The sequence below is a fragment of the Ovis aries genome, chromosome 4 (genome assembly GCF_016772045.2).
Source record: "Ovis aries strain OAR_USU_Benz2616 breed Rambouillet chromosome 4, ARS-UI_Ramb_v3.0, whole genome shotgun sequence".
Taxonomy (NCBI): domain Eukaryota; kingdom Metazoa; phylum Chordata; class Mammalia; order Artiodactyla; family Bovidae; genus Ovis; species Ovis aries.
Window position 1 is genome coordinate 113,984,177 of NC_056057.1, and position 144,179 is coordinate 114,128,355.

The following is a 144,179-nucleotide window of genomic DNA, read 5'->3' on the forward strand; positions in this document are numbered from 1 at the left end:
GGGTCCAGGGCAGGAGGCCACGGGGTGGGAGGTTGGGGGGGGAGGTGTGCCCACTGAGTGCATTTTACTGGGCTGTGGGCTGGTCTCCCAGACAATAATGGGAGGTCATGGGAGGCCTCTGGTTCTCCCCTCCTTGGGGCAGTGGGACAGGAGAGACCCCGTCCCCCCACCCCCGCCTGCCCCCGCCACCCCTCCCCCTCCCTGTCTGGCTCCTCAGGAGTGTGGCATTGGACGTTCAGGCTGGATGTCTCCCTAGGTGACCGACGCCTGCCGGAGCTGACTAACAGGAATTGATGTTTTCGCGACACCAGCTCGTGTGAGGAGTGGTCATTTGAGCTCAGCTGGGAGCAGGGAAGCCTCTACCTCAGCCTCCTTCATTTTCGGGGTTACGTTCAAAGTCACAGAGCTCCAAAGTCACAGCAGTGAGTCAGCTTGGGCTCCCCCAGCTGGCTAATGACTGCTACTGGATTTGGGTAATAGATAGATATCAGGGCGCCTTGGAGTAAGCCCCCGCAGCTTACCCAGCTTGAGGCCAGGCAGAACTGCAGAGAACCTTCGAGGTGGTTCTCTCTGCCGGTCCCTGAGCGCTGGGACACCTGGGCGCCAGCCCATCCCCACCAGGAGGCCCTGGCCGGTCCTGTCCCTCTCCTGACTCTGCTCCTCCTGCGTCACGGGTTCTGAGACTCGAACAAGTACCGCATGCACTGCAGAGACCACACAGAAGGAGGGCCGTATCCTGCTGCATCTCCCACCAAAGGCAGGTCTGGCCGCTGACACGATGCTTCAGCTTCACAGCCCGGGGTCTCCTGGTGCAGGAGGTGCTGGAGCCTGGCGTTGTGCTAGGTCCGCCGCCGGGTTGCCAAGACTTCGATGAGTAATTTCTTCTCCAGTCCCTGGTGAGGGCTGGGCCTGTTCATGGCCCATGGTTATGGGCTCATTCCTGAACCTTCCTTCCGTGCCTCGCTCTTCGACTCACACCTGGGGCTGCGTCAATCGTGTCTATCAGCCGATGGGGGTCTTGAGTCGGGGTAACTCGCAGACAAGGGCCTGGGAGACCAGACTCAGGTCGGGGTGAGTCAAAGCAGGAACCTCATTCAACTCAGATCCACTGACACCTTAAAGGGGAACCATGGGATCTGTAACTGAGAAGGGTGGGGACTTGACCGTGGTGCCGGGACCCAGCCCATCTCCCTCTCTGCTGCCTCCCTGTCTCGCAGGGCAGGAAGGAGCAGGCAGCAGCTCTGCCTTCTGCTTGCCCAGGCTCAGTTCCTTCCCTGAGAGTCAGAACCAGCTGCAGGGCTGACCATCCTCGGCCGGAATCTGTTGATGCTTGTTGCCAGAGCGGTGGCTTCACCAGATCTGGGGAGGGCCACATGTTGGATGGCCTGGCCTGGGCACATGCCGCCCCAAGAGGCTTAGCTCCACCTGGAGGCCGTGGTGTGTGTGTTGGGTGGTGGTGGTGGGGGGCGGGGTGGGAAGAGACGAATCACCAGGGAAAACCAGAGTTGAGAGGGCAGGCGAGTGGACTCCGAGTGGCAGTCCAGCACCCCTGCTATACCCAGCAACCTCGTGGTTTGTTATAACTGCAAAATTGCAGCCCCCTCCCACCTCTAATCAGAAACGGCCCTTTAACAAGAGGTCCAGGCTGTCGTGTGTGCAGGTGGTCTGCCCTACCTCACTTTACCACCTCTCTCGGGTGGGCCTTTTGACTCCGACATGCCATCAACCCTACTGTGCAAAGAGGCGGGAGACTAAAGCATGTCATTTGTCTTAAAAGCAGCTTGGGTGTAGAGACAAGACGCTGTCTCCACCTTCTGGAACCTCCAGGGTCCAGTATCCCAGACATAATGCCCCTCCATCCCACGTCCCCAGGGGACAGAGCATTCATCAGCGGTGCCCAGCCTGGCCTGGCCAGCCTGGCTTTATGAGAATTTTCCATCAGCACAGAGCACAGCACTGGAGAGAAAGGTCCAGGAAAGGGCCGACCCTGAGAAAGCAGAGCAGCTCTTCCACCCAGTCTGTGCACCCTCCCTGACTCCCCGCTCCACCCTCCTTCGAAGCATCACTAAGCCTCCCTCTCCTCACCCTAGTAATGCCCAGGTGAGAGGATGTCTACAGTGGAGAATGCCAGGACCCTGTAGATTCCCTTTGCAAGCTGCTTCCAGCGCTGACTGCTCAGCTTCACAGCTGCTTAGCCTGGGGGCTGTTCCCAGACCATCCCCGCCACTTCGAGTGAGCGCTGACCCAGCAGTCACTGTGTCTGGGTGTGGGGCCAGATCTGAGGGCAGCCTGCTCTGGGGATCAGGCTACACTGGGCTCCTGCTGAGACCACATCCTTGGCTCCTTCCCCAACCTGAGCCTGTGTCCCACTCCCCTGCTCTTGAGAGCCCCTCCCAACACTTCTTCTTCCCCTTGAACAGAATCTTTGGCTCAGCCTCCACTTCTTAGGACCTCAATCGAAGACAGTGTTGCTGAGACATACACGCTCAATTACATGATCAAAGCATCTCGCACAGATGAGATCGTGACTAGTATAGAGTTCTGCCTGCTGCTGTGGGCTTTCATCAAAGAGCGCTGGTGGACAGATTGGAGGTGGTTATGTTCTTTGTGAGGTGGTGAAACCCACGTAGAACAGATAACCATTGCTTTTCTCGTGCCAGCCTTAGACTTAGGTAGCATTTCAAACACAGATGCCTCAGACCAGCATATTAGCTTGTTGTGTTTGGGCATGCGTGCTAAGCTGCTTCAGTCGTGTCCGACTCTTTGTGACCCCATGGACTGTAGCCTGCCAGGCTCCTCTGTCCATGGGATTCTCCAGGCAAGAATACTGGAGTCGGTTGCCATGCCCAACTCCAGGGGATCTTCCCCACCCAGGGATGGAACCCCCATCTCTCACCTCTCCTGCATTGGCAGGTGGGTTCTTACCACTAGTGCCTCCTGGGAAGCCCTTTGTGTTTAATAAAAATCATTTTTAAAAGGCTGTTGTTAGGCAGAGCACCAGAGGACCAAGGTGGCTTGGAGATGTGGAAAGACCCCAGGGGCTGAGCTGGTCCTTCTCCGCCCCTGGAAGCCTGCTAGCAGACAAGCAGCACCCTGGATCAGGGTTCAGGCGTGTGGGTTCTGGAGGCCTGAGTTGATAGGGGCAACGTGAACTGTGTCCAGGTGTGGGGCCTGAGCAATTCGGGAGTGGGGTGGTGTGATGGTGCCTGTGGGTCCCGAGAGGTGGCAGAGACAGTGGCTGGAGGATAGAGGGGACAGGCAGCCTCTGGCGCACGTGAGCACCCCCAGAAATGACTAGGGGTGTGCACTGTGGGCTCCTGGGGAGGAATGACCCTGCAGAGTCCTGGGGGCGGGGGAGCGCTTGGTCTGTATGTAACAGCCTGTTTCAGGCTGCTGGAGCAGGACACTGGTCACCGCTTTCTCACCTTGCCTCTGTGCTGGCTCAGGGGGCCTGTTACCATGTTTTCTCTGCCAACGCCCTCGACAGCCCGGCCGCCTGCCCTGTGTGCCCCTCTTTATTCCAGCTGCAGAATCCCAGGGACAGGATTGATGTGACTAGTCACCGTCCCTTGGACAGAGCTCATTCTCCCCGCGCTTCCCATGTGACCTGTGAGCCTAGAGCTGGCATCCCAGGGGCAGGCCCAGTGGCCCTGCTGAAAGTTTCAGTCCTGGGAACTCGGAGATGCCTGAGCACGTGTTCCTGGAAGGGAGGGTCAGCTGACAGGCTCCTGGGGTCTGACTTGTCCAGCCTTGGATTCTGGTTTCTCCCTCACTTTTACGTGCAAATCTCTCTGCCCCCGCCCCCGCCCCTCCCCGGGATAGGTGGAGGGCATGTTAGTTTTGATTGGATTCTAGCTCTGGGTAGGGTGCTGGAGTTGGCACAACAACAAAAAAATCCCCATTGGACCTTCTTTCTGTTCCCATGACCTCTGCCTGGCTGGTATATGATAATATTTGCAGTCCCTTCTCCCTAATGCCTGGAGAGGGTTATATAAAGGGGGACTGTTAGCTTGGCCAGCACTCTGAGTATAGTCAGGAAATCTTGCAATATGAGAAAATCAAGGGACAGAGCCAGTGAATACAACAGTACCACTTATGAAGTGAAGTGAAGTTGCTCAGTCGTGTCTGACTCTTTGTGACCCCATGGATTGTAGCCTACCAGGCTCCTCTGTCCATGGGATTTTCCAGGCAATAGTACTGGAGTGGATTGTCATTTCCTTCTCCAGTCCCACTTATGGGACGATGTTAAAAAAAAAAAAAAGGTATCATTGAGAGGTTGTATTCTGTGAATACAATGAAATTAGAAATACAGGCACACCTGCGAGATATTGTGGGCTTGCTTTCAGACCGCTGCAATAAAGTGAATATTGTAATGAAGCGTCACGTGAATTCTTTGTCTCCTAGTGCATATAAAAATTCTGTTTACACTATAGTCTGTTTAGTGTGCAGTAGGATTATACCTCAAACAAAACAATGTATGCCGACTTAATTTAAAAATACTACATTACAAAAAAATTCTAACCCTTATCTGAGTCTTTAGTAAGTCCCAGAGTAACATCAAAGATCACTGATCACCGATCACTGTAATGTAATATGTTAACATTATTTCATATCGTGATAATGAAAATGTATGCAATATTGTGAGAATTAGAAAAATGTGACACAGACATGATGTGAGCAGATGCTGTAGGAAAAAGGACACAGGTAGACTTGTCCAACACAATATTGCCATAAACCTTCAGTTTGTAAAAAAATGCATCATCTGTGAAGTGCAATAAAAAGATGTACACCTATGATTAACAAAAAGATGACAAAATGAATGAATGACTGTGAAAACACCACCTTACAAACTTTGAGTCATGCAACCATAATTTAACCCTTAAATATATTCATCAGAAGAGAGGACTTCTTGGTTTTGAAAATCAAGAAGTCAAGAGTTTAACTTAAAAAGTTAGGAAAAGAACAACAGAATATACCCAAAGAAAGAGAAAAAATAATAAGAAAGGTAAAATTTAATTAAAATAGGAGCTCAGATTGCTTTATTTGGGAAGGCTTTCAACCTCTAATGATAATTCTTCATATATAAACAGAGAATAGTGGGGAAAATATCCCCAAATGTTTTAATGAGGCTAGTATAACCTTGAAAATGAAACCAGACAAGGACAGGACAATGAAGGAAAATTTTCAGCCCGTCTCACATGTGAGGATCTCCACAAAAATCCAAAATAAAATCTCGGCAAGTCAAATCCAAAAATATATTTAAAAATGTATCATGACCAAAAAGGGTTTATTAAAAAAATATAAAGAGGTTTCAACATAAGGAAAATCTATTAAAAAATATACCACTGCAACAGATTAATGGAGACAGGGCATGGTCATCTCAGTATATTCAAAAAAAGCAGCCTTCCTCCTCCTCACCTCAGTATGCCTTCCTCCTCTGCTATTTTTTTAAAATGAAAGTATAGTTGGTATTAGCATTATGTTACTTTCAGATATATAACATAGAGATTCAAATTGTTTATAGATTATACTCTAAAGTTATTATAATAAAATACTGGCTATATTCCCTGTGCTGTACAATGCCTGTTTGTAGCTTATTTATTTTATACCTCTAGTTTGTACCTGCGAGTGGCTCAGACGATAAACAATCTGCCTGCAGTACAGGAGACCTGGGTTTGATTTCTGGGTCAGAAAGATCCCCTGGAGAAGGGAATGGCAGCCCACTCCAATATTCTGGCCAGGAGAATTCCATGGACAGAGGAGCCTGGCGGGCTACTACCCCTATCTTGCCCCTCACTCCTTCCTGCTCCCCACTGGTAACGGTTAGTTTTGTTCTCAATATCTGTGAGCTTGTTCGCTTTGTTACATTTCTTCATTTGTTTTATAGTTTAGATTCCATGTATAAGTGATAACATACAGTGTTTGTCTTTCTCTCTCTGATTTATCTCACTAAGCATAATGCCCTTCAGGTCCATCCATCTTGCTGCAAATGGCAAAACTTCATTTTTAATGGTTGTGTAGTATTCCATTGTATATATATATATACCACATCTTCTTAATCCATTCATCTGTCAGTGGACACTTAGATTGCTTCCATATCTTGGCTATTGTAAGTAAAGCTCCTATAAACATTGTGTGTGGGCGCTCAGCCGCTCAGTTGTGTCCAATTCTTTGTGACCCCATGGGCTGTAGCCCACCAGGCTCCTCCGTCCATGGAATTCTCCGGGCAAGAATACTGAAACAGGTTGCCGTTTCCTTCTCCAGGGGATCCTCCCGACCCAGGGATGGAACCCGTGAGTCTTGCGTCATCTGCACAGGCAGGGGATTCTTGGCCACCGCACCACTGCATTGGGTGCCTGTAGCCTTTCAAATTAGGGTTCTCATTTTCTTCAGATACCTATCCAGGACTGGGACTACTAGATCATACGGTAACTATATTTTTAGTGTTTTGAGGAATCTCCATACTGTTTTCCATGTGATGGCACCAATTTGCATTCTCATCAACAGTGTAGGAGGGTTCCCTTTTCTCCACATCCGATTACTTGTTATTCGTGCTCTTCCTACTCTTCTTTATCTTTTAAAAACTCACCCTCTCATGGGTAAGACTTTGCCCCTGTTCCCTCTTCCTGGAATATTCTGGAAAATTATGCTCCCAGACATTCCCAGCGCTCTCTTGTCAATGAGATATCTGTACAGCTGTCATCTCATGGAGACATTTTCTAAACGCTTGGCTCAGCAGCTCCCTAAGTGTGCTTTTCCCTATCAACCAGCTTTATTTCCTCTGCCACAGTGATCACAGACATGACCTTGTTTATTTATTTGTTGGTTTGTTCATTATCTCTCTCTTCAAATGTAAGTACCAAGGGCAGTGGGACTCTGTCCATCCACAGCCCAGAACAATGCCTGGTACAGGTTAGGTGCTGTATAAATACTGGTTGTGTCAGCTGACTTGGGTTTCTTGGCCGTTACTGGGGCATACTCAGGAAATTTTACTGTCTAGAGAATTAAACTTGTTAATTGTTTTAAGTATAAGGAAGTCTTTTTGAGTCTGCAGTTAACAGCAAAGTTTATATGTCACTCTCATCGACATTCAGTTGAAAGTTTATTGATTTCAATTTTTCAGTTTTCTTTAGGTACTCTGGAATGAAAATAGTCCTTAACATTTTTATAATTTTGCAAAACCTGTAAGCCCCAAGCATTCTACCTGTGGTGTCTACTGGAAAGTTGGACCTTTTGGGGGGAATTATGTAATTTATATATTTCTCTTTTTGTCCGTGAATCCAGCAAATGGAATTTACTTCGTTTTTAAGGTGCAAGTTGTGTGAGATGATCGGTTGACTGTGTCCTGAGGTGTAGGCTGCACATAGTTAGCCACGCCGCTTGTCAGATGCCAACGGGAAAGACGCGCCCTCTAGCGCACATTTCGAGAACTGATGTGGCGTGAATTGGACTTTGTTCTCTGAGGCCTGCCTGGCCGCGTTTTTATTACAGTGTACAAATCAGGGACTATGCAGGCCGTTAGTAAATATTTGCTGGATGAATAAATAGAACCATGAGGCTTTCGAGTGCCCTATGGAAGTGAGTGAAAAAAAAATCAGAGCTGTAAACTGTCCCCTTAGAGATGAAGTGAAGGTTGATGATAACCCAAAGGCTGATGAGAAGAGAAACATGGAGGTAATGAATTTCAACATACATTTCTCGTCTGAGTTTCAAGAGGGGAGAAGAAGAAAACGTGGAGTAACTTTCCAAAGGGAATGAGCCAAAAATCTGGCGATGAAAACTTGCTCATCAAAATTTATTTAAAGGGACTTTTAAAACGGGAATAGGCCCCAAATGGGGTGAGGCACAAACTCTACAGTCTGCCGAGTCGACCACAGGATGAGAGAAAAAGAAGAATGTAGTAAGAGTGGGAAAAACAAAGGCCAGCTGAAAACGGTGGGTTGTTTTCATCTGTAAGCAAATCTTTAAAATATAGACGTTACACTTACATGTGGCATCCAAAATGTGGCACAAATAAGCCTGTGTATGGTGGGCTTCCCTGATAGCTCAGTTGGTAAAGAATCTGCCTACAGGGCAGGAGACCTGGGCTCGATTCCTGGGTCGGGATGATCCGCTGGAGAAAGGATAGGCTACCCACTCCAGGTGTTGGCTTCTCTTGTAGCTTAGCTGATAAAAAATCTGCCTGTAACGCGGGAGACCTGGGTTCGATCCCTGGGTTGGGAAGATCCTCTGGAGAAGGGAAAGGCTATCCACTCCAGTATTCTGGCCTGGAAAATTCCATGGAGTGTATAGTGCATGGGGTCACAAAGAGTCAGACATGACTGAGCGACTTGCACTTACACTTTCACGCTCATAGGTGGTGCTAGTGATAAAGAACCCACCTACCAAGGCAGGTTAGACCTAAGAGACGCCAACTGGATCCCTGGGTCAGGATGATCCCCCTGGAGGAGGGCATGGCAATCCACTCCAGTACTCTTGCCTGGAGAATCCCATGGACAGAGAAGCCTGGCGGGCTACAGTCCATGGGGTCGCACAGAGTTGGACACGACTGAAGCAGCTTAGCATGGCAAACCCATCTATGAAACAGAGACAGAATGGCGGATATAGAGAGCAGATTGGCGATAGGAGCAGACTCCTCCAAAGAGGAGGGGGTTGAGGACTGGGTGGAGTGGGAGGTTGGGGCTAGCAGATGTAAGCTTTTATATATAGCATGGATAAACAACAAGGTCCTCCTATATAGTACAGAGAACTATATTCAGTATCCTGTGATAAACCATAATGGAAAAGAATACATTAAAAAGAATACATCAACATGTAAAAAAAAAAATAAAATAAAAAGAATACATATAACTGAAACACTGCTGTACAGCAGAAATTAACACAAAATTGTAAATCATCTATATGTCAATAAAAATATTGATAATATATGGCTGTTATTAGGAAAATTTGAATACTTATTGGATATTTGATAATATGGAATTAATAACTAGGTTATTGTGCTTGTACAATGAAAGGACTTTTAGTGTTCCTACGCAGGGAATGCAATGCTCTCTGAAATTTGCTTCAAGACCTTTTGGGGCATGGGTGTGAGAAGGTGCAGCTAGAGACGAGGAACTACTGACTGTGTGTTGATGATTTGAAGCTGGGTAAGAGGGGACTGGGGGTCATTACAGCCTTTTGTCTACCACTATCATGTATTAGAAGATTTCTGTAATAACGAGGTGAAGTATCTTCGAGCCCAATCCTTCAAGCCCTTAGAATGTTCCCTTCTTAATACTTCTGAAAAAGCGGAAGTATTGGGGCAGGGAGGAAATGATTGAGGCTGATTTAAAGTCTTGGTTTTGAGCCCTTTCCTTTTGTCCAAAACATGAGGATGGGGAGGAGTCCAGAGGATGCTCTCTTAAGGGGTGATGCCATATACGGGTCTCTTCAAGATGAGGAAAGATGATCTAATTATTAAATAGGTAATTGGGCCAAATTGCTTTGTGGTCGAATCGACTTAAGGATACATTGACTGGAAAATTTGAAAACTTTCCCAAATGCTACTGAGGAAATAAAATTGCCTTAAAGACAATCAGCTAGTTGAGTATGAATCAATTTTTGACCTCGAGAATGGCAGTTCTAAGCTGGAATGTCTTGAAGGTTTTTGTTGTTGTTGTTGAACTAAATGTGTTTAAAAGGAAAACTGACATAAAGCACTTCTGAGAGAATCCTAGGTCTTTGGCGTGGTTACGATCACAGAGGAGTCTGATCCCTTGGGGTGGAGGTGGGCTGCAATGCCTCTGAAATATCAAGAGAGCCGGTGGGGGATGCTGAGCCCTTGCCTGGATTTCAGAGGTTGAGGCTCAGCTGTAACAGAGTTCTCTGAGTGAATGGCTGCTCTTTTGAATTTTTGGAAATCATTTCGGTGTTTGCCTGACCTTAGAAAAATTCTAAGGAACGCTAGGAATGCCTAGGGAGTGTATTGAGAAAGGCAGCGTTAATTCAGCTTCCAGTAGAGACAGGTTCTGGGCTCCACACTCTGGGTCTTCTTTCTGGATGAGGTGGGATGGGCGGTGGGATGCCACGGGACTGCTGTTTGTATTGCTGGTGCTTCCACTGACTTTTCAGTGACCACCGCACGGAAATGGCTGAGGTTGGAAGAGCGTGAGTCTTGGTATGAAAACTGGGTTAGAATCCCAGCTCTGTCACTTCCAGCTGTGATCTTGGGTGAACTGGCTCCTAACGGGAATTTTCTGTTTCTCTGCCCGAAGAAAGGCATGAATGCCTGTTGGGGAGTGTCTTCCTGTTTTTTTTTGGTTATTTCCTAACTTAAAAAAAACAATTGAGGTATAACTGATTTTTAGTGTTCATGTCAAGGGTGTAGCACAACAATTCAGTTATATATATATATGTGTGTGTGTGTGTGTGTGTGTGTGCATGTGTGTGCTAAGTCGATGCAGTCATGTCCAACTCTTTGTGACCTCATAGTCTGTAGCCTACCAGGCTCCTCTGTCCATGGGATTCCCCAGGTGAGAATACTGGAGTGGGTTGCCAAGCCCTCCCCCAGGGCATCTTCCCGACCCAGGGATTGAACCCAAGTCTCTTATGTCTCCTGCACTGGCAGGCGGATTCTTTATCACTAGTGCCACCTGGGAAGCTATATATATATTCCTTTTCAAATTCGTTTCCCTTATGGGTTATTGCACAATATTGGGTTGAGTTCCCTGTGCTCTACAGTAGGTCCTTGTTGGTTATCTGTTTTTTACATAGTAGTGTGTATATGTTAATCCCCAACTCCTAATTTATCCCTCCCCCCGTTACCCTTTGGTAACCATAAGCTTGTTTTCTATGCTGTGGGTCTGTGTCATTTCGCCAGGCTTCACCCGTAAACGATATTGGGTGGTATTTGCCTTTTCCTGTCTGGCTTACTTCACTTAGTGTGAGGTGCACTTCCAAAGCACTTCCTTCAGTGTCCATTTCAGGGCTGCACCCCTGAATCCTCGTCCCAGCGCGGGACAGGTGCCACCCCGCCCTGGCTGCCTGCAGCCCACCTGGCAGGCAGAAGAGATGCATGGAGGGGAGAGTTGGGGGGACCCTTGAGCAGGGAGGGCCATGGCTGGCTCTGGGGATCTGCACCTGAGTAGGGGTGTGGAAATGCAGTGATCAGCGGGTTGGAATTTCCAGGACTTCCAAAAGGCCCTTGGTAAACCCTCCAGAACTTCCACTCGGGCTGGAAGAATAAAACGAGCAGTTTCTGTTTCTCTAATTTGAGGGGTTTGAGAAATGGAAGCCAGACTTTCTTCATTTCCACCGTGAACAGGATGGAGGCGAGTTTTCCTTGCTTGAAACCTCTCTGCTAGTGCCCCCTTTGCATGGGGTGTGAGTGCTGAGTCTGAAGTGTCCTCGCCTCATCTTTCCCTTCGAGATGCTGCAGATCCGGTGAGGCCTGAACCCTCCTTTTCTGTGTGGAATTGCCCTGAGACCAGATGAAATCTGAGGAGGCCTGGAAGCTGTGGTGGGCACAGTGCCATCCAGAAACTGGGGAGCCAAGGGGGACTAATTGGGCTGGAGAGACCCCACTTGGTGGGGGTCTCAGGCCTCACCTGGAACAGGCGCATCTCAGGAGAAGGCAACATACTAAACGTTTGGGGGAGGTGATGGAAGTTCACGGCCCAAAAGTCAGACCATGTGCAGAGCTGCAGGAAGAGGTCAGACACCTGCGCCTATGTTGCCACCTGGGACCCTGCAGGTTTTTCCTTTACCTCCCCAGGCAGGCTTCCACTTTCTAGAAGCAAGATAATAGAACCTGCTTCCTATTTGTACTGATGCAGAATGTGATTTCTAGGTGGGTTATTTCTAGAAGAGTCACCAACATCTTCTGATGAAAGACTAATTCCAGGTGCTCTGTGGGGCCCTGGAGAAGCCTCTGGAACACTGCATGCCTGGGCTCTCTTATAATTCATTAGGCTTCCAGGACGCATCTCATCAAGGACAGAAGACACTGTAACCAGGAGTCAGGGGGCCTGAGTGTCATATCTTTTCGGTGAGCTTTATGTTTTTAAATAGAAGGGTGACTTTTTAGTTTTTAAGTTTTTCCTAGCTTTATCGAACTATTATTGACATATAATATATGTAAGTTTAAGGTGTATGATTGGGCTTTCCAGGTGACTCAGTGGTTAATCTGCCTGCCAGTGGAGGAGACGCAGTTCCGCTCCCTGGATCGGAAAGATTACCCTGGAGAAGCGAACAGAAACGCACTCCAGTATTCTTGCCTGGAAAATGCCAGGGACAGAGGAGCCTGTAAGCTACAGTCCACAGGATCACAAAGAGTTGGGCACGACTGAGCGACTGAACACACAGCAAAGGTGTACGTTGCGATGATTTGATCTTTGTATATACTGCAGCATGTCTGCCGCAGTGAGGCTAGTTAACACCTCTTCCCCTCACCTTTGTGTGTGTGTGGCAGTAACATTTGTGATCAAATCTCTTAACGACTCCCAAGTATATAATGCGATTAACCTCCTTCTCTGCTTCTCAGAAAGTGCTGACTCAGGCCCGGGCACAAAAGAAGGTCTTGTGGGAATCTCAAGGCCACCATCGGCAAACTAGGCTTCTGGGGACATTTTTGTTTAGCTCAGAAGTTCTTAGGAGTGTTGAATTGTTCTTCATTATCTATCCATATTTATCTAAAATGCTGTGGAAGGTGGGCCATGGCTGGGCTGTGGTTTGTCTGAGCCTGGGAGCTAGCCCTTAATGCCCCAAAGCCAGAACACCCGAGGCTGAGATGTTAGAAGCAAGTGGCCTCCGAGGTCCCTCCTGGTTTCTTACTCGTGTTCTGGCCTCACAATTGCTCTCGGTGCCCCCGTGCGGCCTTCGTGCTTGTGGTTAGTCGCTCAGTCATGTCTGATTCTCTGACCCCGTGGACTGAAGCCCACCAGGCTCCTCTGTCCATGGGGATTCTCCAGGCAAGAACACGGGAGTGGGTTGCCATTTCCTTCTTCAGGGGATCTTCCCAACCCAGGGATAGAACCCAGGTTTCCCTCATGGCAGGCAGATTCTTTACCGACTCAGCCACCAGGGGAGTCCAAGAAGACTGGAGTGGGTAGCCTATCCCTTCTCCAGGGAATCTTCCTGACCCAGGAATTGAACCAAGGTCTCCTGCACTGCAGGCGGATTCTTTATCAGCTGAGCGACCAGGGAAGCATGTGGCCTTAGAGCAGGATTTTTTAATAATTAATAATGTGGCCTTTATCTGCTTATTAAAAATCCTGCTCTTGCCTCCCTGCCAGCCAGCACCCCGGGCAGCAGGGACAGATGTCCTTCTGATTAAATCCTTCGGGTGTGATGATAAAACCTGTGGATGGAGCAGCTGCCTTCGGCATTCGTCATCCCATCTCCTTTCCAGCGAGGGGATTATAGCACCTTGAGACACCCAAGTCTAGACAACTACATCAGTAACACATGCCACAAGAAAGAAAGTGAAGTGAAGTCACTCAGTCATATCTGACCCTTTGCGACCCCATGGAATGTAGCCCACCAGGCTCCTCTGTCCATGGGATTTTCCAGGCAAGAGTACTGGAGTGGGTTGCCATTTCCTTCTCCAAATACATGCCGCAAGGGGGAGAGAAATTAGATGGTCTCTGGAGGAGAAAGTGGGTTGAGAAAATATTCTTTTTTAAAGATGGGAGAGGAGAAGGTAGGAGGGGGTTGATGGGGGTGGGGGGAATGAATGGACTATGACACAGAGAGATGATGCCCTCTTAGAGTCCGCTGAGAATGGTGATCTGACTGTAAAGACAGGGCAGGTTCTTGTGTCTTTGCTGGGGCCATTTGCGTTGCTTGATGGAGAGTTGGGAGACTCGGGCCACCTTTGGCCCAGTTTGATCATGTTCTCCTCCCCCTGACAGCTTCAGACTTGTCTCTTCCTGACTCTTGACCTCCTTTTCCTTGGATCATTTATTTGAGAAAACTTGTAATTCCAAATTCTTTCTCTGCCTCTTTGAGATGTAACTCTTTTTAAAAGCCTCCTGCCAGTTTTACAACCCAGAACTGTCTTTCTTAAGGATGTGGGAGCTGTCTACTCCTTTGAAATGTAGCCACCTATCTCTCTTCTGCCCAGGAGGGTCAAGCCTGGCTTTGATGGGCTCCAGTGAGCAAACACACACAGCCTCATCACAGTGACAGGCTTCCCCACCGTCCACCAGTGCTTTTCTAGCGGCTCACCCCAGCCCTGAACATCCATCCTGGTGTTTGAGTGGTTGAGTTCAGTCTTAGTCCCTGTTTTCAGAGCCTTGAATAGTCTTCCTGGCCTGGTTGCCTTTGTCTGCTGCAGTGGTTGCTATTGTTTTTATTTTTAATTGGAGGATGATTACTTTACAATATTGGGTTGGTTTCTGCCATACATCAACATGAGTCAGCCATAGGTATACAAATGTTCCCTCCCTCTTGAATCTCCTGCCCACCACCCATCCCATCCCACATCTCTAGGTGGTCGCAGAGCAGCGGATTTGAGCTCCCTGCAACACACAGGAGATTCCCACTGGCTATCTATTTTGCATATGGTAATCATGGTTGTTGTCTTAATTTATCTTATTCACTTAGAGTTGATTTACAGTGTGTTAATTTCTGCATGTGCCAAGTCACGTCAGTCATGTCCAACTCTTTGCGACCCCATGGACTTCAGCTTACCAGGCCCCTCTGTCCTTGGGGATTCTCCAGACAAGAATACTGGAGTGGGTTGCCATGCCTTCCTCCATATATCTATATCTATATATTCTTTTCCAGATGATGGTTTATCACAGGATATTAAATATAGTTCCCTGTGTTATACAGTAGGACCTTGTTGTTTATCTATTTCTATATACAAGAGATTGCATCTGCCAATCCCAAACTCCCAACCCTTCCCTCTCTACTTGGCAAACATAAGCCTGTTCTCTGTGAGTCTGTTTTATAGATAAACTCATTTGTGTCATATTTTAGGTACCACATATAAGTGATAGCATATTGTATTTGTCGTTCTCATTCTGACCTACTTCATTTAGTATGATAATCTTGAAGTCCATCCATATCGCTGCAGATATCATTATTTCATTCTTTTTTTTTTATGGCTGAGTACTATTCCATTGTATATGCCTATACACCACATCTTAATTCAGTCATCTGATGCTGGACATTGAGATTGCTTCCACATCTTGGCCATTGTAAATAGGGCTGCTGTGAACACAGGGGTATGGATCTTTTTGAATTACAGTTTTGTCTGGATATATGCCCAGGCATGGGATTGCTGGATCCTATGGCAACTCTAGTTCTAGTTTTTTGAAGATCCTCTATACTCTTTCCACAGTGGCTGCTGCAGTTGGTCTTGATGCCTCCCCCAGGGTTTGGCTTCTGTTGCCCTCTGCTGTGGAGGCTACAAAGACTAGATCCTCATCTTCCGGGCTGGTCTCATGCCCAAAGGGAAAAGCATGCCTTGGAGGTCTAGGTTTTTGCTTTGACCTGGTAGTTCCTTATTGCCTTCTTGCTTCTTGGACGTTTTTGAGAAGATTTAAGCATCTTTATCCTGTTTAGTTTTAGTTATTTTCAGTGGGAGGTTGGTGTGAATAATGTGGTAAATAGGGACCAGTAATGACCTTTTGGATTTCTCTGCCTGCAATGACTCTAGAACCTTAAACTCAGTGTCCACAAGCTCATCTCCCTGGAAAACCCCAGCCTCTCATAGCCTGAGCTCCACAAAGGCCACTAGAAAGTGTGTGATCCCAGACATCCCACAGCTGGTCAGCCCGGGGCAACCGCTAGCCTTTATATAAAATGAGAATATACCTCGTCTTCAAGTTAAGTGTTTATAAATAGGCATGTTATTTCCTAATAATAACTATTGTAGGAAACAAGGACTCTGTTTGAGTAAGACATTTAATTTCATCCCCAAACTGTCAAAATATACAAATTTAGTTATAAGACACTTTTACTGCCATCTGCCAAAATTGTAGTAAACACACATGTCCTGTTTTTGAAAGAAAACAACATATACTTTTTTTTTTCTGAAATAAGAAATGTCTATGTTGTGAGTAGCACTCCCTTTGATCTGGCAACTTGAACGCTTGTAACAACCATCCTGAATGAGTCTTTTTTATTCTTGTGCCATTTCTAGCTCCTAAACTGATTCCTTTTTCCATCGTCCATTTCCCTGTCACTGTTTTAGTTCAGGTCTTTATTCCTAGCTTGGACTATTGCAGTAGCCTCTCACTGGTCTTGCAGCCTGACCCTGTTGCCTCCATGGGCTCAAGCTGCTCTCCTTACTCTGCCTGCCCGCGGCATTGACCCCTCTCCTGCCTGAAAGTCCTTCTGGGGGAAATTTCCAGATGCCTGTCAAGACTGCGGCTAGGCTGGAGCGCCCCTATGTAGTCTCTTCCTCCTCAGTGCGCGCTCTCCTCACTCTAGCACCTGCTGCAGGAAATGGCTGGCTTATGGGTCGGCTGATGAGTTTTTTCCCACTTGTTTTTTTTTCCTCCATCTTGCAGGGTTGGCAGGCTTCCTCTTTGCTTCCATGGCCCCCTGAACACACCTCTGTAGCAGCATCTACACGCACTTTGTATCCACCACACATTTAGTCTCTTTTCCCTCATTTGATTGAGCTCCTTGAATCAGAGACGCATCTGGAGAGTCTTTGAACCTCTGTGTCTGACACTGTGCTTGGTCCTGGTAGCTTCTTCCTTTCTCGAGAAACATGTGCCTTGCTGGCTTATCCTGTTTCTGGAAGTCCAGCCCCTCTTCCTCCCGCTGCTGCCTTCGGGAGTCTGGGGAGGGAGGGGAGGAAGGGTGTCTTACCGGTAGAGCCCCTGCAGAACCCCCCTCACTTCAGTTCAGTCACTCAGTCGTGTCCAACTCTTTGCGACCCTATGGACTGCAGTGCGCCAGGCTTCCCTGTCCATCACCAACTTCCGGAGCTTGCTCAAACTCACGTCCATCCAGTCGGTGATGCCACCCAACCATCTCATCCTCTGTCGTCCCCGTCTTCTCCCGCCTTCTGGGGAGTGGTTTTGCTTCCCTTGTCATTACCCTCAAGGCCACTAGGGGGCAGAAAAGTCCCATCCTTCCCTGGATCAGGGCCCAGTCAGGAACAGCCGCCTTCCCTGAAGAGAGGTCCATTCTCCAGGAGCCAATGTGTTGAAGATCATTTTGCAAACTGGTCGACTCAGCAAATAACCAAGTTGCTAAATCATGAATGAGTTATTTGAAGCTTTGATATTCCTCAGAGTGCTTACCACAGCTTCTATTTCATCTAAGAAGGAGGGAGTTTTTCTTGATCTCAGTTCATGGTCTTCTCAATTTTGGGGACATGAGATCCTATCCGGCCTGTGACCCAGCCATAACCTGACCTCCACTTCTGGCAGTGACACAGCTGGGATGTTGACTGACCCAGTGGCAGGCTTCTACCTGATGGTTTTTAATGAGTCTATTTTATGTGAAATGACCCAGTGCCCCAGGCAGGATGGAGAGAGTCTTCTTGGAGGAGGGTCCTCCTTACTAAGGAGTGGTGTTGGAGAAGATTCTTGAGAGTCCCTTGGCCAGCAAGATCAAACCAGTCAATTCTAAAGGAAATCAACCTTGAATATTCACTGGAAGGACTTATGCTGAAGTTGAAGCTCCAATACTTTGGCCACCTGATGTGAAGAACTGACTCATTGGAAAAGATTCTGATGCTGGGAAAGATTGAGGGCAGGAGGAGAAGGAGGCGACAGAGGAGGAGACAGTTAAATGGCATCCTCGATTCAATTAAGGATGTGAGTTTGAACAAAATCAGGGAGATGGTGAAGGACAGGGAGGCCTGGTGTGCTGCAGTCCATGGGGTCACAAAGAGTTGGACATGACAGAGTGACTGAACAGCAACAAGTAGGATAGGGGATGGGCGAGCCTTTGTCAGTTTCCCCTCCAAGGTGTGTCCCTCTTGGTGGCAGAATGAACTTGAAGACCAGCCCAGAGGGGAGGGGGACCCCATGGGGACAGAGCAGCCCCTCAAACCCAGTGCAGTTCACACTGCTCCTCCTTCCACAGGTTGGTCCCTGGAGGCTCGACCGACGTCAGACATTTCAAGGCCTGCAGCCTGGTGTAGCAATGTGAGCTCAAGGGCCTCTGCACGGTGACTGAAAGTCCTCTCACTGCAAGGACGTTAAGCTAAGTGGAAAAAGTCAGTCACAGAGGACAAACACCATCAGATTCCAGTCTCAGGAAGTATACAGAGTTGTCCAAAATCATAGACGTAGAAAGTAGAAGGTGGTTATCAGGGGCTGGAAGAGGGGCATTTGCATCGAATGGGCCTGGGGCTTCAGGTTTTTGGATGGAGAAGTTCTGGAACTCTACACAACGTGGAGAAGACACGTGATGCTGCTGAGCTGTACACTTCAAAATGGCCAAGATAGTGGATCCAGTGTTACACAGTGTGAGGGTTTTTTTTTTAACCACAATAAAATAAAATAAGGTCTTCCTCTGCGTTCGACCTCCTCCTCTAGAAAACGGCTCAGGGAAAAGGGTTTCGTTTTATGAACTCTAGGAAAGCATCGGAAGTCTAGCATTTCAAACGTTTGACTAGCTCCGGGCAAAGAAATTGACTTCCTCCGGGAAGCAGCGCGGGTCCGAGGCCCTAGTTTCTCCGGGGATGGGATTCAAGGAGGGCCCCCACCTCGGAAGGCAGGAGAGCCGCTGTTACAGCAAGCCGGGAGCGCTGCTGCAGGGCCGACGGAGGGCAGGGACGCGGTGGGAGAAGAAGGTAAGCTGTGTTTGCGGATTTCCACCCGGATCCAGAGGAAGGCTGGGGGCGGGGATCTGCGGGCCCTCCCCACCGCTGGCGCTGCCCCCAGAGGCACCCCGTCCTGGGCCCTGGGCACAGCCAGCCTTCTCCTCCGAAAGCCCCTTCGGAAGCTCGGCTGGGGCTCCGCCCCTCGGTCCCGCGGGGGCCCCCGCCCGTGGGCGCGCCGAGCTGGGTGGGCGCTGTCCCTCTTGGACTCCGACCGCCCTGACGCTGACGTCCTCACCCTGCTGATCTGGCGTCGCTTTACTGAACTTCCCCTCCCACCGCCCTCGAAACCTATTTCTAGGAACCTCTTCCTCCTCCGAATTGCTCCTGACTCTGCCCTGCTCTACCCGCGCGGCTCCACCATCCCCTGAGCAGACCGAGCGGCCGCCTCACCCAGCGCAGCGGCCGGCGGGACCCGGCGGCGCTGAGGCTGTGAGAGACCAGGGCACTGGACCGAGGTGCGTGTGCGGCGGGGATACCTGGGCACGGGGCGCCGGGCGGGGACGGGGCAGGGGAAGGCGGCCGACCCCCAGGGCCGCCTGGAGGGCTTGCTTTCAGAGGCTCTGGGATGTCCCTCCCGCTCCAGCCTGCGGGGCCGGGTTTTTGGGGAGGGGGCACCCAGAGGTTTCCGCCGTTCCGGGAGTCATGCCCGAGGGCAGCCTTCCCAGGAAGGGGCAGTTCTGGGAGGGGCTGCTCTCCCCACCTATGAAGGCCTGGAAGAAAAACAAGGGGCACGACCGGCTCCTCGAATCCCCTAATTTCACGGCTGTGACACAGAGTACTACCCTCCCACCCCCGCCCTCGGGAATTCAGCGATAGCTGCCTGCCTCCTTGAGAAGCAGAGGGCAGGGAACCTGGCCATTTGGACACTGATTTTCCACATTCACTTTCCTGTTATTTCCCATTTCAGTTCAGTAGCTCAGTCGTGTCCGACTCTTTGCGACCCCATGGACTGCAGCACGCCAAGCCACCCTGTCCATCACCAACTCCCAGAGGCTACTCAGACTCACGTCCCTTGAGTCGGTGATGCCATCCAACCATCTCATATTCTGTTGTCTCCTTTTCCTCTCGACCTCAATCTTTCTCAGCATCAGGGTCTTTTCCAATGAGTCAGTTCTACGAATCAGGTGGCCAAAGCTCATTTGGAGCTTCAGCTTCAGCATCAGTCCTTCCAGTGAGCATTCAGGACTGATTTCCTTCAGGATGGGCTGGTCGAAGGGATTCTCAAGAGTCTTTTCCAACACCACAGTTCAAAAGCTCAAAAAAAAAAAAAAAAATCAAAAGATATTTCCCAGCCCTTGCACAATTAAGATTCCATTAACTGTGCATTGAAAGTGGTCAGTGTTTGGTCAGAAAGCCAAAATACTTTCAGAAGGCAATGGCAACCCACTCCAGTACTCTTGCCTGGAAAATCCCATTGACTGAGGGGCCTGGTGGGCTGCAGTCCATGGGGTCGCTAGGAGTCGGACGCGACTGAGCGACTTCACTTTCACTTTTCACTTTCATGCGTTGGAGAAGGAAATGGCAACCCACTCCAGTGTTCTTGCTTGGAGAATCCCAGGGATGGAGGAGCCTGGTGGGCTGCCATCTATGGGGTTGCGCAGAGTTGGACACGACTGAAGTGACTTAGCAGGCTGTCACTTGTGAACTCTTTCCCTTCCTCCTGCTGGGCTGGGAATGAGAGCTCTCCAAGAAGGGCTCCAGAAGCTTCTCTGACCACCTTTTTCAGTGCAAATAGACCGCCCTTGATATGGGAGGAAGCTTTGGTTGGATGGATGCCTGAAGCCATGTTCCCCTTTGGGCTATATCCTGAGAAGAAGGTGGAGGCTGCCTCAGAATGTCAGCAGGAGTTCTGGAGAAAGTCTGTCTGTCTGTCCTTTTCTCTCTGTTGCTCTGTTGGGGTCTCCAGAGTGGTCTGGGAGATGATGAGAAAATGTGAGTTATCAAGGAGAGAGTGGGGGTGGGTTGGTTCCCTTTTGTCCTTAAAAGGATTTTCTGTACCTTTGGAAGAAAATGTACAGATTGGGCAATTGTATATATATATATATATATATATATATATATATACACACACACACACACACACACACACACAAAGGGAAAGAGAATTAGTTCTGATTGAATATGGCATCATTGGCTGGAAGGGGTCTAATAAACATTTCATCATAATGAGGAACCATATGAAACAATGATGTGTACTTGGGAAATAAATAGGTCTTTGCTTCCTCAAGCTTATTTACTCACTAATCTTTTAAAAAATTTAATGTTCAAAAATATACCACTTCTTCACTTGATCAGGAAACAATGTAAAGTCACTTTTCTTTTATTATTCAAAGTTATTCAAATTATTACTCTTTTATTATTTATTATTCAAAGGGACATCACTTCAGTCTCCCTCTCCACTTCTAGAAACAATTTTTCTTCCTTTCCTCACGTCTGTCACTCTTACCATTTATTTCACACCATTCATTGAGCATATACTATATGCCAGACATAATATTAGAACTCAGGGACATAGAACAAGACAGGCATGGTCTCTGCGCTTATAGAGTTTCATGCTAAGGGCACCAAAGAGAAAATGAAAAAAGTAAACACAATAAATAATGCTAGATAGAAACAGTGTTACAATGGCAATAAGGAGAGTCAGGATATAGGGAATTAGGGTGAAGGTGTCTTTATACAGGGGTGTGTCTGGGTCAGAAGAGGCTCTTAGAAGAGTCCCAACAGTGACTGGGCTTCTCTCCTTGCCGTAACGTTGGAGGTGCGTGTTTTGAGCTGAGATGGGCTTTGCCTCTTGCATCATGTGGAGATCCAGCAGATGCCTGTAGGGAGGAGCCCAGGCCTCCATCCATGGCCCTGATGAGCTTCTCCTCAGCTCAGCCCTATATTTCCTCTAAGGTGAAGCTTCTTGAGGGCAGGTGTATGTCCTTCCTTTGCTACCTTCTCTGATTCCTTCCTCACAGTCCACCAATACTCTTCTCATAAGAAGTGGGAACTTTCAAAATAGCTGCACAGAATAAGGGCTTTTCTCCTTCACTTTCTTCAGCTGTGGTTCCTTGTCCTTCAAGTCAGTAACCATCTGCTCAGTCATAGCGAGTATTTATTGAATGTCTTCTTGACTTTGTAGATATGCTAGTGAATGAAACAGAACAAGTTCCTTCTAGTAATGGGGAGACAAAACAAGAAAGTGATAAGCAAGTGAATGCACCTTTCATTGAAAGTGGGTGCTGTGGAGAAAAATAAATCAGGGCAGGGAGATGGGATATGTTTGCGGGGTGTGGGGGGAGAGTAGCTTTTAAATATAGGATGACTGAAGAAGGCCTCTTGAACCACAGAGACAGGTCTGGTGGAGACCTAAAGGAAGTGAACCTGCCTGGCATAAGTGTGGGGGGAGAATGTTCTAGCTCAGGTGAGCCACCAGCATGAAGCCCCAAGGTCACATGTTTGAGGACTATCAGGGAGGCAGACAAGCAAGGTGGAAACAGGTGGTGGATGAGGCCAGATCGGGCAGGGTCTTGTTCAGTTCAGTCACTCAGTCGTGTCCGACTCTTTGTGACCCCATGGACTACAGCACGCCAGGCCTCCCTGTCCATCACCAGCTCCCAGAGCTTGCTCAAACTCATGTCCATTGAGTTGGTGATGCCACCGTGAAGGCTTTACCTGTTCTTTGAATGGGTAGGAGGCCACTGGGGGACTTGGGGCTGATGAGTGATACCATCTGTCTCTGAGTGTAGAAGGATGACAGATTCTAGGAGAAGGGTAGAAGCAGGAAGTTAAGTTATTGCGGAAGTCCAGTTCAATCTGGAAAAATCAGGAGGGGCTTGACACGGAGGGGACATGCTGCTGCTGCTGCTGCTGCTGCTGCTGCTGCTGCTGCTGTGTCACTTCAGTCGTGTCCGACTCTGTGCGACCACATAGACGGCAGCCCACCAGGCTCACCCACCCCTGGGATTCTCCAGGCAAGAACACTGGAGTGGGTTGCCATCTCGTGGTGTAAAATGGAGGGTTTCCAGGCAGACAGGAGGTGGGGGTGCATACTAGGGGACTGGAACTAAGGGAGCAGATGTGAGGTGGGGTCCCTGATTGTGAAAGGCACCTATGATTACAGGCCGCACATTCCTTCCAAGCCCACAGGAGACATTTACAAAAATTTTATTTGGCCAAAATGTAAAACCTCTACCAGTGACAGCTATTTCATACAGATGTTGTTCTCTGACCATAAAGCAATAACATTCAAAAATAAATGAAAAGATAGTCTCCCAAGATATTTTTTAATAATCACTTTTTAAAATTTATGGGTTGGAAAGAAATCACAGTTGAAATTAGAACATATTTAAAACTGATCAACAAAAAGCAGCAGCATTGAGATGTCAGTTCTTTTCAACCAAAGCTGTGAATTCAATGCAATAATATTCAGCATTTCATCAGGAAAGTGACAACTGATTGAAAAGTTCTAGAGAAGATAAAAAAGCTGAGAGTAGCAAGAAAATTTTGAACATGTGCAAGGGGTTGGGACTTGCTCGATCAGAAAAGTAGCTTATTTAATTTTATTTTAAAATTATACTAATGAAGTCATATTGATTTTGGTGATTAAGGTTTTCTCGTTCACAAATAGACCAAATCCAGGGGACACAACAGAGAACCTTGGGGCACACTTGGACAATAGGGGTCCCTGGTACCTGACAGAATCATCTGGGAAGGATGGACTCCTGGAGAAATGGATGAGGAAGCTTGGCTCTTTCTGTGGATTCTGAGTCAGTTAGGAACTAAAGGTGACTCCCACCCTGGCTTCTCAAACGTGAAGGTTCACGGGAATCACCTGGAATTTGTGAAACTACAGGTGCTGATGCAGGGGGCTGCGGTGGGCCCAGGACTCTGCGTTTCTAACAGGGACCCAGATGTTGGCAATATTGCTAGTCTGTGAATCCCATTTTGAGTAGCAGCAGCTTAACTTGTGAGACTATTAATTGTTTATTTAACCAAGGGGTCTCGAGGGTGTTCTGGCAGCTCCATGACATCATTGGGGACCCTCTTTATCTTTCTGCTCTACCACCTTTAGCTTGGTGATGAATGTTGACGTCTCGTCCCTCTTATTTGTTGCCTCATTGCCCACAATATCTGCTGTGATTCCTGCAATCACATTAAAATTTCATGCAAGAAGAAGGGGCAAGGGGTGACAACAGGAGCTCTCGACTTGAGTCTGCCCCTACCATCAGGAAAACAATAGCATTTCCAGAAGGCCCAAGCAAGTATTCCCTGAGCTCTCACCAGGGAGAAGGGGGTCCCATGGACACCCTTAGCTGGAAGGGAAGTTGGGAGACAGTGTATTAGTTTCCTACTGATGCTGTTACAAATTGACACAAACTTAATTGCTCAAAACCCAAAGATTTATTATTTGACAGCTCTGGAAGTTGCAAGTCCTAAAATCAAGGTGCTGGGTAGGGCTGTGATCCTGAGAATCTGTTTTCTTGCTTTTTCCAGCTTGGCTCATGACCTCTTCCTCCATCTTTAAAGTCAACAGAGTAGCATTTTCGAGCCTCTCTGTCTCTGATCTCTGCTTCTGTTCTCCCATCTCTTCTCACTCTAGAACCTCTCATAACGTGATTATATTGGGCCCACCTCAGTGACCCTCTTAGCTAAGTCGGTAAATAGTATGCCTGCAATGCAGGAGACCCAGGTTTGATTCCTGGGTTGGGAAGATCCCCTGGAAAAGGAAATGGCAACCCACTCCAGTATTCTTGGCTGGAGAAACCCATGACAGAGGAGCCTGGCAGGCTACAGTCCATGGGTTTGCCAAGAGTTGGACGCAACCTAGCGACTAAACTACCACCACCACAGTGACCCAAGGATATCTCCCCATCACAAGGTCCTTAGTTACACTGGCTAAGCCCTGTACCAGGTAAAGTAATGCATTTGGTCACAACAGGGATTAATTAGCACATGGCCATCTGTGTCCCCCCTCTCCTTTTTTAAAAAGGGGACCTTTGTCCTGTGTATCTCAGTGAGTGTGTAGATTTCCTCCAGCATGTAGAGTTGGTGATGTGTATAGAGAAAGGGTTGGTGTTTGTTTAGGCAATCAACAATATTTTGACGTTTTTACCAATATGGATTTATTTTTAAATTTATTTTGTTTTTGCTTTTTTTTTGGTGTTGGGAGTACAGATGAATTTTATTTTCTCCTTCACTATTTTTGAGGTTTTCCCAAATTTTACAACAAACACTTCTAACTTCATAAACCCCACTCCTCCCAGTCTGCTTTTCAAAAAGGACACTGGAGGGTGGTGAAATACCCAGCTCTGAGTTGAGGTCTAGCGAGAGCCTGGGTTTGTTTTAGAGACAAGAGCACAGAGAAGAATCTGGAAACAAGATTCCTTGTCTCCATCTAGTCTGAATCTAGGACTTCCGTTGTCCAAATTCTCAGAGAAAAGAGTCAGAAAGAGAAGGTACTTTCATGCTGTTCCTCTATTCATTCTGTGAGTTGATTACTGAAAGTGAAAGTGGCTCAGTCGTGTCCGACTCTTTGCGACCCCAAGGACTGTAGTCCATGGAATTGTCCAGGCCAGAATACTGGAGTGGGTAGCCTTTTCCTTTTCCAGGGGATCTTCCCAACCCAGGGATCGAACCCAGGTCTCCCGCATTGCAGGCAGATTCTTTACCAGCTGAGCTTTGATTACTGATGTGTTGCTTTTTTGTCCCAGCAGAAGCACTCGAAGCCCAAGTCAGGAGAGCGAGTCAAAGCGGGGCTCCTCCAGGATGGATGTGAGGCTTCTTCTCTTAGGGAAGCGAGGCGCAGGGAAAAGTGCCACAGGAAACAGCATTCTGGGCAAAGCCGAGTTCGAGTCCAGGTTCAGTGAGCAGCCGGTGACTAGAAGCTGCCAGAGAGGGAGTGGGGTCACGCAGGGGAGGGAGGTTGTGGTCATCGACACCCCCGACATTTTCTCTTCGGATAACATTAAGCGCTGCTTGGAGCTCTCCGCTCCCAGCCTCCACGCCCTGCTTCTGGTAATTCCCCTTGGCAACTATACGGTGGAGGACAGACAAACAGCCGAGCGCATTCAGAATGTGTTTGATGAGAAAGCCAGGAAGCACACCATTATCATCTTCACTCGGAAGGACGAGGAGGGCTCGCTGGAGGACTACGTTAAAAACACCACATCTATTTGGGACTTGGTTCAGCACTCTAGTGGTCAATACTGCGCTTTCAACAACAAGGCAAGTAAGGATGAGCAGGATGCCCAGGTGAAGGAGCTCCTCTGCAAGGTCGAGGATTTGGTGAAAAACAAAGGACCATACACAGTGAACTTAAGGGATGAAGACAGTAGATTCCAGGTGAGAATTCTTGTTAAGGTCTCCAAGGATCTCTGTTGTTAGAGCTGGTGAGATAAAGGCACAAATAAGTGAAATGTTGCATAGAATTTTGTTTTTTAAGGACACGGCAACCCACTCCAGTACTCTTACCTGGGAAATCCCATGGACAGAGGAGTCTGGCAGGCTACAGTCCATGAGGTCACGGAAATGGCGGGCATGACTTATCGACTAAACAACGACAGCAACAAGGGGACATTTATCCATAAACTGGGAAGATGAGGCTACTTTACTGGCAAATTAATAGATACATTTAAGTCCTTTTCTGACTTTAACCTTCATAGTACTGGACACACAAATGACTCATTAGACCCTCTCTTCCCTTGGCTTCAGTAAAACCACACTCTCCTTGTTTTCTTCTCCTCTCTTGCTACCGAAGAGGTTGCTGAATCCACCTCTATGACCTCTGCTGCTGCTGCTAAGCCACTTCAGTCGTGTCTGACTCTGTGTGACCCCATAGACGGCAGCCCACTCGGCTCCTCTGTCCCTGGGATTCTCCAGGCGAGAACACTGGAGTGGGTTGCCATTTCCTTCTCCAATGTGTGAAAGTGAAAAGTGAAAGTGAAGTTGCTCAGGCGACCTCTAACAGCTGACATTTTCAGGGCTTGGTTCAAGCCCTTCCTCCATTCTTCACACTTTTTTCTCCCTCAGGTAATTCCACATTTTTACAGCTTTGAGCTTTAGCTATAGCTAATAGTTTCCAAGTTAATCCCTTCAGTCTAGGTCCTTCTTCTGAGTTCTGATTCCTTTATCCATCCGATTGCTATTTGACGTTGCCCTCTTGACGGATCTCAAAATTAATATGTCCAGACTTTTGTTTTTCCCTCTGAAATCTGTTCTACTTCAGTTCTCTTCTCAATCCCGCCAATGACTATCCTGCTCACCATTCTCTTCAAACCTAAGCTCAGATGTCAGCTTTGATACCACTGCCAGCTGGCATTTGGCTTCCAGGGCGTCATCATCTTGTGTGACTGAGGCACCTGGAAACCACCTGCTTCTCTCTGTCACCATGACTACCATCTAATCCAGGTCAGCCTCTTCTCTTGCCTGTTCAGTTCAGTCGCTCAGTCATGTCTGACTCTTTGTGACCCCATGGACTGCAGCATGCCAGGCCTCCCTGTCCAACACCAACTCTCAAAGTTTACTCAAACTCATGTCCATCGAGTCGGTGAGGCCATCCAACCATCTCATCCTCTGTTGTCCCCTTCTGCTCCCACCTTCAATCTTTCCCAGCATCAGGGTCTTTTCAAATGAGTCAGTTCTTCACATCAAGTGGCCAAAGTATTGGAGTTTCAGCTTCAGCATCAGTCCTTCCAATGACTATTCAGGACTGATTTCCTTTAGGATGGACTGGTTGGATCTCCTTGCTCTCCAAGGGACTCTTAAGGAGTCTTGCCTGTACTATTTTACGATTACTCTACTAACAATTTCCCCCCTCATTCATTCTTGGGCCTTTCCCTTCCTGCGCCCACCCATTTCACACAAATAGGTGGAGTGCTATTTTAGTTGATTTTAAGACTTCTGATTTCATGCCAATTTAAGAAACATTTTATTTATTTATTTTTCATTTTTGGCTGTGCTGGGTTTTCATTGTCACCCGTGGGCTTTTTCTAGTTGTGACAAGTGGGGGCTACTCTAGTTGCAGTGCACGGGCATCTCATTTCAGTGGCTTCTCTTTTTGTGGATCACGGACTCTAGAGTATCACGGCCTTCAGTAGCTTTGGGACTTGAACTCTAGAGCACAGGCTTAGTAACTGTGGCACCTGGGCTTAGTTGCCCTGCAGCATATGGAATCTTCCTGAACCAGGGATTAAGCCCATGTCCTTTGCATTTTCAGGCAGATTCTTAACCACTGGACCACTAGGGAAGTTCCATGATTTCATACCAGTTTAACTGTGGGGAGTGAGGCTTCTCTAGGAAGGTGAAGGGGATGTTAATTGTGTGTTTGACTGTCCATCTTTCATTGTCTCCGGTTGCCTGTCTGGATGGGGAAGGATCCAAACTGCTGGATTTCACGTTAGAAGTGTCATCTCTCTCTTGGGGGTGCAGTGAAGGAAGAAGACCTTGGGGATAACATGGGAAACTTCATTTCCAATCTCCTCCCTTCCATGTCCTTCAAAGGCACTGCACAGGCCTCACTTGACTAGTTTCTTCTTCTAGGGAGTCCAGAAGCTCTCCTAAGCTTCTGGATTTTCTCCAGGAATAGCAAGAACCCTGGGAGACTTTGGAAAGAATTACCTTACTAGTGGAGTAATAGTATGGGCTTCCCTGATGGCTCACAGTGGGGACTGCAGGGAAGTAAAGTTAGAAAGTGCTTTAGGAAAAATTCCTGGGTGAGATGGGATTTGTGGGGCTCGTCTGAGCCCCACAAACCCACCTAGACATGGAAGCAATCTAGATGTCAGTCAAAAGATGAATGGATAAAGAAGCTGTGGTACATATATACAATGGAATATTATTCAGCCATAGAAAGGAACACCTTTGAGTCAGTTTTATTGAGGTGGATGAACTTAGAATACAGGTAACTGAACCTAGATACAGACTGAAGTAAGTCAGAAAGAGATAAACAAAGAGAAACACAACCTTCTTACTTCTGGGAAGCCTATTGCAGCAGTAGCAACAGTGGGGTCCTAAGATTAGTTTCATCATGAACAAAACTACACAGGCTAGCAGGGACCATGACCGTGACCATGACCATGATTTGATCACATCCTAATTATCAAATTACTCTGAATTACATACTTGTGTCTCCATTCCTTTACTTTGTGAAAAACTGAGATTTTAGATCTGTGTGCCTCATTTCCCCTTTTTGTTCTCTTTCTAGGATTCTGTGAATGAAGACACATTTCAGAGGAAGGACTATCCACATGGTAAGATAATCCTTAAAAACTGTTAAGCTCATATCTGTATTCTTTTGAATGCATCATGCATCAAAATAAAGTGGAAAATTATCTAGATAAGTTAGAACAAAAACTCATCCTGTAACAATGAGCAATGTTGAGCATCTTTTCATGTGTCTATTAGCTATCTGTATGTCTTCTTTGGAGAAATGCCAGCTTAGGTCTTCTGTCCACTTTTTGATTGGGTCGTTTGTTTTTCTGGTATTGAGTTGCAGCACTATTTACAATAGCTAGGACATGGAAGCAATCTAGATGTCCATCAACAGATGAATGGATAAAGAAGTTGTGATACATATATACAATGGAATATTACTCAGCCATGGAAAGGAATACATTTGAGTCCGTTTTAATGAGGTGGATGAACCTAGAATACAAAGTGAAGTAAGTCAAAAAGAGAAAAACAATTATCATTTATTAATGCATATATACAGAATCTAGAAAGATGGTGCTGATGAACCTATTTGCAGGGCAGCAATGGAGATGCAGACACAGAGAATAGACCTGTGAACATGGCAGGGGTGGGGAGGAAAGGGTGGGATGAATGGAGAGATTGTAGCATGGAAACATATACATTACCCTAGGTAAGATAGCTAGCTAGTGGGAATTTGCTGTATGACTCAGGGAATTCAAACCAGGGCTCAGCAGCAATCTAGAGGGGTGAGATGGGGTGGGAGGTTCAAGAGGGAAGGGCCATATGTATATACCTATGGCTGATTCATGTTGATGTATGCCGGAAATCAACACAATATTGTAAAGCAACTATCCTCCAATTAAAAATAAATATTTTTTTGGAAAAAGCTGGAAAAAAATAATGCATCCTGGAGCCCTAGCTGATGCTGGGGCCCACAATTTGTCCCCAAGGGAGTCTCAAACATTTGTGAGTAGGTGCAGCACCAGCACCTACCTACTGGAGGAGGAAATGGCAACCCACTCCAGTGTTCTTGCCTGGAGAATCCCAGGGACGGGGGAGCCTGGTAGACTGCCGTCTCTGGGGTTGCACAGAGTCGGACATAACTGAAACGACTTAGCAGCAGCACCAGCAGAGGCTCTGGACACGGCATGGGTGCCCCCATCCTTCTTGCAAATGTTTCAGAGCTGGGCTTGCCTCTTGCAGCTTCTTTCCTGACTCAGCCTCTTCTTCCAGCCTGGGATCCCAATGTTGCACTCCTGCTGGGAAGCAGAAATAACTCCACATGTATGCCTGCTCAGTGGTGCCTGACTCTTTGTGACCCCATGGACTATAGCCCTCCAGGCCCCTGTGTCCATGGGATTCTCCAGGCAAGAAAACTAGAGTGGGTTGCCATGCCCTCCTGCAGGGGATCTTCCCAAACTTGGGTCTCCCACATTGCGGGCAGACTCTTTACTGTCTTGAGTCACCAGGGACTAAACTATTTATTTATGGCTGTTCTGGGTCTTTGTTGCCGCCAAGGCTTTTCTCTAGTTTCAGAGAATGATCGGGGGCTACTTTCTAATTGTGGTGGGCTCAGTAGTTTCGGCTCCTGGGCTCTAGAGCACAAGCACAGTAATCGTGGCATATGGGATCTTCCCAGATCAGGGATCGAACCCGTGTCTCCTGTATTGGCAGGCAGATTCTTTACCACTGAGCCTCTAGGGAAGCCTGCATTTTACTAAACTTATGTGCCTTTCCATGCACTGTACTGTAAGTAAGTAAGTGTTAGTCACTCAGTCATGTCTGACTCTGTGGCCCCATGGACTGTAGCCCACAGGTTCCTCTGTCCATGGGATTCTCCAGGCAAGAATACTGGAGTGGGTTTCTATTCCCTTCTCCAGGGGATCTTCCTGACCCAGGGATCAAACCTGGGTCTCCTGCATTGCAGGCAGATTCTTTACCATCTGAGCCACCTGGAAGTCCTGACGTGGTCTCTAATTCTCTCCTGACTCTTCTCCCATCCCTTCAACTAGATGGTGAACATCTTGAGGGAAAAAGTTGACCTTTTCCAGTCTCTTGTCTTCCCTGCAGTGTATCTGTTGCCCAGAGCTTAGCACTTAGTGCTGGTGATGAGATAGTAAAGAACCAAGAGAGTGGATACAGAGGTCAAGGCAGGGGAAAGGTAGAGGCAGAGGGAGGGGAGGAGAGGAGAGGGGAGGAAGAAGAGAAGAGTAGAACAAAGGATCCAGGACTGCCTCCTGGCTCTTTACTCTTCCCTCTGTTGGAGAAGGGGGGCCATTTTACTGGACAAGCACAGGGAGCCTGGGTGCTCCCGAGGGTCATGCCCCACATGGCCCTATGTGGGTTTGATTAATCCAACCACACTACCCTACCCACAGCTTAAGCAAAAGTCCGCATCTACTCAGTGCTACAAGTTCTATTGACCTGAGCTGGGATTCTTCCAGCCTAGTTCTATTCATCCCATTCTCTTCTGCTTCAAAGATCCTCACTTGAAAAGAACATCAGACCAAAAGGAGCGTATCTGTTCGGTGTGCCCTTTCACATTCTTAATGGAGATCCTGAAAGCATAGGCATGTGGGAAAGTCAGAGGAGCTGCGTGGAGGAAGCCTGACTTGAAACAGGCTTTGGGAAGTGGATAGAGTTTAGATGACTGAGCAGAAAGCTCCAGAGGGTACACTAGCAACTTGAAGGAAGGATGTAGAACTGAGCATCTACTTGTGAGGGGACCAAGGGGCGTGGTCTTGATGGAGATGAAGGGCTCACACATCTAGATGTGGAATGGGGAAGTGAGACCAGATTGTAGAGGTAGGTGGTGTCCACACTCTCTCAGGGTATGAGAGAGGGACTTAAGATATACATTTTTTTAAAATCCTGTAAGTATAACTATGAGATTGTGGGTTCAGGATAAATAATTCAATAATTTCTCCTGGAGAGAAGAGCATCAGATAGGTTTCTATCTTTGTTTTGAGGTGGATATTAGTAACTTGGTAAAATTCACAATTGAGAACTATGAGGCCTGAATGGAAGACTGAGATCATGGTACAAGTGCGAAGTCATAAGGAAAACCCCAATAATATGTATTGTAAGAGCTCTGTGCATCTCTGATCTCATTTATAAGGTAATGTCTCCTGCTTTCTTTTCAACAGAGCCCCTGTGCATTATCCTCGTGGGGAAGAGCGGGACTGGGAAGAGTGCCACTGGGAACACCATCCTCGGGAGCCCGGAGTTCCACTCTCAGCTGAAAGCACAGCCGGTCACTACGAGCTGCCACGTCGGCAGGAGAACATGGAATGGGCAGGATGTTGTGGTTGTGGACACTCCATCACTCTGTCAGGAGTCCAGAGCTGATGGGGACCTATCCAAGCTCAAGAAGGCAGACGAGGACTGTAGGTCCTACTATAAAGAAGGGAGTACAGTTCTGGTTGTGGTGTTACAGCTGGGACGGATCACTACAGGGGACAAAAAGGCAGTGGTGGACCTAGAGCGCATCTTTGGAGCAGAAGTTATGAAATACACGATTGTGCTGTTCACCTGGAAGGAAGAGCTAGAGACTGGGAACCTTGATGATTATGTTAATAACACAGATAACAAGCATCTTAAGAGCATAATTAAAAAATGTGAGGGGAGATATTGTGCTTTTAATAACAAAGAAACTGGCCAAGCCAGGGAAGACCAGGCAGCAGAGCTTTTGACAATGGCCAGTAAAGTGATAAATTGCGGGGGACAGAATAAAAATTGCCATAAATTGGATGTAAGCAAAAATAAGAAAAATATTCAGAGAAAGTTCTCCCAATTACTGTCATTTAAAGGAAAGTTTCCAGGAAAATGAAATGGGGTCTCTTTAAGTTGAAGATACCCTCAGGCTACAAGCATGGGGGAGGCATGGCAGGGGGATGGGAAGAGGGACCATGACTTTGAGAGCTTGAGAGATGAATGCATCTCAGCTTGTGATGCTTCAGCTCTTTGTAGGTAAATAAGTAGTCAGACAGGGCATATAGTAGGGGATAATAAAGGAGAAAGAAGAAATAAGGTAGGGAAATCTGCTAAAGGGCTTCAGATATTAGGCTGATATTAAGGATCAGAGTCAAGTCACAAGAATCACTTCACCTGTGTAGGTAGACTGGAGTCAGGACAGACACTGGGACTAAGGCCAAGGAGAGCTTGGGGTCAGAATTCAGATAGTCACATGAGAACCAGGGGATTCAGTACACGAGAGTAAGACAATGTCCTGCTAACTCCTGGGCATGGCAGAACGGAGAAGTTGGACTTCTGTGAGCCTCTCTGTTTCTGGGCACTGCTTGCCAGGTTCTCCCAGCTCCCCAGCTCCCCCAGGGGCGCTCTCAGGACCTTCTTTTCCTCATGTGGTTACTTCTTACTTCTTTCCTTGTTCCAAGCTGGAGTGGAAAGTGGTACCCAGTCTACCCTCCTTTGCTCCCCCTGAGGAAATGGACATGAATCTGTGAAGTATCAAAAGACTTTATTGCTAATCATTCATGGTGACACAGACTAGAACAAAAATTAGAAGCATGGTAAAGTTGCTAATTAGATAATCTTGTAAAATTTAAAATTCTAAGTAAAATTCTAGATTTCCTCTAGAATTTTCAGAAAAAGTTACTGAAAACTCCTTTGCATTCCTTTCTCTCTTCGTCTCCCTTTCTCTTTCTCTCCACCCCCATCCCATTCCCTGAGGCTTGTGCATCCATGCTCAGTCATGTCCAACTCTTTATGATCCCACGGACTATAGCCTTCTGTGGACAGGCTCCTTTGTTCATGGGATTTTCCAGGCAAGAATACTGGGGTGGGTTGCCATTTCTTCCTGCAAGGGATCTTCCCAACCCAGAGAATGAACCGAAGTCTCCTGTGTCTCCTGCATTGGCAGATGGATTCTTTACCACTGAGCCAACTGAGAATCCCCTCCCCAAGGCTTAGGAACTCAAATAATAATGGCTTAAACAAGTTAAGGGTTTATTGCATGTCTTATGTCAAGAAATCCAGGAGTAAGCAGTTTGGGGCCAGTGTAGCACTGACATTCCAGTGTCTTTCTGCCTTTCTGCCCCTCATTGGCATGGGTGTCTCCATACTTAAGGTTGCTTCTTGGTTCCTATTTACGGCTAGGCAGATTATGTTGAGAGCTACCTAGTGTGGGTGATAAATGAGAACTATGACATCTGCCAGTTAGGTGTAAGGTCAGATGTTTTCAATACTAACCTCTTTATATATGTTTTGAGGACATGATCTATGTCATCTGCTTTTTTAAAATTTCAAAATTTCAGATTATCTCAAGATTAACCCATTTATAAGAGCATAGACTGTCATCATTAATACTTTTGTACTCTGTATAGCCCTTAATAAATTCTGGAAGGTGTGTGTAAATATATTCAGTTGAGTAAAATAATAAAGATGAAATTTATTATGAATTCATGTCCTCCTCATGATTCTTATTTTTCTGATGTGGGGGAAGATCATGCTTCCATAGAGAGGAAATGATGTTTAGATACTTTGACTCTGATGAAGTTTTTGCATCTTTGATGCATGAAGACCTTTAAACTGGGTGACAGTCACTTTACTAGCCTCTGCCAACTCAAGAATCTTCTACTCTGAGCATTTCACAACAGCAAGGACAAACAAAAATAACTGGTATTAGAGGCAGGTACATAGGAGGAATAAAGTCTAGAAGCCATTATGTGCCTCTTGCCATAGCTTCCCTTTGGCTTAAATGTGGGAACAAATCCCAAGGTGCTACCCATGATTGAGCAGGTGACATTGGGGACCTGCATGAGGTGGGTAATGTGTGGGCTGAGCAAAACGATGTACATTGCCAGGGGAGAGGAGAAAGAGGCAGGAAGAATATTTGAAGAAATAATGGCTGCAAGCTTCCAAAATTTGATGAAAAACATTAATCTACACTTTTAAGAAACTCAGTGAACTTCACGTAGGATAAATTCAAAGAAACTCATATCCACTATAATTAAATTACAAAAGACAAAGACAAAGAAAGAATCTTGAAGGCAGCAAGAAAGAATAGACATTGCATTCAAGGAATCCTCAACAAGATTAACAGCTAATTTCTCATCAGAAACCATAGAAGTCAGTGGTCCATAGGATGGCACATTCAAAGTGCTGAAAGAAAAGACTGCGAACCCCACAGTATTTATCCAGCAAAACTGTTCTTTGAAAATTAAGATTTAAAATATCCCCAGATAGAAGTGGAAAGAATTTATTGACTTCAGAACTACCCTACAAGATAAGATCCTGAGAAAAAAGAACAAAGCTGGAAGTATCATGTTCCCTGACTTCAGATTATACTACAAAGCTTTACTAACCAAAACAGTATGGTACTGGCACATGAAAATGAACTCAAAATGGATTAAGCATCTAAATGTAGGACTGGAAACCATAAAAATTTTAGAAGAAAACATAGTTATAACACTCTTTGACATGTCTTGAAGTGAAGTGAAGTGAGTGAAGTGTTAGTTGTTCAGTCATATCTGACTCTTTGTGACCCCATGGACTGTAGCCCACCAGACTCCTCTGTCCATGGAATTCTCCAGGCAAGAATACTGGAGTGGGTAGCCATTCCTTCTCCACGGGTTCTTCCTCACCTGAGCCTGGGTCTCCTGCATTGCCAGCAGATTCTTTACCATCTAAGCCACCATTTACCATCTAAGCCACCAGAGAAGCCTAGCCCTAAATATAGGGCTGGAAACCATAAAAATTCTAGAAGAAAACATAGTTAGAACACTCTGACATGTCTTAGTAATATCTTTTTGGATCTGTCTCCTCAGGCAAGGGTAACAGATGCAAAAATAAACAAATGGGACCTAATTAAGTTTAAAAGCTTTTGCACAGCTAAGGAACAATCAACAAAACAAAAAAGCAACATACTAAATGGGAAAAGATATTTGTAAATGATGTGCTTGATAAGGAGTTATTACCTAAAATATATAAAGAACTAACACAACTTAATATGAAAAAATGCACAACCAAACCATCTGATTAAAAAATGGGTTGAATTCTTACTGACAGGAATATGTGGAAATTAAACAGCACATTCCTCAATAACCAATGGGCCAAAGAGGAAATCACAAGGAAATTTAGAAAATATTTTGAGATGAATGAAAATGAAGACATACCAAAACTTATGAGATGCAGTTAACACATGGATGTTTAGAGGGAAATATAAAGTTGTAAATGTCTTTATTAAAAAATTAATAATGTAGTCTTCCACTTTAAGAAATCAGAGAAAGAAGAGCCACTAAACATAAAGCAAGTGGAAGAAAGAAAACAATAAAGCTCAGAGTAGAAATAAATGCAACAGGGAATAGAAAAGCAATAAAGAAAATGAATGAAACTACAACTTGATCCTTTGGAAAAAAAAATCAACAAAAATTTTGTGGCTAGTCTGACCAAGAAATAGAAGGCTAAAATTACTAAAATTAGAAAGGAAAGAGAATACAGTGCCATTGACCTTACAGAAATAAAAAGGATATAAGGAAAAACAAAGACAACTGTATGCTGACATATTAGATAACGGGTGAAATGGACAAATTCCTAGAAAGACACAAGCTACTGAATGTGAGTAAAATTGAAAAAAATCTGAACATATCTATAACCTGCATGTAAGAGATTAAATTAGCAATTAAAATAACTACCCCCAAAGGAAAACCAGATCACTGATGAATTCCACTAAACATTTAAAGGGAGAATTAACACCAATACTTTTTTCCAGTAGTCGTGTATGGATGTAAGAGTTGGACTATAAAGAAAGCTGAGTGGCTAAGAATTGATGCTTTTGAACTGTGGTATTGGAGAAGAGTCTTGAGAGTCCCTTGCACTGCAAGAAGATTCAACCAGTCAATCCAAAAGGAAATCAGTTCTGAATATTCATTGGAAGGACTGATGCTGAAGCTGAAACTCCAATACTTTGGCCACCTGATGCAAAGAACTAACTCCTTGGAAAAGACCCTGATGCTGGGAAAGATTGAAGGCAGGAGGAGAAGTGGATGACAGAGGATGAGATGGTTGGATAGCATCACTGACTCGATGGACATGAGTTTGAGCAAGCTTTGGGAGCTGGTGATGGACAGGGAGGCCTGGCGTGCTGCAGTCCATGGGGTCACAAAGAGTCAGACATGAGTGAGTGACTGAACTGAACTAACTGAACACTAATACTTCTCAAACAAAAAGTGAGAGGAGAAAGTACTTCACTACTTTTGTATGAGCTCAGTATTATCCAGACAAAGATATTACAAGAAAAGGAAACTACAGACTAATAACCTTATGAATATAGACATAAAACCCTCAACAAAATACTAATAGAGTACAGCAACTTATAAGAGCAAGTATATTCCTGGATTTACCCAAGGAAAGCCAGATTGATTCAATATATGAATGTCAGTCAGTGTGTTCCACCATATCAGTAGAATGAAGGGCAAAAATCACATGATCATCTCAATAGACACAGAAATAAGTCTGACAAAATCCAAGACCCATTTAATGATAAAAACACTCTATAAACTAGGAAGAAATAGAGTCATGATATCCTTTCACTTATTGTCCTTGTATGCTTCTCAACTGATTTACAAATTCTAGACTCCTTGGTATTTTAAGCAAAGCTCTTCATGGTGGGGCATCCATTCAGATCTCCACTATTCTTATTCCTGCAATCATACCCGAGGCTCCTGCCCTTCTGCCTGCATTGCTTCCTACAGCAGCTCTCACACTTCTCCCAGTCCCCACACCTTCCCAGACAAACACACACATGCTGTGGATGACTACGACCCCAATTCATCATGGAATATTCATCTTAAATCTCACTTTTTTTTTTTTTTTGGTCCTTGCCATGTGTCACATGAGATATTAGTTCCTCTACCAAGGATTGAACCCGTGCTCCCTGCAATGGAAGCATAGAGTCTTAACTCCTGGATCACCAAGGAAGTCCCTTACATCTCGTATTCTAAAGGAAAGTTTTCTGACTCACCCAAGACTGACTGAAGTGCCCCTATTTGATTCTATCATGTTTATTGCACACCCAGATCAGGCTTGCTATGAATACTTCTTATCTGTATCCCCAAGTATATTGTAAAATCCTTGGTGACAGAAGACTCTGTTTTGAATTATATCCTGATATTTAATATGTCCAAGACCCTCAATTTATGATTCGTCACTCAGATGTCACTTGAAATCCCCTACTCTTTGATGAATTGGTGAAATTTGGTCTAGGCTGTAATTACCACAAATGTAAGAGTTCAGAGTCCTTCCCACAATTTCTGAGTTCTTTTTACTTCTTCCTCAGCTTTTTCTGTTTCCTCATTCCCATGAAATTATGCATTTTTTCTATTTCAGCCTATGACTCTAACTCAGAGTTTTCACTGTTTTATAAAAAAAACCCAGCATCCACACACATTTATTCATATTCAGCGTTTTCTTTCTTTTTTCAGTTTTAGACAATTTACCAGAGACTCTGCAGAGTACAAGAGTCAGCACACAGGATTCCTCTCCCTTTTTGGTCACTCACTTTTCTTTGCTCTCCTCTCTTAAAAAAAAAAGCAAATAAAGGGACTTCCTTGGTGGTCCAGTGGTTAGGAAACCTCCTTCCAATGCAGGGGATGCGGTTTTGATCCTAGGTCAGGTAACAAAGATCCCATGTTTCCTGAGGCAATTAAGCCCATGAGCCACATCAAAGATCCTGTGTACCACAGCTAAGACTCGACACAGCTAAATAAGCAAATATTTACAAAATCTTTTTAAGAGGTTTTAACTGATGTATGAGATCCTGTCCCTGAGTAGATAGTAATATCTCTCTTTTAGTTCAACAAGCTTTGGTTGAAAAAACAACAACACATCTTACTCCTCATCCTCCCCACATTGGAAAAAAATTAATTGAACAAAAAACCTTTCCTGTGTATTCAGAATATTAAATAAATAGCAGGTGAACAACAAATGTGGGCCAAAGAATATTCAGAACACTCCATCAGATTTAACAAGAAGATATATTTGTACTGATTTCTCGTATGCAACTTGTTTTCTATGAATATTTAAAAGACTCAATTCTAAATCTTTTAGCTCCTGGAGAAGATCTGTCTCTTTTAAATTTTCTCCATTCCGCCCCCCCCCCCTCCAGCCATTTGCTGCCTGTTATTTCAGGTTGTTTGAGTGCTGAAAGCACTGAAAGTGTCTTCTCTAGGTTCCTGATTTTCCCCTCTATCTCAGGGTCTCTGGCTGTTGACTGATACTTGATTATGCACTTCCTGCTTCACAGATTTTGGCCTCCTTTGCCCTTTATTTTGTAGGGGCTGTTTATGATAACGGCTTACTATTTCTTCCTTGTGGTTTCATATTCTGGGGTGGTTTCTAATACATCTTGAGAACAGTACTTGTTTGTTTCTTACTGCTGGATTTCTTAAAGTCTTTCCAATCTTGGCTCCTCACTGGGTACTTCACTTAGAACTGCTTTGTAAATTACTGATTTCACTGGAAACACTATGCCCCCAAATTTGTACTAACACTGTGGCCATATTTCTGTAGTTGATGGCTGAAATTGAAGAAAGTAGGGAAAACCACTAGACCATTCAGGTATAACCTAAATCAAATCTCTTATGATTATACAGTGGAAGTGAGAAATAGATTTAAGGGACTAGATCTGATAGATAGAGTGCCTGATGAACTATGGACGGAGGTTCGTGACATTGTCCAGGAGACAGGGATCAAGACCATCCCTGTGGAAAAGAAATGCAAAAAAGCAAAATGGCTGTCTGGGGAGGCCTTACAAATAGCTGTGAAAAGAAGAGAAGCGAAAAGCACAGGAGAAGAGGAAAGATATAAGCATCTGAATGCAGAGTTCCAAGAATAGCAAGAAGAGATAAGAATTCCTTCTTCAGCCATCAATGCAAAGAAATAGAGGCAAACAACAGAATGGGAAATACTAGAGATCTCTTCAAGAAAATTAGAGATACCAAGGGAACATTTCATGCAAAGATGGGCTCGATAAAGGATAGAAATGGTATGGACCTAACAGAAGCAGAAGACATTAAGAAGAGGTGGCAGGAATACACAGAAGAACTGTACAAAAAAGATCTTCATGACCAAGATAATCACGATGGTGTGATCACTCACCTAGAGCCAGACATCCTGGATTGTGATGTCAAGTGGGCCTTAGAAAGCATCACTACGAACAAAGCTAGTGGAGGTAATGGGATTCCACTTGAGCTATTTCAAATCCTGAAACATGATGCTGTGAGAGTGCTTTACTCAATATGCCAGCCAATTTGGAAAACTCAGCAGTGGCCACAGGACTGGAAAAGGTCACTTTTCACTCCAATCCCAAAGAAAGGTAATGCCAAAGAATGCTCAAACTACCACACAATTGCACCCATCTCACACGCTAGTAAAGTAATGCTTAAAATTCTCTAAGCCAGGCTTCAGCAATACATGAACCATGAACTTCCAGATGTTCAAGCTGATTTTAGAAAAGGCAGAGGAACCAGAGATCAAATTGCCAACATCCACTGGATCATGGAAAAAGCAAGAGTTCCAGAAACACATCTACTTCTGATTTATTGACTATGCCAAAGCCTTTGACTGTGTGGATCACAATAAACTGGAAAATTATGAAAGAGATGGGAATACCGACCAACTAACTTGCCTCTTGAGAAATCTGTATGCAGGTCAGGAAGCAACACTTAGAACTGGACATGGAACAACAGACTGGTTTCAAATAGGAAAAGGAGTATGTCAAGGCTGTATATTGTCACCCTGCTTATTTAACTTCTATGCAGAGTACATCATGAGATATGCTGGACTGGAGGAAGCACAAGCTGGAATCAAGATTGCTGGGAGAAATATCAATAACCTCAGATATGCAGATGACACCACCCTTATGGCAGAAAGTGAAGAGGAGCTAAAAAACCTCTTGATGAAAGTGAAAGAGGAGACTGAAAAAGTTGGCTTAAAGCTCAACATTCAGAAAACAAAGATCATGGCATCTAGTCCCATCACTTCATGGGAAATAGATGGGGGAACAGTGGAAACAGTGTCAGACTTTATTTTTTTTTGGCTCCAAAATCACTGCAGATGATGATTGCAGCCATGAAATTAAAAGACGCTTACTCCTTGGGAGAAAAGTTATGACCAACCTAGATAGCATATTAAAAAGCAGAGACATTATTTTGCCGACTAAGGTCTGTCTAGTCAAGGCTATGGTTTTTCCTGTGGTCATGTATGGATGTGAGAGTTGGACGGTGAAGAAAGCTGAGCGCTGAAGAATTGATGCTTTTGAACTGTGGTGTTGGAGAAGACTCTTGAGAGTCCCTTGGACTGCAAGGAGATCCAACCAGTCCGTTCCGAAGGAGATCAGCCCTGGGATTTCTTTGGAAGGAATGATGCTGAAGCTGAAACTACAGTACTTTGGCCACCTCATGTGAAGAGTTGACTCATTGGAAAAGACTCTGATGCTGAGAGAGACTGGGGGCAGGAGGAAAAGTGGATGACAGAGAATGAGATGGCTGGATGGCATCACGGACTCGATAGAGGTGAGTCTGAGTGAACTCCCTGTGTTGTTGATGGGCAGAGAGGCCTGGCGTGCTGTGATTCATGGGGTCGCAAAGAGTCAGACACGACTGAACGACTGAACTGAACTGAACTGAACTGTACCTGTGAAGAACAAAGCTGGTAGAATCCAACTGTGTAGTCATCGACACATAACCTGGCAGCACATGTAGCTGTTTACACTGTGCTCCTCTGCATTTGGGTACCAAGCAAAGACTGTATAAGTAGAGGACACTGGTTTGGAAATAGCTGTTGTTAACACTCCTTGCCTCCCTTTGTCTCCTTGACTTCCAAACCCAAACAGTACTAATACGGTGTATGAAAGTTTCAATAGACTGCATTTCAAGAACCAGGTCCAAAGTGAAATTTACAACCAGATAACAAGTGGCAACAAGCAAATTTTTGCTTTGACAAGAGTTTGGCTAGAAGGCCAAGCTCATCATCAATGGTGTCATTTTCTTTCTTTCTTTCTTTTTTTTTAAATTTTGATGGCAGAGTGTATTTTTAATTTAGAGAATCTTGGGTATACTGACAAGCTCATGGAGTTTTAAGAGCCAGGGCCTATTTCAAAGGTGTAATCTGATAGGAAGGAAGAAGTAGGCAGAGAGTTCTTTGCTTGCCTCCTGAGTTGCTGACAAGTGGCCCCACCAGTGTTGCTCAAAATATTCTGGAACCTGTGCTTCCAGTTTGACCAAGACAGTCCATTTGCCAGGTTTGCTCATGGTTGTGTTGGCAAGTATTGGTCTGAGCAATGAGCTGATGGGGAAGTAGATACAAAGGCTGAGAAAGGAGAAAGAACAAAGGTTGGGACCTCAACGAACCCAGGCACCCCACACTGCACCAAGACAGTCAGACAGTAAGGCCGTTGGTGTTTCTTTTCTTTTTTTTTGGATTTATTTATTTATTCTACTTTACAATATTGTATTGGTTTTGCCATACATCAACATGATCCACCACAGGTGTACATGTGTTCCCCATCCTGAACCCCCTCCCACCTCCCTCCCCATACCATCCCTCTGGGTCATCCCAGTGCACTAGCCCCAAGCATCCTGTATCCTGCATTGAACCTGGACTGGTGATTCGTTTCATATATGATATTATACATGTTTCAATGCCATTCCCCCAAATCATCCCACCCTCTCCCTCTCCCACAGATTCCCAAAGACTGCTCTACACATCTGTGTCTCTTTTGCTGTCTCGCATCCAGGGTTATCATTACCATCTTTCTAAATTCCATATATATGCATTAGTATATTGTATTGGTGTTTTTCTTTCTGGCTTACTTCACTCTGTATAATCGGCTCCAGTTTCATCCATCTCATTAGAACTGATTCAAATGTATTCTTTTTAATGGCTGAGTAATACTCCATTGTGTATATGTACCACAGCTTTCTTATCGATTCATCTGCTGATGGACATCTAGGTAGCTTCCATGTCCTGGCTATTATAAATAGTGCTGCAATGAACATTGGGGTACATGTGTCTCTTTCAATTCTGGTTTCCTCGGTGTGTATGCCCAGCAGTGGGATTGCTGGGTCATGTGGCAGTTCTATTTCCAGTTTTTAAAGGAATCTCCACACTGTTTTCCATAGTGGTTGTACTAGATTGCATTCCCACCACCAGTGTAAGAGGGTTCCCTTTTCTCCACACCCTCTTCAGCATTTATTGCTTGTAGATTTTTGGATGGCAGCCATTCTGACTGGTGTGAAATGGTACCCCTTTGTGGTTTTGATTTGCATTTCTCTGACAAATGCAAATCAAAACCACAATGAGGTACCATTTTGTGGTTTTGATTTGCATTTCTCTGATAATGAGTGATGTAGAGCATCTTTTCATTTGTTTATTAGCCATCTGTATGTCTTCTTAGGAGAAATGCCTATTTAGTTCTTTGGCCCATTTTTTGATTGGGTCATTTATTTTTCTGGAATTGAGCTGCAGGAGTTGCTTGTATAGTTTTGAGATTAGTTGTTTGTCAGTTGCTTCATTTGCTATTGTTTTCTCCCATTCTGAAGACTGTCTTTTCACCTTGCTTAGAGTTTCCTTTGTTGTGCAGAAGCTTTTAATTTTAATTAGGTCCCATTTGTTTATTTTTGCATTTATTTCCAATATTCTGGGAGGTGGGTCATAGAGGATCCTGCTGTGATTTATGTCAGAGAGTGTTTTGCCTATGTTCTCCTCTAGGAGTTTTAAAGTTTCTGGTCTTACATTTAGATCTTTAATCCATTTTGAGTTTATTTTTGTGTATGGTGTTAGAAAGTGATCTAGTTTCATTCTTTTACAAGTGGTTGACCAGTTTTCCCAGCACCACTTGTTAAAGAGATTGTCTTTTCTCCATTGTATATTCTTGCCTCCTTTGTCAAAGATAAGGTGTCCATAGGTGCGTGGATTTATCTCTGGGCTCTCTATTTTGTTCCATTGATCTATATTTCTGTCTTTGTGCTAGTATCATACTGTCTTGCTGACTGTGGCTTTGTAGTAAATCCTGAAGTCAGGCAGGTTGATTCCTCCAGTTTCATTCTTCTTTCTCAAGATTGCTTTGGCTATTCGAGGATTTTTGTATTTCCATACAAATGGTGAAATTATCTGTTCTAGCTCTGTGAAAAATACTGTTGGTAGCTTGATAGGGATTGCATTGAATCTATAGATTGCTTTAGGTAGTATACTCATTTTCACTATATTGATTCTTCTGATCCATGAACACGGTATATTTCTCCATCTATTAGTGTCCTCTTTGATTTCTTTCACCAGTGTTTTATAGTTTTCTATATATGGGTCTTTAGTTTCTTTAGGTAGATATATTCCTAAGTATTTTATTCTTTTCATTGCAATGGTGAATGGAATTGTTTCCTTAATTTCTCTTTCTATTTTCTCATTTTTAGTGTATAGGAATGCAAGGGATTTCTGTGTGTTGATTTTATATCCTGCTACTTTACTCTATTCATTGATTAGCTCTAGTAGTTTTCTGGTGGGGTCTTTAGGGTTTTCTATGTAGAGGATCATGTCATCTGCAAACAGTCAGAGTTTTACTTCTTCTTGTCCAGTTTGGATTCCTTTTATTTCTTTTTCTGCTCTGATTGCTGTGGCCAAAACTTCCAAAACTATGTTGAATAGTAGTGGTGGGAGTGGGCACCCTTGTCTTGTTCCTGACTTTAGGGGAAATACTTTCAATTTTTCATCATTGAAGATAATGTTCTCTGTGGGTTTGTCATATATAGCTTTTATTATGTTGAGGTATGTTCCTTCTATTCCTGCTTTCTGGAGAGTTTTTATCATAAATGGATGTTGAATTTTGTCAAAGGCTTTCTCTGCATCTATTGAGATGATCATATGGCTTTTATTTTTCAATTTGTTAATTGATTGATTTGTGGATATTGAAGAATCCTTGCATCCCTGGGATAAAGCCCACTTGGTCATTGTGTATGATCTCTTTAATGTGTTTTTGGATTCTGATTGCTAGAATTTTGTTAAGGATTTTTGCATCTATGTTCATCAGTGATATTGGCCTGTAGTTTTCTTCTTTGGTGGCATCTTTGTCAGGTTTTGGTATTAAGGTGATGGTGGCCTCATAGAATGATTTTGAAGGTTTACCTTCCTCTGCAATTTCTGGAAGAGTTTGAGTAGGATAGGTGTTAGCTCATCTAGAAAGTTTTGGTAGAATTCAGCTGTGAAGCTGTCTGGACCTGGGCTTTTGTTTGTTGGAAGATTTCTGATTACAGTTTCAATTTCCGTGCTTGTGATGGGTCTGTTAAGATTTTTTATTTCTTCCTAGTTCAGTTTTGGAAAGTTGTACTTTTCTAAGAATTTATCCATTTCTTCCACGTTGTCCATTCTATTGGCATATAATTGCTGATAGTAGTCTCTTATGATCCTTTGTATTTCTGTGTTGTCTGTTGTGATCTCTCCAATTTCATTTCTAATTTTATTGACTTGATTTTTCTCGCTTTGTTTCTTGATGAGTCTGGCTAATGGTTTGTCAATTTTATTTATCCTTTGAAAGAATCAGCTTTTGGCTTTGTTGATTTTTGCTATGGTCTCTTTTGTTTCTTTTGCACTTATTTCTGCTCCAATTTTTAAGTTTTCTTTCCTTCTACTAACCCTGGGATTCTTCATTTCTTCCTTTTCTATTTGCTTTAGGTGTAGAGTTAGGTTATTTATTTGACTTTTTTCTTGTTTTAAGCCTGTATTGCTATGAACCTTCCCCTTAGCGCTGCTTTTACAGTGTCCCACAGGTTTTGGGTTGTTGTGTTTTCATTTTTATTTGTTTCTATGCATATTTTGATTTCTTTTTTGATTTCTTCTGTGATTTGTTGGTTATTCAGCAGTGTGTTGTTCAGCCTCCATATGTTGGAATTTTTAATAGTTTTTCTCCTGTAGTTGAGAGCTAATCTTACTGCATTGTGGTCAGAAAAGATGCTTGGGATGATTTCATTTTTTTTTTTTTTGAATTTACCAAGGCTAGATTTATGGCCCAGGATGTGATCTATCCTGGAGAAGGTTCTGCGTGCGCTTGAGAAAAGGATGAAATTCATTATTTTGGAGTGAAATGTTCTGTAGATATCAAGTAGGTCTAGCTGGTCTATTGTGTCATTTAAAGTTTGCATTTCTTTGTTAATTTTCTGTTGAGTTGATCTATCCATAGATGTGAGTGGGGTATTAAAGTCTCCCACTATTATTGTGTTATTGTTAATTTCCTCTTTCATACTTGTTAGCATTTGCCTTACATATTGTGGTGCTCCTAAGTTGGGTGCATATATATTTAAAATTGTTATATCTTCTTCTTGGATTGATCCTTTGATCATTATGTAGTGGTCTTCTTTGTCTCTTTTCACAGCCTTTGTTTTAAAGTCTATTTTATCTGATATGAGTATTGCTATTCCTGCTTTCTTTTGGTCTCCAATTGCGTGGAATATCTTTTTCCAGCCCTTCACTTTCAGTCTGTATGTGTCCGTTGTTTTGTGGTGGGTCTCTTGTAGGCAGCATATATAGGGATCTTGTTTTTGTATCCATTCGGCCAGTCTTTGCCTTTTGGTTGGGGCATTCAACCCATTTACGTTTAAGGTAATTATTGATAAGTATGATCCTGTTGCCACTTACTTTATTGTTTTGGGTTTGGGTTTATATGCCCCTTTTGTGTTTCCTGTCTACAGAATATCCTTTAGCATTTGTTGGAGAGCTGGTTTGGTGGTGCTGAATTCTCTCAGCTTTTGCTTGTCTGTGAAGCTTTTGATTTCTCCTTCATATTTCAGTGAGATCCTTGCTGGTACAGTAATCTGGGCTGTAGATTATTTTCTTTCATCACTTTAAGTATGTCTTGCCATTCCCTCCTGGCCTGAAGAGTTTCTATTGAAAGATCAGCTGTTATCCTTATGGGAATCCCTTGTGTGTTATTTGTTGTTTTTCCCTTGCTGCTTTTAATATTTGTTCTTTGTGTTTGATCTTTGTTAGTTTGATTAATATGTGTCTTGGGGTGTTTCACCTTGGGTTATTCTGTTTGGGACTCTCTGTGTTTCTTGGTCTTGGGTGATTATTTCCTTCCCCATTTTAGGGAAGTTTTCAACTATTATCTCCTCAAGTATTTTCTCATGGTCTTTCTTTTTGTCTTCTTCTTTTGGGACTCCTATAATTCGAATGTTGGAGCGTTTCATATTTTCCTGGAGGTCTTTGAGATTGTCCTCATTTCTTTTAATTCATTTTTCTTTTTTCTTCTCTGATTAATTTCTACCATTCTTTCTTCTACTTCACTAATCCTATTTTCTGCCTCCCTACTATTTGTTCCCTCCAGAGTGTTTTTGATCTCATTTATTACATTATTTATTATATATTGACTTAAAAAAATTTCTTCTAGGTCCTTGTTAAACCTTTCTTGTATCTTCTCAATCCTTGTCTCCAGGCTATTTATCTGTGATTCCATTTTGATTTCAAGATTTTGGATCATTTTCACTATCATTATTTGGAATTCTTTATCAGGTAGATTCCCTATCTCTTCCTCTTCTGTTTGGTTTGGTGTGCATTTATCCTGTTCCTTTACCTGCTGGGTATCCTCTGTTTCTTCATCTTGTTTATGTTGCTGTGTTTGGGGTGGCCTTTCTGTATTCTGGCTGTTTGTGGAGTTCTCTTTATTGTGCAGTTTCCTCACTGTGGGTCATGTTGTATGGGTGGCTTGTCAAGGTTTCCTGGTTAGGGAAGCTTGTGTTGGTGTTCTGGTGGGTGGAGCTGGATTTCTCTGTGGAGTGCAATGAAGTGTCCAGTAGCGAGTTATGAGATGTCAGTGGGTTTGCAGTGACTTTGGGCAGCCTGTATATTGAAGCTCAGGGCTGTGTTCCTGGAGAATTTGCATGGTATGTCTTGCTCTGGAACTTGTTGGCCCTTGGGTGGTGCTTGGTTTCAGTGTATGTATGGAGGCGTTTGGTGAGCTCCTGTTGATTAATGTTCCCTGGAGTCAGGAGTTCTCTGGTGTTCTCAGGATTTGGACTTAAGCCTCCTGCTACTGGTTTTCAGTCTTATTTTTATAGTAGCCTCAAGACTTCTCCATCTATACAGCATCATTGATAAAACATCTAGGTTAAAGATGAAAAGTTTCTCCACAGTGAGGGACATCCAAAGAGGTTCACAGAGTTACATGGAGAAGAGAAGAGGGAGGAGGGAGTTAAAGGTGACCTGAATGAGATAAGGTGAATCAAAAGAGGAGAGAGCAAGCTAGCCAGTAATCACTTCCTTATGTGTGCTCCACAGTCGGGACCACTCAGAGATGTTCACGGAGTTATACAGAGAAGAGAAGAGGGAGGAAGGAGACAGAGGTGTCCATGAGGATAAAGGGGGAATCAAAAGGAGAGAGACAGATCCAGCCAGTAATCAGTTCCCTGTGTTCTCCACTATCTGGATTACACAAAGAGACTCACAGAGTTGGGTAGAGAAGAGAAGGGGGAGGGAGGAGATAGAGGTGACCTGGTGGAGAAAAAGGAGAGTCTAAAGGGGGGAGAGAGCAGTCACGCCAGTAATCTTGCTCCCAAGTAAAAACTGGTACTGAAGATTAGGTTCTTAAAAGTACAAAATTGATAACAAATACCAAAAAGCAAAGATTAAAAATCTAGAGTAGAGGTTGAATTTTAAAAAATACAATATTAAAGAAAAGAAAGGAAAAAAGTCACAAAAATTATAAAAACATATATATATGAAGTTTGCTTTAAAAAATAGGGTCTCTCCTTTTTTTCAAATTAATAGTAGGTTATAAAAATGAAAATTAAAGGAGTAATAGAGGACTTAAAATTAAAAAAAATAAAAAGAAAAGAATGATAGTAAAAATAGTAAAAATATATCTAGGACTTTCTCTGGTATTGTTGTGGGCAGTGTGGGGTCAGTTCATTTTCGGATAGTTCCTTGATCCAGATTATATTTCTCAAGATCTATAGGCCCCTTCCTATGTAGTTGGTCCTAACTACAGGGTTTTAATCTATTGCACCTGTTACTTCCAAGGCGGTTCCCTCTGTTTTAGCTTCTTTTGTTTGCTGGTCTCTTCAGTGTCTGATTTCTGCCCTGACACAAAGTGGCGGTGGTGGACACTTTTTAGGCTCACTTGTTCAGTCACACTGTGGGGAAGGAGGGATGCTGCAAACAAATAACACTTGCATGTGATCGCAGTGTCTCAGCCACACTGGGCCTGCCCCCACTCACGGTGTATGTGCCCTCCCTGCCCACACTGCTCAGGCTCTAGGTTGCTCCACCGGGAACCGTCTGAGGCTGGCCCTGGGCTGCATGCACCTTCCAGGTCTAAGCCGCTCAGGTTCAGGCACTCGGGTAGTCCTCAGAGGCAGAGACTCAGTTGGGCCTATGTTTTGTGCCCTTCCCAGGTCCGAGCAGCTCAGGTGATGTGTTGTTTGGCAAGCGCGGTCTCTGTGACTTATTGCCTCCCCAGTCCCTGCTGCTCAGTTTTCTGGGTGTATAACTGGCGCACCTTCTCAGGCAGATGTTGACCGTCCAGAACCCCAAGAAGTCTTAGTTAGAGAAAGAAGAAGAAAGAGAAGAAAGAAGAAGAGAAAGAAGAAGACTTCTTGCAGTTTGGTAGATAATGCCTCTCTGGGGCTGCGATTGCCCCCTTCCGGTTCTGGCTGCCTATCACCGGAGGGGTATGGTCTGCAGCCAGCTAGCTCTGCTCAGTCCTTTGTTCTGTGAGTGGGCCTGGTGGTGTCTTCAGTTCACTACAGTTCACTTCAGTTCAGTTGCTCAGTCGTGTCTGACTCTTTGTGACCCCATGAATTGCAGCACACCACCCCTCCCTGTCCATTACCAACTCCCAGAGTTCACTCAAACTCATGTTCAAAGAGTCGGTGATGCCATCCAGCCATCTCATCCTCTGTGGTCCCCTTTCCATCTGCCTCCAATCCCTCCCAGCATCAGAGTCTTTTCCAATGAGTCAACTCTTCGCATGAGGTGGCCAAAGTACTGGAGTTTCAGCTTCAGCATCATTCCTTCCAAAAGAACACCCAGGGCTGATCTCCTTCAGAATGGACTGATTGGATCTCCTTGCAGTCCAAGGGACTCTCAAAAGTCTTCTCCAACACCACAGTTCAAAAGCATCAATTCTTAAGCACTCAGCTTTCTTCACAGTCCAACTCTCACATCCATACATGACTATAGGAAAAACCATAGCCTTGGCTAGACGGACCTTTGCTGGCAAAGTAATGTTTCTGCTTTTGAATATGTTATCTAGGTTGGTCATAACTTTCCTTCCAAGGAGTAAGCGTCTTTTAATTTCATGGCTGTGATCACCATCTGCAGTGATTTTGGAGCCAAAAAAATAAAGTCGGACACTGTTTCCACTGTTCCCCCATCTATTTCCCATGAAGTGATGGGACCGGATGCCATGATCTTCGTTTTCTGAATGTTGAGCTTTAGGCCAACTTTTTCAGTCTCCTCTTTCACTTTCATCAAGAGGTTTTTTAGTTCCTCTTCACTTTCTGCCATAAGGGTGGTGTCATCTGCATGTCTGAGGTTATTGATATTTCTCCTGACAATCTTGATTGCAGCTTGTGCTTCTTCCAGCCCAGCGTTTCTCATTATGTACTCTGCATAGAAGTTAAAGAAGCAGGGTGCCAATATACAGCCTTGATGAAACTCCTTTTCCTATTTGGAACCAGTCTGTTGTTCCATGTCCAGTTCTAACTGTTGCTTCCTGACCTGCATATAGGTTTCTCAAGAGGCAGGTCAGGTGGTCTGTATTCCCATCTCTTTCAAAAATTTCCACAGTTTTTTGTGATCCACACAGTCAAAGGCTTTGGCATAGTCAATAAATCAGAAATAGATGTTTTTCTGGAACTCTCTTGCTTTTTCCATGATCCAGCAGATGTTGGCAATTTGATCTCTGGTTCCACTGCCTTTTCTAAAACCAGCTTGAACATCTGGAAGTGCATGGTTCACATATTGCTGAAGCCTGGCTTGGAGAATTTTGAGCATTATTTTACTAGCATGTGAGATGAGTGCAATTGTGCAGTAGTTTGAGCATTCTTTGGCATTGCCTTTCTTTGGGATTGGAATGAAAACTGACCTTTCCCAGTCCTGTGGCGTTGTCTTAGGTTAGGGTTTTTTGCGTGGTAGCTATCCCACAGTCTGGTTTGCTAGTCCAAGTTAGTTCCCTCAGAATGCCCTCGGGGCATTCGGGCCTGATCCTTACTCTAAGCAATGCAGCCCATGCCTGCCTGCCCCGCCTCCGCTTGCTAGCGGTGGGTGCAGGCTTCTGCGCTGCTTCTCCACTGGGGGAGTTACCATTAGGCACGTAATCTGTGGATTTTAATTTTTTATTTATTTTTCCTTCCAGTTATGTTGCTCTCTGTGGTTCCAAGGCTTGCCACAGACTCAGCAGTGAGAGTTTTTCCTGGTGTTTGGAAACTTCGCTCTCTTTTTTTTTCTGTGGGATATAATTTTTGTGCCTTTTTACTTTTTTTAAAAAAATTTTACTTTACAATACTGTATTGGTTTTGCCCTACATCAACAACTTCTCTCTTTTTAAGACTCCCTTCCTGAGACAGAGCCCCATCCCTACCTCTTTTGTCTCTCTTTTTGTCTTTTATATCTTTTCCTACCTCCTTTCGAAGACAATGGGCTACTTTTCTGGGTGCCTGATGTCCTCTGCCAGCATTCAGAAGCTGTTTTGTGGAATTTACTCAGCGTTTAAATGTTCTTTTGATGAATTTGTGGTGGAGAAAGTGGTCTCCCCGTCCCGTTCCTCTGCCATCTTAGGACCGCTAATGGTGTCATTTTGGTAGTTGCCCCAAGGCTCTTTCTTCATTTGTTCCATTGTAGAAGGATGTTTCTTGTCCACAGTTGGAAACTATTGTTTTGCTGACATCTGTACCAGCTATTATCAGCACAGTAGTAGCTTTACACTCTATATATATGAGCAGATTCTTTACTGTCTGAGCCACCAGGGAAACCCCTAAGTGTGTGGGCTTCTAATTGCGATGGGTGGGCTTAGTTGCCCTGAGGCATGTGGGATCTTAGTTCCCCAACCAGCAATTGAACCCATGTCCCCTGCATTTCAAGGTAGATTCTTAACCAGTGGACCACCAGGGAAGTCTCTGTCCTTTCATTCATTTTTTTGTTTTTTTTTGTTTTTCCAAAACAAGTGTTTTATTTGCTCACAATCCTGTGGGTCAGATATTTGAACAGGGCTTGACTGGATGGTTCTTCTGCTTCATGTTGGCATCAGCTGAAGTCTCTCATGAGGTTGAAGTAAGCTGGTGACTGAGATTGGAGTATCCCTGATGGCTTCTGTCCTTTCATTCTTGAAGGATGTTTTCTCTGGTTATAGAATTCTGGGTTGATAGTTCTTTTCTTTCAACACTTGGAAAATATTGTGTCACTTCCTTCTGGCCTCCATGATTTCTGATGAACAGTCTGGAAATGGTTCTGAACCACCATAGAGGCAGAACATGACATGTCTTTCAAGCATCTGCCATTTCTGTCTCCCTGTCTAAAGAACAGCAGGATCCAGGCACTACTCCCCATCCCACTATGTGAGCAGGGTTGGGGGTAAAATTCTGTGTTTCTGAGTTTGGCCTTGCACATCAGCTACTTCATGATCACAGTTTACTTGAATGCCACTCAGCTCTGTAGTGAGTCTCAGCTTGATTTGGTTTTGGTCAGCAGCTCACCTCCAGGATCCATGTCCTCCTTAGGTCATTGTTGCCACTAGCATGCCATTCTCAGAGGAGACTAATGTGGAGGCAGCCTGCATTCCCCTTTAGTACCCTGCTGACCCATACCTATGTAAGACCTGGCATTTCATCTCCCTGCACTGCAACAGGGATTTTCTCTAGGGGTAACTAGAGAAAATCACCACAGAGGGACATGTTCACTTCCCAGGGCTGTCATAACAAAGTAGCACAAATGAAGTGGCTTATAATAACAGATAATAAATCATTTTTATAATAATTTATTCTCTCACAAGTCTGGAGGCTGGAATTCCAAAATAAAGGTGTTGGCAGGGCCCTGCTCTTCCTGAAGGCTGTCAGGAGGATCCTTCTGAGAGAGTAACAGGCAGGAAGGCTAGGGGTCCTCCCAAGGGGAGAAAATAGACTGCAAGTTTCAGACGTTTTTCCCCTCTCTCTTAAGAGGCAGGAGGAAACAAACCACAAGTGTCAGATTTTTATTCCTCCTCTATTAATCAAACAAAATTAAAAGGAGTTTTCTTTTAAAATTCTGTGTTGCCCTGATGACACCTGGTTCCCCCTGAACTTTTCTTATGCTGTGTTAATGAACTATGTATTTATCTTAGAATCTGCCTTTCGTCAAGATTCATGTCAATTGTTTCATGGCCTGGGATGACTCACCTGGTGCCAATGCTATCTCAAAATGCATGTTATGGGTGAGGGGCCTGGTGCAACTCTCTCAGTTTTGAGGCATTTCCTTTCTCTAGGCATCTTGCTAATAGGTATATAACCCCTTACTATAAACTAGCAAGTGGGCACTCTTTCTGCCTCCTTCTGATGTCTATGTCAGAAGCTCTCTCTACCTCTTTTATACCTTAATACCGTTTTATCACACAAAAGCTCTGAGTGACCAAGCCTCGTCACTGGCCCTGGATTGAATTCCTCTCCTCCAGAGGCCAAGAATCCTGGTGTCATTCATGGATCATAATGACAAACTTCCTTGCCTCTTCTAGCTTCTACTGGCCCCAGGCAGCCTTACTTCAACCTCTGCTTCTGCCTTCATATGACTGTCTTCCCAATGCATGTGTCTGTGTCCAATATCTACCTTCTAATAAGGATACCAATTGTATAGGTTAAGGCTCATCTCAGTGACTTTACCTTAACAATCAAGTCTGCAGAGACCTTGTTTCCAAGCAAGGTCGCATTTGTAGGATTAGAGCTTCAGTATCCTTTGGAGGGGAACACAATTCAAACCATAAGAGAGAAGAAAGGCCTAAAAAGTGAAGCTGAATATAAATGTTAATAGAGTACAAGAAACTAAAAGCTAAAACCTTCCTAAGGACACTCATGAGCTCACTCTCATTTCTGGACATTCATGTAAATATAATCATATCTTTATGTATCTTTTCCCTGGTTTCTTTCACTTAGTATAATGCTGTCAAGGTTCACTCACATTGTAGCATGTAGCCAGACTCCACTCCTTTTTATGGTTAAACAATACTCCATTGTATGCATATATCCATTCATCTGTTCATGTGCATTTGGGTTATTTCCACTTGTTTTAGACTATTATGAATAATGCTGCTTAACCATTCTTGTAGAATTTTTGGTATGAACATGTCTTGGCAGTTCTCTTGGATGGACACTTAGGAAGTGGAATTACTACATCATGTGTTAATCTATGTTTTAAGTTTTTCAGGATACACTGAAGTGCTTTCCACAAGCAACTGTGCCATGTTATATCCTCCCCAGCAGGGTATAAAGATTAAATTTATCCAGATACTTATCAGTATTTGTTATTTTTTCTTTTTGAAAGATTGTAACCCACTGAGTATGAAGTGGTATCTTATTTGGTGTAGATTTGAATTTCCCTAGTGACTGATGATGTTTGTCTTTTTTCATATGTATTATGCCCAGAGTCCGAGTCCCCAAAACTGAGAGAATAAGACGTCCACAGCAATGCAAAAGCATAAAGGGGTTTATTGCTAACTCGAGTTAGGGCCCACATCTCATCCAGCACAGTGGAATCCGACAAGAGCCCTGAGCTCTGAATCACATATACTTTTATACAGACAGTTCTTTGTTTCTGTAACAGCATAGCTGACTGGTTAAACCATACACGCGCATGGGACTTTTAAACCTCGCATCCCTATCTGGATTGGCTTGGGTCTGGTGCAGGCGGGGGGCTATGGGGATTTCTCTGATTGGTCTAGCTACACTGCCTGCGGGAGGTTCCAGTGCCTCAGCTTTTCCAGAGACTAAACCTCAGGCCTAGCCTGCCCCTTAGAGTCTGTCCTGGCTCCAGTTTGGTCCTAACAATATGTTTATTGGCCATTTGTGTATCTCATTTGAAGAAATTCCTATTCAAATCTTTTGTCCATTTAAAAATTAAGCAATTTGTCTTTTTATTGTGGAGTTGTTAGAGTTATGGCTTCCCTGGCTGCTCAGTCGGTAAAGAATCCGCCTGCAATGCAGGAAACGTGGGTTTGATCCCTGGATTGGGAAGAACTCCTGGAGGAGGGCATGCCAGCCCACTCCAGTATTCTTGCCTGGTGAATCCCTGCAGGCAGAGGATCTTGGCGGGCTACAGTCCATGGGGTCGCAAAGAGTCAGACATGATTGAGCAACTTAGCACAGCACAAGAGTTTGCTATATATTCTGGGTATTAGATCTTTACCAGGTATATGGTTGGCAAATATTTTCTCTCATTCTGCAGGTTGTCTTTTCACTTTTTGGATAGTGCTCTTTGATGGGAAAGTGTTTTAAATTTTGATTAAATATAAATTATCTGGGTTTTTTTTTGATGCTTTTGGTGTCATATATTACAGTGGGACACAACTTAGCGACTAAACCACCACCACCATTAGAAACTATGGCTTAATCTTAGTTATCATACATTTAGTCTCTGCAGATCAGAAATGCTACCCCTATTGGTAAGATACTATATTCTCAATGAATAACTGTGGGGAGAGGGAGCCTCGTCTTCTTGGTCACCCCTGCCAAGAATGGAGTTTCTGTCAACTGAAGCTGGGTTGGGGAGGGAGGAAGTAGATCATGGTTCAAGTATGATGTAGATGCTCACTGTTCTTTCTAAGATTCAGTGTATTTTTTTTCTGAAAAAATGTCTCATTTGTTATATGAACATAGGACAATGTTTAGAGACTTTTAAATTTTTTTCTTCAAATAATGTTTGTCAGTTACGGATGTTCATCAGTGACAAGTTTGCAGGGCTCCTCTCAATGTTTTGGAGGAGACCCTGTCAGTAGCTGAAATTAAACATTGGCCACATTGCTAGCTCCCCTCCTCTTCCTTTCTGCAGTGTGCCTAGGCTTTGGACAGTTTAGTTTCCCCTTCTTACTGTCCTCTATTGTAGTTGAATGAAATAGAGCTAATGGGGACCTAGATGACACTGTCTTCCAGATTGCTATCTTATTGGGAATCTTTGAATCTCCACTAAACACAAATATGTTATACTTGCAGAGGATGAGAGAAATGCTAGTGTCACTTTTCATTTCCAAATAGTCATGTGTGACCTCTCAAAGCTTAGTGTCACTTAAGTACCATTCTTGAGGTTTTTTTTTTTTTTTTCATAATAAACAACAGTTAAAAGCCACGAGGCTGTTCAGCTATTTATTATCCATTTGATTTATTTATTTCCCCTGGTGGCTCAGAGGTTAAAGCGTCTGCCTGGAATGTGGGAGACCTGGGTTCGATCCCTGGGTCAGGAAGATCCCCTGAAGAAGGAAATGGCAACCCACTCCAGTACTCTTGCCTGGAGAATCCCATAGAGGGAGGAGCCTGGTAGGCTACAGTCCCTGGGGTCGCAAAGAGTGGGACATGACTGAGCGAATTCACTTTCACTTTCATTTTGAGAACTTCCTTGTTAGGATCTTGAAAGATAGCAATATAATATCCACACACCATTCCAGTTTACAACAGAGTTTATTTTGTTTCATTCATGTGGAACTCAGAAGTGCTGCCTGCTGGGTCTGCTCTGAATGAGTCCTGATGTGCTTTGGAGCCTCCCAGGAAAACCCTTTCACTTCATCCTCAGGCCAGGTCTGCCTCAGGGGTCTGAAAAGGATTCTAAGGACCGTTCAGTGCAATTTCCATGATGAGATTTCTCCCTGGCCCAGCCTTTCTCTCCTATCCCTTCCTATCCACTTCGGCAGGAATAACCAGGGGGACCCAGGCCTGTAACCTAGGTTTTCTAGCCTGTGCTGTGACCTCGTGGTGATGAAGGTGTGCTGTGACCTTCAAGTGTCAAATAAGGGAGAGTAGCTTCTGAGGCACGATGTGTATTTTTCTCTGCACAACTGAATTTACAATAAATCACCCAGTTGCCCATTTGCTGAAAATATAGGGGTTTACAAGAAACAGAAAGAAGTCTGTGCTGTGATACACTGTGGTGTACATGGCAGTTGTTCCTTTACTACTTGTTAAAGTTTTACTTATAGCATCCTCTTTACTAAGAAAGCACTGATGAACATTCTCTTCGGGGAAGGATTGAAATGAAGCAAAAAAAAAGTTGTCAAATTGGAACCAAAAGGGAGAAATGAAAATAATAGCAGAAATCGTGCAAACAAAATGACAAGTTATGGGATGCTGTCTGATGGTTATGGCAGCCTCCACATTCTTTCCTCAATTCCTGTTCTCCAAATCAACCTCTTCCACCATTAGGATCACGGAATGGCTAAGAATTCTGGGATAGCTAAGCAAACATTGTGGATTTTGGAGGTGTGGGGCTAGGAACCTAGGTAGGCAGGTAAGGAAGGAAACTGGATTTCCTGAAAGAAATAGAAAACTGTGGGAGAAAAACCCATTTCCTTGCTTCTTGCTTTCTTGGCTATTGGAGCCAAGTGGCAAATAAAGCTTATATCTGTAACTGTCTGTAACTATCCATGGCTCTGATGACACTTGGGACTCAGGAACCCTGGGAGGAGTGAGCCTGGACTAACAGAGATTCCTCATGCCAGACTCCTGGAGCCAAGGGCTGCACGAATGGTCCCCTCCATGTGGTCTCCCTTTTAGTACCACTGCTCTCTGTTCCACTGCTGGAGGTTTATAAATATAACCACGTACATCTGCAAATCAGTGTGAGTAAGCACACCAGGTCACAGTTCCTGCCAGTGGGAGTCTGGGGATTTGTTCTTGTTGGGTGAGGCCTAAATATTAGAGTTGATACCATTCCATGGGTTTCCCTGATAGCTCAGTTGGTAAAGAATCTGCCTGCAATGCAAGAGACCCCGGTTTGATCCCTGGGTTGGGAAGATCCCCTGGAGAGGGGGAAAAGCTACCCACTCCAGTATTCCATGGCCTGGAGAATTCCATGGGCTGTATAGACCATGGGGTCACAGAGTCAGACATGACTGAGTGATTTCACTTCACTTTACTATAACCCCATACAGCAAGTAAAATTTTCAAAATTCTTGTGTCATAGCAGGCACATGGAGAAAAAGCTTTCAACTTGGCAAAACTGAAGTGAAGTTGCTCAGTTGTATTCGACTCTTTGCGACCCCATGGACTGTAGCCTACCACGCTCGTCCATCCATGGGATTTTCCAGGCAAGAGTACTGGAGTGGGTTGCCATTTCCTTCTCCAGAGGAGCTTCCGGATGCAGGGATCGAACCCTGGTCTCCCGCATTGTACAGCCACCAGGCAAAACTTAGCCACCCACCAAATGATGGGGCAACATTTCTGTCTTTTTAAAAACAAAACACTGTTTTCACTGGCGCCACCCAATCTGCTTCCTGGCTCCGAGGTCTCAGAGGTGCAGCAGTTACAGCAAGCACAGGAGCTCAAACAGCTTCTCTGGAGGAAACCAGACAACTCATCAAGCCCTTAAATCAGGTGAGCCTGGCTGAGAACAGATCCCAGGGAGACAGAGCTGCAGGGACAGTAGGATAGGGGACTCTGGGAAGGGCGTGCGTTCTGGCCTGAGAAGGGACCAGGTGCTGTGCAAACAAGTCAAGAGGATGCTGCCAGAGAGGGGGAGGTGGCGGTAGGGAGGGGAGTAAGGATGTCTGTTAACATATTGTCCATGCATCTCATTTTAACATGGCAACCTTTTGCTGAATACTGCACCTTCCATCCAGTAGTTGTTGTTTGGATAGACATTGAGTACACTTGATAACCCAGACATTTCTTTTAATAGGAAATGTGTCCCCAAGGTCTTTCGAGTTAGAAGGCAATTTAGAGACCACTCGGTCTAAATCTTTTTTTAAAATTTAATTGTTATTTTATATTGCAGTGCAGCTGTTTAGTCACTAAGTTGTGTCTAACTCTTTACGAGGTTATAGTGAACTATAGCCTGCCAGGCTTCTCTGTTCATGGGGTTTCCCAGACAAGAATACTGGAGTGGGTTGCTGTTTGCTCCAGGAGGTCTTCCTGACCCAGGGATCAAACCCCGGTCTCCAACATTGCAGGCAGATTCTTTACTGTCGAGCCACCAAGGAAGCTCACATTGTGGTACGTGTAAATCAACTAATTTTTTGGCAGGAAATGAGCATTTGAAGACTGCAGTCTGGCACTAAGGGTGCTCATTTCTACTGGGCTTATCATTGTTTTGTCTTTCCAATGGACTTCAGAACTATACACACATACACATACACATACACATACACATACACATACACATACACACAATGAAGAATAGGATTCCTGAAAATTTTGGGGCAAGGGTTGGGGGGACTTAAAGTATATCCCACTGGACATGGACAGAGAAATGACTGCGTTATCAAGTCTCTTGGAACAATTTTTTGTGTGGTTCATTCATCACACAAAATACAATTAGGCTTGTTTCATTTGCTTTTGATTTTTACTAGGATTTTAAGTATAATTTTTGCTGTGTGATTATTTAAACTATTTACATGGTTTTAAGATCAAATCAATGAAATATAAGTATATCCAAACAAGTCTGATTCCCAGTTTCTGTCCCCATCCTCTCTTACCTTTTTCCCCCATACCCATATAAGTAACTTTTTTGTTTCTTTAGCTTTCAGATTATTTGGCCGTTGTTTTTACAGATGAATGAAAAATATATATATTACATTTTATATAAGTAGATCACATTCCTCCTTGTTAGAGAAATGCTAGTAAACTATACATTATTTTCTTCTTTGCTTTTTCCGCTTAATGCTATATCCTGGAGATGTCTCCATGCTAGGATATAAAGATATACCTCATTTTTTCTACAGTTGACCAGTGCTTCACTGTGTGAATATACCTTAGTTAATTCAACTGGGTCCCTACCCTAGTGATGGGCATTTGATAGGTTTTTGGTATTCTGAAATTCAAATAGTGGCACAGTTAACAGACTTCTGGGGTTTCCCAGGTGGCTCAATGGTAAAGAATCTGCCTGCCAAAGCAGGAGATGCAGGAGACGTGGGTTCAATCCCTGGGTCATGCAGATCCCTTGGAAATGGCAACCCACTCCAGTATTCTTGCTGGGAAAATCCCAAGGAGAGAGGAGCCGGGGAGGCTATAGTCCATAGGGTTACAAAGAGTTGAACATGACTGAGCACACACACATACGTGCATGTGCACACACACACACAGAGCTTTCTGCATAATTTTCTTCCATATTCTTGTTGGGTACGTTTGGAATAAATCCTAAAATTGAGATTGATAATAAAAGGGTAAGTGCGTATGTAAATGCACATATACAAACCTTGCTAACTTCTCCTCTAGTTGTTTTAGACTGTTCTTTTATTCCCAACAGCCATGCAGGAGAAGATCTGTTTCCCCTATATCTTTTATTTATTTAAAAAATGTATTTATCTATTTGGCTGCACTGCATCTTAGTTGCAGCATGCGGGATCTTCCTTGCCGCATGTGGGATCTTTCACTGTGACACACGAACTCTGCAGTTGTGGAGGGATTGGTTGCTCCACGGTATGTAATATCTTAGTTCCCTGACCAGGGATTGAACCCACATCCCCTGCATTGCAAGGTGGATTCTTAACCACTGGGCCACCAGGGAGTCCCTCCCCTATACCTTTTACCAATAGATTATGCCAACTAATTTCTGGGTGTTTTCAAACCTGTAGGTGAGAAATAGTATCCTAGTGCAATATTAAATAATTAATTTTAGTTTTTCTATGTTTTGATATGTTTTTCTCTATTGTGAGTGAATGTTGGTATCTTTTTATATATTCAAGGGATATTTACATTTTTATTTGAACTGTTTATTCTTATCTCTTACTCCATTTTCTATCAAGTTGTTGGTTTTTTGTTTCTCTACTTTTAGGTATTGTTTGTTTGCTAAAATATTTTTATTGAAGTATAGTTGATTTACTATAATTATAGCCAAGCAATTCAGATTTATACATATGTGTGTTTGTGTGCATGCTCAGTTGCTTCAGTCATATCCAACTCTCTGCCACCCCATGAACTGTAACCCTCCAGTCTCCCCTGTCCATGGAATTCTCCAGGCAAGAATACTGGAGTTGGTCATCATGCCTTCCTCAAGGTGATCTTCCTAACCCAGGGATCAAACCTGTGTCTCCTGTGTCCCCTGCATTGCAGGCAGATTCTTTACTGCTGAGTCACTGGTGAAGCCCATATATATGTGTGTATATATATATATATATATATATATATATATACATATAAAATGTATATATATATATTCTGATTTTTTTCCTTTATAGGTTAATACAAGAAATTGAATATGGTTCCTTTTTACTATACAGTAAATTCTTGTTGCTTATGTATGTTATATATAGCAGTATGTACATGTAATGTATATGTATATGTAACATACCACTATATATAACAAAAGGTCAGCTTTCATTCCAATACCAAATAAGGGTAATGCCAAAGAATGTTCAAATTACTGTACAAATGCATTCATTTCACATACTAGCAAGGTAATGCTCTAAATCCTCCAAGCTAGGCTTCATTAGTATATGAACCAAGAACTTCCAGATGTACAGGCTGAATTTAGAAAAGGCTGAGGAACCAGAGATCAAATTGCCAATATCCATTGGATCAAAGAAAAAGCAAGAGGATTCCAGAAAAACATCTACTTCTGCTTCATTGACTACGCTAAAGCTTTTGATGGTGTGGATCACAACAAACTGGAAAATTCTTCAAGAGGTGGAAATACCAGACTAGCTTACTTACCTCCTTAGAAACCTGTATGCAGGTCAAGAAGCAACAGTTAGAACCGGACATGTAAACAGACTGGTTCAAAATTGAGAAAGGAGTATGTCAAGGCTAGATATTGTCACCCTGCTTATTTAACTTATATGCAGAGTACATCACACAAAATGCCAGGCTGGATGAAGCACAAGCTGGAATCAAGATTGCTGGGAGAAATATCAATAACAGATATGCAGATGACACCACCCTTATGGCAGAAAATGAAGAGGAACTATACAGCCTCTTGATGAAGGTGAAAGAGGAGAGTGAAAAAGCTGGCTTAAAGCTCAACATTCAAAAAACGAAGATAATGGCATCCAGTCCCATCACTTCATGGCAAATAGATGGGGAAACAATGGAAACAGTGACAGACATTATTTTCTTGGGCTCCAAAATCACTGCAGATGGTGACTGCAGTCATGAAATTAAAAGATGCTTGCTCCTTAGAAGAAAAGCTATGACCAACCTATGCAGCATATTAAAAAGCAGAGACACTACTTTGCCAACAAATGTCCATCTAGTCAAAGCTGTGGTTTTTCCAGTAGTCATGTATGGATGTGAGAATTGGACCATAAAGAAGGGTGAGTGCCAAAGAATTGATACTTTTGAACTGTGGTGTTGGAGAAAACTCTTGAGAGTCCCTTGGACTGCAAGGAAGTCAAACCAGTCAATCCCAAAGGAAATCAACCCTGAATATTCACTAGAAGGACTGATGCTGAAGCTGAAGCTCCAATACTTTGGCCATTTGATGGAAGAGCTGACTCATTGGAAAAGACCCTGATGCTGGGAAAGATAGAAGGCAGGAGAAGAAGGGGACAACAGAGGTCGAGATAGTTGAATGACATCACGGATTCCAATGGACATGAGTTTGAGCAAGCTTTGGAGATGGTGAAGGACAGGGAAGTCTGGCATGCTGGGGTCCCTGAGGCCAGAAAGAATCTGACAGGACTGAAGGACTGAACAGCTACTATGTATCCATAAACCGCACACACCTAATTTATCCCTCTTTCCTGATTTTCCCCTTTGGTAATCATAAGTTTGTTTTCTGCGTCAGTCTGTTTCTGTTTTGTAAGTAAGTTTATTTGATTTATTTTTGATTCCACATACAAATGATACCATGTAATATTTGTTTTTCTCTAACTTCCCTCAATATGATAACACCTCAGTTCATACATGTAGTTGCAAATGGCATTATTTCTCCCACTGGGAGCCTGCTGGTGTCCCTAACGCTTTCCACCGGTGCCCGGTTTCACTGACAGGAGACCCCAGAAGCATGGAACCGGTTCGAGGTCCCACCAGAAATCAGTAGCCCTGACTCAACCGCGGCCTCCAGAACCCTCCCTCTTTGCCCCGCTCCCAATCCTCCAGGACGCAGGGACCCCCGCAGGGCCCCCTTACCAGGCTCGGCTCTGTGAGCTGGGTGCGGCAGTGTCAGCGGGAGCGCGCGGCTGAAGGCTGCAGGGCACGACTGCAGGGCAAGAAGGAAACCGGGGCTGACAGAGCCCGCGCGCCTCCTGTCCCTGCAGCTGGGGACACCCCTCCGGGCAGGGCAAAACTGCTGCCGTGGAAACCGGAGAGCTGCGAGTTCACTGCGTGCGCACCCCCAAAAGATGCTTGCCTTCTGAGACGGTGAGCGCCTCGTCCCCTCCCATTTCCTCTTTAAGATGGGTGAAAAGAGACCACTCTGATCCATCTCTTGCCACCTTCTGTCTTCCCATGATTAACTGAAAGAGTCCCAGACACTGTTCGTTTATTCATTCATCAAACAGGTGTAACTCCCAACAATATGTCTGGCCAAGTCCAAACAGCTGGTGACCCCACTCATAGTTCCTCCTCTCCCCTGAGCATTGGAATTTAGGGAAGACGTTGAGGAGCCTTACTGAGTTGGGATGGTGTTGTGAGAACACCTGGCGAGCTCGACTTTGTCTTCTTAGGATCTCCAAATGCAAAGACCAGAGGGGAGATGATAACATTCCATGCCAATGAGTAAGCTTTTGGTTCAGTTCAGTTGCTCAGTCGTGTTGGACTCTTTGCAAGCCCATGGACTGCAGTGTGCCAGGCCTCCCTATCCATCACCAACTCCTGGAGCCTACTCCACCTCATGTCCATCACATTGGTGATGCCATCCAACCATCTCCTCTTCTGCTGTCCCCTTTTCCTCCCATCTTCAATCTTTCCCAGCATCAGGGTCTTTTCCAATGAGTCAGCCCTTCACATCAGGTGGCCAAAGTATTGGAGTTTCAGCTTCAACATCAGTCCTTCCAATGAATATTCAGGACTGATTTCCCTTAGGATAGACTGGATTGATCTCCTTGCAGGCCAAGGGACTCTCAGAGACTTCTCCAATACCTCAATTCAAAAGCATCAATTTGGAGCTCAGCTTTCTTTATAATCTAACTTTCACATCCATACATGACTACTAGAAAAACCATAGCTTTCACTAGATGGACCTTTGTTGGCAAAGTAATGTCTCTGCTTTGTAATGTGCTGTCTAGTTTGGTAGTAGCCTTTCTTCCAAGGAGCAAGGATCCTTAATTTCATGGCTGCAGTCACCATCTGCTGATATCTTTTTTTTTTTCCTAATTTTATTTTTACTTATTTTACTTTACAATACTGTATTGGTTTTGCCATACATTGACATGAATCCACCATGGGTGTATACAAGCTCCCAATCCTGAATCCCCCTCCCACCTCCCACACCATATCATCTCTCTGGATCATCCCCATGCACCAGCCCCAAGCATCCTCTATCCTGTATCGAACATAGACGGGCACTTCGTTTCTTACATGATAGTATACATGTTTCAATGCCATTCTCCCAAATCATCTCACCCTCTCCCTCTCCCTCAGAGCCCCAAAGTCCATTCTATACATCTGTGTCTCTTTTGCTGTCTCGCATCCAGGGTATCATTGCCATCGTTCTAAATTCCGTATATATGTGTCAGTATACTGTATTGGTGGTTTTCTTTCTGGCTTACTTCACTCTGTATAATTGGCTCCAGTTTCATCCATCTCATTAGAACTGATTCAAATGTATTCTTTTTAATGGCTGAGTAATACTCCATTGTGTATATGTACCACAGCTTTCTTATCCACTCATCTGCTGATGGACATCTAGGTTGTTTCCATGTCCTGGCTATTATAAACAGTGCTGCAATGAACATTGGGGTACATGTATCTCTTTCAATTCTGGTTTCCTCGGTGTGTATGCCCATTAGTGGGATTGCTGGGTCATAAGGCAGCTCTATTTGCAATTTTTTAAGGAATCTCCACACTGTTTTCCATAGTGGCTGTACTAGTTTGCATTCCCACCAACAGTGTAAGAAGGTTGCCTTTTCTCCACATCCTCCCCAGCATTTATTGCTTGTAGACTTTTGGATTGCAGCCATTCTGACTGGTGTGAAATGGTACCTCATTGTGGTCTTGATTTGCATTTCTCTGATAATGAGTGATGTTGAGCATCTTTCCGTGTGTTTGTTAGCCATCTGTATGTCTTCTTTGGAGACATGCCTATTTAGTTCTTTGGCCCATTTTTTGATTGGGTCGTTTATTTTTCTGGAGTTGAGCTGCAGAAGTTGCTTGTATATTTTTGAGATTAGTTGTTTGTCAGTTGCTTCATTTGCTATTGTTTTCTCCCATTCGGAAGGCTGTCTTTTCACCTAACTTATAGTTTCCTTTGTTGTGCAGAAGCTTTTAATTTTAATTAGATCCCATTTGTTTATTTTTGCTTTTATTTGCAGTATTCTGGGAGGTGGATCATAGAGGATCCTGCTGTGATTTATGTCAGAGAGTGTTTTGCCTATGCTCTCCTCTAGGAGTTTTATAGTTTCTGGTCTTATGTTTAGATCTTTAATCCATTTTGAGTTTATTTTTGTGTGTGGTGTTAGAAAGTGATCTAGTTTCATTCTTTTACAAGTGGCTGACCAGTTTTCCCAGCACCACTTGTTAAAGAGATTGTCTTTACTCCATTGTACATTCTTGCCTCCTTTGTCGAAGATAAGGTGTCCATAGGTGTGTGGATTTATCTCTGGGCTTCCTATTTTGTTCCATTGATCTATATTTCTGTCTTTGTGCTAGTACCATACTGTCTTGATGACTGTGGCTTTGTAGTAGAGCCTGAAGTCAGGCAGGTTGATTCCTCCAGTTCCATTCTTCTTTCTCAAGATTGCTTTGGCTATTTGAAGTTTTTTGTATTTCCATACAAATCTTGAAATTATTTGTTCAAGTTCTGTGAAAAATACTGCTGGTAGCTTGATAGGGGTTGCATTGAATCTGTAGATTGCTTTGGGTAGTATACTCATTTTCACTATATTAATTCTTTCAATCCATGAACATGGTATATTTCTCCATCTATTAGTGTCCTCTTTGATTTCTTTCATCAGTGTTTTGTAGTTTTCGATACATAGGTCTTTAGTTTCTTTAGGTAGAAATATTCCTAAGTATTTTATTCCTTTCGTTGCAACGGTGAATGGAATTGTTTCCTTAATTTCTCTTTCTACTTTCTCATTATTAGTGTATAGGAATGCAAGGGATTTCTGAGTGTTGGTTTTATAGCCTGCAACTTTACTATATTCATTGATTAGCTCTAGTAATTTTCTGGTGGAGTCTTTAGGATTTTCTATGTAGAGGATCATGTCATCTGCAAACAGTCAGAGTTTTACTTCTTCTTGTCCAATTTGGATTCCTTTTATTTCTTTTTCTGCTCTGATTGCTATGGCCAAAACTTCCAGAACTATGTTGAATAGTAGCAGTGAAAGTGGGCACCCTTGTCTTGTTCCTGACTTTAGGGGAAATGCTTTCAATTTTTCACCATTGAGGATAACGTTTGCTGTGGGTTTGTCATATATAGCTTTTATTATGTTGAGGTATGTTCCTTCTATTCCTGCTTTCTGGAGAGTTTTTTTTTTTATCATAAATGGATGTTGAATTTTGTCAAAGGCCTTCTCTGCATCTATTGAGATAATCATATGGCTTTTATTTTTCAATTTGTTAATGTGGTGAATTACATTGATTGATTTGTGGATATTGAAGAATCCTTGCATCCCTGGGATAAAGCCCACTTGGTCATGGTGTATGATCTTTTTAATGTGTTGTTGGATTCTGATTGCTAGAATTTTGTTGAGGATTTTTTGCATCTATGTTCATCAGTGATATTGGCCTGTAGTTTTCTTTTTGTGTGTGGCATCTTTGTCAGGTTTTGGTATTAAGGTGATGGTGGCCTCATAGAATGAGTTTGGAAGTTGACCTTCCTCTGCAATTTTATGGAAGAGTTTGAGTAGGATAGGTGTTAGCTCTTCTCGAAATTTTTGGTAGAATTCAGCTGTGAAGCCGTCTGGACCTGGGCTTTTGTTTGCTGGAAGATTTCTGATTACAGTTTCAATTTCCGTGCTTGTGATGGGTCTGTTAAGATTTTCTATTTCTTCCTGGTTCAGTTTTGGAAAGTTGTACTTTTCTAAGAATGTGTCCATTTCTTCCACGTTGTCCATTTTATTGGCATATAATTGCTGATAGTAGTCTTTTATGATCCTTTGTATTTCTGTGTTGTGTGTTGTGATCTCTCCATTTTCATTTCTAATTTTATTGATATGATTTTTCTCTCTTTGTTTCTTGATGAGTCTGGCTAATGGTTTGTCAATTTTATTTATCCTTTCAAAGAACCAGCTTTTGGCTTTGTTGATTTTTGCTATGGTCTCTTTTGTTTCTTTTGCATTTATTTCTGCCCTAATTTTTAAGATTTCTTTCCTTCTACTAACTCTGGGGGTCTCCACTTCTTCCTTTTCTAGTTGCTTTATGTGTAGAGTTAGGTTATTTATTTGACTTTTTTCTTGTTTCTTGAGGTATGCCTCTTGGCACTGCTTTTATAGTGTCCCACAGGTTTTGGGTTGTTGTGTTTTCATTGTCATTCATTTCTATGCATATTTTGATTTCTTTTTTTTATTTCTTCTGTGATTTGTTGGTTATTCAGAAGTGTGTTGTTCAGCCTCCATATGTTGGAATTTTTAATAGTTTTTCTCCTGTAATTGAGATCTAATCTTAGTGCATTATGGTCAGAAAAGATGCTTGGAATGATTTCGAGTTTTTTGAATTTATCAAGGTTAGATTTATGGCCCAGGATGTGATCTATCCTAGAAAAGGTTCCGTGAGCCCTTGAGAAAAAGGTGAAATTCATTGTTTTGGGGTGAAATGTCCTATAGATATCAAGTAGGGCTAACTGGTCTATTGTATCATTTAAAGTTTGCATTTCTTTGTTAATTTTCTGTTTAGTTGATCTGTCCATAGGTGTGAGTGGGGTATTAAAGTCTCCCACTATTATTGTGTTATTGTTAATTTCCTCTTTCATGCTTGTTAGCATTTGTCTTACATATTGTGGTGCTCCTATGTTGGGTGCATATATATTTATAATTGTTATATCTTCTTCTTGGATTGATCCTTTGATCATTATGTAGTGGCCTTCTTTGTCTCTTTTCACAGCCTTTGTTTTAAAGTCTATTTTATCAGAGATGAGTATTGCTACTCCTGCTTTCTTTTGGTCTCCAATTGCATGGAATATCTTTTTCCATCCCTTCACTTTCAGTCTGTATGCGTCCGTTGTTTTGTGGTGGGTCTCTTGTAGGCAGCATATATAGGGATCTTGTTTTTGTATCCATTCGGCCAGTCTTTGCCTTTTGGTTGGGGCATTCAACCCATTTACGTTTAAGGTAATTATTGATAAGTATGATCCTGTTGCCATTTACTTTATTGTTTTGGGTTTGGGTTTATATGCCCTTTTTGTGTTTCCCGTCTACAGAATACCCTTTAGTATTTGTTGGAGAGCTGGTTTGGTGGTGCTGAATTCTCTCAGCTTTTGCTTGTCTGTAAAGCTTTTGATTTCTCCTTCATATTTGAATGAGATCCTTGCTGGGTACAGTAATCTGGGCTGTAGGTTATTTTCTTTCATCACTTTAAGTATGTGTTGCCATTCCCTCCTGGCCTGAAGCGTTTCTATTGAAAGATCTGCAGTTATCCTTATGGGAATCCCCTTATGTGTTATTTGGTGTTTTTCCCTTGCTGCTTTTAATATTTGTTCTTTGTGTTTGATCTTTGTTAATTTGATTAATGTATGTCTTGGGGTGTTTCGCCTTGGGTTTTACCCTGTTTGGGACTCTCTATGTTTCTTGGTCTTGGGTGATTATTTCCTTCCCCATTTTAGGGAAGTTTTCAACTATTATCTCCTCAAGTATTTTCTCATGGTCTTTCTTTTTGTCTTCTTCTTTTGGGACTCCTATATTTCGAATGTTGGAGCGTTTCATATTTTCCTGGAGGTCTCTGAGGTTGTCCTCATTTCTTTTAATTCATTTTTCTTTTTTCCTCGCTGATTCATTTATTTCTACCATTCTATCTTCTATCTCATCACTTCATGGGAAATAGATGGGGAAACAGTGGAAACAGTGTCAGACTTTATTTTTTGGGGCTCCAAAATCACCGCAGATGGTGACCTCAGCCATGAAATTAAAAGACGCTTACTCTTTGGAAGAAAAGTTATGACCAACCTAGATAGCATATTCAAAAGCAGGGACATTACTTTGCCGACTAAGGTCTGTCTAGTCAAGGCTATGGTTTTTCCAATGGTCATGTATGGATGTGAGAGTTGGACTGTGAAGAAGCCTGAGTGCCGAAGAATTGATGCTTTTGAACTGTGGTGTTGGAGAAGACTCTTGAGAGTCCCTTGGACTGCAAGGAGATCCAACCAGTCCATTCTGAAGGAGATCAACCCTGGGATTTCTTTGGAGGGAATGATGCTGAAGCTGAAACTCCAGTACTTTGGCCACCTCATGCGAAGAGTTGACTCATTGGAAAAGACTCTGATGCTGGGAGGGATTGGGGGCAGGAGGAGAAGGGGACAACCGAGGATGAGATGGCTGGATGGCATCACGGACTCGATGGACGTGAGTCTGAGTGAACTCCGGGATTTGGTGATGAACAGGGAGGCCTGACATGCTGCGATTCATGGTGTCTCAAAGAGTCGGACACGACTGAGCGACTGAACTGAACTAATCTTCTATTTCACTAATCCTATCTTCTGCCTCAGTTATTCCACTATCTGTTGCCTCCAGAGTGTTTCTGATCTCATTTATTGCATTATTCATTATATATTGATTCTCTTTTATTTCTTCTAGGTCCTTGTTAAACCTTTCTTGCATCTTCTCAATCCTTGTCTCCAGGCTATTTATCTGTGATTCCATTTTGATTTCAAGATTTTGGATCATTTTCACTATCAATATTTGGACTTCTTTCTCAGGTAGATTCCCTATCTCTTCCTGTTTGGTTTGGTTTGGTAGGCATTTCTCCTGTTCCTTTACCTGCTGGGCATTCCTCTGTCTCTTCATCTTGGTTATATTGCTGCATTTGGGGTGGCCTTTCTATATTCTGGGAATTTGTGGAGTTCTCTTTATTATGTAGTTTCCTCACTGTGGGTGGGGTTGTATCAGCCACTGTGGGTGGCTTGTCAAGGTTTTTTGGTTAGGGAGGCTTGTGTTGGAGTTCCGGTGGGTGGAGCTGGATTTCTTCTCTCTGGAGTGCTATGAAGTGTCCAGTAATGGGTTATGAGATGTCGATGGTTTTCAGTAGTTTTGAGCTGCCTGTATATTGAAGCTCAGGGGTGTGTTCCTTTGTTGCTGGAGAATTTGCGTGGTATGTCTTGCTCTGAAACTTGTTGGCCCTTGGGTGGTGCTTGGTTTCAGTGTAGGTATGGAAGCATTGGATGAGCTTCTATTGATTAATGTTCCCTGGATTCAGGATTTCTCTGATGTTCTCAGGATTTGGACTTAAGCCTCCTGTTTCTGGTTTTCAGTTTTATTTTTACCATAGCCTTAGCACTTCTCCGTCTTTACAGCACTGATGATAAAGCATCTAGGTGAAAGATGAAAAGTTTCTCCACATTGTGGGCCACCCAGAGAGGTTCACTGAGTTACACGGAGAAGAGAAGAGGGAGGGGGGTAGTTAGAGGTGACTGGAATGAGATGAGGTGGGATCAAAAGAGGAGAGAGCAAGCTAGCCAGTAATCACTTTCTTATGTATGCTCCACAGTCTGGACTGCTCAGAGGTGTTCATGGAATTATACAGGGAAGAGGAGAGGGAGGAAGTAGACAGAGGTGGCCAGGAGGATAAAAGAGGGAAATGAAAAGGAGAGAGAGAGATCTGGCCAGTAACCAGTTCCCTGAGTGTTCTCCACCGTCTGGAACACACAGAGATTCACAGGGTTGGGTAGAGAAGAGAAGGAGGAGGGAGGAGACAGAGGCCACCTGGTGGAGAAAAAGGAGAGTCCAAAGGAGGGGAGAATGGGCAAGCCAGTAATCTTGCTCTCAGGTAAAATTGGGTACTGAAGATTCGGTTTTTACATGTACAAAATTGGCAACAACTACCAAAAAGCAAAGATTAAAAATCTGGAGTAGAGATTGGATTTTCAAAAATACAATATTAAAGAAAAGAAGAAGAAGAAGAGGAAAAAAAGAAAACAAACAAACAAACAAACAAAACAAAGCCACAAGAATTAGTAAAAAACAACAACATCAACCACAAAAAGACTATATACAGCATTTGCTTTAAAAATAGGGCCTTTTTTTTTGAAAAGTAATAATATAATATTTTTATAAATAATAATTAGAGAAATAGAGTACTTAAAAATTCAAGAAAGTTAAAAAAAAGAAGAAAAAACAATCGCGCAACCCCATCAACTCAAAAAAAAAAAAAAAAAAAGAATGATTGTAAAAGTAGTATAGGTGTATCTGGCCCTTTCTCTGGTGTTGTGGGTTGTGTGGGGTTACTTCCAAAGCGGTTCACTCTGTTTAACTTCCTCTGTTTGCTGGTCTCTTCAGTGTCCGATTTCCATCTTGACACAGGGAGGGCGGTGGTGGACACCCTTTTTTTTTTTTTTTTTCTAGGCTCACTATTCAGCCGTGCTGTGGGGAAGGAGGGATGCTGCAAACAAATATCTCATCCACTCTGGGCTTGCCCCTGCTTGCGTCGCACACCACTCCAGCTCTACGTAGCTCCGCGGGGGAACCGTCTGAGGTCGGCCCTAGGCTTCATGCACCTTCCCGGTCTAAGCCGCTCAGGCTCAGCGCTCAGGAAGCCCTCAGAGGCGCAGATTTGGTTGGGTTGGGCCTGCGTTTTGTGCCCTTCCCAGGTCCGACTAGCTCAGGAGTTTGGCAAGCGCAATTGCTGTGACTATGGCCTTTCCCTGCTGCTCAGTTTTCTGGGTGTACCGCTGGCGTTCCTTCTCAGGCGGATGATGACTGTCCAGAACCCCCAGAAGTCTTAGTTAACAAAGAAGCCTGCTTGCATTTTGGTAGGTAATGTCTCTCCAGGGCTGCGATTGCCCCCTTCCAGCCCTTAAGGCTCTGGCTTCCTGTCACCGGAGGGGGGTGGTCTGCAGCCGGCTATTACCATTCCATCCTTTGTTCTGTGAGTGGTCCTGGTGGTGTCTTATGTTCCAGCGTTTCGCGTGGTAGCTATCCCACAGTCTGGTTTGCTAGCCCAAGTTAGTTCGCTCTGGTCGCGCACGGGGCGTTCTGGCCCGATTCTCAAAAAAGCATGGCAGCCCATGCCTCGCGAGGCCCAATTCTTAAAAAGCACTGCTGCCTGCGCCTCCTGCTCCTCCCTGCCCAGCCCCCACTTGCTAGTGGTGGATGCAGGCGTCTGCACTGCTTTTCCGCTGGGGGAGTTACTGTTGGGCTCGTAATCTGTTGGTTTACTTATTTATTTATTTTCCCTTCCTGTCATGTTGCCCTCTGTGCTTCCAAAGCTTGCCACAGACTCAGCTGCGAGAATGTTTCCTGGTGTTTGGAAACCTCTCTTTTTAAAAAGAGTCTCTTCCCAGGATGGGATTCCCTTCCCGGGACGGAGCTCCCTCCCTACCTCCTTTGTCTCTTTTTTCATCTTTTATATTTTTTCCTACATGTTTTTGAAGCCAATGATCTGCTTTGCTGGGTGCCTGATGTCCTCTGCCAGCATTCAGAAGTTGTTTTGTGGAATTTACTCAGCGTTGAAATGCTTTTTTGATGAATTTTTGAGGGAGAAAGTGGTCTCCCCATCCTATTCCTCCTCCATCTTAGGACCGCCCTCTGCTGTGATCTTTGGAGTCCCCCAAAATAAAGTCTCTCACTACATCCATTGTTTCCCCATTTATTTGCAATGCAGGGATGGGACCAGATGTCATGGTCTTAGTTTTCTGAATGCTGAGCTTTAAGCCAACTTTTTCACTCTCCTCTTTCACTTTCATCAAAAGACTCTTCAGTTCTTCTTCAATTTTTGCCATAAAGGTGGTGTCATCTGTGTATCTGAGGTTATTGATATTTCTTCTGGCAATCTTGATTTCACCTTGTGCTTCATCCAGCCTGGCATTTCTCATGATGTACTCTGCATATAAGTTAAATAAGCAAGGTGACAATATAGAGCCTTGACGTACTCCTTTCTCAATTTGGAATTAGTCTGTTGTTCCATGCTAGTTTTAACTGTTGCTTCTTGACCTGCATACAGATTTTCTCAGGAGACATGTCAGGTAGCCTCATATCCACATCTCTTTAAGAATTTTCCACAGTTTGTTGTAAGCTTTAGATATTAGTTTTTCCAGGTGGTTCTGTCAGTGACATAAGCTGTAGAAATAAGTTTTAACCAGGAGATTGAGCAGCTGGATTGGTGGGGGTGCTATGGAAAACCATGAGAAGAAGAAGGTTTGCTCACTGACTTAGAACCTACCTTAGGATTGCTGGCCTGGGAGACAAACAGGAAGAAAATTGGGAAAAAAACATATTTCCTAAACTGATCTCAAGAGCTTCTGCTCTCAGAAATCCACATAGTTTGGCTTATCCTGATATGTCTAAGTATGGGGAGACTGGGATGTTGCCCGCTAGCTCTTTATGTTCTTGCCCTCAAACCTGAGGCTTCTCAAAGTAATGTGATTACACTCAAACATCATTTAATACAATTAAAATTCTGTGATCGTTTGCCTGATCTTGTGAGCACCTGCATCCCAGAGCACAGTCTCTCCTCAGCCTACTTCTCCAGCCTCATTTCCAGTGAATCCCCTCCCCAGTCAGCCATTCCAGTGGCAGAAGATTTCAGTGCCTTTCCCAACCCACCTCGTGCTTTCCCTCCTAGGACCCTTCATCCCACCCCACATTTCTGCCAGAGTCCTGTCTGTGCTTTACGGTCCATTTCAAACTCTACCTCTTCATGTCGCCCCCCCCCCCCCCCCCCCCCGATTCCTATAGGCAATTGTGTTCAGCCTGCATTGGCTCCAACAATGAAGGAAAAGTAAAGGGAGAGGCTGGCTCAATCACCCCTCTCTGGCCAAAGGACTCAGAGGACAGGTTTTTCTAGAACTCAAGCCGAAACTATTCGTGTTTCTGCAGTAACTCTCCTACTGCCCACCCCATCAAAGCTTTCAGTAAAATTTACCCTGGGGCAAATCACGTGATATGGGTAGCTATTTTGTGTCTAGACATCAACAAACTTCCATAATTGTCACCAGAGCAGAAATGAAGAAACAGCCACAAGATTCAAACCCAAGAAGAAGGCTAGCTAAAGCAAGAGGTCCTCGTCAAAAATGGAAATGAAAGAGTGCTACAGGTAATCCATAGAACTCTAGAGGAGGTCACTGGAATTTTCATATAGTTTGAAATACAGGTTAAAATCAACTTAAAATAATTTTTAAGAAGGAGGTAAGCTCCTAGTGAAATCTGGGGTGACAAATTGTTCTTAATTATTGTAAAAAATGTTGGTTCCTGTATTCTGAATACTCTGCAAGTTCAAAGTTCATGTAGCTCAGTGCCCCTCAAATGTGTTATTTTTTAGAATTGCTTGAGTATTCTTTAAAAATGTCGATTCTGGGGGGACGTTGCTCAGAAATTCTGATTTATGAATCTGATGTATCTGATATTATCAGTCTACACATCAGGGTTTGGAAATGAGCCATTTATTAGGACCCCTTCATTGTACAGATGAGAAAACTGAGGTGTTCCTACAGCAGGGGTTGAGAGACTTGAATTAGGGAGCCAATGTGTCAGGGCTCATGAGCACAAGGGGTTGAAGACCTGGTTCCTAACCTCTTTAGTCTCTTGAGGGTCCCTTACTGTGGACAGAGGGGAGAGGGGGAATCTGGGGCGGGGTTGAATTCTGATGGTTTCCTGACTCAGCACACTGTAACTTGCTCTGAAGTTAGACTGTTTTCGGGCCACAGGAAAGATCATTTGCCTGTGCTGAACGTGCAGTTTGAGCAATGTTGAATGCCTTTTAAAATGCATTTTACTCCTGGACATGGTTCCAGTACAGACTTTTCTTACTGTATTGGGGAAGTGTGGAAGGAGACAGACATGTGGGCCCTCCAGACTGGGGACCATGCTCATAAACCTTTTTTGAACTTCCTCTATTGGAAACTTTGACCATCTTCACAAATCCGGACACCCCATCTTAATGGGTCTGCCTGTTACTGAAAGGTGCCTGGTGGAGCCCGGGTGCTCAGACAGTAAATGCTCTCAGAACCATGTTCCTTCTGGTTGGTTGTAGCTCCTGCTCCCTGCGGGGCTCGCCTTTCCTGGTGACAGGCTCTCACTGGTGATCCAAGAAGGCCCTGATCTCTGCTTTCTCTTAGGTTGTGAGTCGGGCACCCAGTTTCCTTCCACTGTGCATAGAGGAAGTCTTTGAGACTTCAGGCCTGGAAAGCCCAGAGAGAGGGTTACGTGGTGATGACTTAAAGAAACAGGAACATTCTTTGTGGGCTTAAAGTGTTTCTTTTACAAAACCTCCCTCCTGTTGTGACTAATGTGCTGTACTCTCCAGCAGGGGCCCCTGACACCAAATATCTTGTAGGACCCCAAGGCCCCAGTCTCTTTCTAGAAGAGCTTAGGGATCTAAACGTCAGTTACTTCTTACCCTGTGGCATTTCTTCCATATAAAATAATTCCAGAGTGTCTCCTGCCCAAGAACAAAGAATATGATATTTACTTCTGGTTAAGTTGGAGAAAGATTCAAAAACCTTCAGCTTCTACACTGACAACAAGAATTGGACAGAATGAAAATATAAGTTCTCTGTGTCAAAGGATGATTGAAGCAAGGAAGCATTGAGGAACTGAATTCTGGATATAAACAGCCTTTTGTAAGTGAGGAGAGAGCTGAGGAATCTTTTATACCTAGGGTGCTTGGTCTGGATACAAACATTTGCAGGTGTTGGCTTGTTATAGACACTATTTGCAAAGTGGAGGCAAAATTAGATGATCATTTTACAACAACATGGGCTATCGAAATAAATTGGAATCCATATGATCTTAAGGAAACGCTAAATTGTCTATCTTGAAAGCTCCTTCCTTTCCCATCACAGTGTTTTTTTTTTCCTAAGAAAGCAGCAGTGGAAAAGGGCCAGGAAAATAATGAGAAATTCTTCTATTAGGCCCTGCTAGTGAAGTCAAAGCATTTAAAATAGGAGCCTTATACTTTTCTCAGTTCAGATGTTGGCTAGATTAAAAAATATATACAGGATAGATAGGAGATTGTTATGCATAGTGTGAATCAGGAGTGAAATTAATCGATTTAATGTGGTTCATTCTCATTTCAATTCAAGTTTTGGAGCCAATGATGTGATCACTGTAATCAGTAAACAGATAAATTAACTTGCACTATCCAGAAATTAAGCCAAACCAGGGGAAACATAAGCTTTCAGTTCAGTTCAGTTCAGTCAGTCAGTCGAGTCCAACTTTTTGTGACCCCATGAACCACAGCATGCCAGGCCTCCCTGTCCATCACCAACTCCCAGAGTCTACCCAAACCCATGTCCATTGAGTCAGTGATGCCGTCCAACCATCTTATCCTCTGTCATTCCTGTCTCCTCCTGCCATCAATCTTTCCCAGCATCAGGGTTTTTTCAGATGAGTCAGCTCTTCATATCAGGTGGCCAAAGTATTGAAGTTTCAGCTTCAACATCAGTCCTTCCAATGAACACCCAGGACTGATCTCCTTTAGGATGGACTGGTTGGATTTCCTTTCAGTTCAAGGGACTCTTAAGAGTCTTCTCAAACACCACAGTTCAAAATCATCAATTCTAAGGTGCTCAGCTTTCTTTTCTTGATACTTTCTTAGCTTGATAGGGATTGCATTGAATCTGTAGATTGCTTTGGGTAGTATACTCATTTTCACTAAATTGATTCTTCCAAACCATGAACATGGTATATTTCTCCATCTATTAGTGTCCTCTTTGATTTCTTTCATCAATGTTTTGTAGTTTTCGATACATAGGTCTTTAGTTTCTTTAGGTAGGAATATTCCTATGTATTTTATTCTTTTCGTTGCAATGGTGAATGGAATTGTTTCCTTAATTTCTTTTCTACTTTCTCATTATTAGTGTACAGGGATGCAACGGATTTCTGAGTTGATTTTATATCCTGCAACTTTACTATATTCATTGATTAGCTCTAGTAATTTTCTGGTGGAGGCTTTATTTTCCTGTGTAGAGGATCATGTCATCTGCAAACAGTCAGAGTTTTACTTCTTCTTGTCCAATTTGGATTCCTTTTATTTCTTTTTCTGCTCTGATTGCTATGGCCAAAACTTCCAGAACTATGTTGAATAATAGTGGTGAAAGTGGACACCCTTGTCTTGTTCCTGACTATAGGGGAAATTCAGCTTTCTTTTAGTCCAACTCTCACATCCTTACATGACCACTGGAAAAACCATAGCCTTTACTAGACAGACATTTGTTGGCAAAGTAATGTCTGTGCTTTTCAATATGCTGCCGAAGTAGTTCATAACTGTCCTTCAAAGAAGTAAGCGTCTTTTAATTTCATGGCTGCAATCACCATCTGCAGTGATTTTGGAGCCCAGAAGAATGACGTCAGTCACTGTTTCCACTGTTTCCCCATTTATTTGCCATGAAGTGATGGAACCAGATGCCATGATCTTAGTTTTCTGAATGGTGACCTTTAAGCCAACTTTTTCACTCTCCTCTTTCACTTTCATCAAGAGGCTCTTTAGTTCTTCTTCACTTTCTGCCATAAGGGTGGTGTCATCTGCATATCGGAGGTTATTGATATTTCTCCCAGCAATCTTGATTCCAGCTTGTGCTTCCTCCAGCCCAGCACTTCTCATGATGTACTCTGCATATAAGTTAAATAAGCAGAGTGACAATATACAGCCTTGATGAACTCCTTTTACTATTTGGAACCAATCTGTTGTTCCATGTCCAGTTCTAACTGTTGCTTCATGACCTGCATACAGGTTTCTCAAGAGGCAGGTCAGGTGGTCTGGTATTCCCATCTCTTTCAAAATTTTCCACAGTTTATTGTGATCCACACAGTCACAGGCTTTGGCATAGTCCAGAAAGCAGAAATAGGTGTTTTACTGGAACTCTCTTGCTTTTTCAATGATCCAGCACATGTTGGCAATTTGATCTCTGGTTCCACTGCATTTTCTAAAACCAGCTTGAACATCAGGAATTTTATGGTTCATGTATTGCTGAAGCCTGGCTTGGAGAATTTTGAGCATTACTTTACTAGCATGTGAGATGAGGGCAATTGTGCGGTAGTCTGAGCATTCTTTGGCATTGTCTTTCTTTGGGATTGGATTGAAAACTGACCTTTTCCAGTCCTGTGGCCACTGCTGAGTTTTCCAAATTTGTTGGCATATTGAGTGCAGCACTTTCACAGCATCATCTTTCAGGATTTGAAATAACTCAACTGGAATTCCATCACCTCCACTAGCTTTGTTCATAGTGATGCTTTCCAAGGCCCACTTGACTCCACATTCCAGGATGTCTGGCTCTAGGTGAATGATCACACCATCATGATTATCTGGGTGGTGAAGACCTTTTTTGTACAGTTTTTTTTCTGTGTATTTTTGCCACCTGTTCTTAATATCTCCTGCTTCTGTTATGTCCTTACCATTTCTGTCCTTTATTGAGCTTATATTTGCATCAAATATTCCCTTGGTATCTTTAATTTTCTTGAAGAGATCTCTAGTCTTTCCCATTCTTTTGTTTTCCTCTATTTCTTTGCATTGATCACTGAGGAAGGCTTTCTTATCTATCCTTGCTATTCTTTGGAAGTCTGCATTCAAATGGGTATATCTTTCCTTTTCCCATTTGTTTTTTGCTTCCCTTCTCTTCACAGCTATTTGTAAGGCCTTCTCAGACAGCCATTTTGCATTTTTGCATTTCTTTTTCTTGGGGATTTTCTTGATCCCTGTCTCCTGTACAATGTCATGAACCTCATTCCATAGTTCATCAGGCACTCAGTCTGTGAGATCTAGTCCCTTAAATCTATTTCTCAGTTCCACTCTATCCTCATAAAAGATTTGATTTATGTCATACCTGACTGGTCTAGTGGTTTTCTCCACTTTCTTCAATTTCTGTCTGAATTTGGCAATAAGGAGTTCATGATCTGTATATTGTCACCCTGCTTATTTGACTTACATGGAGAGTACATCATGAGAAACTCTGTACTGGAAGAAACACAAGCTGGAATCAAGATTGCCAGGAGAAATATCAATAACCTCAGATATGCAGATGACACCACCCTTATGGCAGACAGTGAAGAGGAACTAAAAAGCCTCTTGATGAAAGTGAAAGAGGAGACTGAAAAAGTTGGCTTAAAGCCCAACATTCAGAAAACAAAGATCATGGCATCCAGTCCCATCACTCTATGGGAAATAGATGTGGAAACAGTGTCAGACTTTATTTTTTGGGGCTCCAAAATCACTGCAGATAGTGACTGCAGCCATGAAATTAAAAGACGCTTACTCCTTGGAAGAAAAGTTATGACCAACCTAGATAGCATATTCAAAAGCAGAGACATTACTTTGCCAACAAAGGTCTGTCTAGTCAAGGCTATGGTTTTTCCAGTGGTCATGTATGGATGTGAGAGTTGGACTGTGAAGAAGGCTGAGTGCTGAAGAATTGATGCTTCTGAACTGTGGTATTGGAGAAGACTTTTGAGAGACCCTTGGACTGCAAGGAGATCCAACCAGTCCATTCTGAAGGAGATCAGCCCTGGGATTTCTTTGCAAGGAATGATGCTAAAGCTGAAACTCCAGTATTTGGGCCACCTCATGGGAAGAGTTGACTCATTGGAAAAAACTCTGATGCTGGGAGGGATTGGGGGCAGAAGGAGAAGTGGACGACAGAAGATGAGATGGCTGGATGGCATCACTGACTCAATGGACATGAGTCTGAGTGAACTCCGGGAGTTGGTGAGGAACAGGGAGGCCTGACGTGCTGCGATTTGTGGGGTCTCAAAGAGTCAGGCACGACTGAGCAACTGAACTGAACTGAACTGAGCCACAGTCAGCTCCCGGTTTTGTTTTTGCTGACTGTATAGAGCTTCTCCGTCTTGGCTGCAAAGAATATAATCAATCTGATTTCGGTGTTGACCATCTGGTGATGTCCATGTGTAGAGTCTTCTCTTCTGTTGTTGGAAGAGGGTGTTTGCTAGGACCAGTGCGTTGTCTTAGTAGAACTCTATTAGCCTTTGCCTTGTTTCATTCTGTATTCCAAGGCCAAATTTGCCTGTTACTCCAGGTGTTTCTTGACTTCCTACTTTTGCATTCCAGTCCCCTATAATGAAAAGGACATCTATTTTGGGTGTTAGTTCCAGAAGGTCTTGTAGGCCTTCATAGAACTGTTCATCTTCAGTTTCTCCAGTGTTACTGGTCAGGGCATAGACTTGGATTACTGTGATATTGAATGATTTGCCTTGGAATCGAACAGAGATCATTCTGTAGTTTTTGAGATTGCATCCAATTACTGCATTTCGGACTCTCTTGTTGACTATGATGGTTATTCCATTTCTTCTAAGGGATTCCTGCCCACAGTACTAGATATAATGGTTATCTAAGTTAAATTCACCCATTCCAGTCCATTGTAGTTCGCTGATTCCTAGAATGTTGATGTTCACTCTTGTCATCTCCTGTTTGACCACTTCCAGTTTGCCTTGATTCATGAACCTTGTATTCCAGGTTCCTATGCAATATTGCTCTTTACAGCATTGGACATTGCTTCTATCACCTGTCCCACCCACAACTGGGTGTTATTTTGCTTTGGCTCCATCCCTTCATTCTTTCTGGAGTTATTTCTCCACTGATCTCCAGTAGTATATTGGGCACCAGGTTTCCCTCATAGCTCAGTCTGTAAAGAATCTGCCTGCAATGCAAGAGGCCTGGGTTTGATTCCTGGGTCGGGAAGATCCCCTGAAGGAGGAATTGGCAATCCACTCCAGTATTCTTGTCTGGAAAATCTCATGGACAGAGGAGCCTGGTGGGCTACAGTCCAAGGGGCCGCAAGTGTCGGACAGGACTTAGTGACTAAATCAACCAACCAACCTGGGGAATTCATCTTTCAGTGTCCTATCATTTTGTCTTTTTCATACTGTTCATGGGGTTCTCAAGGCAAGAATACTGAAGTCGTTTGCCATTCCTTTCTCCAGTGGACCACATTCTGTCCGACTTCTCCACCTTGACCCATACATCTTGGGTGGCCCCACATGGCATAGCTTAGTTTCATTGAGTTAGACAAGGCTGTGGTCCATGTGATCCTATTGGCTAGTTGTCTGTGATCATGTTTTCAGTCTGTCTGCCCTCTGATACCCTCTCTCAGTGCCTACCATCTTGCTTGGTTTTCTCTTACCTTGGATGTGGGATATCTCTTCACAGTTGCTCCAGCAAAGTGCAGTTGCTGCTGTTATGTCGGACGTGGGGTAGCTCCTCCTGGCCACTGCTCGTGAACTTGGGTGTGGGGTAGCTTCTCCTGGCCACCACCCCTTACCTCAGACATGAGGTAGCTCTTCTCGGCTGTGCTTGTGTGCCATCACAGCTGCCCTTGCTTGTTAGACTTCAGTTTTATTGTCTGTAATATAAATTTATATGATATATGAAGAGTCAGGAAAATATGGCTCATAATCAAAAGATTAAACATTAGAAGCAGAACTACAGATGACTCATTCATTGAACTTAGGACTTTAGCTATTATAAAAGTGCTAAAGATTTATAGAAAAATAAATATAATGGGTTAAGAGTTCATTAGAGAAATAGAAATTCAAAAGTATTAATTCTAGCACTATAATCTCAATGGACCTCATAGAATATTGACATTAAAGAAAGAATCTGTGAACTTGAAGGCAGATCATGAGAAACTAAGACTAAAGCATAAAAGGAAAATATGAAAAATAGACAAGCACAGCACTAGTGATCAATGGGATAATATCAAGCCATCTAAAGTAATTAGAACCCCAGAAAGAGAAGAACAGACTCAACGGGGAGGAAAAACAATATTTGAAGATATAAAGACAAAAATTTTTAGATTTTGATGAAAAATTTCAAGTCATAAATCCAAAAATCTGAACTTTATGTGGGAAATAGAAAGAAAAACAAAATCCTGGCACTTTGGAGTCAAATTACAGAAAACTAAGAAAAAGAAATAGAGAGACAGGAGAGAATAATTTAAAATCAACTAGAGGAGAGGGAAAGCTACATTACACACAGGGGGAAAATATAGGAAAAATGGCTACTTTCTTTTAAGAGCTCACTTGAACCAGAAAACACTGGAATAAGTTTTAGATGGCGAAGAAACATAAAAGATAGGCCCAGAAAAACAACCCATCACAAATGAAGATTGAAGAAAGACATTTTAAGATAGAAAACCAGAGAGAATTTGCATAGGACTTGAGATATAAGAAATGTTAAAGAAATTCTTCAAGATTAAAGAGAATGATACCAGATAGAAGTTTGGGTCAACAGGAAAGAATAAAAGTTTATGGAAATTTTAAACATTTGGGAAACATGGAAGACTACTATTTTGATCATTGCTTAGTTTCTCAAAAAAATGAAATTGACTAAGGCAAAACAATAATGACCTATTGTGAGTTTCTGACCCACAAAGAAGTAAAAAATGACAGTATCACAAAGTAAGGGTAGGGACTAAATGAAGTACACTTTCATAAGTTTCTTATATCTTCTTTGAAGTGGTCTACTATGAATTCAAGGTAGAGAATAATACATTAAGGATAAATATTTTAGTTTCTAGAGCAGCCACTAGAAAAAAAACACCAAAAGAGGAGAGAAAATGGAATACTTTTGAAGAGATCAACACACAAGAATGAGAAAAAGAGTAACAATGAAAATATGGGGCAAACAGAAAGCAGAAGCAAGAGAGTAAAGGTAGACGTAAATCCCGCTCTCAATGCAGGGGCCTGGACGCAGTCTCTGGACAGGGAGCTCGATCCCACATGCCACAATTAAGAGTTCGCATGCCACAACTAAAGACCCTGGCATGCCACAATTATAGATCCCAGTGCAGCCAAATAAAAAAATATTTTTTAGAAAACCTATATCTATCTAAATCCAACCATAATGATAGTTATTTTAAATGTAATTTATCTTTGACAAAAAAGCAAAGATAATCTAATAGAAAAAACATAGTCTTTTGAAAACTTTCATTTATTTTCACTTTTTAAATTGAAGTATACTTGATTTACAATATTGTATTAGTTTCAAGTGTACAGCTTAGTGAATCAGTCTTTTTTATAGATTATATTCCATTTAAGGTTATTACAAAATAATAGCTGCAATTCCCTGTGCTGTACAATATATCTTTGTTGCTTATTTATTTGCTTCATAATATTTTGTATCTTTTAATCCCATATGTAAGAGATACCCCTATTTCCTCCTTTTCTCTCTCCCCATGTATCCACTACTTTATATTTTATATCTGTGAGTCTGTCTAAAAGCATAGACTTTTCAATAAATGATGCTTGACATGCACATGCAAAAAAGAAGAAAAAAGAGCATAGTCACAGACCTCATACCTTTCACATGAATCAATTCAAAATAGATCATAGATAATAGCTGTGAAAAGAAGAGAAGCGAAAAGCAAAGGAGAAAAGGAAAGATACTCCCATTTGAATGCAAAGTTCCAAAGAATAGCAAGGAGAGATAAGAAAGCCTTCCTCAGCAATCAGTGCAAAGAAATAGAGGCAAACAAAAGAATGGGAAAGACTAGAGATCTCTTCAAGAAAATTCGAGATACCAAGGGAATATTTCATGCAAAGATGGGCTCGATAAAGGACAGAAATGGTATGGACCTAACAGAAGCAGAAGATTTTAAGAAGATGTGGGAAGAATACACAGAAGTACTGTACAAAAAAGATCTTCATGACCAAGATAATCACGATGGTGTGATCACTACCCTAGAGCCAGACATTCTGGAATGTGAAGTCACGTGGGCCTTAGGAAGCATCACTATGAACAAAGCTAGTGGAGGTGATGGAATTCCAGAGCTATTTCAAATCCTGAAAGATGATGCTGTGAAAGTGCTGCACTCAATATGCCAGCCAATTTGGAAAACTCAGCAGTTGCCACAGGACTGGAAAAGGTCAGTTTTCCTTCCAATCCCAAAGAAAGGCAATGCCAAAGAATGCTCAAACTACCACACAATTGCACTCATCTCACACGCTAGTAAAGTAATGCTCAAAATTCTTTCAGCCAGGCTTCAGCAACACCTGAACCACGAAATGCCAGAAGTTCAAGCTGGTTTTAGCAAAGGCAGAGGAACCAGAGATCAAATTGCCAACATCCGCTGGATCATCGAAAAAGGAAGAGATTTTCAGTAAAACATCTATTTCTGCTTTTTGACTATGCCAAAGTCTGTGACTGTGTGGATCACAATAAAATGCGGAAAATTCTGAAAGAGATGGGAATACCAGACCACCTGACCTGCCTCTTGAGAAACCTATATGCAGGTCAGGAAGCTACGGTTAGAACTGGACATGGAACAACAGATTGGTTCCAAATAGGAAAAGGAGTTTCCTCAAGGCTGTATATTGTCACCCTGCTTATTTAACTTCTATGCAGAGGACATCATGAGAAACGCTGGGCTGGAAGAAACACAAGTTGGAGTCAAGATTGCCGGGAGAAATATCAATAACCTCAGATATGCAGATGACACCACCCTTATGGCAGAAAGTGAAGAGGAACTAAAAAGTCTCTTGATGAAAGTGAAAGTGGAGAGTGAAAAAGTTGGCTTAAATCTCAACATTCAGAGAACGAAGATCATGGCATCTGGTCCCATCACTTCATGGCAAATAGATGGGGAAAGAGTGGAAACTGTCAGACTTTATTTTTTGGGGCTCCAAAATCATTGCAGATGGTGATTGCAGCCATGAAATTAAAAGACACTTACTCCTTGGAAGGAAAGTTATGACTGACCTAGATAGCGCATTAAAAAGAAGAGACATTACTTTGCCAACAAAGGTCCGTCTAGTCAAGACTATGGTTTTCCAGTGGTCATGTATGGATGTGAGAGTTGGACTGTGAAGAAAGCTAAGCGCCGAAGAATTGATGCTTTTGAACTGTGGTGTTTGCGAAGACTCTTGCGAGTCCCTTGGACTGCAAGGAGATCCAATCCGTCCATCCTAAATGAGACCAGTCCTGGGTGTTCATTGGAAGAACTGATGCTAAACCTGAAACTCCAATACTTTGGCCACCTCATGAGAAGAGTTGACTCATTGGAAAAGACCCTGATGCTGGGAGGGATTGGGGGTAAGAGGAGAAGTGGACCACAGAGGATGAGATGGCTGAATGGCATTACCGACTCATTGAACATGAGTTTGTGGGAACTCTGGGAGTTGGTGATAGACAAGGAGGCCTGAGATGCTGCGATTCATGGGGTCACAAAGAGTCTGACAGGACTGAGCGACTGAACTGAACTGAAAGATGTACAACTGTAAAACTCTTATTAGAAGATAATATTGGAGGAAATCTAGGTGACCTTGTATGTGGTGATGGCATTTTAGATACAAAACTAAAAGCATGATTTATGAAAGAAACAATTGATAAGTTGAACTCTTTTGAAATTGAAAACTTTTGCTGTGCAAAAGACATTTTAAAAAATGTGCAATAAAACAGAACACAGAAAATATGAAGTAGAAAATCAAAATTAGATTTTTGTAAAATTTGTCAAGTTAAATGTCTAAACAGGTAGATCAAACAAAAAGAAATAATATTAAATTGCCAATGTCAGAGTTCACAGAGGAATTATTACTATAGTTCCTAATCATATCAAAAGGATGATAAACTATTTTGTTTCTGCAAATAAATTCAACTACTTAAGTCTAGTGGGAAAATTCCTTGAAAAACACAATGTATCAAAATGAGTATAAGAAGAAATAAAAAACAAAATCAGAATAGGCTTTTACATTTGATTTAAAAAGACATTATAATGTTAGTAGAATAATGTGCAAAAATTTTGAATCACTGTGTCCTACACCTGAAACTAATATAATGTTGTAAATCAGGTGTACTTCAAGAAGATCAGTTTGTTCATCTAAAGAAATATGATGGTCAACAAGGGCTGTGATGACCATGGAATCAACCCCTCCAGAAAAGAGAATTGGAACATTTGCTTTCCTATTACTAGTTTTCAAAACTTCGCTTGGTGTCAGGTTTTCATCCCTAGGTAAACACAAGACATATCTCTTGACTGTGATACTCAGAACACCAATGAATTGCTGAACTACTTCTTTCATGTGTTCATCAGTAAGAAAGACCTGACGGGTCTCTTGTCAGTGGACTCCTGGAAATGCTGCTTCAATGGGTCTCAAAAGCAGCTTGTGGCAATGCCATATTTAAAGGGACAACAGATTCTTTAAGATATAGTTTGGCTTCATTTGCTGCCACCAAGACAAATGTTGGCAAGCGTGCTGAAATCTCAGTCAGGATATTAACACATTCTCTAATATCATCTCCCCCTCCCAGAATTGTATTCCCAAGGATATAACTTTACAGAGTGAAGTAAGCCAGAAAGAAAAACACCAATACAGTATACTAACACATATATATGGAATTTAGGAAGATGGCAATGACGACCCTGTATGCAAGACAGGGAAAGAGACACAGATGTGTATAACGGACTTTTGGACTCAGAGGGAGAGGGAGAGGGTGGGATGATTTGGGAGAATGACATTCTAACATGTATACTATCATGTGAATTGAATCGCCAGTCTATGTCTGACGCAGGATGCAGCATGCTTGGGGCTGGTGCATGGGGATGACCCAGAAAGATGTTATGGGGAGGGAGGTGGGAGGGGGGTTCATGTTTGGGAATGCATGTAAGAATTAAAGATTTTAAAATTTTAAAAATAAAAAAATAAAAAAAAATAAAAAATAAAAAAAAAATTAAAAAAAAAAATAAAACGACAGATTTGGAAATGGAAACAGACTTGAGATCAATTCTGAAAATTCCAGATGCTGGAACTTCCTGCCACTGATCCGGCCACTCCAGATGCTTGGGTGCCAACTAAAGAGAGGCAGAAACTCTTGCCCAAGTTCCTAAAATGCCAAAGCAAGCTACGACGACCAAGAAAGTCCCTACCAAACCATAAAGAATGGCTAGATGCTTGATAATAAATAAAAGGACAAGGACCTTGGACTTTTGAGAAGAGCAACAAAATATCAGATTCATTCTTACAAGATGAAAGATAATGAAACATGATTTGCATATCATTCTCTTCGGCTTGGACCTTGATCCCACTAAAGACTTCTCTATTCCACAGGAGTACATTGCCTCTTTCATCTTCCTAGGCTGGGCAGTCAACACATCTCTTAAGTGAAGGACACGGCCAGAGAATAAACACTGGTAGTTAACATTGGGCCTTGACAACTGTTACTCCTATTGGGCCCCGTTTAAGATTACACGGTAAATACTCTTTCAAATCTTTGCAAAATGCTCAACAGAAAAGCTTATTGCCCAACAGATGCCACACATTGATATGTAAAATCAAGTTGGCTATTTCTTGATTTTGGTCTTCTCTGAGTTTTCTATTTCTTGATATTCTTTCCTTAGCTCATTGAATGTATTTTTGCTTTCAGAAAGCATTTCTGTTCGGTCTGCAGGAAAGAATATGTTGCTGTTTTGTTGCTGCCTATATACTTTCCTGTTCTTCTTCAGGTTAGAAAGTTCATCCACAACGACTTTTTGTTCTTTAATCTTTGTTGAGCTCTTCCTTGTGCAGGGTCGAGCTTTCAGCAAGGACCAGCCCATCGAGGTCCTCAGGTCGCTCACCCCGGCTGGGCATCTCTGGGGAGAACCAAATATTCTCCCAGCAATCTTGATTCAAGCTTGTGCTACATCCAGCCTGGCATTTCACATGATGTACTCTGAAAATAAGTTAAATAAGCAAGGTGACAATATACAGCCTTGACATACTCCTTTCCCAATTCGGAACCAGTTTTCATGTCCGGTTCTAACTGTTGCTTCTTGACCAGAATACTAATTTCTCCGGCGGCAGGTAAGGTGGTCTGGTATTCCCATCTCTTTAAGAATTTTCCACAGTTTGTTGTGATCCACACAACAGTCAAAGGCTTTAGTGTGGTCAATGAAGCAGAAGTAGATGTTTTTCTGGAATTCTCTTGCTTTTCCTGTGATCCAACAGATGTTGGCAATTTGATCTCTGGTTCCTCTGCTTTTTCTAAATCCAGTTTGAACACCTGAAAGTTCTCTAATTAATGTATATTTTCACTAAACATGGGAGAGTTCTGTTTGCTTCATAGTCTCAGAAGTTTCTCAGAGTTTTCTGTATTATACTTTCAACACAATTTAAAAATTATTCTTGGGCTTTTTATTTTATTTTGTAGTTTTTAATAGAAATTTATTTATTTTAATTGAAGTCTAATTACTTTACAATATTGTATTCGTTTTTTGCCATACATCAACATGAATCCACCATGGGTGTAGATGTGTTCCCCATCCTGAACCCCCCTCCCCCCTCCCTCCCCATGCTATCCCTCTGGGTCATCCCAGTGCACCAGCCCCAAGCATCCTGTAAAATGCATTGAACCTGGACTGGCAATTTGTTTCATATATGATATTATACATGTTTCAATGCCATTTCCCCAAATCATCCCACACTCTCCCTCTCCCACAGAGTCCAAAAGACTGTTCTATACATCTGTGTCTCTTTTGCTGTCTTGCATACAGGGTTATCATTACCATCTTTCTAAATTCTATATATATGCGTTAGTATACCGTATTGGTGTTTTTCTTTCTGACTTACTTCACTCTGTATAATAGGCCCCAGTTTCATCCACCTCATTAGAACTTATTCAAATGTATTCTTTTTAATGGCGGAGTAATACTCCATTGTGTATATGTACCACAGCTTTCTTATCCATTCATCTACCGATGGACTTCTAGGTTGCTTCCATGTTCTGGCTATTACAAACAGTGCTGCAATGAACATTGGGGTACACGTGTCTCTTTCAATTCTGGTTTTCCTCCGTGTGTATGCCCAGCAGTGGGATTGCTGGGTCATAAGACAGTTCTATTTCCAGTTTTTAAAGGAATTTGCACACTGTTCTCCATAGTGGCTGTACTAGTTTGCATTCCTACCACCAGTGTAAGAGGGTTCCCTTTTCTCCACACCCTCTCCAGCATTTATTGCTTGTAGACTTTTGGATCGCAGCCATTCTGACTGGCATGAAATGGTACCTCATTGTGGTCTTAATTTGCATTTCTCTGATAATGAGTGATGTTGAGCATCTTTTCAAGTGTTTGTTAGCCATCCGTATGTCTTCCTTGGAGAAATGTCTGTTTAGTTCTTTGGCCCATTTTTTGATTGGGTGGTTTATTTTTCTGGAATTGAGCTGCAGGAGTTGCTTGTATAGTTTTGAGATTAGTTGTTTGTCAGTTGCTTCATTTGCTATTGTTTTCTCCCATTCTGAAGGCTGTCTTTTCACCTTGCTTAGAGTTTCCTTTGTTGTGCAGAAGCTTTTAATTTTAATTAGATTCCATTTGTTTATTTTTACTTTTATTTCCAATATTCTAGGAGGTGGGACATAGAGGATCCTGCTGTGATTTATGTCAGAGAGTGTTTTGCCTATGTTCTCCTCTAGGAGTTTTATAGTTTCTGGTCTTATGTTTAGATCTTTAATCCATTTTGAGTTTATTTTTGTGTATGGTGTTAGAAAGTGTTCTAGTTTCATTCTTTTACAAGTGGTTGACCAGTTTTCCCAGCACCACTTGTTAAAGAGATTGCCTTTTCTCCATCGTATATTCTTGCCTCCTTTGTTAAAGTTAAGGTGTCCATAGGTGTGTGGATTTATCTCTGGGCTCTCTATTTTGTTCCATTGATCTATATTTCTGTCTTTGTGCTAGTACCATACTGTCCTGATGACTGTGGCTTTGCAGTAGAGCCTGAAGTCAGTTCAGTTCAGTCGCTCAGTCGTGTCCGACTCTTTGCGACCCCATGAATCGCAGCACGCCAGGCCTCCCTGTCTATCACCATCACCCGGAGTTCACTCAGACTCATGTCCATTGAGTCCGTGATGCCATCCAGCTATCTCATCCTCTGTCGTCCCTTTCTCCTACTGCCGCCAATCACTCCCAGCATCAGAGTCTTTTCCAATGAGTCAACTCTTCGAATGAGGTGGCCGAAGTACTGGTGTTTCAGCTTCAGCATCATTCCCTCCAAAGAAATCCCAGGGCTGATCTCCTTCAGAATGGACTGGTTGGATCTCCTTGCAGTCCAAGGGACTCTCAAGAGTCTTCTCCAACACCACAGTTCAAAAGCATCAATTCTTCGGCACTCAGGCTTCTTCACAGTCCAAGTCTCACATCCATACATGACCACAGGAAAAACCATAGCCTTGACTAGATGGACCTTAGTCGGCAAAGCAATGTCTCTGCTTTTCAATATGCTATCTAGGTTGGTCATAACTTTTCTTCCAAGGAGTAAGCGTCTTTTAATTTCATGGCTGCAGTCACCATCTATGGTGATTTTGGAGCCCAAAAAATAAAGTCTGACACTGTTTCCACTGTTTCCCCATATATTTCCCATGAAGCGATGGGACCGGATGCCATGATCTTCGTTTTCTGAATGTTGAGCTTTAAGCCAACTTTTTCACTCTCCTCTTTCACTTTCATCAAGAGGCTTTTTAGCTCCTCTTCACTTTCTGCCATAAGGGTGGTGTCATCTGCATATCTGAGGTTACTGATATTTCTCCCGGCAGTCTTGATTCCAGCTTGTGTTTCTTCCAGTCCAGTGCTTCTCATGATGTACTCTGCATAGAAGTTAAATAAGCAGGTGACAATATACAGCCTTGACGTACACCTTTTCCTATTTGGAACCAGTCTGTTGTTCCATGTCCAATTCTAACTGTTGCTTCCTGACCTGCATAAGGATTTCTCAAGAGGCAGGTCAGGTGGTCTGTATTCCCATCTCTTGAAGAATTTTCCACAGTTTATTGTGATCCACACAATCAAAGGCTTTGGCATAGTCAACAAAGCAGAAATAGATGTTTTTCTGGAACTCTCTTGCTTTTTCCATGATCCAGCGGATGTTGGCAATTTGATCTCTGGTTCCTCTGCCTTTGCTAAAACCAGCTTGAACATCAGGGAGTTCATGGTTCACATATTGCTGAAGCCTGGCTTGGAGAATTTTGAGCATTACTTTACTAGCATGTGAGATGAGTGCAATTGTGCAGTAGTTTGAGCATTCTTTGGCATTGCCTTTCTTTGGGATTGGAATGAAAAGTGAACTTTTCTAGTCCTGTGGCCACTGCTGAGTTTTCCAAATTTGTTGGCATATTGAGTGCAGCACTTTCACACCATCATCTTTTAGGATTTGAAACAGCTCGACTGGAATTCCATCACCTCCACTAGCTTTGTTTGTAGTGATGCTTTCTAAGGCCCACTTGACTTCACATTCCCGGATGTCTGGCTCTAGATGAGTGATCACATCATCATGATTATCTGGGTCGTGAAGATCTGTTTTGTACAGTTCTTCCATGTATTCTTGCCACCTCTTCTTAATATCTTCTGCTTCTGTTAGGTCCATACCATTTCTGTCCTTTATCGAGCCCATCTTTGCATGAAATGTTCCCTTGGTATCTCTAATTTTCTTGAAGAGATCTCTAGTCTTTCCCATTCTGTTGTTTTCCTCTATTTCTTTGCATTGATCACTCAGGAAGGCTTTCTTATCTCTTCTTGCTATTCTTTGGAACCCTGCATTCAGATGCTTATATCTTTCCTTTTCTCCTTTGCTTTTTGCCTCTCTCCTTTCTCAGCTATTTGTAAGGCCTCCCCAGACAGCCATTTTGCTTTTTTGCATTTCTTTTCCATGGGGATGGTCTTGATCCCTGTCTCCTGTACAATGTCATGAACCTCATTCCATAGTTCATCAGGCACTCTATCTATCAGATCTAGGGCCTTAAATCTATTTCTCACTTCCACTGTATAATCATAAGGGATTTGATTTAGGTCATACCTGAATGGTGTAGCGGTTTTCCCTACTTTCTTCAATTTGAGTCTGAATTTGGTAATAAGGAGTTCATGATCTGAGCCACAGTCAGCGCCTGGTCTTGTTTTTGTTGACTGTATAGAGCTTCTCCACCTTTGGCTGCAGAGAATATGATCAATCTGATTCTGGTGTTGACCATCTGGTGATGTCCATGTGTAGAGTCTTCTCTTGTGTTGTTGGAAGAGGGTGTTTGCTATGACCAGTGTGTTTTCTTGGCAAAACTCTTATTAGTCTTTGCCCTGCTTCATTCCGCATTCCAAGGCCAAATTTGCCTGTTACTCCAGGTGTTTCTTGACTTCCTACTTTTGTATTCCAGTCTCCTATAATGAAAAGGACATCTTTTTGTGGTGTTAGTTCTAAAAGGTCTTGTAGGTCTTCATAAAACCGTTCAACTTCAGCTTCTTCAGCATTACTGTTGGGGCATAGACTTGGATAACTGTGATATTGAATGATTTGCCTTGGAGACGAGCAGAGTCTCCAACTCTGAAGTCAGGCAGGCTGATTCCTCCAGTTCCATTCTTCTTTCTCAAGATTGCTTTGCCTATTCGAGGTTTTTTGTATTTCCATACAAATGGTGAAATTATTTGTTCTAGCTCTGTGAAAAATACCATTGGTAGCTTTATAGGGATTACATTGAATCTTTAGATTGCTTTGGGTAGTATACTCATTTTCACTATATTGATTCTTCCGATCCATGAACACGATATATTTCTCCATCTATTAGTGTCCTCTTTGATTTCTTTCATCAGTGTTTTATAGTTTTCTATATATAGGTATTTAGTTTCTTTAGGTAGATATATTCCTAAGTATTTTATTCTTTTTGTTGCAATGGTGAATGGAATTGTTTCCTTAATATCTCTATTTTCTCATTAGTGTATAGGAATGTAAGGGATTTCTGTGTGGTGGTTTTATATCCTGCAACTTTACTATATTCATTGATTAGCTCTAGTAGTTTTCTGGTGGAGTCTTTAGGGTTTTCTATGTACAGGATCATGTCATCTGCAAACAGTGAGAGTTTTACTTCTTCTTGTCCAATTTGGATTCCTTTTATTTCTTTTTCTGCTCTGACTGCTGTGGCCAAAAGTTCCAAAACTATGTTGAATAGTAGTGGTGAGAGTGGGCACCCTTGTCTTGTTCCTGACTAGGGGATTTTATTTTGTATTGCTGTTGTTTAAAAAATCACAAGTTATGTGTACTTGGCTATTGTTTGTAAGACAGTTTTTATGACTTAAAAAAATTGGCATCCATCGGTTTACTAAATTCTATTGTTTGCATAGTTTATTAGTTTATTCTCTTGATTTCTCCCAGATATATAATCAAAGCGCCTACAAATAACGACAATTTCACATCCATCTTTATGTTTTTATACATGTGGCTTCTTTGTCTTTTATGGTTTCAGTATATATTTCCTCTAGAAAAAAGTTTAAAATAGTGTTAATAGTGAACATTTTAATCCCCCAAACATCCACTAAAGCTCCAAAATCTTTATTGAAATCTTTTATTAATAGAATACACTCCCTGAAAAACCTTTTAGTACCAGCTCTTCTTAGCAGTTCCAGAGAATAAAGGTGGGAATGAAGCATTCAAGTACCCAAAGATGTTCTTGAAGGCCAGAGCATTAAAAAAAAAAAAAAAGAAAGAAAGAAAGAAAGAAAATCTTAGGATAAAATAAAGTGGAAAAGGTCAGAAGTGACCAGACATGGCCAGTAACACTTAAAGGGGGAAAAGAGGAGAGGAGGAAAAGAAACAAACAAACAAACAAACAGAAAAAAAAAAAAACATTGTGATGACCACAGCCCAGGAACACAGACCCACTGAGAGAGTGAGATTCAATCCCCAAGTAATGCTTCCCTCCTCACTCCTCCCTACAACACAAGACACAAGATGAAAACAGTGAATAAAGAGAAGTGAACAGCAAGATACAAGTTCTATTTAAGAAGGGGTTTTAGGGAAACCCACAGACAATGGGGGCAAACAAATAAGGGCACCAGAGGAGAATGAAGCTCCAGCAAACATTAAACACAGCCCAGCTCCCAGCCAGGTCAACATAAAATCTCACACCGCAGGCCTATTCACCTTAATTCCTCGTATCTGATATTATCATGTCCGACTTTCAGCAACATTACAGGATGTGCTAAAGGCAGGAGAAAACACAGAAAGCAAACCTTAGACCCAGACTCTGATGTGACACAGATCTTGGAATGTTCAGGCACAGAATGTGTGTGGATATACCCAAGTATAGAGAGACACTTATTGTAAAGAATTGGCCGGTGAGGCTTATGGGATTATGGAGGTGACAAGTCTCAAGATCTAGGGTCAGCAAACTGGTGACTCTGGAGCCAATGGAGCAGCTGAAGGAGAAGCTGGGGGAGGAAGAGAGTCAGGGAGTATGCATCATGATGGAGAAGACAGAGGATGTCTGCAGGAAGGGGAATTCTCAAAAAGGGAGGAAATCAGTAAAAAATCACTCTGCTGGCAGCACGTTTTCTGAAAGATCTGCTGCTTTGGTTTATGCCTCTGAATTCTACTAGTCCGAATGCAGGATAAAGTAGTAACAACACTCGTGTTCCTGTTTCCCCTGTTGATGTTACTAGCGAAGTCATTCAGTTGTGTCCCAGTCTCTGCGACCCCATGGATTGCAGCCTGCCAGGCTCCTCTGTCAGTGGGGTTTTCCAGGTGAGAACACTGGAGGGGGTCACCACCAGGGCTGCAGACAAGTGCAGCCCACAGAACTTTCTGCGTCGGGGGTCTTCTCACAGCTGATGGCTGCACTCTCAAGGGTAGTTTTGAGCTGAGCTTCCGGATCACGTATTACAGAAAAAATATCTGCCATGTCCTCTATGTGTGTGTATGTCTGGGGCACTGTCATTGATCTCCTCCATTCAGCCTGCAGTGTGTTAGCTCTCAAAGGAGAAACAGAGCTCAGGAGAGCACATGGCCCCAGGAGACACAAGACATGGGCATTCCTCCTGCCCCACAGACAGCGGGGCAGTAAGTCCAAGGCCGTGGTGACTGTGCCTGTGTGTGTGAGTCTGTGTTTCTGTGTGTATTGTGCTTGAGAATGTGTTGCAGGGGTGCTGTGCATACTGTGTTTGTGTGTATATGTGTATGTATATGTGTGTGTGTTATATTTGTGTGTATATGTGAATGTTGTGTGTGTCTATTTGTGTATAGATGAATATATGTGTGTTATGTTTGTTTGTATCATATGTACGTTTATACGTGTGTTTGTATGTTTGTGAGTACATGCATGAATGGCGTGTGTTGTGTTTCTATGTATGAGTTGTTGTGAATATATCTGTGAGTGGTCTCTGTGTCTTATGTTTGTGTTTGTGTGCTGTGTATGTATGTTCATATGTCTGTGAGTAAATGTGTATTCATGTGTGTTGTATGTGTGTGCTATGTTTGTACTTTAGTACGTGTATGTGTGTAAGTAGTGTATGTGTTGTGTTTGTGTGTATATTTTGTTTGTATGTTTGTGAATGTGTTTCTCCTGAGAAACCTCACAAGGTAACAGATCTGCTCCATGTTGGAGACAAACACTGGCGCGTGGCCCACGTGTGGTGATGCCCTGTCCAGCAGGGTCTGGGGTGAGGCGGCCAGGGGCTGGGCAGATAGCTCTCTGGGCTTGAGAGTGGATGACTGGAATTCCTGGTGGGCGACATACCTTCCTTGGCAAAGAGGACTGGGAATTGCTCTAGAAAACATCTTGAAATGTCCTGGAATCGTTCAGGGGGAGAAGATATCAGGAATATGTAGTTTGGACTCAGCATCCACATCTCCAGGGACGTGGCGGCTCTGGCAGCGTGACCACCCAAGTCAGTGGCCTGGAGCTGAGTGCCGAGGACCCGGGGCTCCTGGCAGGACTGGACCTCATGTGGAGAGGGAACCTATGCATGTCTGCCGCCCTGCTCACTGCCCAGCCTACGGCCTCTGTGGCCCTCACTGCCAGGCTCCCCCCACAGATCGTTCAGGCCCCACGAGCCCCTCACCAGCCCCTCCAGCAACGTTCTGCTCATGTCCACCCAGAACCCTGGCCACTGCTCCCAGGACAGTGTCTGTCAGGATGCATCTCTGATCATTTCTCCCCATCACAGAATCACCACCCACCAAGTCATGAAGGGGAAAGAAGGGGAAAACAGGGTCCCTAAAGGAGGTAGTGGGTGTCTCAGACACCCCCTACCCAGTCCCATGCCAACAAACCAACACAGACAGCTTCCATGGGCAAGAGAAAGGCAAAAGTCAGGAGGCCCTGAAAGCTTGGAGGAAACATCAATAAGACACATGATGGTTTTTTTCTGGATGGAGGAAGAAGAATTCGAAATCCCTCTCCTGGAGGAACCTGAAGAAGGCGCATTTCAAGATCTTTCTCCAGATGGGTCAGGAGGTAGAACAACTTTCTAGCAGACATGAACTTGAGAGAGGTGGGGCTGGGGCCTGAGGGGCAGGTGGTGTGCTGGGAGGGGCAGCGGGAGTCCCCCCTGACAGAGATTTGCCCACCGGGGTGGCCATCACCAGGTGTTTGTGTTTGGCCTCCCTTCACCCCAGCCAGACAGAAGGGAAGAGCCCCTGATGGTGCTGTGGGTCACAGGGGGTGACAGACCACAGCCACTGCCCCTTCACTGAGTGTCAGGAAGGATGTGTTTGTGGGTGTGGCAGACGGCTCACCCTAGGCCCCTGGTGGGTGTCGCGCTGGCTCTATTATAAGACTCTGAGGACCACCGGGGCTGAAAAGCACTAGTGAACACATAGGATGCAATCAAGGGCCCACAGGTCTGGGCTCTGTCTTCCCAAGGGGCTCCCTCCCCCCAAAAGCTGTTTCATCAAGGTCAGGGGCTTCACTTTCATGGGCTCAACTTGACATCTAACCTGGGGAGACAGAACTTAGGAATTTAGGAATGCTGGAAATCCATCACTTTCCTGGATAAAGGAATTGATTGGCAACTTATTATGCATTTCAACGCAACTATGTTTTAGTAGACAAACTTCAGTGGCCTGAGCCATTGGGAGAAGCCCTTAATATTAAGCTGCATAGGAGAGCGACAGTCCCAGTGTTCACACCCGATTTATCCTTTTTGCAGCAATTGGGGTTAAGTATTACTTTAAAATTCCTCTTCTGTGCTCAATGTATTTGGCTTTTAAGTCCAAAGGCATGGCATGAGTGTCTCCAGGCTTGCCCAGATGGGAGACCACTGTCTTCCTCTAGCTTTGCATCTGAGAGTACAGATGGACATTGCCCTTCCCTGCTTCTGTGGAACTCCCAGTCATTCACTCAGGTCACCTGGGGAAGTTGGAGGGAGCCCATATCTTCCAGTCAGAGTTGGTGGGTGGGTCAGCCCACCAAGGCAGAAAGGCAGGAGAAATATATCCCTGCTGGGCAGAGCTGGAAGAAGATGGTGCCAGTCCTGGCCTCAAGAGGCTGAGGGATCTGCACTGAGACACAGCAATGTCTTCACTGGGAACAGACTGGGAATGAGCTAGGGTTTGATGCTTCTCTATGTGCTGTGGGTCCTGGGACCTGCAAGGCCAGAAGGAATTCCCTTCATGCCCTCCAGCCTCAGTCATTTCTAAAATCTGGACATGGAGTCCTCAGTATTAGATGGGCATGAAACATCTACTCGCAGCTGATGGTGCTGATATTCTCCTGGGTGAGGGTGTCCAGCCCAAACTTCACCGGTGGAACTTAGGACTGTGACCCCAGTGTGAGTTGTGCTGTGGAGCTGGGAATCTGGCTGAAAGGCCCTCACCTTCACAACACTCCTTGTTGGGAAAAGTGTAGGTAATGTGATGTGTTCGATCATGGCAGGGAGACGACAGACACAGAGGCTTGTGCTTCCAACTTCACCCTCTTCCTGGAAAGGGTCTCCAACCAGAGGTGCTCGAGGAAGCTCAAGCTCCCAGTTCATGAGGGGATGATCCCACCTGGTATAGGTAGCCTGAGAAGAAGTTTCAAAACAGAAGCATAAAATGTGGCGATCTACCATATGATCCCACAATTCCGCTTCTGGGGAATATACCCCATAGAGTTGAAACAGATGGTGAATATATGTTCACTGAGGTGCATAGTAGCATTATTCACAATAGCAAAAAGTGGAAACAACCTCCCAAATCCATATATATCTGAATATGGATTCATGTATACACCTACATTCATATATACACCTACACCTACAGTGGAATATTATTCAGCCTTAAAAAGGAAGGCAATCCTGACACTTGCTCCAACATGGATGAACCTTGCACACATTATGCAAAGTGAATAAGCCAGACACAGTAGGGCCAAAATTGCCTGATCCCAGTAATGTGAGGTCCTTAGAACAAACACATGGAGAGAGAAAGAGCAGTGGACGTCGCGTGTTGGGGGAGGCAGGATGGGGAGTGTTTACTGGGGACAGGGTGTCATTCGGGAAGATGGAAAGATCTTGAGATGCCCAAGTGATGACTGCCCAAGTGTGAATATACGGAAGGCTACACCTAAATATGGTTCAAACAGTACATTTTATGTTATGTATTTTCTACCTTAATTTTCCCCCAAAAAATTCAGAAAAGAGAAAAGGAAGGAAAGCATGTGAACCTAGGGCATATCTCGGATGCAGACGCTGGTCTTCCTTTGTCCTGCCCCCACCCAAACTGTGTGCCCCCGGGTAGGCTAAAGCGGGGGACAGGCTCTAACCCCGACCCCTACCTTCTCTTGATGCTTCCAGGGCTGCGGGGGTGATGAAGGGACCCTGCAGACGCTGAAGCTCATCCTGGTGGGAAAATCTGGGAGCGGGAAAAGCACCACGGGGAACAGTATCCTCAGGAGGAGAGTGTTAGAGTCCAAGCTCAGCGCTTGCCCGGAGACCCAGGCCTTCCAGCAGGGGCACTGTGCGTGGGAGGGGAGGGAGCTGCAGGTCATGACGCCCCGGACATCCTGTCCTGCTGGGTAGCGCTGTGGGGGACCACTCTGAGTGCACGCCTCTGGGGCTTCCGGCCTGTCTCCCTTGGCCTGGAGTGCACCTCCAGGCCTCTCACTTGCCTGCTCCATCCCAGGGGGTCCCTGTCCCCTCCTGTCTCCAGGGCAGCCTCTGGGAGAATCTGTAAATTCTTCAAGGGTAAGTGAAATAAAGTCATTTTGTTTCTAAGTGAATTACCCATTACTTCATAGCCACTAAACTAACAGCTAAAGTCATTCACATGTCCTTTAAGATAAGAACATAAATATCTTTCACTTAGGTACTTTCTTTTTAACCCTGTTGGCTTAATTGATCTCATCCTAGAAAATAAAAGTATTGACCAAATGACAGGCACTGTCACTCACAAAACGTCGTCACTAAATGGCAAATGGCAATCACTTAAAACACATCTTTCATTAAGAATTCTAAAGGAATTGCTTAAAATTTTACAGAATATGGGGCTTTCTCTCCTTTATTACTAAAACTCAAGGAAAATCCCTCCCACGACATTTCAGAAGGAAGGGGAATTGTTGCTTCACACCATCACTCCCTGAGCATCAGAGAACAGGGAAGGCATTGTCGGTTTATTCTGGAAATCCCATGAAAGAAAGAGGTTCTGTGGATGAGGTCACGTGTAGGGGGAAGAGAGGGGGTTGTCTTGGCCAAAGCTGTGAAAATAGTGACCTTTGGAATTCATTATTCTCAAAAAAAAAAAAAAAATCCCTACACTGGAGCAAAGCACGAGAGAGATCTGGAGAATCCAAAGTGACCAGTGAGTCCACTGGCTGCTTGCTCCTTGGTGGGTCAAAGCAGTGGCTAAAAATTTCAGGAAAGTTTTCCAGCTCTAAATTCTCCTGTAATAACTTTCACACACTCTGTAGAAAATTAAAAAATAATGAGAGTTTTTAAACAACTGTTGGAAGACGCTGAGAGTGACCAAGTACAGGGAGAGGCTATGGGGAACTTGACACTTCACTCAGGGGCCACGTGGCCGTCACATGTAAGTGGTTCCCTGTGGGGCCCTAAATGGGAAACCTTAAAAAAGATGGGTTAGCTTTGTGGTTGAAAACTAAGATGACGACTGGCGGAAGAGATAGGGGCGTGGTCTATGTTGTAGTTTTTGATTGGCTCTCTTGATTTTTGTGTACGTGGACAGTGTGTGATCACCATAGACTCTTGTTATAATGAAGGCACGTGACGATTTGACCTTTAACGTGATTGGTGTAACTATGGCATATTATGATTTGACCTTTAACAAGATTGGTGTAATTATGGCACATGACGATTTGACCTTTAACATGACTGGTGTAACTATGGAAAGTCTCTAGCAAAACCCCCTTGCTTGTTTGTATAAACCAAGAGTTTGTAGCAGTAAAGCGGAGCTGCTTAGATGGCACCCCTGTCTCTCGCTCACCCCTGTCTCTCGCTCACCGAGGGACTGGGTTGGCAGGCAGCAGGCTCACCTCTCCTCGGGACCCTTTGGCTTTGCTGAGGGAAGTTCTGCTGCCTCTCTCTTTCTGCGGAGCGCCCCCCACAGTTTCCCCTGAGAGCAGGTCTCCATCCTGCTGATCCAGGGATGTCGCTCAAGCAGAAATTCACAGGATGGAGTTGGCAGCCAGAGAGGGTAGATATTGACGGAGAACTCCCACAGAGGGGCATGGGTGGGAGCATGAGCAATTCTGCTTAAAAATTCCCTTCAAATCTTTGGACGACCCAGGAATTGTGGTCTCTAAAGGGTCCAGGGGAAACATTTTAGAAGGATGAATAAGCTGGTCAGAGATTTCAGCAGTTGCCCTCAGCAGCAAAGACAGAATTTTAGATTCTAGTCCACCAAGTATTCCACTGAAATACTAGTGGGAGTAAAGATCACCTCAGGACTAAGGGACTTGCCCTGAAAGAGCAAAACTGGAACAGCTCCTTGGTTTTGACATTAAGCCTTCCCAAGTTAAGTTCAAAGGCATCGACCAGTAATTTAAGTGCCTGCTGGAGCAAACCCAGTACTCTTCAGAAGAGCATAATAATATCCCAAGTCTCTACAACATGCTATGGAGAATATCCTGTAAACTATTAAAAGTTCTTATTTTTAACATGAAGGTTCAGTTCAGTTCAGTTCATTCTCTCAGTTGTGTCTGACTCTTTGTGACCCTATGAATCGCGGCACACCAGGCCTCCCTGTCCATCACCAACTCCCTGAGTTTACTCAAACTCATGTCCATCGAGTTGGTGATTCCATCCAGCATCTCATCCTCTCTCATTCCCTTCTCCTCCTGCCCCCAATCCTTCCCAACATCAGGGTCTTTTCCAATGAGTCAACTCTTCGCATGAGGTGGTCAAAGTATTGGAGTTTCAGCTTTAGCATCAGTCCTTCCAATGAACATCCAGGACTGATCTCCTTTATAATGGACTGGTTGGATCTCCTTGTACTCCAAGAGACTCTCAAGAGTCTTCTCCGACACCCACAGTTCAAAAGCATCAATTCTTCAGTGCTCAGCTTTCTTCACAGTCCAACTCTCACATCCATACATGACCACTGGAAAAATCATAGCCTTGGCTAGATGGACCTTTGTGGGTAAAGCAATGTCTCTGCTCTTTAATATGCTATCTAAGGTAGAAAGATTGAAAGTTATAAAACTTCCCTCTACACATGTTTATCTGCATCTCATAATGTTTTGTGTGTTCTCTTTTCGCTCTCACTCAGTTTATGATATTTTGCATATTCTTTGTGATATCTTTTATCACTCATGGATTATTAAGGAGAATGTATTTAATTTCAAAATATTTGAGGATTTTCTAGAAATTGCAGTATCCAGCATGGTAGACACTAGCAATATGTGATTACTGAACATTTGAAATATAGCTATACCTGGGAAACTGAACTTTTATTTCATGATAATTTGTTTTAATTTAAATTTAAACACTGAAGCACTGTAAAATAATTTACTATAGAAATACACTTCACTCTAATGGTTGTATCACATATTATTGTTGTATAGCAATGTAAACCTTGGGAACATTTATCGTTTCTAGTGTCAGAACATAAGGACATCATCACTGATTTAGTCAATGTCCGAAGACATTTGTCCCTTTGAACAATCTTCCTAATGAGTGTTGTGGTACTTTTATGAATACTTTGTGTAGACAGCATGGGTAACAGTGATACAGAGCTACATTTAGTTGTTAATAAATTTAAATCCTGATGATTATTTTACCTATACTAGATTCAGATTAAGTTTTAGTTAAAAGTAAGCATGGAGAAAATTTAAGCTTCCAGATGAAGTTGATGCAGAATGAATGGAGATGACAAAGCAGGTACTAGAACTGGAACAGGAGAGAGAAAAAGCCTGGAAGATATTTTACAACATTCAGGATGAATGGTAAGTGCAGTGGGCTGCAGTGCAGTGAAACCAAGAAAAAAGAAACAAACAAAGGTGTTAGAGATCTTTTCAGTAAATACATACAGGGTTTGATGAAAGGGTTCCTCTTAGCCATCAGAAACAGACTTGACAAAACTAGTAACGGAAGCCAGAACTGAATGGCCAACAAAAAACACTCTGGACGGGTTTTAACAGACTCAGGAGTTGCAACTTGGGCCAGCTATAAAACAGCTTGGGTTACTGGGGGAAAGAAAAAGTTCAAACGGAGAGATGATGAAAAATATTATTACTCTGGTTATGGAAAGTTTTCTTGCAAATTTTAAAAGAAAAAAACTAAAAATTCTAGTGTATACAAAACATGAAAGACCTTCCACCAAATAATTGCCCAGAGAGACCTTTAAAATAATATCAAAGAGCAATGGATTTAAAGTTTTAAAATTTGCAAGTCTTTTTCTTTAGAGCTACATGAGAAGTGTGACTTTAGACATGATTGATATAACCCTGTGAGTATGCCTTTATTTTTTTAAGCCTTTCTCCTTTTTATTTTAGCCATGGATGGAAATGTGTGATTTTCTCTTGACATGAAAATATTTTCAATGCATGGTGATCTTGCCTTATGGGTTTAGTATTTTCTGCATAACTGATACAGGAACTCCTATATGATTCCCCTCCATCCTGTTTTAAAAGTCAGAAAAAAGCAGCAAACTGGGAGGGAAATAGCTTATCCTCAGAGTAGTAATGTTTGAAGGCTTTCAAAGTATGTTGGTTTTTCCCTCCTTCCAACTGCATGTCTCCATTTTCTTCTTCAGTTCAGTTCAGTTGCTCAGTCGTGTTCAACTCTTTGTGACCCTATGAATCATAGCACACCAGGCCTCCCTGTCCATCACCAACTCCCGGAGTTCACTCAAACTCATGTCCATCCATCCATCCGTCTCATCCTCTGTCGTCCCCTTCTCCTCCTGCCCCCAGTCCCTCCCAGCATCAGGGTGTTTTCCAATGAGTCAACTCTTTGCATCAGGTAGCCAAAGTATTGGAGTTTCAGCTTTAGCATCATTCCTTCCAAAGAAATCCCAGGGATGATCTCCTTTATGATGGACTGGTTGGATTTCCTTGCAACTTTCTTCACAGTCCAATTCTCACATCCATACACGACCACTGGAAAAACCATAGCCTTGACTAGACGGACCTTTGTTGGCAAAGTAATATCTCTTCTTTTCAATATGCTATCTAGTTCGATCATAACTTTCCTTCCAAGGAATAAGCGTCTTTTAATTTCATGGCTGCAATCACCATCTGCAGTGATTTTCTTCTCACAGCTCACAAAATGTAAGGGTCTTGTTGTTGTTAAGAGTTGTTCTTTGTAGGTTTTTTTTTCCTTTCCCCAGATGAAAGTCCTATCTCTCCTTTGTTTGCTTCTCTATGCAGTATTTGACTTGCTCAGTTCTTGCCTGATTGTGTCAATGAGCTCTTTTAGCTGTGCTTAGTCGCCCAGCATTTCACATGATGTTAGCCACCCAGCATTTTGCACGATGTACCCTGCATATCAGTTAAATAAGCAGGGTGACAAGATACAGCCTTGATGTACTCCTTTCCCAATTTGGAACCAGTCTGTTGTTCCATGTCCAGTTCTAACTGTTGCTTCAAGATTGCTGGGAGCAATATCAATAACCTCAGATATGCAGATGACACCACCCTTATGGCAGAAAGTGAAGAGGAACTAAAGAGCCTCTTGATGAAAGTGAAAGAGGAGAGTTAAAAAACTTGTTTAAAACTCAACATTCAAAAAACAAAGATCATGGCATCCAGTCCCATCACTTTACAGCAAACAGATGGCGAAACAATGTGAACAGTGATGGAATTTATTTTTTGGGCTCCAAAATCACTGCAGATGGTGACTGCAGCCATGAAATTAAAAGATGCTTTCTCCTTGGAAGAAAAGCTATAACACTGGGATAACCCAGAGGGATGGTATGGGGAGGGAGGTGGGAGGGGGGTTCAGGAATGGGAACTTATGTACACCAGTGGCAGATTCATGTTAATGTATGGCAAAACCAATACAGTATTGTAAAGTAAAAAAAAAAAAAAATTAAAAAAAAAGAAAAGTGATAACCAACCTAGACAGCATATTAAAAAGCAGACATTACTTTGCTGACAAAGGTCCATCCAGTGAAAGCTTTGGTTTTTCCAGTGGTCATGTATGGATGTGAGAGTTGGATTGTAAAGCAAGCTGAGCACTGAAGAATTGGTGCTTTTGTACTGAGGTGTTGAACAAGACCCTTGAGAGTCCCTTGGACTGCAAGGAGATCCAACCAGTCCATCCTAAAGGAGATCAGTGCTAGGTGTTCATTGGAAGGTCTGATGCTGAAGCTGAAACTCCAATACCTGGCCACCTTATGTGAAGAACTGACTCACTGGAAAAGACCCTGTTGCTGGGAAAGATTGAAGGCAGGAGGAGAAGGAGATGACAGAGGATGAGATGGTTGGATGGCATCACTGACTCGATGGACATGAGTTTGAGCAAACGTCAGAGGTTGATGGTGGACAGGGAAGCCTGACAGGCTGCAGTACATGGGATCGCAAAGAGTTGGAGACGACTGAGAAAATGAACTGAAATGACCAGGCTGAATGCCTAGTTTATAGTCTGGAAATGACTTACTACACAGCATCAGTAAATTGGTAAAAAAAAAAAAAAAAAGAAAAAAAGAAAAAGTCAGACACCGGAGAGGGAGACTCTTATGCAGCATTAATTATATATATATATATATATACACACATATATATATATACATATTTATATATGTGTGTTTGTATATATTGGAGAGGGGCATGGTCACCCACTCCAGTATTCTTGCCTGGAGAATCTTCATGGACAGAGGAGCCTGATGGGCTACGGTCTAAGGGGTCCCAAAGAGAAATCGGACATGACTGAGTGACTAAACACACATACAGGTGTGTGTGTGTGTGTGTGTGTGTGTGTGTGTGTGTGTGTGTGTACATATATAGTTGTTCAGTTGCTCCGTCATGTCCGACTCTTTGCCACCCATGGACTACAGCATGCCAGGCTTCCCTGTCCTTCACCTTCTCCTGGAGCTTGCTCAAACTCATGTCCATTGAGTTAATGATGCCATCCAAACATCTCATCCTTTGTTGTTCCTTTCTCCTCCTGCCTTCAGTCTTTCCCAGCACCAGGGTCTTTTGTAATGAGTCAGTTCTTCACAACAGGTAACCAAAGTATTGGACCTTCAGCTTCAGCATCAGTCCTTCCAAAGAATATTCAGGCTGTTTTCCTTTAGGTTTGACTGATGTGATCTCTGTGCAGTCCAAGGGTCTCTCAAGAGTCTTCTCCAATACCACAGCTCAAAAGCATCAGTTCTTCAGCAATCAGCCTTCTTTATAGTCCAACTCTCACATCCATACATGACTACTGAAAAACCCATAGCTTTCAGTATACAGACCTTTGTTGGCAAAGTGATATCTTTGCTGTTTAATACACTGTCTAGATTTGTCATACCTTTCCTTCCATGGAACAAGCATCTTCTAATTTCATGGCTGCAGTCATCATCCACAGTAATTCTGGAGCCCAAGAAAAGAAAATGTGTCACTGTTTCTACTTTTTCCCTTTCTACTTGTGATGAAGTGATGGGACCAGATACCAGGATCTTTGTTTTTTGAATGTTGAGTTTTAAGCCAGGTTTTTCACTCTCCTCTTTTACCCTCATCAAGAGGCTCTTTAGTTCCTCTTCGATTTCTGGCATAAGGGTGGCATCATCTGTGTATCTGAGGTGATTGATATTTCTCCTGGCAATCTTGATTCCAGCTTGTGCTTCATCCAGCCTGGCATTTCTCATGATGTTCTCTGCATATAAGTTAAGTAAACAGGGTGACAATATACAGCCTTGTCATACTCGTTTCCCAATTTTCAATCAGTCTGTTGTTCCATGCAAGGTTCTAACTGCTGCTTCTTGACCTGCAAATAGATTTCTCAGGAGACAAGTGAGGATGTCTGGTATTCCCAACTCTTGAAGATCACAGTTTGTTGTGATCCACACAGTCAAAGGCTTCACCATAGTCAATGAAGCAGAATTAGATGTTTTTCTTGAATTCCCTTGCTTTCCCTATGATCTAACGGATGTTGGCAATTCGATATCTGGTTCCTCTGCTTTTTGTAACCCCAGCATTGAAATTGTAAATGTTATTATATATATATGTTTTTTAAAAGTCACATTCCTTAAGTATCAGGGAAGGGAGCCAAGTCCTTGGTAATTAGTAAAGCTAGTGGAAGTGATGGAATTCCAGCTGAACTCTATAAAATCCTGAAAGATGATGCTGTTAAAGTGCTGCACTCAGTGTGCCAGTGTGGAAAACTCAGCAATTGCCACAGGATTGGGAAAGGTCAGTTTTCATTCTAGTCCCAAAGAAAGCCAGTGCCAAAGTATCGTGAATAATTACATTGAATACATGTCAATCCAGTCTTGGATATGTCTCAGGGACTTTAAAACTGCACATTCTTATAACAAAACAAGTATTCATATGCCCATGTTCAGATTATTTTGATGAAATGATTAAAGTAATGAGATGGGAAATAAATAGCAGAATGATTTTCTTTGTCTCATTTACAGCATTAACCTGGGATGCAAGAATAAGAATAATTGAAAGTATTTATACTGAAAATTACCACTGCAGCTAGCTTGTTTTTTTTTTTTTTTTCATCTTAAGCCTGAATTTAATTTTCTTTGAGGAGTATATGTGCTTCTTTGGTTGAATATTTGCTTGTGGAAAGTTGTAATACAAAGCATATTAAATTCACACACAAGAATTTTGACTGAAATGCTGATGATGAAAACTATAGAGACCAAGTCCTCCCACATTCTGCAGAGTGAAATAGAATCTGTCTGCTCAGAGTGACCGCCTCTGCAGGAGTCCTGTGCTTCTTTGCCAGGTGCTTCTCATATCCTTGGGCCTTTGCTAACTTCCCTGGTGGCTCAGTTGGTAAAGTGTCTGCCTACAATGTGGGAGACCTGGGTTCAATCCCTGGGTTGAGAAGATCCTCTGGAGAAGGAAATGCAACCCACTCCAGTACTCTTGCCTGGAAAATCCCATGGACGGAGAAGCGTGGTAGGCTACAGTCCTTGGGGTCACAAAGAGTCAGATATGACTGAGCGACTTCACTTCACTTTAGGGACTGAACAACAACAGCAATAGTTTCTTTCCAATAGTATGTTAGTTTCTACAGTACAGCAAAGTGAGGCAGCTATAGATAGATAGCAGCTATATTAAAGGTTCAGTCCTATATGTTTGGGGGAAATCAGGGCAAGGCACATGTCCCTGTTTTGGACAGAATGGGTTAGGGCATGAAGAAGATGATTTTAAGATGACCAAGGAAGGAGAGTTGGCATAGGTCACATGTGACCTCCAGATCATGTTGGAAGAACATGGAAATGTGCTTGGGGAAAGCCTACACATTACTAGGTGAAGAGGACCCATTGGAAGAGGAGAAAAGGGACAGGCATGTCTCTGTTTTATCCATAGATTTAAAAGAATTTTTGTAGCAGGAAAGCCACAATGGTCTCAGAAACCTTGGTTACACATAATTTCTACCAGTACATAATGATGAATCCAAGGAGAATGTAGACTGACTGACAGAGGGGTTGAGAATGTGGCTCAAACCTTCCGGGGGAAAAAGGGGAGGGGAGATGTCTGGAGGGTGGACCAAGTCTACACCAAAATCATCTTGAACTTTTACAAAAACTGAAATTCATCCCTGTGGTTTTTTTTTTTTGACATTTTAATCTTCTTTATTTAAAAAATATAATTTTTTAAAAATTTAATTTTATTATTATTATTTTTTTACTTTACAATATTTATCCCTGTGTTCTTAGAAGGACTAGTGGTGCTTTCCAAGAAGAAAAATAGATTCCAATTTGGACAAATATGAGAGAACAGAAAAGTTTTATTAAAATAACAATAAGCAAATAATATATCTGCATGGGGCAGTTGTTAGTTTCACAGGAAAAGGAGAAAGAGAACTGATTATTCAGCAAACTGGTTGTTATTGGTCAAAGCTTTCCTACAGATACATCTGAATACACCAGGCATTATTCTCTTATCTGTTGAATATCTTTTGAACCTTTTGGCATTTCAGGTAGTTGAGTTCTGAAAGATCTATTTGCCAGAGAACTCTTTGTTCATAATGGTCAGTTGATAAGGAACACTTTGAAGCCTTCAGTAAAATTATAAGTGAACAAATTTCCATTCATCTAGAAAGATGTCTATCAGTATCTACTTCTGTAAGCTTAACTAATGGAAAGAATTGATCTTTCTAATAAACTATAAGGGTAAGATGATCAGCGCCATCTAAAGACAAAATAAGAGAAAAACCTGTAGGGGAAGATCAACCACCAATCTAGAAAGAATCTAGAGGAGAAATCTTTTCTAGGGATAAAGAGAAAAAGCTTGGAGTCATCTTCTTTGGTCTCCTGCATTTCCTGTCTTGGTGTCTCTGAGAAAGAATTCACAAATTAGGGAGCATCTTTCTGCTCCCTAATACTTTCTGCTTTGGAGTTTCACAAGTTGAGAATTTATCCCTTCCCTGTTAAATCAATCAAACATATACCAAATTATCAATAGTGAACTTACTCTCTTTAGCCCTGACAGTCTCAGAGAAAAAGGAGAATGCTCTGAGTTACATGAGGAACGACCACCCGAAAATATGTAGGAAATATAGACAGATTTTCATGAAGTTTAATCCTTAAACAGAGAGAAGACATGGGAAGCAACCTCTAACAACTTAAAGATGAATTCAAGTATCTCATTCTGACTCAAAACATCATCTCTGGCTGTTTGCTGCCTTGAATCCCAGTAAGCTTCCCTTTCTGCTAATTCCCTTTCCATTTTCACCTTCCATTTTTGCTGTTCTAGTTCATCCTTCAGCTTTCTGATTTCCTCTTCGAACTCCTGTTTTATCTGAGCTTTTGCTCTTTCAAGCTCTTCTCTGTAATTTTCTTCTAACACTTGGGTTTGCTTCTGAATCTCCTCCTCGGTCTTCTGATACCGGCTATTCGTGTAGTATCTCCCCTTGCACTTGTTCACCACATCCTGGACCAGGGTCAGCAGCTGCTCCCTCTGGTCCTCCTGCTCAGCTCCTGTGGCCTTGTTGTTGAAAACACAGTAGCGACCTCTGAACTTGCGAATCAGCTCTTGGATGGCTCTAGGAGCTTGCTTTAAGTAATCACGGAAATCCATGCCATCTAAGTCATCTTTCCGGGTGAATAAGAGAATCATGTGTTCCCTAGCTCTCTCTCCAAACATCGTCAGGATCTTCTCTGTGGCTTTCTGGCCTTCGGGTGTGTAACGGCCCAGTGGGATGACCAGGAGAAGAGCGTGAGGCCCTGGGGAGGTCAGCACCATGCAGCGGGTAATCTCCTTGACAGTCTCAGCATCTGGGGCCTCCGTGTCAAAGAGGCCAGGTGTGTCCACGATGACAACTTCTCTCCCCTTCCAGGTGCTGCTTCCTTTCTTACAGTGCTTGGTGATGGATACAGCAGAAAAGATAGATGGAAACACTTTCTCTCCGAGGATGCTGTTTCCTGTTGCGCTTTTTCCTGCCCCAGTCTTACCCACTAAGATAAGTCTCAGCTGGGAATCTCCAGGGTTTGCAAGCCCTGGAACATCAGGAAACAAAAGTCTCAGTGTTAGAATGAACTTCAACCATCTCCCCTGCAAGGCTCTCGCCCACTGAATAAATATTCAACCCTGAATATTCATTGGAAGGACTGATGCTGAAGCTGAAGCTCCAATACTTTGGCCATCTGATGCAAAGAGCAGACTCACTGGAAAAGATTCTGATGCTGGGAAAGGTTGAAGGCAAAAGGAGAAGGGGGTGGCAGAGGATAAAATGGCTAGACAGCATCACCAAATCAATGGACATGAATTTGAGCAAACTCCAGAAGAGAGTGGAGGACAGAGGAACCTGGCAAGCTGCACTCCATGGGCATGACTTAGCAACTGAACAACAATAACAACAGGTATTTTTCAGGATCCCTTTCAGCTTCTTACTCTGACCTTGTGGAAGCAAACAGCTCATAGAGGAGGAAACAATGTGATTAAGAAGAGGACTCTGAGTTGCTACCAGTAGCTGTTCTTCATAAGATAGGAGGTAACACAAAATTGACTATGTATATTCGACTTCCTAGGAAAGTTGAAAGTTAATATCAGAGAAGTAGAGCACAGCAATTGAAACCTGAATTTAAACACCAAATCATCTACCAGCTCTTTCTGTGCTGGTATTCCGCAAGTCTCTGCATATCCCTACAATGTGTCTATAAAGTCAAAGTCCTCTGGATTTGTCAGGCATAGACCCAGGACCAGAGGGAGGGCAATTGACAATCACAAGTGTAAGCCTGTTTTCTGAGAAGGCAGACCTTGCTGGGTGACCCTTGAGCTTAAGGGTCTGATTCCTGCATCAGGAATCCTATGTTATATCTACCCATTTCTGCTTTGAGACAATGCCTACATTATCCCACATACAACATCATAGACAATGTTACCAACTCCAGTTTATTTTCAGAGCCATCACCATTCACCCAGGTCCGCAGACTGGAAAGCTAGGAGTCACCCTTGACTCCCTTCTTTCCCCACTTTCCAGATCCAACCCATCAGCATATTCTCTTGGCCCCAGATCTGTTCGCCTGTCTCTGTTTTGAAGATCATCATTCCAGTCCAGATTCCATCACCACCCCTGCCTCAGCAGTCTCCTAACAGGTGTCTCCACTTCTTCTTTGTCCCTTTCAGTCTATTCTGTGAGTTGAGCTAATCTTTAAAAAATATCAATCAAACAGAACCAGGAACTTGCAGAAACCCCTCCTATGATGTCCATAAAATCTGTGGACACAGATTTATCTCCCACACACTTTCTGGTGAAGTGTTTGCTGATCCCTGAATCCCTAAGGCAGAGTTTTCCCCATTTGAGAACTAGAATCCCAGGATAAAAAAAGTAAATTTCCCAATGCTGTAAACACTGGATATGGGATGGCTAAGATTTATCTAAGAAAAAATGTACATAAGAATTCAGAGTATTCTTAATAGTTGGCCTCACAATAGAAGCTCCAACCTAAGGAGATCCCAGGGCATTGGCTGGCTTTAGAGACAGGCTGTAGGAAATTCATGGCCCAGCAGTAAAAGGGCACCAAGGCCAGTGCCAACACAGCAACTATTGGCTAATGCTGATAACGAATGGATGGCTACCTCTGAAGATGGCAGCCATAGCCACGAAGGAGTCCATCTCTGCACTTGTGCCTCTTGGGAAGGTGGATTCTCAGCTCTTCTCATCAAGATGCTGGGTCTGTTTCTCCAACCCTTCAGTCTGACTGGGCCATGTGACTTGCTTTGGATCATAGGATCATGGAAACATGGTTAAGCAGAGAATCCAAAAGGACTGACATATTGTGCTTTGCCTTCTCTTTCTGATTTTTGGAACCCTACACCTACCCTGGACTAGCCTACTTGATGAGGGGCACAAGGCCCTGTTACCCTGTCTGCCTGGTTGACCCAGAGCTTGCTGACCACCAGACACGTCTGTGAGGCTATCCAAGATTATTGTGTTGCATCCTGAACCACCAGCCGAGCACCCACACATGAGTCAGTCTGGCTGAGATTAGCCAGGTGGGTCCAGACCCAGGCATGGCCCAAATGAGTGACCCTCAAAATTAAGAGCCATGTAAATTGTTGCTGTTTTAAGTTCCTAAATTGTGGGATGATTTGCTAAACCAGCAAAAGCTCAAATGATAGAATCTATCCCTAGGATAAAGAGGTAGAGGGAGGGTTAGATGAGAAACGGAGTGATCAGTCTGTTGACTTTGTTGGTTAGAGTGAGGCTCCTGGGAGCAGGGAAATTAGGGGCCTGAATGAGGCATTGATCACCCCCATGTTCCTCCTTCCCAGTACTCTCGGGCTGAAGAGAGGGGCAGAGAAATCACCTGGGAGTCCACAACCCCTGATCTAGTGTGCCCACATGGTAGGAAGTAACAAAGAAGAAACCTCATCAAGCCCGGGAGCAGTCAGGGTACTGGAACTCTCCTCCTGCTCGCTGTTAAGCTACATCACAAGGAGGATGCAGAGAGGGTGGAGAGAATGAGAGAGCAGAGCAAATGAAGGGAAACTGAGAAATGTGGTTGAAGACGTTTTGCTCTTGTACAGGTTGGCTGGATGACAGGGCAGGAGAGTCCCAGCCCTCCCTCGAAGCCTGGCTGCCCTCCTCAAGCAGCCTCTCACCGTGGCTGGTCCTGGGTGCGCTGAGGTACTGGGCTGCCATTGTGGTTTGGATTCCTGGGAATAGAGAGGCAGAACTGTGTTATGTCAGGGAAATGCAGAACAAACCAGGAACATTGACCTCCTGTAAACAACACTTTCCCTTTCTTCATAAACTTGCTACTCGATCTCTCCTCTCTTTCTCAATACTTCTTAATTCTGATTTCAGTCTCACTTTCAGACTGCCGAACTTCTTTACACAGATGTTAGTGCTTTAAGTGCTTTCTTGGCACTGGTTCTGGGTGCCCTTTTCTCCTCTATTCAGTGAATTATCGCTCTGAATGCCATTTATATGTAGTCTGCAGCCTGGACCCTTCCCACAGTTCCAACCTTTTCTATCCCATTCAAATTCTCCATTTGGCAATTTTATGGGCATCTCAAACTGATTTGGACAAAATGAAACCCTGACCTCCATCTCCAGCCTTGTTCGCATTTCAGTAAATGACATCATGAAATGGCTCATGCAGAATCTTGGGGTCATCTCTAAAACACTTCTTTCCTCACTCACAGTCCATCACCAAATCCTATAGATTTTTGTTCCCCAAATGAAAAATTATCCATTTCTCCCCATCTCCATGTGAATCCAATCCTATCGTTTGATTGCAATGTATTAGGCTCCCAGATGATACTGTATCTTCAATCCCTCCTCTACTCAATAGTCAGATGCCTTTATAAAATTTATAATTGAAGGATAATTGCTTTACAGTATTGTGTTTGTTTCTACCAAACATCAACATGAATCAGTCTTAGGTTTACCCATGCTCGCTCGAACTTGAACATCTCTCCCACCTCCCTCTGCATCCCGTCCCTCTAGGTTGTTACCGAGTCCCGGTTTGAGGTCCCTGAGTCGTACAGCAAAGTCCCACTGGCTTCCTATTTTACATATGGTAATGTATATTTCCATGTTACTCTCTCTGTACGTAGTCATATGCCTTTTTGATATTTGTTTTTTTTCCTCTTGTTTAGATCTTCTAACGAATTGCTTTGTTTTTGATTTTTCAAATAGTTGAAAGCCCTTGGAATTGTCCCAAAGGCCTTGTACAATCAATTTCTCCCTCTCTTTCAAAAAGTTTTCATCATACTGGCCTCCTCAGTGTTTCCTGAATCCTCTAAGCTCCCCCCAGCTCCTAGACCTTTGAGGAGCACTTCCCCCTCTCTGGAGCACTCCCACCCCCACCCAATGGCCAACTGGTTTCTGTTCAGCCCTGAGGCCTCAGTGTTTTGTTATTTCTCCAGAGGGGTCTCTCCACCCACATCACCAACCAACAAGAGAGGTTTGGTGTGGAGTTTGTTCTAACCATACCCAAGAGTTTCTATAGAATACATACCAAGATAGGAAGTTGTTTGATTTTTTTTTTTCACTCTATCCTTGTAGACTGCTAGCTTTATGATGGTGAACCTTCTGTGTCTTGCATATGCCCTTATTCCCTAGGAAAAAACACAGTATCCGACAAAGCATGGATCTCAAAAAATATTTGTTCAATAAATGAATTGATTAACCCCCCCCCACTGTTTCTTGCCTCCTCTGTGACTAAGCTTTATGTCTTGCTTGCTTCTGGCTGTGAAAAAATTTATCTTTTCCTTGGTAACAACACATTGCTCTTGAAACATGGCATTACATTTCAGATGTTTTCTTCCATCACTACGTACTAAGGTTGGGCAACGGAGAAAGCCATTTGAAGAATTCTTAGCAGAGCAGATTTTAACTAGAGCAGGCTGAAAACGCTATTTGTTAAAGACAGAGTCATCTGATAGGAATGCATCAAATACAAAAATTGAAACACTTTTTTTGAAAGTCGATTAGGAATAAGAGTAGGAAATAGCTTCTTATAAACTGGGAAGTGAAATCACAGAATTCTAAAGAATAAGCTTTGTTCGCAAAGCTGATGTTGGTTGTGAGCATTAGGAGAAGGAGTAAGATACCAGAAAAAGTAGCACACAAGGTTTGGGTTATGTCTTAAAGTCTACAGTCCAGTCTGTGGACTCTGTCTTCAGCATTCTTTAATGCAGTTCTGTTTATCCTAATTCAGATATAAAACCAGAGGACTGACCTTCTCTACACACTGACACTGGATGGCTGAATTCTCCTCCTACTGTAAGGAACAAGCATCAGTTGGTCCCCTGCTTCTCCTGAATGGTAGACAGTAACATGGGTTGGTGTCTTCCTCCTCCTGTCTTCTAAAAGCTTCTTGTCATGATCGGCTCAACAAGCAGGGTTTCGGAAAGTGTGATATGGCGAGAGAATGAGAAACGAGACGCAAGAATTCAGAGAAAAGTGAGGATCAAAGGACCAACACGGCTCCAAGGTGAAGGTGCCGAACTGAATCCAAGCCAGCTTAATTATACTTTCAGACGTGAATGAAAGAATATGTGGGGAGTTAAACAGTAACTCATGTGGCCTTCAGGGCCAAAGAACAAAATGATCATTAACCACTGAGTAGTTAGGAAACAGTAACCAATAACAACTATGGATGGAGGTTTGTGACATTGAACTGGAGACAGGAATCAAGACCATCACCAAGATAAAGAAATTCAGAAGAGCAAAATGGCTGTCTGAGGAGGCCTTACAAATAGCTATGAAAAGAAGCTAAGCAAAAAGCAAAGGTGAAAAGGAAAGATATACCCATTTGAAAGCAGAGTTCCAAAGAATTGCAAGGAGAGATAAGAAAGTCTTCCTCAGTGATCAATGTAAAGAAATAGAGGAAAACAATAGAATGGGAAAGGCTAGAGATCTCTTCAAGAAAATTCTAGATACCAAGGGAACATTTCATACATAGATGGCCTCAATAAAGAACAGAAATGGTAGGGACCTAAAAGAATCAGGAGATATTAAGAAGAGGTGGAAAGAATACACAGAAGAACTACAAAAAAGATCTTCACCACCCAGATAATCATGATGGTGTGATCACTCACCTAGAGCCAGACATCCAGAATGTGAAGTCAAGTGGGCCTTAGGAAGCATCACTGCGAACAAAGCTAGTGGAGGTGATGGAATTCCAGTTGAGCTATTTCAAATCCTGGAAAATGATGCTGTTAAAGTGCTGCACTCAATATGCCAGCAAATTTGGAAAACTCAGCAGTGGCCATATGTCAGGGGATGTTTAACTTTAAGGAGTCCTATATGTTACACTTTTCTTCCTTTGTGTGCCAGGATTCTCTGTTTCTTATCAGTTTCTATTCTGGGAATGAGTAGAGCTGCACACAGTTCTCAGGACTGAGATCATGGGAAAGGGTACCTGCTTGGATTCCTTTCAGTAGCTCCCTTCAGTGACTCTTTTCAGTGTCAGAAACCTTGTATGTATTAGACTATGCATTTTGTTGCAATTGATGGAATTGCATCCTTTGTAATGGCTGAGTAATCACTTTACTAAAGATATATAGTCCTTCATTTCTGCTAATAAAATACTCTTGCTCCACTAGAGACTTGGGTCCCCCATGTCCTTCTTTCTGTCTTCATTCTCTTTGGAGCATGGAAATCTGCCAAGCTCACTCTCTTACCCGGGCTTTCAAGACTTCCTTGAGAGGACTCACTGTGCCTTCGTGAGTGGTACAAATCCTGTGCATAGGCTTTATTGGTTTTCCACGTAACCCTGGAGATACTTCTCTCACTCTCTCTCCTTTTCCCTCTTTCTTTTCGTTGACTCTGGTGCACCAGGCTCCAGTCTGTAAACAAGACCACAGCCACAGGACTTGAAAAGGTCACTTTTCATTTCAATCCCAAAGAAACACAATGCCAGAGAATGCTCAAACTACCGCACAGTTGCACTCATCTCACAAACTAGTAAAGTAATGCTCAATTTTCTCCAAGCCAGGCTTCAGCAATACGTGAACCGTGAACTTCCAGATGTTCAAGCTGGTTTTAGAAAAGGCAGAGGAACAAGAGATCAAATTGCCAACATCTGCTGGATCATCAAAAAAGCAAAGGCGTTCCAGAAAAACATCGATTTCTGCTTTATTGACTATGCCAAAGCCTTTGACTGTGAGGATCACAATAAACTGTGGAAAAGTCTGAAAGAGATGGGAATACCAGACCACCTGACCTGGAAGGTGAAGAAAATCCAGCACAGGGGAAGGCCCATCATGCTGGAAACCGGGACTGCTGTTGCTAAGTCACTTCAGTCGTGCCCGACTCTGTGCGACCCCATAGACGGCAGCCCACCAGGCTCCCCCGTCCCTGGGATTCTCCAGGCAAGAATACTGGAGTGGGTTGCCATTTCCTTCTCCAAAGCATGAAAGTGAAAAGTGAAAGTGAAGGTTTCTCAAGTGCCCCTTGAGAAACCTATATGCATTTCAGGAAGCAACAGTCAGAACTGGACATGGAACAACAGACTGGTTTCAAATAGGAAAAGCAGTATTTCAGGGCTGTATATTGTCACCCTACTTATTTAACGTCTATGCAGACTACATCATGAGATATGCTGGGCTGGAGGAAGCACAAGCTGGAATCAAGATTGCTTGGAGAAATATCAATAACCTCAGACATGCAGATGACACCACCCTTATGACAGAAAGTGAAGAACTAAACAACCTCTTGATGGAAGTGAAAGACAAGAGTGAAAAAGTTGGGTTAAAGCTCAACATTCAGAAAATGAAGATCATGGCATCTGGTCCCATCACTTCATGGCAAATAGATGGGGAAACAGTGGAAACCGTGGCTGACTTTATTTTTCTGGGCTCCAAAATCACTGCAGATGGTGATTACAGCCATGAAATTAAAGATGCTTACTCCTTGGAAGGAAAGTTATGACCAACCTAGACATTATATTCAAAAGCAGAGACATTACTTTTTCACGAAGGTCTGTTTAGTCGAGGCTATGGTTTTTCCAGTGGTCATGTATGGATATGATAGTTGGTCTATAAAGAAAGCTGAGTGCAGAAGAATTGATGCTTTTAAAGAGTGGTGTTGGAGAAGACTCTTGAGAGTCCCTTGGACTGCAAGGAGACCCAACCAGTCCATCTTAAAGGAGATCAGTCCTGGGTGTTCATTGGTACGACTGATGTTGAAGCTGTAACTCCAATACTTTGGCCACCTGATGGAAATAACTGACTCATTTGAAAATATTCTGATGCTGGGAAAGATTGAGGGCAGGAATAGAAAGGGACGACAGAGGATGAATTGATTGGATAGCATTACCGACTCAATGGACATGGGTTTCGGTGGACTCTGGGAGTTTGTGATGTACAGGGGGCCTGGCATGGTGTGGTTCATGGGGTTGCAAGGAGTGGGACACTACTGAGTGACAGAACTGAACTAAAGACTAATATTCTTATCTATAGATTTTCCACCAGACACGTAAAAGATGTGACTCTGAGACAGCAGTTGGGAAACAGTCTGGGGTCGATTTTCCAACCCCAGGATCATATCATGTTTTCAAGATTATGAACTATTCCCTCTGGATGGTTCCAAGAGTCATGCCTTATAGCATCCAGTTTATCAATAATTATAAATTTCTCTTATGGCCCTTGACAGGGCCTGCTTTGCTTTTGTTCTTCCCGTCTCCTGCATCTCCCCCTTTATGATTTTGCACGTGGCAAGAAATGGCGAGGAATGCTAGTTGCTGTTGTTGGCTTCGCTGTCTCTTGATCATTCTTCCCCAGACTATACAGAAACACAAACACATAATTAATAGCACTCCCATAACCAGAGCAATTCTGTATCCAAATGTCTTGATCTGTTTTAAGGGATTAAGAGAAGAAAGATTATCAGCAACAGTATCAAGAAAATCTAATCCAGAAATTACATCAAGATGTTTATTAAAAGCTTTTAGTATATCTTGTAGATCTTGAACATCTACAGAAATATTACCTTGGTTCAATAGGTGTTGTTTAACTTTATCCCAGTTGAATTGTGTCTTATTATATTTGAAAGCCATTACACAAAAGGAAGTATAGTTCCAATCACATCTTAATCTCACCTGTTTTTGTAAACTGATGAACTGACCTGCTAATAAAATAACAGATTGTTAAAGGTTGGCCACTTGGGAGGCTGACTTTCCATCATTTTTTCTTGAGTGGTCCAAAGGACATTGGCATCTTTATGCCATTTTTGTACAAAATGAACTGTTTGTATAGATTTATGAAGAGCCATTCTGGCTATGGCTGCCATACTGGTAATAGCGATAATGCTTAAGATGGCAGCAATGAGCAATCCCAAAACACGTTTAACACGTTTAAGATTATTCAATATTACTTCAATAACATATAATGTAGGGCTTTCCTGCCAAGGTCGTTGTAAATCAACTGGAACCTATATGCCAGTTCTGGTTTTAAGAATGTAAATACTTTGCCAACTTTCATCAAAAGAAACGGTATTATTTACACATGTATAAAATGAACAGTTAATACATGTTCCATTCAGTTCAGTTCAGTCACTCAGTCGTGTCTGACTCTTTGCGACCCCATGAATCGCAGCACGCCAGGCCTCCCTGTCCATCAACAACTCCCAAAGTTCACTCAGACTCACGTCCATAGAGTCAGTGATGCCATCCAGACATCTCATCCTCTGTCGTCCCCTTCTCCCCCTGCCCCCAATCCCTCCCAGCATCAGAGTCTTTTCCAATGAGTCAACGCTTCCCATGAGGTGGCCAAAGTACTGGAGTTTCAGCTTTAGCATCATTCCTTCCAAAGAAATCCCAGGGCTGATCTCCTTCAGAATGGACTGGTTGGATCTCCTTGCAGTCCAAGGGACTCTCAAGAGTCTTCTCCAACACCATAGTTCAAAAGCATCAATTCTTTGGTGCTCAGCTTTCTTCACAGTCCAACTCTCACATCCATACATGACCACAGGAAAAACCATAGCCTTGACTAGACGGACCTTAGTTGGCAAAGCAATGTTTCTGCTTTTGAATATGCTATCTAGTTTGATCATAACTTTTCTTCCAAGGAGTAAGCATCTTTTAATTTCATGGCTGCAGTCACCATCCACAGTGATTCTGGAGCCCCCACAAATAAAGTCTGACACTGTTTCCACTGTTTTCCCATCTATTTGCCATGAAGTGATGGGACCGGATGCCATGATCTTTGTTTTCTGAATGTTGAGTTATACGCCAACTTTTTCACTCTCCACTTTCACTTTCATCAAGAGGCTTTTTAGTTCCTTTTCACTTTCTGCCATAAGGGTGGTGCCATCTGCATATCTGAGGTTATTGATATTTCTCCCAGCAATCTTGATTCCAGCTTGTGTTTCTTCCAGTCCAGCATATCTCATGATGTACTCTGCATAGAAGTTAAATAAGGAGGGTGACAATATACAGCCTTGACGAACTCCTTTTTTTATTTGGAACCAGTCTGTTGTTCCATGTCCAGTTCCAACTGTTGCTTCCTGACCTGCATACAGATTTCTCAAGAGGCAGGTCAGGTGGTCTGGTATTCCCATCTCTTTCAGAATTTTCCACAGTTTATTGTGATCCACACACTAATCCAAAATTGGGATCATATTTTGCTGGTCCAATCATGCAAACAAAAGGAATTCTTACACAAGTCTGAATAGTGTGGGTAGAGCTTTTTGTAAAATTAAAGGTAGCTTTTGGGTCATTTAAAATATATTCAGTATATTGTCCCTTCCAAGTGATTAGTTCTTTTAATGCCATGGGCATTTTCCATATTTCATCATAAATAGGACAATGATCTAAACGAGGCTCAGGGGAAGCTAATCCTACTGCATGCCATATGAGGGGTTGACTACCATAAGTACTAATTGCTTTATCATTATTTACCCATGGGTAAGACACTTTAGATTCTATAAGTTTAGGAGTTCCTTGGGGTCCCCAATCGATAATGGAGCCTTCTGCAACATTTAATAATAAGTGACCTTCTGCAACACATCCAGGAACCTCAGGTGGATTCATCATGCTGGAAGTTTCCTCTTTTTCTGAAAACATAAGAGCAGTTACCAGAAGGAGGGAAGTGTTATCCTCATTTGATTCTTTGAGAACTGACAGCCATTTTTGATATCCTGTTTTAAGACATATACTTCCAAGACCAATACAAATAGGAGTGGCAATCAGAGCCTATGGTATACATATCAATTGACTACCTTCTTCCTTTACAGTCTATTTTAATGTGTCCTGATTTTCCACATTGGTGACATCTTATATCTGTCTTTTTATTAGTTTTAGACAATGCTTGAGCTAGAAGTTGCATTTTATATGGTTCTGACCCAATATCCTGGCAAACTTTAAGATATTCTTCTACAGGGTCACCTTGTGCTTTGAGAGGCTGAATTACATTTTTGCATTCTGAGTTAGCATTGTCATAAGCATGAACTTGCATCAGCAAATCTCTCCAACCAGGTTGTGAAACTGTTTTATGTAAATTTTGACGTAACCTGGCAATAAAATCTACATAAAGTTCCCCATTTGATTGTTTAATTTGGGTAAATGAAATCGAGGCTTGTCCGGGTGGATTTATTCTCTCCCAGGATTTTAAACATATCATTCTCACTTGAGTGAGTAATTGATGATCAAATTGTAACTGAGCTTGAATGCCAAAATGTGCCCCACTACCCGTCAATTGATCAAGTGTTGTATCAACTGGCGGGTTGGTTGTCACATTTCTGTGAGCTTGTTGATTTGCCTCATCTTGCCAACAGGTCCTAAATTGTAAAAATTCTGAGGTGGATACCAAGTTCTGGCTATCATTTCCCAATCATAAGGAATTAACCGTTCAGCTTGTGAAAGTCCCTGAATTAGTCCCATGGTATAAGGAGGATTGGTTCCATATTGGGTACATGCCTGTTTCATCTCCTCTATGGTTTTAAAAGGTATGGCATTATAATCATAGCGCATTCCTCCTCGGGAGAATTGAGGATCTGGTGGGATTTGAGTTACAGCCACAGGAAGAAACAGGGTCTTCATCCCCCTGCAACTGTGCCATAGAACTCCATTTTGTACAGTCATCATTTTATTATGACACACAATTATCTGTGGTTTAAAAGCAAATCCATCATCCCAAGAGCTTTCAGGATTGAAGGCGGGGCGGGGCGGGGGGAGGGTAGCATAGTAGCAGTTGGTTGAGTGAGAAAGATCTGTTCTTGACTTCTATCATCTTTTTGGCTCTTGTTTTCCATTTTTATTGGTTGTTTCTCTTCCTCATCACCTATGTTTTCATATAAATTCATTTCCTCCATTTGTTCTTGTATTGTTCTCCAGAATCCCCTGAATCTGAGGTTTCAGATTGCAGGGGTCCTAAAGCTGTGCTAAGATTCCCTACTGGCCATAGGCATAGGAATCTTTTCGCCACTTTGGTAGGCAAGGCGCAGGCAACACGTAACTTCTTGCCATTCCTCATGCCTCAAAGTCCCTTTATCTGGATCTAGCCAGTAGCAATATTTTTCAATGGCAGAAAACAATTCTTTAAAAGAGGTGTGAGATATCTCAACCCCCAAACCTTTTAACAAAGTTTTTAACACTTGCATATAGTCACTATGCTTAGAAGGATTTTGCTCCACTGTTACCCATTCAGAGAAAAGCGAGGATCAGGGGACCAACACCACTCCAAGGTGGAGGTGCCGAAACTGAATCCAAGCCAGCTTTATTAGACTTTCAGCCATAAATGAAGGAATATGCGCAGAGTTAAACTGTAACTCATGTGGCCTTCAGGGCCAAAGAACAAAATGATCATTAACCATGGAGCAATTAGGAAATCATAATCAATAACAGATCAGTAACTAAGACTAATATTCTTATCTAGGTTTTCTTCCAGACACGTAAAACATGCGACTCTGAGACGCTAGTTGGGAAACAGTCTTGGGTTGGTTTTCCAACCCCAGGATCATATCTTGTTTTCAAGATTATGAACCGTTCCCTCTGGACTTGTTCCAAGAGTCTCATGCCTTATAGCACCCAGTTCAGTTCAGTTCAGTTCAGTCACTCAGTCGTGTCTGACTCTTTGCGACTCCATAGACCACAGCACGCCAGGCCTCACCATCCATCAGCAAATCCCAGAGTCCACCAAACCCATGTGCATTGGCTCGGTGATGCCATCCAACCATCTCATCCTCTTTCGTCCTCTTCTCCTCCTGCCCTCAATCTTTCCTAGCATCAGGGTCTTTTCAAATGAATCAGCCCTTCACATCAGGTGGCCAAAGTATTGGAGTTTCAGCTTCAACATCAGTCCTTCTAGTGAACCTCTACGACTGATCTCCTTTAGGATGGACTTGTTGGATCTCCTTGCAGTCCAAGGGACTCTCAAGAGTCTTTTCCAACGCCACTCTTCAAAAGCATCAATTCTTTCATGCTCAGCTTTCTTTATAGTGCAATTCTCACATCCATGCATGACCACTGGAAAAACCATAGCCTTGACTAGACAGACCTTTTTCCAAAGTAATGTCTCTGCTTTTTAATATGCTGTCTAGGTTGGTCATAACTTTCCTTCCAAGGAGTAAGCATCTTTTAACTTCTTGGCTGTAATCACCATCTGCAGTGATTTTGGAGCCCAGAAAAATAAAGTCAGTCATGGTTTCCACTGTTTCCCCATCTATTTGCCCATGAAGTGATGGGACCAGATGCTATGATCTTAGTTTTCTGAATGTTGAGCTTTAAGCCAACCTTTACATTCTCCTCTTTCACTTTCATCAAGAGGCTCTTTAGTTCTTCTTCCCTTTCTGCCATAAGGGTGGTGCCATCTGCATATCTGAGGTTATTGATATTTCTCCCAGCAATCTTGATTCCAGCTTGTGCTTCCTTCAGCCCAGTGTTTTTCATGATGTAGTCTGCATATAAGTTAAATAAGCAGGGTGACAATATACAGCCTTGACGTACTCCTTTTCCTGTTTGGAACCAGTCTGTTGTTGCATGTTCAGTTCTGACTGTTGCTTCCTAACCTGCCTACAGATTTCTCAGGATGCAGATCAGGTGGTCTGATATTGCCATCTCTTTAAGAATTTTCCACAGTTAATTGTGATACGCACAGTCAAAGGCTTTGGCATAGTCAATAAAGCAGAAATAGATGTTTTTCTGTAACTCTCTTGGTTTTTCAATGATCCAGCAAGTCAATCCTAAAGGAAATCAATTCTGAATAGTCATGAGGGGAGCTGATACTGAGATTGAAGTTCAGATACTTTGGCCACCTAATGCAAAGAGCTAACTCATTGAGAAAGACCCTAATGTTGAGAAAGGTTGAAATCAGGAGGAGAAGGGGAAGAGAGAGGATGAGATGGTCGGATGCCATCACAAACTCGATGGAAATGAGTTTGAGCAAGCTCTGGGAATTGGTGATGGACAGGGAAGCCTGGCATGCTGCAGTCCATAGGGTTGCAAAGGGTCAGACACCTTTAGCGACTGAACAAGAACAACATTTAAAAAAGTTAAAAGTATTTATGAAAAGCAAAACTCATGAGTAGAGCATCTGTTGGAGTGAGATATGTAAAAAATTTTTTTCTATATTTTGCATTGTAGTATAGCTGATTAAAGAGTGGGACACTTTTAAAATATCTTTCTTGTTGGCTCCATAAATTGCAAGTGTTGCTTTTCTTTTGGGAGAGCTCTGCCCATCATGAAAAATGCCTTTCTTTTATTAAAAGAAAGCTGTTTCTTATGAGCTAGATCTGTTATTGAAGTGATTGACATCATGATTATATGTCATAGTGTCCTGAGTGTTGACATCCTTTTAGAACTTAAGTCTAGAAATTCAGAAATGTTAGGTGCTGTTTGTATTTGTCTTTCATTCATTGTTTGTGGCCAATATTTGCTCTTTCTTTTCAGTCTTATGAATAGTATAATTTTTAAAAAGCAAACCAAATCTAATAATATGTTCAGTCAGTTAAGTTTAGTCACTCAGTCGTGTCCAACTCTTTGCGACCCCATGAATTGCAGCACACCATGCCTCCCTGTCCATCCCCAATTCCCGGAGTTCACTCAAACTCACGTCCATCAAGTCAGTGACGCCATCCAGCCATCTCATCCTCTGTCGTCCCTCTCCTCCTGCCCCCAATCCCTCCCAGCATCAGAGTCTTTTCCAATGAGTCAACTCTTCCCATGAGGTGGCCAAAATACTGGAGTTTCAGCTTTAGCATCATTCCTTCCAAAGAACACTCAGGACTGAACTCCTTCAGAATGGACTGGTTGGATCTCCTTGCAGTCCAAGGGACTCTCAAGAGTCTTCTCCAACACCACAGTTCAAAAACATCAATTCTTTGGCGCTCAGCTTTCTTCACAGTCCAACTCTCACATCCATACATGACCACAGGAAAAACCATAGCCTTGGCTAGATGGACCTTTGTTGGTTAAGTAATGTCTCTGCTTGTGAATATGCCATCTAGGTTGGTCATAACTTTCCTTCCAAGGAGTAAGCGTCTTTTAATTTTGGAGCCCCCCAAAATAAAGTCTGACAGTTTCCACTGTTTCCCCATCTATTTTCCATGAAGTGATGGGACCAGATGCCATGATCTTAGTTTTGTGAATGTTGAGCTTTAAGCCAACTTTATCACTCTCCTCTTTCACTTTCATCACGAGGCTTTTTAGTTCCCCTTCACTTTCTGCCATAAGGGTGGTGTCATCTGCATATCTGAGGTTATTGATATTTCTCTAGATATTTCTCAAGCAATCTTTTTTTTTGTTTGTTTTTAAACCAACAGTGTACTTTTAATTAAGGAACCCTAGCTGTGCAGGGGGTGGCAGGGGGTGGTGGTGGGGGGTTGCATGGAGGGGGGGCTGTTTCCACACAGGAAAGTGTCTCCGTGATGGACATGGGGTCTCTAAAAATAGCCATGCTGAGAGCCTAATGGCCCTCAGCATAATCGCTGATGTCAGGGGAGGTGGTGTCTTGGCATCTGCTCCCTGGCTGAGCGGGAGGCCCTGGAGCCCGGCAAGGAGGATGATCCTGCTGGCAGGGCCAGGGGCAGGTGAGGGCCAGCAGTGTGGGAGGAAGTGAGGCCAGGAGGTTGGGGAGCAGTTCTTAAGGACTTAGAGAAAAGGTGGCCGAAGGGACCAGAAGCTGGGGCAGAACGGCCTTGCAGACAGCAGGAGTCAAGCAATCTTGATTCCAGCTTGTGCTTCTTCCAGCCCAGCATTTCTCATGATGTATTCTTCATATAAGTTAAATAAGGAGGGTGACAATATACAGCCTTGACGAACTCCTTTTCCTATTTCGAACCAGTCTGTTGTTCCATGTCCAGTTCTAGCTGTTGCTTCCTGCCCTGCATATAGGTTTCTCAGGAGGCAGGTCAGGTGGTCTGGTATTCCCATCTCTTTCAGAATTTTCCCCATGCCCAAGGTCAGGGGCAGCGGCCAAGAGGAGCAACTCCACGTCCATGGAGTGGTGGCTGTGTGGGTGCAGGAGGGTCAAGAGGCGCTACTCCACTTTCAAGGTCAGGAGGGGTGGTGGTGAAGAGATACCCCTCGTCCAAAGTAAGGAGCAGTGGCTGTGCTTTACTGGAGCAGCTGTGAAGAGATACCTGGCATCCAAGGTAAGAGAAACCCAACTAAGATGGTACATGTTCTGAGAGGGCATCAGAGGGCAGACACACTGAAACCAGAATCACAGAAAACTAGTCAATCTAATCACACAGACCACAGCCTTGTCTAACTCAATGAAACCAAGCCATGCCATGTGGGGCCACCAAGATGGGTGGGTCATGGTGGAGAGGTCTGACTGAATGTGGTCCACTGGAGAAGGGAATGGCAAACCACTTGAGGATTCTTGCCTTGAGAACCCCATGAACAGTATGAAAAGGCAAAATGATAGGATATTGAAAGAGGAACTCCCCAGGTTGGTAGGTGCCCAATATGCTACTGGAGATCAGTGGAGAAATAACTCCAGAAAGAATGAAGGGATGGAGCCAAAGCAAAACCAATACCCAGCTGTGAATGGGACTGGTGATAGAAGGAAGGTCCGATGCTGTAAAGAGCAATATTGCATAGGAGCCTGGACTGTCAGGTCCATGAATCAAGGTAAACTGGAAGTGGTCAAACAGGAGATGGCAAGAGTGAACATTGACATTCTGGGAATCAGTGAACTAAAATGGACTGGAATGGGTGAATTTAACTCAGATGACCATTATATCTACTACTGTGGGCAGGAATCCCTTAGAAGAAATGGAGTAGCCATTATGGTCAACAAAAGAGTCTAAAATGCAGTACTTGGATGCAATCTCAAAGACGACAGAATGATCTCTGTTTGTTTCCAAGGCAAACCATTCAATAACACAGTAATCCAAGCCTATGCCCCAACCAGTAATGCTGAAGAAGCTGAAGTTGATTGGCTCTATGAAGACCTACAAGACCTTTTGGTACTAACACCAAAAAAATAAGTCGTTTTCATCATAGGGGACTGGAATGCTAAAGTAGGAAGTCAAGAAACACCTGGAGTAACAGGCAAATTTGGCCTTGGAATGCAGAATGAACCAGGGCAAAGGCTAATAGAGTTTTGCCAAGAGAACGCACTGGTCCTAGCAAACACCCTCTTCCAACAACACAAGAGAAGACTCTACACATGGACATCATCAGATGGTCAACACCAAAATCAGATTGATTATATTCTTTGTGGCCAAAGATGGAGAAGCTCTATACAGTCGGCAAAAATAAGACCAGGAGCTGACTGTGGCTCAGATCATGAACTCCTTATTGCCAAATTCAGACTTAAATTGAAGAAAGTAGGGAAAACCGCTGGACCATTCAGGTACGACCTAAATCAAATCCCTTATGATTATACAGTGGAAGTGAGAAATAGATTTAAGGGCCTAGATCTGATAGACAGAGTGCCTGATGAACTATGGAATGAGGTTTGTGACATTGTACAGGAGACAGGGATCAAGATCATCCCTATGGAAAAGAAATGCAAAAAAGCAAAATGGCTGTCTGAGGAGTCCTTACAAATAGCTGCGAAAAGAAGAGAAGTGAAAAGCAAAGGAGAAAAGGAAAGATATAGGCATCTGAATGCAGAGTTCCAAAGAATAGCAAGGAGAGATAAGAAAGATTTCCTCAGTGATCAATGCAAAGAAATAGAGGAAAACAACGGAATGGGAAAGACTAGAGATCTCTTCAAGAAAATTAGAGACACCAAGGAAACATTTCTTGCAAAGATAGGCTCAATAAAGGACAGAAGTGGTATGGACCTAACAGAAGCAGAAGATATTAAGAAGAGGTGCAAGAATACATGGAAGAACTGTACTAAAAAATCTTTAGGACCAAGATAATCATGATGGTGTGATCACTCACCTAGAGTGATCCTGGAATGTGAAGTCAAGTGGGCCTTAGGAAGCATCACTATGAACAAAGCTAGTGGAGGTGATGGAATTCCAGGTGACCTATTTAAAATCCTGGATGATGATGGTGTGAAAGTGCTGCACTCAATATGCCAGCCAATTTGGAAAACTCAGCAGTGGCCACAGGACTGGAAAAGGTCAGTTTTCATTCTAATTCCAAAGAAAGGCAATGCCAAAGAATGCTCAAACTACTGCATAATTGAACTTATCTCACATGATAGTAAAGTAGTGCTTAAAATTCTCCTAGCCAGGCTTCAACAATATGTGAACCATGAACTTCCAGATATTTAAGCTGGTTTTAGAAAAGGCAGAGGAACCAGAGATCAAATTGCCAACATCCGCTGAATCATCGAAAAAGCAAGAGAGTTCCAGAAAAACATCTATTTGTGCTTTATTGACTATGCCAAAGCCTTTGACTGTGTGGATCACAAGAAACTGTGGAAAATTCTGAAAGAGATGGGAATACCAGACCACTTGACCTGCCTCCTGAGAAACCTATATGCAGGTCAGGAAGCAACAGCTAGAACTGGACATGGAACAACAGACAGGTTCGAAATAGGAAAAGGAGTTCGTCAAGGCTGTATATTGTCACCCTGCTTATTTAACTTCTATGCAGAGTACATCATGAGAAATTCTGGGATGGAGGAAGCACAAGCTGAAATCAAGATTGTTGGGAGAAATATCAATAACCTCAGACATGCAGATGACACCACCCTTATGGTAGAAAGTGAAGAGGAACTAAAAAGCCTCTTGTTGAAAGTGAAAGAGGAGAGTGAAAAAGCTGGTTTAAAGTTCAATGTTCAGAAAATGAAGATCATGGCATCCGGTCCCATCACTTCATGGGAAATAGATGGGGAAACAGTGGAAACAGTGTCAGACTTTATTTTTTTGGGCTCCAAAATCACTGCAGATGGTGATTGCAGCCATGAAATTAAAAGACGCTTACTCCTTGGAAGAAAAGTTATGACCAACCTAGATAGTGTATTCAAAAGCAGAGATATTACTTTGCCAACAAAGTAATAGTCAAGTCTATGGTTTCATCTAGTCAAGGCTATGGTTTATCCAGTAGTCATATATGGATGTGAGAGTTGGACTGTGAAGAAAGCTAAGTGCTGAAGAATTGATGGTTTTGAACTGTGGTGTTGGAGAAGACTCTTGAGAGTCCCTTGGATTGCAAGGAGATCCAACCAGTCCATCCTAAAGGAGATCTGTCTTGGGTGTTCTTTGGAAGGACTGACGCTAAAGCTGAAACTCCAAACTTGGCCACCTCATGTGAAGAGTTGACTCATTGGAGAAGACTCTGACTCTGGGAGGGATTGGGGGCAGGAGGAGAGGGGACGACAGAGGATGAGATGGCTAGATGGCATCACCGACTCGATGGACCTGAGTTTGAGTGAACTCTGGGAGTTGGGGATGAACTGGGAGGCCTGGTGTGCTGCGATTTATGGGATCGCAAAGAGTCAGACATGACTGAGTGACTGAACTGAACTGAATGGCCTGTATTACAAAGGGGCATCTTCTAGAGAAACGTTCAGCAGCTGCTGGAGCACCGGTGCACGTGTGAAGGCAAAGACGGGAGAAATAGACAGGTAGTGACCACCTTGGAGTGCCCAAATCTCACACCAGGTCACTCAATAAAGTTAAAGTGAAAGTCGCTCAGTCATATCAGACTCTGCGACCCCATGGACGATGCACTCCATGGAATTCTCCAGGCCAGAATTTTTGGAGTGGGCAGCCTTTCCCTTTCCAGGGGATCTTTCCAACCCAGGGATAGAACCCATGTCTCCCACACTGCAGGTAGATTCTTTACCAGCTGAGCCACAAGGGAATCCAGTAATGGTTTGGCCCCAAACACAACCGTGGAAGCGCTCTGTTCTCCTTTGCTCGCAAGGCGTCCAAGAGACCCGAAATCGGGACATGTTGCTCTCAGGTTCCGAAGCTTACAGACCACTCGTGTCCAGAGGTTTCCAGGAGTTCAGGTCCGCCCTGCAGGAGCGCAGGCTGCGCCTCCTCCTGGCCGGGAGGTCAGGGACCGGGAAGAGCGCCACGGGCAACAGGATCCTCCAGCGGAAGCACTTCCTCTCCAGGCTCGCGGCCACGGCGGTGACCAGCGCCTGCGCCACGGGGAGCTGCCGCTGGGCCTCGTGGGACGTGGAAGTCCTCGACACCCCCGACCTCTTCAGCCCCGAGGTCGCCCAGGCAGACCCGGGCTTCGAGGAGAGAGGCCGCTGCTACCTGCTGTCGGCCCCGGGGCCCCACGCCGTGCTCCTGGTGACCCAGCTCGGCCGCTTCACCGCCCAGGACCTGCGGGCCTGGCGCGGGGTGAAGGCGCTCTTCGGGGCGGGCATCGCGGCGCGCGCCGTCGTGGTCTTCACCCGCAGGGAGGACCTGGAGCGGGGCTCGCTGCAGCAGTACGTGCGCGACACCGACAACCGCGCGCTCCGGGAGCTGGTGGCCGAGTGCAGGGGCCGCTGCTGCGCCTTCGACAACCGAGCGGCCGACGGGGAGCGGGAGGCGCAGGTCGGGGAGCTGATGGGGCTGGTGGTGGAGCTGGTGAGGGACCATGGCGGCCCCCCCTACACCAACGACGTGTACCGCCTGGCGCAGACCCTGGGCGGGCTGAGCCGCGAGGAGAGGCTGCGCAGGGTGGTGGAGCGACTAGCCGCCCGCGCGCTGAGGTAGCGGGAGCTTTGGCCACTGGCCGGTTTCCCAAGGCGGCTCCGGGGACCCTGTGTAAGCTGGGCCTGGCCGCCCTGCTGGGCCCTCTGTTGCTGCTGTGCCTTCTCTGCAGGCATCTGCCGGAGGCGGTGACTGTGTGACCTTCAGTCTTGCAGGTCAGTTGGCAAGAAAGGACCTGGACGCTTGGATCTGAAGGGAGATTTCAAAGGAATCAGTTTTCAGAAATGTCATGTTTACTCCAGCACATAGTTTTAAAATAAAGTTATACCACTTGAAAACATCCTTAAAATGTGTTATCTTGATGTACTGGTCATCTGTGAGAAATGGTAAAATGACTGGCAGTTTTCAGTAGAAAATGGATTCCTAGCCAAGGGAAAACCCACTCTTTTTATTTTGAGCTTGTGTGTGTCTGTTTGCTGGTTTGTTTGTTTAGACACTGCCTTTCTCTCTTTGGACTGCTATTTTAAACAGAAAGAGAGAGAATCTGGGTGGCTTAAAAACAAGACATTTATTCCTCACAATTCTGGAGGCTGGAAGTCCAAGATCATGGTTGGGTTTGGAGGAGAGTCCTCTCTGAGACTGCAGAAGGCCAACTTCTGACTGTGATCTCACACTCAATTAGAACAAGGGACAATTCCAATCATGAGGAATATACCCTTCTGACCTAAGTCCCTGCCAATGACACCACCTCCTAACACCCTCCTCTCCAGACTAGGTTTTCAACCTGTGAATGTTGAGGGTGGGGGAGGGGGCGGACACAAACATTCAGACCATAGCCTATACAGACTCTTCTTGGTATTTTCTAGTTCCTATAGGTAGTTTTCTCCCTTCAGTGTTCTTGCAGATTTTTATTATCATCAAGGAAAGAGAAGTCACAGTCAAACATGCTAATGTTTAATTCCAGGTGACACTGAAAATCGCTCAGTCCTGTCCAACTCTTTCCAACCCCAGGGACTATACAGTCCATGGAATTCTCCAGGCCAGAAGTTTTGGAGTGGGCAGCCTTTCCCTTCTCCAGGGGAACTTCCCAACCTAGGGATCGAAACCCAGATCTCCCGCATAGCAGGCAGATTCTTTACCAGCTGAGCCACAAAAAGAATCCACCTAGCAATGCAGGAGATTCACGAGCTGGGTAATTGATCCCTGGGTCAGGAAGATACCCTGGAGCAGAGAATGGCAACCCACTCCAGTATTGTTGCCATGCACAGAGGAGCCTGGTGGGCTACAGTCCATGGGGTTGCAAAGAGTTGGACAGGACTGAGCACACACACATACATCAGTTTATTTACCAGTGCAATGACTTAGAACCAAGAAGTTAAATGTGACTATACTGAAAATAACACAGTTTCAACCCACCTAAGTCCTTGAACCCCATCGTTACATTGTGTAAACAATTGTTATCTCGTTATCATTTCCTTATTTCTGAAACAACATTTCAAAGGGAAGCCTTTCTGTCAGCCACGCCCTAGTTAGGAGGTGTGGATGTGGGAGGACACAGATAGCCCAAGACTATCAAGGCTCAAGTGTGCTAAGGGGGAGGCTGATGTGCAGGGGACCTGGAGCAGGCCAGAGGGATAATGGAGGGCAGGGGGAAAGTGAAGTTGTGCTCAGGCACCCTAGGGCCATCCCAGTTCCGTGGAGCAGGAGCGTATGCACATGCGCTTCAATGCCACCTCAGAGTAAAGTTCTGGGTACTCGGGATGGACTCTGGCTTTAAGGCTACCTGCAGTTGGGGGGCCTGAGGGCAGTGACTTAGACTCAGTGAAGTTGAGTTGGAAAAAAAAAAATTATTATCAATTCCTTCTTTAGCTGCCTGCTGGGCCCATACAGGGACTCTCAGCCAGAGAGAAAATCCGTCTACAGCCTGAGGCACCCAGGAAAGGGCTGAGGTAGCGGGGACCGCCAAGTTTGCAACTTTCCCATCCAGGGCCACGTGTGAACGAGCATGGACTGTGGGCCAAAACTGCTTACCACAGGACTGAATTTAACCTGCTGTTCTTTCAGTTTTTCGTTTTCTCACATCCGAATGTACATCTATACCCTCCAATTTCTATCATTACTTATTATTTGTCTTGTTTGTAAATGTTAATACGATTTTTTAAGACAAATATGAGTGTTAGTTGCTCAGTTGTGTGCGACTCTTTGCGACCTGATGGACTGTAGCCTGCCAGCCTCCTCTGTCCATGGAATTCTCCTGGTGAGAATACTGGAGTGGGTTGTAGTCCCTTCTCCAGGGGATCTTCCTGACCCAGGGATTGAACTCGAGTATCCTGCATTGCAGGCAGATTCTTTACCATCTAAGCTATCAGGGAAGCGCCAAATATGAGTGTTAGTGTTATCAAATTCTCATGCAAACTGTAGCATCTAGAAATATATAGGATCAGAAGAAGGCTTGACATTGTGGGTAAAATGCCCTGCTTGAAGTATCAGTGGGACCATTGTGGGGTACAACAGAAAGAGCAGGAGATGTGCGGAGGGCTTGTGTACCAAAACTCATCCCTATGAATTTGCTCAGAGACTTTGTGGCCAAGGGGCTTCATCTTTTCTTGAGATGTATATATTAAAATTAATCTTAATATGTATGATGAATTAATGCAAGAGAAAGCACTTTGTAGGTTAAATTCCATAAGAATATGACACAGAAATGAAAAGTATAGCAGAAACATCATCATAATAATCCTCATAAATAAATTTCATACTCATAAATACGTAAATTTCACACTCGTGAATACTCCACATTTAGTATTTTTAATAATAACCATTCCACATTATTCTATTCCACAGAGTTGGGTGCTAGTAGTAATAAAAGGTCCGTATGATTAGTCATCAAATATATTTACAAAGTACAAAGTTATACTTATTCTTTAAAATATTGCTAGTTTCTAATTCTTAGATTTAAAACTATATAGACTCATAAGCGGGACATCACTGGTGGCTCAGACAGTAAAGAATCTGCCTGAAATGCAGGAGACCTGGGTTCGACCCTTGGGTTGGGAAGATCCCCTGGAGCAGGGCTCAGAAACCCACTCCATATTCTTGCCTGGAGAATCCTCATGGACAGAGGAACCTGGCAGGATACAGTCCATGGAGTTGCAGAGTCAGACAAGACTGAACGACTAAGCACGGCACAGACTCATAAGTAAATGGGAGACACAATTTTTAGTTTTTTAAGTGTAATAATTTAAGAACTTCCCTGGCATCTCAGAGGTTAAGACTCCCTGTTTCCCCTGTAGGGGGCATGGGTTCAATCCCTAGTCTGGGAACTAAGATCTCACATGCTACACAGCATAGCCAAAAAGCGTTTAAATATATATATAATTTAATAATACACATGTAAAAGAGGAGAGCGAAAAAGTTGGTTTAAAGCTCAACATTCAGAAAACGAAGATCATGGCATCCGGTCCCATCACTTCATGGCAAATACATGCAAAACAGTAGAAACAGTGTCAGACTTTATTTTTTTGGGCTCCAAAATAACTGCAGATGGTGACTGCAGCCATGAAATTAAAAGACGCTTACTCCTTGGAAGAAAAGTTATGACCAACCTAGATAGTATATTCAAAAGCAGAGACATTACTTTGCCAACTAAGGTCCGTCTAGTCAAGGCTATGGTTTTTCCTGCGGTCATGTATGGATTTGAGAGTTGGACTGTGAAGAAGGCTGAGCACCGAAGAATTGATGCTTTTGAACTGTGGTGTTGGAGAAGACTCTTGAGAGTCTCTTGGACTGCAAGGAGATCCAACCAGTCCATTCTGAAGGAGATCAACCCTGGGATTTCTTTGGAAGGAATGATGCTAAAGCTGAAACTCCAGTACTTTGGCCACCTCATGTGAAGAGTTGACTCATTGGAAAAGTCTCTGATGCTGGGAGGGACTGGGGGCAGGAGGAGAAGGGGACGACAGAGGATGAGATGGCTGGATGGCATCACTGACTCAATGGACGTGGGTCTGAGTGAACTCCGGGAGATGGTGATGAACAGGGAGGCCTGGTGTGCTGCGATTCATGGGGTGGCAAAGAGTCAGACATGACTGAGCAACTGAACTGAATACAAAATAGATAATAAAGCAAAATAATGCAGGATTGATCATAAAATAGAAAACATAATTGTAGAGAGAATACTATAAAAATTTAATGCTTAATATTTTATGATGAAAACTACCTCATGAAGTATGAAGGATAATTATCATTAATAACCATTTATTTGCAGAGGAAAGTAATCTACTGAGAATCAAGTGATTTTCTAAAGGCAAAAAGTGGCAAATCAGAACCTGAAATTATCATTCCTTACTGTCGTATAAAAAGAGCTTCCTTAACCAGACACAGGATCAAAACACTATAGCTTCTCAAAAATGCTCTAAGTGAATGTATATTCATATCATTTACATAGATCTCTTCTCACCTTTTATCTCTTCACGCATAAAAATTCCTTGTTCTTGTGTTGATAAGCTTCTTTCCTATTTTCATGCCCTATTGCCTGGATCAGCTGTCATTTTACACAGAGAGGTTCATCTTTGGCTTACTTCTGAGAGTTGTTTTTGGCCATGATGAGGTTTTCGAGGGGATTTCAAACAATGCATACCCTCTTACCTAGTCTTGTACCATATTCAGTGTTGTACAATATTCAACAATTATGCACAATAACCAGTATTCATCAGCCTGGCTGGACAGATGCTACTACTCCTTCAGAGAATACCATGTGGACTGAATTCCCTAGAAGAGGAATTCTTATAAGTCCTTAGGGAAGCCAGAGCTAGACTATGACCCAAGACTTTTTTTTTCCTGCCCTGGAGCCTTCATCTGATAGTGATATACCTTTTCTTATGGAACTGGATTTGTGCTTGCTTATTTCAGCAACAAATATTTTGATTTTTTTTTCTAAATTTGCCTTTTACTTTTTCTTTTAAAGTAGTTATCTTCCAAAATAATGTAGTGTTTTGTTGTATTTTTATATCTTATGAAAGTGAAAGTCGCTCAGTTGTGTCCTGTGCTTTGTGATCCCATGGACTAGTCCATGAGATCCTCCAGGCCAAAGTACTAGAATGGGTAACTTTTCCCTTCTCCAGGGGATCTTTCCAACCCAGGGATCTGTCGGGAGTGTGTAATTTCCTCGGTTCTGTCTCATCACAACAAAAATTTGAAGCACTAGATGTTAAAGTCCTTTAACAGACCACGTCTCAGCTCTCAGAGAGACTGTGTTACAGCTCTCGGACAGATCAGTGTCACAGCTCCGTGTTACAGCTCAGTTTTATTTAGAAAATAAAGGAAAATACATCCTCATGAGGGCATGCCAACCCAAAAAACAATAAAGAGGAGAGAGTGCGAGAGAGAGAGAGAGCAAGAGAGAGAGAGAGAGGAAGGGAGAGACAATCCCCCCCCCACCCCCCACCGCCCTTTGGCTCCTCTTTTTTGTTTTTTCCCTCCCCTGGGCCTGCTATGTAAACTGGGCTAGCCAGGAGTGCTGTTTGTTCTACCTGAGGTTCTCACTCCAGTCCTCAGACCTTCCTTTGTTCTTTTTTTCTCAGGCTTTTCCCTTCCTGGTCTTTTAGCCACCACCATTCTGGACTCCTTTTTCCTATTCCAACTACCTAACAGATCGAACCCAGGTCTTGCACATTGCAGGCAGATTCTTTACCAGCTGAGCCACAAGAGAAGCCCCAGTATAGTCCATGTGGTACCCACTCGAGTGGGTAGCCTATCTCTTCTCCAGTGTATCTTCTCAACCCAGGAATCCAACCAGGGGTCTCCTGCATTGAGGGTGGATTCTTTACCAACTGACCTATGTGGGAATATGTTATATTCAACCTCATTCTTGGCCCAATTCTTATTTTGTGTTTCCTTCCACTCTTTATCCCCATTAAGTTTCAGTTCAATTCAGTTCAGTTGCTCAGTCGTGTCAATTCTTTGTGACCCCATGAACTGCAGCATGGCAGGCCTCCCTGTCCATCACCAACTCCCGGAGCTTGCTCAAACTCATGCCCATTGAGTTGATGATGCCATCCAATCATCTCATCCTCTGTTGTCCCCTTCTCCTCCTGCCCCCAATCCCTCCCAGCATCAGAGTATTTTCCAGTGACTGAACTCTTAACATCAAATGGCCAAAGTATAGGAGCTTCAGCTTTAGCATCAGTCCTTCCAACGAATATTCAGGGTTGATTTCCTTTAGGATTAACTGGTTTGATCTCCTTGGTGTCCAAGGGACTCTCAAGAGTCTTCTGCAGCACCACAATTTAAAAGCATCAGTTCTTTAGTGCTCAGCCTTCTTTACAGTCAAACTCTCACATCCATACATGACTACTGGAAAAACCATGGCTTTGACTATATGAACCTTTAATGACAAAGTGATGTCTCTGCTTTTTAATATGCTGTCTGGGTTTGTCATGGCTTTCCTTCCAAGGAGGAAGCATCCTTTAATTTTGTGGCTGAAGTGATATTTTGTGCCCCCCAAAATAATATCTATCACTGCTTCTACTTTTTCCCATTATATTTGCCATGAAGTGATGGGACCAGATGCCATGATCTTAGTTTTTTGAATGCTGAGTTTTAGGCCAGACTTTTGACTCTCCTCTTTCATCCTCATCAAGAGGCTCTTTAGTTCCTCTTGGCTTTGTGCCATTAGAGTGGTATCATCTGCATATCTAAGGCTGTTGATATTCCTCTTGGCAATCTTGATTCCAGCTTGTGATTCATCCAACCCAGCATTTCACATGATGTATTCTGCTTATTGGAGAAGGCAATGGCAACCCACTCCAGTACTCTTGCCTGGAAAATCCCATGGATGGAGGAGTCTGGTAGACTGCAGTCCATGGGGTCGCTAAGAGTCAGATACGACTGAGCGTCTTCACTTTCACTTTTCACTTTCATGCATTGGAGAAGGAAATGGCAACCCACTCCAGTGTTCTTGCCTGGAGAATCCCAGGGACGGGGGAGCCTGGTGGGCTGCCGTCTCTGGGGTCGCACAGAGTCGGACACGACTGAAGCGACTTAGCAGCAGCAGCAGCAGCAGCATTCTGCTTATAGAACTTCCCAGGTAGCTCAGCTAGTAAAGAATCTGCCAGCAATGCAGGAGAAAGTGAAAGTGAAGTTGCTCAGTCATGTCTGACTTTTTTTGATGCTGTGGACTGTAGTCTGCCAGGCTCCTCTATCCATGGGATTTTCCAGGCAAGAATACTGGAGTGGATGGCCATTCCTTTCTTCTGGGGATCTTTCCAACCCAGGGATTGAACTCAGGTCTCCCACATTGCAGGCAGACTCTTTACCATGGCAACCCAGGAGACACCAGTTCAATTCCTGGCTGAGGAAGTTCCCCTGGAGAAGGGATAGGTTGCCCATGCCAGTATCCTTGGGCTTCCCTGGTGGTTCAGATGGTAAAGAATCCACCTGCAATGAGGGAGAGCTGGGCTCAGTCCCTGGGTTGGGACAATCCCCTGGAGGAGGGCTTGACAACCCACCCCAGTATTCCTGCCTGGAAATCCCCATGGGCAGAAGGGCCTGGTGGGCTTCAGTCCATGGGGTTGCAAAGAGTCAGACAGGACAGAGCAACTAAGCAAAGCGCAGCACATTCTGCGTATAAGTTAAATAAGCAGGGTGACAATATGCAGCCTTGATGTACTCCTTTCCTGATTTTGAACCAGTCAGTTGTTTCATGTCCAGTTTTAACTGTTGCTTCTTGACCCACATACCAGCACCACAGTTCAAAAACATCAGTTTTCAGGAGACAAGTTAGTCTGGTATTCTCATCTCTTGAAAAATTTTCCAGAGTTTGTTGTGATCCACATAGTCAAAAAGAACTGCCTACCACTCCTCAAAAATTACATACACACTCTCTCTCTAAGAACAGACTTAGACTCTAACCCAAAAAACAAAAGACAAGGACAGTGGCTCTCTGCCTCCCAGTTCTGTGGAGTTTCTGGAAAGGAAGAGGGTTCCATTCTATCCTGTTCTGCACCTTGCTCCAGCTTTGCACAGAAGGTAAAAAAGTTCTCCGCGAAAACCCAACACTCCCACAGAGGCAACCAGTGGGCTTTAGCAACGAGGGGATGAGGGACGGGGACTTGGGGGGGGGGTGTCCATATTTTTCTCTCTCACAATCCAAACATCACTTCTTTTCTTCTCTCACGTCTTAAAGAGGAAATTAGAGGGGGGCGAGGCGCTCGGGGTCTTCTACAGGAAGCATCCCTGAGTGCGGCGGGGGTTGGGGGTGGAGGTTCGGGGCCGGGGTTGGCGCGCGCACGCCTAGAACCCAGTGCTCTCGGTTTCGGCCGCAGCAGTTTCTCGCCGGCCGCAGCAGTTTCTCGCCGCCCGGAGGGGACAAGGGGCGCCCTCCGTCAGCCCCACCTTCCTCTACAGTCGTGCCCTGCAGCCTTCGGCCGCGCGCTCCCGCTGACCTGCCCGCATCCAGCCCGCAGCGCCGTGCCTGGTAAGGGGACCCTGGCGGGGATCCCGGGGTTCTGGGGAGGCGGCGGTGGCTGGGGGCGGGCGGGGTAGGGGGGCGGCGAGAAGAAAGCAGGAGGGGAGCTGGGGCTGGGGAGGGCGTCTGGAGCCAGCAGTTGAGTCAGGGCTACTGACTTGTGGTGCGACCTCACACCGGTTCCATGCCTCTGGGCTTCCCTGTCAATGAAACCCGGTGCCGATGGAGAGCGTTATGGACAACAGCGGGGTCCCAGTGCGACTGAAGCGGGTTTGGGAACCGCTCACTCCGCGTTCACAGCCCATCGCTTTCCACAGGGCTGCGATCTTTTCCGTGTTGTGGCTTACTTCTTAGCTCCTTTGATTTTCATAAGCTTCACAGGGTTTCATTGAGCTTCACTAATAGTCACTAACAGCACCACCTCCCAGAGACGGCAGGGTGCAGGAATCCATTCCTTCCACAGGATGAGTACCCTCAATGAGTCACGTGTTCCCAATGAAACCTTTAAGTGGATATTGTTCCAAGACCTTGATCTTCTGAAAGCCACCCCATTCTCCCCCAGAGACACCACACGTTTCCTGCGACATGATGTAGAACTCGATTCTATGGCAGAGAGACCCCAGAGTGTACAGGAACCATCCCTTGGTCTGCTGTCAACCCCCTATGAGCGCCGTGTTATGAAATTATGATGCTAAACTGTGAAACCAGCGATGCTGGGAAACAGAGGGACAGGGGCACACCGGGAAGGAGAGACTCATAAATGAGGAAAATGAAAAATATTTTTACCTTTCCAAAAACAGCATACATGAGAGAGCCTGCTTTCCCACGGTTTGATAGAATAATGTATTGTCAAGATAACATCAGGTTCGTCCAATTTAAAGATCAGAAGGTACACGATGTTCATTTGCTTCAATCCTCCTGCTGTTCCTGTCAGATACCTGTATAATCTCTGCTCACACACCATCTCTCTCATGATTTCTGATCCTGTTTGGGGAGGATTAGGATTTTCTTTGTGGAGAAGAAATCCGCCTTCATTCTTCATTCCCCCACTTTTGTTTACACTGCGATTGACACATTGCTCAGGGTTTACAATGCTTCTGGATCTCTTCCTAGGCTTGATTCAGTCCTTTTAATATCCTGTCATTTTGGCATCGACGTCAATATTCTTTCTGACTAGTCTCTGGACACTTTGGTATTTGTTAATATCCACCCCCAAAAATCCGTTCTTCACAGGCTGTGTCTCCCTGGCGGCCTGACCCTCTCAGAAGATGGTTCAGGAGAATGGTGCTGCACCTCTGCTCACCAACTGGAAATTTGATGGCGTTGTGGCAGCCACAGAGCTCCATTTGGGTCACACTGATCATCAAGCCACAGAAAAACACCAGATTGTTTAAAACTGAAATCCTTCCATTCTGAGCAACTTCTGTCCCCTGCAATTTTATTTTGAATTAAAAAACAAAAAATGCACCCAAAATTTCGCAATGCACTTCTCTTTGTTGGTTTTAGGGCAAGCTTCCAGCCTGCTGGCTTCAGTTTTGTCTTGACCAGGGATGGCAACATAGTATGTGATGTTCCAAGAGACTGGTTGACTTTATAATCACTTTTCTGCCCTGATGAATCTAGGAGAATATGCAGGCAAAATGTGCCATTTTTCACTCTTAGCCCCATGGCAGTTGTGTGATCATGGGCAGAGCAGTTAAGGTTCAGTTTCCCAATATTTTAATAGAAATTTTAATGCCTATCTTGGTCACATCATGGGGAATTTTGAAGAACAATTAAAAGAATGAACATGAAAGAAACTTTAAAATTTAAAATAAATGCACAGAGGATTATTATGATGGTAAAGTTCATCAACATTGTCACCACTATCTTCATCACCTTTACCACATTGATATGCTGATTCAAATATATAGAAAATCTCATCTGAGGTAGAAATGATGTCAGAGAATTTGCAGTTTTAGCGAAAGCTGGAGTATAATTTATCAGAGGCAAGGACAGCATGTGGGAAAAGGTGGTGAGGAAAATGCTTTTCTGGGGCTGAAGGAAGGGAAAGGGGTGTGGGAGAAAAAGGAAAGGAAAGAAGTTGTCTTAATATATTCTGACAGTGTGACAAGGGATGGTTTCCCTAATGGGGACCATTTCTGTGCAACCCGATGGAGTGAATAGAAAAATGTAGAAAAGGTAGGAATACCAGAATCAAGCTAAATAAGCAAATCAGTTATGAAAACCATTATGAATTCAATGTTAATCAATAAAATGCAAGTTTAAACCAATTAAGACATAAGACATTTTAATGTATGCTCCAAAGGGTAACCAAAAAATTAAAAATCTAGTATTACTAAGTGTAAGTGAAGATTTAAGGGATGCTCACATGTGGCTGCTGCCAGCATGATAGCAGAAGTGTCCTGGAGTGGGACTTGGCAACATCTAGTCAGGTGGAAGCTGTCCATGCCAGAGATTGTCATATGCACAAGATGTGTGCAGGACTCTTCTGCAGCACTTTTGGTAGTAGCAAGGATGTATTTGGAACTCCAAATGTTTGTTAAGAAAGAATTGGATAAAATGTTACATAAATAATGTCACTTCCATAAAAGATTGAAATACCAAAAAGTACTATATCTTAACTATAGGCCGATGTGTGTACAAGTGTAAATACACGATTGAGAAAGGGACATAAACATCTCGGAATACTGATTACCCCTGAAAGGAAGAGTGAGAATGAGACTGGGAAGTGGAGGAGTTAAAAAATAAAGACATGGAGCTGTATGTGTAATGTTCTTTTAATGTTTTCAGTCCAACAGAATAGCAGCAATAACAATGCCAAAATACTGAGATTTGTTCATTGCAAATGGTGGGCATTCATTTCCTTCTTCTGTGTATTTCTCTCCTTAAAATGTTTGTTTCATGACTGCATAATCTTTAAAACTGACGAAGTAAAATACAGGCTCAGAGTTCATCTTAATTATAGTTGCACATTGCAGGCTTGCCTTTTCTAATGGACGCTTATCTTTTCTAGCACCAAGAAGAATGACACAATAGCATGCCTCAGCTGAATGAAACCTTTATCTCCACGGTTTTGCCAATTTCTGGTGACATTGACTGGGATTTTTAAAAGTGGCTATTGATTTAAAGACATTTGATTTAAAACTGAGCAGGCAATGACTTTATCCTGAATTTGTCCCAAATGTTGCTGCTGTCCCTCAGTCAGGGCACCAGTTTCTCTCCCCCCAGCTGCTCAGAGGGAAGGAGGTGGTGACCATGTTCGGGCCTCTTCCCCTTCTCCCTCTCATGTCCATCCTCAAAGGAGCCCTGGACCCCAATTCCACACTCCCACTGGAAGGTGCATTGTACTTTCCTCTTTGCCACTGGAATATTCATCTGATACAAAGAGTTTCTGGGATTGGAAATGCCTGGTAATTCAACAAAGCACTATTCATTTACAGTAAGGCAACTTTTATTCTCTAGTCTAGCAAGTTTGCCTACTCTGATTCTAATAATAATAATAATAAAATAATAAAAAGCCCGGCTTCTCATTCCTAGAGGAAGGCTTTCTATATTTCACACCTTTTCAGCTTGAAGGGAGATAATCAACTGATGTGTATTCAAACATTTCTTGCTTTCCTGTAGAATGAGAAAAAAGCAAGAGTTCACTGTGTTAACATAACCTAGCATCACCCGCCTTGCTTAAAGTTATATATGGATATTTGAAAGCAAAGTATAAGTTAGAAAGTTAGCAATGGAAATGACTCATGTAAGGATAATTATTTTGGCTGTCTAAATTGGAGGTGTTCTCAGGCCTTACCAGCTCCTATAAGGACACTTGCTTTTATTCCTTTCTTCCTTTTATTCCAGAAGCGAATGGAAGGACTTCAGAGGAGCAGATACGGAACCATGGCTGAAGGTAAGAAACCCTCCAAATTCTCAAACTTTCTGGGCACCAGGCGAAAATCACTGTCTTCCCTCCTCCACTCCCTGACCTCAAATATTAAGACAGAAGAGAAACCCAATTATTTTAAACTGCAGGAGAAAAAGGTAGCTATCGTGTTCTTTGGGCTTCCCTGGTGGTTCATCTGGTAAAGAATCCACCTGCAATGAGGGAGAGCTTGGTTCGATCCCTGGGTTGGGAAGATCCACTGGAGAAAGGAATAGCTAGCCACTCCATTTTTCTGGCCTGGAGAATTCCATGGACTGTATAGGCGTAAAATAACAGATTTTAGGAGCCTAGAATGAATTTAATTCATTTGAGCTTATAAGAACTCCAGAAATCCTTGCATTCTCACTCTCTTCATCCCTAGAAGACTTAGCTCTTGGTACAGAGTGACCTCGCCAACACCACTTTTGTTATAATTTCTTATAATTCTATCAGCGACAGCAATGATCTTTCCAAAATATGTATTTCTAACATTCTTATCATCTCTTCTTCAGCCACCCATCCAGGGTCATCTGTCAGACTCTGTCCCTGACATTAACCACAAGCCTTCCCAATATTCAAATCCCTACCCTAAGAGCAGAAACCCAGGGACATTCGGCTGGTCCTCAGTGGGAGGTCATTGAGACTCTAACATCTGAGACTTCCTTTACTCCCAGGGTTCAGATGACTGTGATGAGCAGTCTGTGTGCCTGGGAACTGGTGGGTGAAAAGCAGATGATAATATTTTCTCATTTATGATTTATCCTCACCTCCTTGTAATTTCACCTGAGATTAGCATGAAACTGGCCTAAGTAACATCATGGGAAAAGCAAAGGATCACTTTTCTTTCTGAAAACCTGTATTTTCATTGGTCCTGAAGAAGTCCTTGGAGCATCCTTCATAGTGTAGCTGTTCTGGCTCTTGGCTATGGGTCCAAGCTTGGGCTCCCAATGTGGGCTTCCTACCAGTCAAGAGCCACCCAAAGTTGTATGCAAACACCTGTACGATTTTCATATCACTGTTTGGCAGAGAGAGGTCCATAGCTTTCATGAGATACCATGAAAGGTCAGTGACAGAAAAATCTTATGAATCACTAGCTTTACCAACAGAGACCTACTGTATGGCACAGAGAACTCTGCTCAATATTCTAAATAATCTAAATAGGAAAAGAATTTGAAAAAGAAAAGATACACACATAGGAATGACTGACTCACTCTGCTGCACACCTGGAACTGAAACAACAGTGCTCATCATCTTGTTGCTCAGTCGCTCAGTCA

The 144,179-nt window shown here is 43.4% G+C and overlaps 3 protein-coding genes and 3 pseudogenes across 4 annotated transcripts in view; 3 read left to right on the plus strand and 3 right to left on the minus strand.

Moving 5' to 3' along the window:
• The first annotated feature begins 18,834 nt into the window (after positions 1–18,834).
• GIMAP8 (GTPase, IMAP family member 8) lies at positions 18,835–34,365 on the plus strand. 2 transcript variants are annotated; one of them, XM_042249020.2, is made up of 4 exons: positions 18,835–19,230; positions 25,471–26,101; positions 28,962–29,007; positions 32,095–34,365. In XM_042249020.2, the coding sequence occupies exons 2-4, from the start codon at positions 25,526–25,528 to the stop codon at positions 32,775–32,777; spliced, it is 1,305 nt and encodes a 434-aa protein (XP_042104954.1). In that variant the 5' UTR covers positions 18,835–19,230; positions 25,471–25,525; the 3' UTR covers positions 32,778–34,365. The 2 variants fall into 2 exon arrangements, with proteins under 2 accessions (XP_042104954.1, XP_027824780.1); XM_027968979.3 differs by having other exon boundaries at positions 25,474–26,101.
• An 18,565-nt stretch (positions 34,366–52,930) lies between these two features.
• Positions 52,931–87,559, minus strand: LOC114114465 (asparagine synthetase domain-containing protein 1-like; annotated as a pseudogene).
• Positions 87,560–87,633: 74 nt separating this feature from the next.
• On the minus strand, positions 87,634–87,869 carry LOC114114572 (ASNSD1 upstream open reading frame protein-like; annotated as a pseudogene).
• Positions 87,870–108,331: 20,462 nt separating this feature from the next.
• GIMAP4 (GTPase, IMAP family member 4) lies at positions 108,332–115,018 on the minus strand. Its single transcript, XM_027968980.3, has 4 exons — positions 114,756–115,018; positions 114,033–114,132; positions 112,669–112,722; positions 108,332–110,060 (listed from the first exon to the last, which is right to left on the minus strand). Exons 3-4 carry the CDS (start codon positions 112,706–112,708, stop codon positions 109,141–109,143), a joined length of 960 nt encoding a protein of 319 aa, XP_027824781.1. The 5' UTR covers positions 112,709–112,722; positions 114,033–114,132; positions 114,756–115,018; the 3' UTR covers positions 108,332–109,140.
• Positions 115,019–129,808: 14,790 nt separating this feature from the next.
• LOC121819469 (GTPase IMAP family member 1-like) lies at positions 129,809–130,874 on the plus strand (annotated as a pseudogene).
• An 8,055-nt stretch (positions 130,875–138,929) lies between these two features.
• Positions 138,930–144,179, plus strand: part of LOC101122778 (GTPase IMAP family member 5-like) — an 11,654-nt gene continuing 6,404 nt past the window's right edge. The window contains exons 1-2 of the mRNA XM_042249021.2: positions 138,930–139,001; positions 142,845–142,893. Of these exons, the coding sequence (XP_042104955.1) occupies positions 142,851–142,893 (43 nt within the window). The 5' untranslated portion in view covers positions 138,930–139,001; positions 142,845–142,850. The remainder of the gene's footprint in view (positions 139,002–142,844; positions 142,894–144,179) is intronic.

What these genes read in the sequence shown, in the direction of transcription:
- GIMAP4 (XM_027968980.3), bottom strand. Translation starts at nt 112,708, where the DNA reads ATGGCAGCCCAGTACCTCAGCGCACCCAGGACCAGCCACG. An exon ending in CGCACCCAGGACCAGCCACG is followed by an intron (nt 110,061 to 112,668) that starts GTGAGAGGCTGC and finishes CTGATGTTCCAG; the next exon opens with GGCTTGCAAACCCTGGAGAT.
- GIMAP8 (XM_042249020.2), top strand. Translation starts at nt 25,526, where the DNA reads ATGGATGTGAGGCTTCTTCTCTTAGGGAAGCGAGGCGCAGGGAAAAGT. An exon ending in ATGAAGACAGTAGATTCCAG is followed by an intron (nt 26,102 to 28,961) that starts GTGAGAATTCTT and finishes TTCTCTTTCTAG; the next exon opens with GATTCTGTGAATGAAGACAC. An exon ending in GAGGAAGGACTATCCACATG is followed by an intron (nt 29,008 to 32,094) that starts GTAAGATAATCC and finishes TCTTTTCAACAG; the next exon opens with AGCCCCTGTGCATTATCCTC.